Source organism: Euleptes europaea, chromosome 13 (genome assembly GCF_029931775.1).
Source record: "Euleptes europaea isolate rEulEur1 chromosome 13, rEulEur1.hap1, whole genome shotgun sequence".
Lineage (NCBI taxonomy): Eukaryota > Metazoa > Chordata > Lepidosauria > Squamata > Sphaerodactylidae > Euleptes > Euleptes europaea.
Genome location: NC_079324.1, coordinates 62,242,361 through 62,379,173, shown reverse-complemented (window position 1 = coordinate 62,379,173; position 136,813 = coordinate 62,242,361). Strand labels below are relative to the sequence as shown.

The 136,813-nt window shown below is 46.7% G+C and overlaps 2 protein-coding genes across 3 annotated transcripts; one reads left to right on the top strand and one right to left on the bottom strand.

Moving 5' to 3' along the window:
* Positions 1–33,079: 33,079 nt before the first annotated feature.
* On the top strand, positions 33,080–78,467 carry ATXN2 (ataxin 2). Of its 2 annotated transcripts, none has more exons than XM_056859274.1 (24): positions 33,080–33,121; positions 36,087–36,146; positions 37,072–37,143; positions 38,309–38,459; positions 43,270–43,394; positions 44,111–44,202; positions 45,553–45,750; positions 46,685–46,863; positions 49,326–49,538; positions 51,346–51,519; positions 52,971–53,168; positions 54,283–54,393; positions 56,647–56,717; positions 57,866–58,170; positions 61,159–61,222; positions 61,434–61,586; positions 62,550–62,610; positions 63,977–64,161; positions 65,653–65,785; positions 70,948–71,001; positions 73,848–73,993; positions 75,517–75,744; positions 76,801–76,972; positions 77,771–78,467. In XM_056859274.1, exons 2-24 carry the CDS (start codon positions 36,114–36,116, stop codon positions 77,797–77,799), a joined length of 3,147 nt encoding a protein of 1,048 aa, XP_056715252.1. In that variant the 5' UTR covers positions 33,080–33,121; positions 36,087–36,113; the 3' UTR covers positions 77,800–78,467. The 2 variants fall into 2 exon arrangements, with proteins under 2 accessions (XP_056715252.1, XP_056715251.1); XM_056859273.1 differs by having other exon boundaries at positions 62,550–62,616.
* A 4,216-nt stretch (positions 78,468–82,683) lies between these two features.
* On the bottom strand, positions 82,684–130,308 carry SH2B3 (SH2B adaptor protein 3). The gene is made up of 9 exons (XM_056859403.1): positions 129,557–130,308; positions 88,019–88,120; positions 87,501–87,592; positions 87,211–87,219; positions 86,291–86,376; positions 85,512–85,726; positions 84,851–85,022; positions 84,407–84,409; positions 82,684–82,997 (listed from the first exon to the last, which is right to left on the bottom strand). The coding sequence occupies exons 1-9, from the start codon at positions 130,295–130,297 to the stop codon at positions 82,684–82,686; spliced, it is 1,734 nt and encodes a 577-aa protein (XP_056715381.1). The 5' UTR covers positions 130,298–130,308.
* Positions 130,309–136,813: the final 6,505 nt, after the last annotated feature.

Below are 136,813 nucleotides of genomic sequence, written 5' to 3'. Positions count from 1 at the left end.
GATGTTTGCTTGGTATCTTACTTTAAAAGGTGCAAAACCAAAACAGCAAAAGAGCCTTAGGTTTATTTTTAAGGGGGGGCGCAGGGATAGGGCAGCCTCTGCTGCCTTCCTGAAGCCCAGCATCAGACGCACATCCAGGCTTTCCTTCGTGATCTCAGGATGCCTGGTTTGGAGTGACCATGGCCGTTCTCACGGCGGCATGTGCTTTGACTGTCTGGGGAGGGCTGGACGGAATGGAGAAAGCCATAAGCAGCTAGGCACGTGGTCCTTGCAAGCCCCTGGTGAAGACAAGTCTCCTGCTGGAGCCCTGTCCTTGATGATGTCTCTTGCTTAGGCTGCCAAGGGAATTCAAGCAGCCCTGCATGGTGGGAAAGCAGCTCTGCCAGTGGTGCTAAGAGCTCCGCGTGGGTATTTGTCAGCTTAAGGTGCTGTTCCGGCAGCCGGGCCCTAATCCGAAGCAGGCGAACCCAGCTGTAGAACCTGCTGGGGTGCAGTTGAGGACCGAATGGAGAGTATCGGCCAAGCATTCGGGGGCTGTCCCGAGGGCAGAGAAGGGACAAGGCACAAGCTCAGTGCAGTCCTTTGCTTTTCAGAATCGTCCCAAGTATTAGTTGCCAAGTCGAGGTGATCCTTGCTCCACAAGCATTCTGTGTGGCTGTGCTGGGGAGCTTTCTGGGTGAATTCAGAGTTAACCCGGTAGTAGTCTGCGTGTGTTCTTTGTGATATGGTGGAAGCGGGGAGCACTCTTGTGATATTCTCCCTGCTCCGGCCAGCTGGAAGGCAGAGTTTCCCCCAGTGTCCCGGCTTTTGATCTGCCCAGTGAGTGCTCTGCCCTACACAAACACATGTAAGCAAACTCTGATGACATCTTTGCACACACACCACTGTGGGGGAAAAGCTGCACTGCAAAGGAGTAACTTGGGGTATCCCTCCCTCTCTCCACTTCTTAGCTTCTCCCCAGGCTGCATTTCTTCTGCGGAGTTCCAGATGTGCATTTCCTTCACATGCTCGTGTTGGGAACTGGGCCCCTTCCAGAAAGGCTTGTTCCGAGAAGAGGCAGGAAAGGGCTGTTGGGATTTGGTTGTATGCGTTTGAAAGTAAATGTCTAGTTCATCCATTAGCAGAAGGTGGTGGAATTCGAATAGGCAGTGAATGACTCTGTTGATTGGGCTTCAGGTGGCAGGAAACTCCAAAGCTGTTGGAGCAGAGAGTGAAGATGGCCAGCAAGGGCCGTCTCGCTCTGCACTGTAACATTAACTGTATCCAGCTGTGGGCCCTCCCCCATTCCTGCTTCCCACCTCTGTTCCATCTGTGCTGCTGCCTTGTACTCAAAAGCAGCTATGATTGACAAGTGTGTTTGGCCTTGCCTCTGCCTGCAGCACCAGTACCATGTGGGTTTCCTGACACTCTTGCAGCTGTGTGGCACTGCCCTGAGGCCTCGATGGCAGCATTCCATCGATGTGGAAGCCGATGCAGCCCGTTCTTGCTCACAATGCTCTAACACAAACCAGTGGACTCGGTGGTGGTGTGAGGGGGAGTGGGCAGCGCCTGTGAATTCTAGAGTCTTAGTTTTGAATCTTCCATTAGTTCATGGGGGGAAATGTGCACTTTCTTAAAGAGCTCATTTCTAATGTGTTGGTCCCTGTCAGAGTGCAGGTATTCCCCAGGCTGCAAAACTAGAATTTATCAAACTGGCTGCCTGAAACTCTGGGGACTTTAGTTTGACAGACAGGTTGTGTTTTAGTACACACAATGTAATAGCTTTCTAAACATCTCACTTTTTTTGGTTCAAACTTTGTAGCTCAAATCTGCTTTTTTAAATTCATGTACACATTGCATTGAGGGACTGTGGCACAGGATTTTCAAAGGCAAAAAGCTCATCCTATTGGTCTCCTATAGAAACTCTATTTTGGTTATTTAAAAGAATCCTATTTTTGCACTTGCTAGGGTGTTGCTTTCTTAGATGCTGTGTGTGTCATCTGAGGTTTCTCCGCGCACCCCAAGTCAGGATGAAGTTAGTGTGCAATAATGTGTTAGTGCAAACAAGGGTTTTGAGGGGGAAAGAGGCCCCGGTTCACAAACCATTCAATCTTCTGGGGCCTCATGCAAAGTGTGAGTGCCAATTGTCTTTCCAAGGTTAATTTTTTTCGCAAGCCCCTGCAATGAAAGTTTAAACAATCCCCAGTATCATTGCTCCCCCCCACCAAACTGCACCTTGTTCACATAGTTGTGTGGGGTGAACCTGAATTTTTCTGAGGAAGCCTAGCCTTTACTCTGAAATGCGAACATGCCATCTTTTAGGTGGTGGCCCAGGCCTGTGGGAAACCAGGGGCAGATGCTTGTGGCTACAACGAAGCCACGTGACTTGTGTGCATTGTGAGAACACTGTGGGTAGGTGGGTAAGAGTTGCCAAGTCTATGCTCCCTTACTGAAAGGGGTATGCTGGACTTTGGCTGGCACAAGGAACACCCATGGATGCTTAGATCTTAAAGTCAAACACTGCTGTGTAACACCTGCTACAGGACTATATTAAACTGGAAGAAACAGGCCCGTGGCTCTTGTGTCTGATTTGTGTGTGTCCTTGTATGAGAGTTACTCTTGGTGTCTATAATATTGCAGGGGAAGGATCAGTGGAGCTGGAGAAGCAAAGTGTTGGACACTCTTCATACTGAAAACTGATCCTGTACCAGGTGATTTATGAACCCACTTCTGATCCTGTAGTCCATGAAAGCTTCTGCTGGGATGAAATTATGGTAGTGTTTAAGGTGCCACAAAGTTCTTATTTTTGCCACAACCCACTGACATGGTGACCTCTCTGGAGTTATCGTCACAAACTTACTGCGTTTGGCTGTAGGGTATGGAAACCCATCACCTTCATGAAAACTTCTGCAGATGCAAAGAGGTCTTTCTGTGTTGAAACCGTTACCTTCTCCACATGAGAGAGAATGGTGGGTATAGAGTATGGTAACCCTTGTGTTCACATAGATCCTGGCTCAGAGGTAGAACACAAGGATGTGTTAGGTTCAAACACTGATCTCTCCAGTAAAAGGAAGTTCTCTTGTGACCTGCTGCCATTCATACCAGACAGTACTGAACAAAGTTGATGAATGGTCTCACTGTGTAAGACAAGCTCTTATTTGGTGAATCACCGCATGATTCTTCCCCTACTCAGAAATTAGTCCAATGGAGAACTAAGAACCCTGTATCCTGGGTTGCAGCAGGGGGTAGCTGTGCCCATCCTTTCTGCCTGCTTCCCTCTCAGTCCTGTGTTCCATCTTCAAACTATTGCAAACTGTCAGCTGCACTTTTTAGCATCCCCCAGCACTATCTAGTTGTGTGGGGTGATCGTGAATGTTTCTAAGGAAGTCTAGCCTTTACTATGAAATGCAAACATGTTTTAGGTGGTGGTCTAGGCCTCCTGAAAATCAAGGGCAGTTGCTTGTGGCTACAATGAAGCCCTGTCACTCTTCTGGGCATGGAGTAAGGGTCACTGGGGGTGTGGGGGAGGTAGTTGTGAATTTCCTGTGTTGTGCAGGGGGTTGGACTAGATGACCCTGGTGGTCCCTTCCAACTCTGATTCTAGTCTATGATTCTTCTCCCACTGTTGTGTAACATTCAGGTTGAAGAAGTATTCTGGGGAACCCTAAAGCTTGCTCACTCCTTTGTCATTGGTCGTGTTGGTGTTTAGATGGGTTCTCCATGGTTTTTTTTTTGCCTCTGATAGCGATACCTCCATGCGATGGAAGCAGTGGGGGTGGAGAGTACATACACAGTGGCGCACAATGAAAGCCAAAGAGAGCTATACAAAGAAAACATTGACGCTCAAGAGGGCCAGCGAAACAATCGTGCAAGTCTTTGCCACCGAGGAGAGGCATCGGCTTCGTACTACAGCAGTTGAGCAAGCGCAGGCAGCAGGATGTAGGTTGGATGGGAGAAGAGAGTCTACGCTGATGTATCACCCAAGCTCCAAACCTCTGTACAATCTCCATCAATCTACAGTACACATTGGAATGGAGGCCTCTGAGCAGTGATGCTGAGGGACTGCCCCATGAACAACAAGCGGATGATTTTATGTGTGTTTGCAAATGCCCACCAGGACCTGCTGCAGTCAAATTCATAATTGTGACATAATTGTGTTGCTTTGCCAACATGTTTTATCAACCGTGGCTCAGTTTGTAGAGCCTCTGCTTGGCATGCAGAAGGCCCCAGGTTCAATCCCCGGCATCTCCAGTTAAAGGGACTAGGCAAGTAGGTGATGTGAAAGACCTCTGCCTGAGACCCTGGAGAGCTGCTGTTGGACTGATTAGACAATACTGACTTTGATGGACCAAGGGTCTGATTCAGTAGAAGGCAGCTTCATGTGTTCGCTACTGGACCCAATTGCTTTTTAGGTAGGTTTCAGACACCATTTCCTTACCTCCTGTAAATAAATTTACAGCTTAATCTAGGCATACTGTGTCCTTTCTCTATTGTATGACTTGCTTCATATTTTGTAGATATTCTGAAATTTTGAACCCTTTTCCCTATGTACTGCATTGTGCTGCAACTAGGGCAGAAAATACAAATTAAAGGACTAATTTTTGTTTCAATAGGGTGAAAAGCTATTTTTGTGTCAACAAGAAAGTCTAGAGTGGAAACAGCACGTGAATTTTATTGAGGTGTTACTGGAAGGCTGTTATAAAATATATGGATTACTTTTAACGGCCTATGTAAAATGGTGATTATTACTTTCTACTTCAAATGACTATTTCACAGCAATCCTAACATAATTCTGTGCCAGCAGAATTAAGAGTTAAACTCTGTCTGACGAAGGAAGCTTTGACACTCAGAAGTATATACTCAGAAACCCTTGTTGGTCCCTAATGGTGCTACTGAACTCAAATCTATCTGCTAGCAGTGACCTTTGCAAACTGCCTCAGGCCTGACATGCAGAAACTGTACATTCTGCAGAAAAATCTAATCTATACTATTAGCTTGTCTAAAAGTTACTTTTAACTGGCCATAGAATGACATGCTGCTAATAAAAGATCTTGTTAAAAGGGTAGGGTGGGGATAACAGATTAAATTCCAGGCCGTGTGAACTTTCCTCAATTAAAGATAAAGGATTCTGTCTTTGCACACACCTTCACCCAACAATAGGTCAGTCCATCCTTATTCAGCTTTACAGGATAAAACAAAATCTCATCAAACAGAAAAGCTCCTTAAAAGCTTATATTGTGAAATGTTGCTAGATTCTGTCTCTCCAGTTCTCTGGAACATTTTGGGAAACTAAACAACTTGTTTGTTTAATAATAAAGATTTGTTGATATTAGATTCCTATGACGTAGCTGTTGAACAAATCTTCGTTAGAATGCCTTTAAATATTTTTTGTGGATTAAAGAGTGCTGTGAGATGCAGATTTTATAATCAGGTTAATTTAATCATTAACTGCTGCAAACAGGATTTATATAGAACCAAGTTATCACTTGGTACACTCATTTTTGCCTTGGCAGTAATAGAGCTGGATAAAGATACAGGACTTCCAGTTGAGACTTATTGAAAATTTGGTGTTAATGCTGATATAACTGTGATACCTAAGTATTTTAGAATTACAGAATTTTGAGTAATTTTAATATTACAGTATTTGAGTATCTGCAGATGAAGAGCTTTATGACAACAGGGAATATTTTAGAGGGTTTACAAATGAAACATACCTCAAGATGATAGGAATGTTTTCTAAGACATATAAACTATTGTTGGTCATGGAGTGTAAAATTATAAAATTTCCAAATTAAGTAAATATCTCGGCTATGAGGTACCAAATCAGGTTGGGATCCTCCTTTTTCATATGTCTCTTCCATAAAGAAAATATCGTGAAAATTATATACCAAATGGCACTTGCTACCAAGGATATTGGCAAAAATGTATAATAGCTCCCCAGGTTATGTTGGTACTGTAAACTCTCTCACAAAGACTTTTGCATATGTCATGGACCTGTGAGCAGTCTACACAATTTTGGAAAGCAATAGTGGCTCTGTTTTAAAAAGGGAATGGGTTTTTAGGTCCTGTTCAAACCAGAAATTTTGTTGTTAAATTATGTCCCAGTAGTTGCTAAAAACTGATTATTTTTTTAAAATATTTTTATTATATTTTTCAAAATACAAAGAAATAAACTGATTATTGTGAACCTGATGCCAGCTGCTAGACTGACCTTCGCTGGATACTGGAAGAAAGACATTTCTCCCAGAATACAGCAATGGATTGACAATATAGGAAAAGTACTCTTTGATCTGATCTTTCTACCCTGCCGAATAGTAAGGATATAAAGAAATGTGATGAACGGTGTGATCCAATTATATCTTAAATGGAGACAGGTGGAATAGACACTCTATTTCATTTATACCTAGCCTTTCTCCCCAATGGGGAGGAAAAACAGCTCACAACTTCTCTGCTCTTGGATTTTATCCTCACAACAACCCTGCGAGGTAGGTTAGGCTGAGTGTGTGTGACTGGGCCAAGGTCACCAGCAGTCTTCCATGGTAGTCAGGATTTGAACCTGGATCTCACAGATCCTAGTTGACATTGCAGTCACTACATCACACTGGCTCTTTTTGTCTTTCTGTTATTCCATTGATAGGCATTGCTCTGTAAACACATGACACTGAGGTAACCTGAATGACCACTAAGGCAATTTCTCTTATCGTATATACATTTTTTTATTGGTGTGTTTAGAACTTTGTTTTTTTATATATATATATAATTTTTATAACATAAAACAAATACAAAAATGAAAAATAAACAATACAAAAGGGTATTTACAAATTGTTAAAAATTCATAACATAAAATTACAATATTGAAAATACCCTATAAACCCACCACCCACCTAAAACCGTGTCCCATCACCACATAAATGGACTTCCAGAGAAGTGTCTTAACAGTTTTAAATATTCATTCTTGACAATATGTAAATACTATTAAAAATTACTTCTATAACTAATTCACTAAATTAGTAAAATTCAGTTTTGCCAGTTTGTCCCAATATGCGGCAGCCTTTGACCAAGTTATTTTAAATTCTTCCATATCCTTCCCATGTAGGAAATCTGTTCGAACTTTGTGATAATTGTTGAAACATGCAATGAATAAAAAGAGAAAGTAAAAAAACCAAACCCCGCCCCAAAGGAAAGCTCATAAAGTTATAATGGGAAATATTGTGAAATGTTGCTGGATTCTGCCTCTCTGGTACTCCTGAACTTTAAAGAAACCTGTTATCAGTACTGTAATAATAAGCATTTGTATTAGTGTTTTAAGGTTCAAAGTACTTTGCACATTTTATCTTGTAATCCTGCCCTGTAATATATGCCAATATTTGTTACCTCCACAGATATTTTAACCCACTGCCATACCAGCTGCGAAGCTTAACAAATATACTGTGGGAATAAATGTGAGCTTGGCTTAAAAATAAAGGCTATTAAAAAAAAAAATACTATCTAGGACTCTGTTCCTTCAATGAATATTTAAGATTTTTTCAGGCACTGTGACTACAAATTGCATTTCTTCTCGTTTGTAAATGTACATGTAGTATTTAAGTAGTATACTTAGCATAACTTCTTGAAAGAAGTATGCTTAAAGACAACATGGAGAGCAGATATGCGACAGTCCCTACCTGAAGACAATGGAACAAGTTATTTAAAAAAAATGGTTCTTAGTGCCAGGGGGAAGAGCCACTGTTAGCAGACTGGATCTGCAGGATCATGTGCAACTTTGTCATTTCTTAAAAAGGGAGGTCGGTGCTCAATGTATGGGTCTTTATTATATTTTTTATTTATACCCTGCTTTGCTCCCCAATGGGGACCTCAAATACATTGTATTCCCCTGTTCCATTTTATCCTAACAACAACCCACCCCGCAAGGGAGATTAGGCTGAGAGACAGTGGTTGGGTACAGGTCATTCAGAAAAGGTTTGAACTTGGGTCTCTCGTCCTGGTTTGACCTCTTCACTATGGTGGCTCTTTACAACTTAAATTGTCCAGGTTCTTTATATTTTATCAGTATAATAAGTAACTTAAACACAAGTAACTTACAAGTAACTTAAACACACACATATCCACTGTCCTCCTGAGGTACTTGTAGGGTTGCCAGCTCCAGGTTGGGAAATACCTGGAGAGTGCAGGGGTAGAGTCTGAAGAGGGCAAGGTTTGGAGGGGGGAGGGACTTCAATGCCATAGAGTCCAATTGCCAAAGTGGCCATTTTCTCCAGGGGAACTGATTTCTGTTACCTGGAGATCAGTTGTAATAGTGGGAGATCTCCAGCCACCACCTGGAGGCAGGCAAACCGTTATCGCACTTGTATTCCCAGCGATGTATTAAGAGTTTGAAAATGTTATAAAAAATACTGTTCGCACTTTCTATGTATTCCCACCGATGTATTAAGAGTTTGAAAACGTTATAAAAAATACTGTTCGCACTTTGTTTGGCCCCTTTAGCTGTGAAGACGTCTTCCACCCATTTATAAGCCGTGGTATCCAAAAACCCTTTTAAAACGATGTTTTTTATAAAATTTTCAAACTCTTAAAAAATCGCTGGGAATACAAAGTGCGATAACCCCCCTACTTGTATCAGTTGTTTAAAAAGCACTGAACAACTAATGTGATCAAGTGGTCAATCGCTTGGGTTGGGATTTTAAATTAACCCAACCCCCTGGAGAAGGGCTGGGCCCTCAGTGCCAATAGCCTTAGGGTTAATAGGTTATCTACATCTGTGATTCAGTCAATGCTTTTAAGGGAGTTATCCAGTAGCTTTGTCTAACATCTCACATCTAATACTTAATGCTTTGTTTCAGACTGCTGTAATCCCAGTACTATAACAATTAATATTAGATTTCTCGTTCATGGATTTTAGATTTCATGGATATTAGATTTCTCATTGCATGGATTTGCACTGTGTAATCTGCCTTGAGTGTCAGTGAGAAACATGGACCTTATGCATCTGAAAGTACCTTGCAGGCAGACATAGACAAAAGTGTTTGATGATAAAGGTACCATTGAAAAGATCTGGCTTAAATGCCGACAGGTTGTGATGCCCAGAGTTGACCTAGTTTGTTAAGTAAAGGACTACTAATTTTATCTGACATCAGAAACCGCAACATTTGGAAACAAGTGGGGGAACATTTTAACCTTCCAGGCCATTCAGTTGCTGATTTAAGAGTAGTGGTTCTCTTACAAAGGGAGATCAGAAAGAGTGCTCAATTACAACTAATAATGAAGCTCAAGACTATGCATTCTCCAGGACTTAATAGAGATCTGGGATTCTTGTGTTATTACCAATGCTAATTTCTCCACGCCTACTAGCCCTCTGCATATCACACCTAATCCAATCACGCCTGCTAATGTCATTGCCTTGCTTTTGACATTGCCATTTTGTGTCTAATTCGCCACTTAAGGATAGATGGAATCACATTCCCAGAAGCACCTGGTTGGCCACTGTGTGAACAGACTGCTGGACTTGATGGGCTTTGGGCTGATCCAGCAGGGCTTTTCTTATGTTCTTAACTCCCATTTTTCTTGGTTCACACATGCAGGTCAGTAAGATAATAAAATGGTGCATACTATTTCAGAGTGCAGGTGGAGGATCGTGAAGGTTCATTTTGGAAAACTCCTGAATGCAAGAAGTTCCCTGAAACAGAAAACCAGAACATCTCCAAAATTAGTTGGAGATACTTTGCCCCTGTAGTGCTAGTTTTGTTTGCAATAAGTTTTTTTCCCATAAAAAAACATTCAAAGTGAGGCTCTACCATTTATAAGCCTTGGGGTGTGACTCATTTTACCACCTCAAGGCTCTGCCACCTCCATTCCATCTGAACACTGGTTCACACATGCAATGACATAAGGGAGCTGAATCATCCACGTGTGTTATGTCATTCCAGAGGGGAAGGCATGTTAGCCTTCTTCAAATGCAATCAGTATGTGTATGCAGGTAATGTAAACTGCAGCAGCGAGCAAGGCCTGCCCTCTCCTTTTCTTTTACAGGGAGGGCGTTCATTTTCATGGCCTCTTTGCAGTCCCGCATGGGAACTGCACATGTGCAGGCCAGCCTGAGCATGCAGTTCACATGTGGGACTGCAAAGACCACTCGATGAACAACAGTTACAGGTAAGCAATACGGTTTCATCTTCGTGGCCTCTTTGCAGTCCCACACGGGAACTGCGCAAGTAACTGCAAAGAGGCCCACGCAATGAACAAGTTACAGGTAAGCAACACCGTGGGACTGCAAAGAGGCCACGAAGACGAAACCGTGCTGTTTACCTGTAACTGTGGTTCATCGAGTGCCCGTCTTTGCAGTCCCACATGGGAACTGTGCATGTGCACAGTCACAAGAGTTACAGGTAAGAGCAACACGGTTTTCTTTTTGCAACCAGAGGGGCCATTGGGGTAGATGAGTTCTACAGAGTGCTCCAAGCCATCATCATCATCATCTTTATCGGGCAAGGAAAAGTCAGGAATCCCTTTCCCCGGAACCCCCTCCCCCAACCTACAGAAGTAGAAAAGGGCCAGAGTCCAGTAGCACCTTAAAGACTAACAATAATATTTTCTGGCGGGGTGTGAGCTTTCGTGAGCCACAGCTCACTTCTTCAGGTACCTTCAGCACCTTAAAGACTAACAAGAATATTTTCTGGTGGGGTGTGAGCTTTCGTGAGCCACAGCTCACTTCTTCAGGTACCTTCAGCACCTTAAAGACTAACAAGAATATTTTCTGGTGGGGTGTGAGCTTTTGTGAGCCACAGCTCACTTCTTCAGATACCTTCAGCACCTTAAAGACTAACAAGAATATTTTCTGGCGGGGTGTGAGCTTTCGTGAGCCACAGCTCACTTCTTCAGGTACCTTCAGCACCTTAAAGACTAACAAGAATATTTTCTGGTGGGGTGTGAGCTTTCGTGAGCCACAGCTCACTTCTTCAGGTACCTTCAGCACCTTAAAGACTAACAAGAATATTTTCTGGTGGGGTGTGAGCTTTTGTGAGCCACAGCTCACTTCTTCAGGTACCTTCAGCACCTTAAAGACTAACAAGAATATTTTCTGGTGGGGTGTGAGCTTTTGTGAGCCACAGCTCACTTCTTCAGGTACCTTCAGCACCTTAAAGACTAACAAGAATATTTTCTGGTGGGGTGTGAGCTTTCGTGAGCCACAGCTCACTTCTTCAGGTACCTTCAGCACCTTAAAGACTAACAAGAATATTTTCTGGTGGGGTGTGAGCTTTTGTGAGCCACAGCTCACTTCTTCAGATACCTTCAGCACCTTAAAGACTAACAAGAATATTTTCTGGCGGGGTGTGAGCTTTCGTGAGCCACAGCTCACTTCTTCAGGTACCTTCAGCACCTTAAAGACTAACAAGAATATTTTCTGGTGGGGTGTGAGCTTTCGTGAGCCACAGCTCACTTCTTCAGGTACCTTCAGCACCTTAAAGACTAACAAGAATATTTTCTGGTGGGGTGTGAGCTTTTGTGAGCCACAGCTCACTTCTTCAGGTACCTTCAGCACCTTAAAGACTAACAAGAATATTTTCTGGTGGGGTGTGAGCTTTTGTGAGCCACAGCTCACTTCTTCAGGTACCTTCAGCACCTTAAAGACTAACAAGAATATTTTCTGGTGGGGTGTGAGCTTTTGTGAGCCACAGCTCACTTCTTCAGGTACCTTCAGCACCTTAAAGACTAACAAGAATATTTTCTGGCGGGGTGTGAGCTTTCGTGAGCCACAGCTCACTTCTTCAGGTACCTTCAGCACCTTAAAGACTAACAAGAATATTTTCTGGTGAGGTGTGAGCTTTCGTGAGCCACAGCTCACTTCTTCAGGTACCTTCAGCACCTTAAAGACTAACAAGAATATTTTCTGGTGGGGTGTGAGCTTTTGTGAGCCACAGCTCACTTCTTCAGGTACCTTCAGCACCTTAAAGACTAACAAGAATATTTTCTGGTGGGGTGTGAGCTTTTGTGAGCCACAGCTCACTTCTTCAGGTACCTTCAGCACCTTAAAGACTAACAAGAATATTTTCTGGTGGGGTGTGAGCTTTCGTGAGCCACAGCTCACTTCTTCAGGTACCTTCAGCACCTTAAAGACTAACAAGAATATTTTCTGGTGGGGTGTGAGCTTTTGTGAGCCACAGCTCACTTCTTCAGGTACCTTCAGCACCTTAAAGACTAACAAGAATATTTTCTGGCAGGGTGTGAGCTTTCGTGAGCCACAGCTCACTTCTTCAGGTACCTTCAGCACCTTAAAGACTCACAAGAATATTTTCTGGCAGGGTGTGAGCTTTCGTGAGCCGCAGCTCACTTCTTCAGATACCTTCAGCACCTTAAAGACTAACAAGAATATTTTCTGGCAGGGTGTGAGCTTTCGTGAGCCACAGCTCACTTCTTCAGGTACCTTCAGCACCTTAAAGACTCACAAGAATATTTTCTGGTGGGGTGTGAGCTTTTGTGAGCCACAGCTCACTTCTTCAGGTACCTTCAGCACCTTAAAGACTCACAAGAATATTTTCTGGCGGGGTGTGAGCTTTCGTGAGCCACAGCTCACTTCTTCAGATACCTTCAGCACCTTAAAGACTAACAAGAATATTTTCTGGCAGGGTGTGAGCTTTCGTGAGCCACAGCTCACTTCTTCAGGTACCTTCAGCACCTTAAAGACTCACAAGAATATTTTCTGGTGGGTGTGAGCTTTCGTGAGCCACAGCTCACTTCTTCAGGTACCTTCAGCACCTTAAAGACTAACAAGAATATTTTCTGGCGGGGTGTGAGCTTTCGTGAGCCACAGCTCACTTCTTCAGGTACCTTCAGCACCTTAAAGACTAACAAGAATATTTTCTGGCAGGGTGTGAGCTTTCGTGAGCCACAGCTCACTTCTTCAGGTACCTTCAGCACCTTAAAGACTAACAAGAATATTTTCTGGCGGGGTGTGAGCTTTCGTGAGCCACAGCTCACTTCTTCAGGTACCTTCAGCACCTTAAAGACTAACAAGAATATTTTCTGGCGGGGTGTGAGCTTTCGTGAGCCACAGCTCACTTCTTCAGGTACCTTCAGCACCTTAAAGACTAACAAGAATATTTTCTGGCAGGGTGTGAGCTTTCGTGAGCCACAGCTCACTTCTTCAGGTACCTTCAGCACCTTAAAGACTAACAAGAATATTTTCTGGCGGGGTGTGAGCTTTCGTGAGCCACAGCTCACTTCTTCAGGTACCTTCAGCACCTTAAAGACTAACAAGAATATTTTCTGGCAGGGTGTGAGCTTTCGTGAGCCACAGCTCACTTCTTCAGGTACCTTCAGCACCTTAAAGACTAACAAGAATATTTTCTGGTGGGGTGTGAGCTTTTGTGAGCCACAGCTCACTTCTTCAGATACCTTCAGCACCTTAAAGACTCACAAGAATATTTTCTGGCGGGGTGTGAGCTTTCGTGAGCCACAGCTCACTTCTTCAGGTACCTTCAGCACCTTAAAGACTAACAAGAATATTTTCTGGCGGGGTGTGAGCTTTCGTGAGCCACAGCTCACTTCTTCAGGTACCTTCAGCACCTTAAAGACTAACAAGAATATTTTCTGGCGGGGTGTGAGCTTTCGTGAGCCACAGCTCACTTCTTCAGGTACCTTCAGCACCTTAAAGACTAACAAGAATATTTTCTGGCGGGGTGTGAGCTTTCGTGAGCCACAGCTCACTTCTTCAGGTACCTTCAGCACCTTAAAGACTAACAAGAATATTTTCTGGTGAGGTGTGAGCTTTCGTGAGCCACAGCTCACTTCTTCAGGTACCTTCAGCACCTTAAAGACTAACAAGAATATTTTCTGGTGGGGTGTGAGCTTTTGTGAGCCACAGCTCACTTCTTCAGGTACCTTCAGCACCTTAAAGACTAACAAGAATATTTTCTGGTGGGGTGTGAGCTTTTGTGAGCCACAGCTCACTTCTTCAGGTACCTTCAGCACCTTAAAGACTAACAAGAATATTTTCTGGTGGGGTGTGAGCTTTCGTGAGCCACAGCTCACTTCTTCAGGTACCTTCAGCACCTTAAAGACTAACAAGAATATTTTCTGGTGGGGTGTGAGCTTTTGTGAGCCACAGCTCACTTCTTCAGGTACCTTCAGCACCTTAAAGACTAACAAGAATATTTTCTGGCAGGGTGTGAGCTTTCGTGAGCCACAGCTCACTTCTTCAGGTACCTTCAGCACCTTAAAGACTCACAAGAATATTTTCTGGCAGGGTGTGAGCTTTCGTGAGCCGCAGCTCACTTCTTCAGATACCTTCAGCACCTTAAAGACTAACAAGAATATTTTCTGGCAGGGTGTGAGCTTTCGTGAGCCACAGCTCACTTCTTCAGGTACCTTCAGCACCTTAAAGACTCACAAGAATATTTTCTGGTGGGGTGTGAGCTTTTGTGAGCCACAGCTCACTTCTTCAGGTACCTTCAGCACCTTAAAGACTCACAAGAATATTTTCTGGCGGGGTGTGAGCTTTCGTGAGCCACAGCTCACTTCTTCAGGTACCTTCAGCACCTTCAAGACTAACAAGAATATTTTCTGGCAGGGTGTGAGCTTTCGTGAGCCGCAGCTCACTTCTTCAGATACCTTCAGCACCTTAAAGACTAACAAGAATATTTTCTGGCAGGGTGTGAGCTTTCGTGAGCCACAGCTCACTTCTTCAGGTACCTTCAGCACCTTAAAGACTCACAAGAATATTTTCTGGTGGGTGTGAGCTTTCGTGAGCCACAGCTCACTTCTTCAGGTACCTTCAGCACCTTAAAGACTAACAAGAATATTTTCTGGCGGGGTGTGAGCTTTCGTGAGCCACAGCTCACTTCTTCAGGTACCTTCAGCACCTTAAAGACTAACAAGAATATTTTCTGGCAGGGTGTGAGCTTTCGTGAGCCACAGCTCACTTCTTCAGGTACCTTCAGCACCTTAAAGACTAACAAGAATATTTTCTGGCGGGGTGTGAGCTTTCGTGAGCCACAGCTCACTTCTTCAGGTACCTTCAGCACCTTAAAGACTAACAAGAATATTTTCTGGCGGGGTGTGAGCTTTCGTGAGCCACAGCTCACTTCTTCAGGTACCTTCAGCACCTTAAAGACTAACAAGAATATTTTCTGGCAGGGTGTGAGCTTTCGTGAGCCACAGCTCACTTCTTCAGGTACCTTCAGCACCTTAAAGACTAACAAGAATATTTTCTGGCGGGGTGTGAGCTTTCGTGAGCCACAGCTCACTTCTTCAGGTACCTTCAGCACCTTAAAGACTAACAAGAATATTTTCTGGCAGGGTGTGAGCTTTCGTGAGCCACAGCTCACTTCTTCAGGTACCTTCAGCACCTTAAAGACTAACAAGAATATTTTCTGGTGGGGTGTGAGCTTTTGTGAGCCACAGCTCACTTCTTCAGATACCTTCAGCACCTTAAAGACTCACAAGAATATTTTCTGGCGGGGTGTGAGCTTTCGTGAGCCACAGCTCACTTCTTCAGGTACCTTCAGCACCTTAAAGACTAACAAGAATATTTTCTGGCGGGGTGTGAGCTTTCGTGAGCCACAGCTCACTTCTTCAGGTACCTTCAGCACCTTAAAGACTAACAAGAATATTTTCTGGCGGGGTGTGAGCTTTCGTGAGCCACAGCTCACTTCTTCAGGTACCTTCAGCACCTTAAAGACTAACAAGAATATTTTCTGGCGGGGTGTGAGCTTTCGTGAGCCACAGCTCACTTCTTCAGGTACCTTCAGCACCTTAAAGACTAACAAGAATATTTTCTGGTGAGGTGTGAGCTTTCGTGAGCCACAGCTCACTTCTTCAGGTACCTTCAGCACCTTAAAGACTAACAAGAATATTTTCTGGTGGGGTGTGAGCTTTTGTGAGCCACAGCTCACTTCTTCAGGTACCTTCAGCACCTTAAAGACTAACAAGAATATTTTCTGGTGGGGTGTGAGCTTTTGTGAGCCACAGCTCACTTCTTCAGGTACCTTCAGCACCTTAAAGACTAACAAGAATATTTTCTGGTGGGGTGTGAGCTTTCGTGAGCCACAGCTCACTTCTTCAGGTACCTTCAGCACCTTAAAGACTAACAAGAATATTTTCTGGTGGGGTGTGAGCTTTTGTGAGCCACAGCTCACTTCTTCAGGTACCTTCAGCACCTTAAAGACTCACAAGAATATTTTCTGGCAGGGTGTGAGCTTTCGTGAGCCGCAGCTCACTTCTTCAGATACCTTCAGCACCTTAAAGACTAACAAGAATATTTTCTGGCAGGGTGTGAGCTTTCGTGAGCCACAGCTCACTTCTTCAGGTACCTTCAGCACCTTAAAGACTCACAAGAATATTTTCTGGTGGGGTGTGAGCTTTTGTGAGCCACAGCTCACTTCTTCAGGTACCTTCAGCACCTTAAAGACTCACAAGAATATTTTCTGGCGGGGTGTGAGCTTTCGTGAGCCACAGCTCACTTCTTCAGGTACCTTCAGCACCTTAAAGACTAACAAGAATATTTTCTGGCGGGGTGTGAGCTTTCGTGAGCCACAGCTCACTTCTTCAGGTACCTTCAGCACCTTAAAGACTAACAAGAATATTTTCTGGTGGGGTGTGAGCTTTTGTGAGCCACAGCTCACTTCTTCAGATACCTTCAGCACCTTAAAGACTCACAAGAATATTTTCTGGCGGGGTGTGAGCTTTCGTGAGCCACAGCTCACTTCTTCAGGTACCTTCAGCACCTTAAAGACTAACAAGAATATTTTCTGGCGGGGTGTGAGCTTTCGTGAGCCACAGCTCACTTCTTCAGGTACCTTCAGCACCTTAAAGACTAACAAGAATATTTTCTGGCGGGGTGTGAGCTTTCGTGAGCCACAGCTCACTTCTTCAGGTACCTTCAGCACCTTAAAGACTAACAAGAATATTTTCTGGCGGGGTGTGAGCTTTCGTGAGCCACAGCTCACTTCTTCAGGTACCTTCAGCACCTTAAAGACTAACAAGAATATTTTCTGGTGAGGTGTGAGCTTTCGTGAGCCACAGCTCACTTCTTCAGGTACCTTCAGCACCTTAAAGACTAACAAGAATATTTTCTGGTGGGGTGTGAGCTTTTGTGAGCCACAGCTCACTTCTTCAGGTACCTTCAGCACCTTAAAGACTAACAAGAATATTTTCTGGTGGGGTGTGAGCTTTTGTGAGCCACAGCTCACTTCTTCAGGTACCTTCAGCACCTTAAAGACTAACAAGAATATTTTCTGGTGGGGTGTGAGCTTTCGTGAGCCACAGCTCACTTCTTCAGGTACCTTCAGCACCTTAAAGACTAACAAGAATATTTTCTGGTGGGGTGTGAGCTTTTGTGAGCCACAGCTCACTTCTTCAGGTACCTTCAGCACCTTAAAGACTCACAAGAATATTTTCTGGCGGGGTGTGAGCTTTCGTGAGCCGCAGCTCACTTCTTCAGATACCTTCAGCACCTTAAAGACTAACAAGAATATTTTCTGGCAGGGTGTGAGCTTTCGTGAGCCACAGCTCACTTCTTCAGGTACCTTCAGCACCTTAAAGACTCACAAGAATATTTTCTGGTGGGGTGTGAGCTTTTGTGAGCCACAGCTCACTTCTTCAGGTACCTTCAGCACCTTAAAGACTCACAAGAATATTTTCTGGCGGGGTGTGAGCTTTCGTGAGCCACAGCTCACTTCTTCAGGTACCTTCAGCACCTTAAAGACTAACAAGAATATTTTCTGGCGGGGTGTGAGCTTTCGTGAGCCACAGCTCACTTCTTCAGGTACCTTCAGCACCTTAAAGACTAACAAGAATATTTTCTGGCGGGTGTGAGCTTTCGTGAGCCACAGCTCACTTCTTCAGGTACCTTCAGCACCTTAAAGACTAACAAGAATATTTTCTGGCGGGGTGTGAGCTTTCGTGAGCCACAGCTCACTTCTTCAGGTACCTTCAGCACCTTAAAGACTAACAAGAATATTTTCTGGTGAGGTGTGAGCTTTCGTGAGCCACAGCTCACTTCTTCAGGTACCTTCAGCACCTTAAAGACTAACAAGAATATTTTCTGGTGGGGTGTGAGCTTTTGTGAGCCACAGCTCACTTCTTCAGGTACCTTCAGCACCTTAAAGACTAACAAGAATATTTTCTGGTGGGGTGTGAGCTTTTGTGAGCCACAGCTCACTTCTTCAGGTACCTTCAGCACCTTAAAGACTAACAAGAATATTTTCTGGTGGGGTGTGAGCTTTCGTGAGCCACAGCTCACTTCTTCAGGTACCTTCAGCACCTTAAAGACTCACAAGAATATTTTCTGGCAGGGTGTGAGCTTTCGTGAGCCGCAGCTCACTTCTTCAGATACCTTCAGCACCTTAAAGACTAACAAGAATATTTTCTGGCAGGGTGTGAGCTTTCGTGAGCCACAGCTCACTTCTTCAGGTACCTTCAGCACCTTAAAGACTCACAAGAATATTTTCTGGTGGGGTGTGAGCTTTCGTGAGCCACAGCTCACTTCTTCAGGTACCTTCAGCACCTTAAAGACTCACAAGAATATTTTCTGGCGGGGTGTGAGCTTTCGTGAGCCACAGCTCACTTCTTCAGGTACCTTCAGCACCTGAAAGACTCACAAGAATATTTTCTGGCGGGGTGTGAGCTTTCGTGAGCCGCAGCTCACTTCTTCAGAGACTGCTAGAAGGTGAATCCATCTGTCTTTAAGTAGACAGACTCATACCCTGCCAGAAAATATTCTTGTTAGTCTTTAAGGTGCTCCTGGACTCTGGCCCTTTTTTTTTACTACTGCAGACAGACGAACACGGCAACCGACAGAAGCGAGCGTCCCCCTCAGCGGCCTAGCGGCCTCTGCGCGTGGCCAGAGGCACTCTCGCGTACGTCCGCGGGCCGCAGAGGGCGAGGGAGGTTCCGGGGGGGCGGGGGCTGGGGCTGGGGGCGGGGCTCCCTTCCCCCCCCTCCTCCTCCTCCAGGCCCCGCGGAGGGTTCCTCGTCTTCCCGCCAAGGCCTGACGGGGAGAAGGGGGCGGAAAAAGGCCGCCCCCGCCCCAAGAAGGCGGCTCCGTTGCGGGCCGTGAGGGGAAGGACGTCGCCGTCGTCTCCGCCGCCGGCTCTCCTTCCTTCCTGCCTGCCTGCCTCCGCCCCTCCTCCCCGGCCGGCCTGGGCTCCGCCCCGCCGGATCCTTCCGCGCTCCCCTTGCCTTCGCCGCCTTGCCCGGCTCGTCCTCGTCGCTCGCCAGGCAGAAGCCCCGCGGGACCCCCCCACCCCCGCCACCCATCCCCCCACCCACCCACCGCGGTTGGTTGGTTGGTTGGTTGGTTGGTTGGTTGCTTCTCCCCCCCCTCAGGCGGCTGAGGAGAAGGCGCGGAGCCGCAGACCCGCCAGGCCGCAGAGGGAGAGCAAGGCGGCCCAGAGAGACAGAGAGAGGGAGAGAGAGAGCGAGAGAGAGAGCCGCGCGCGCGCGCCATGTCCCTCAAGCAGTCGCCTCAGCCGCCGCCGCCGCCAGCAGCAGCAGCAGCAGCGCCGCCGTCGTCGTCGTCGTCCTCTCCGGCCTCGTCTTCGCCTCAGCCGCCGCCGCCGCCGCTGCAGCCGGGGGCGGCCCCGACGGCGGGTGGCGGCAGCAGCAGCAGCAGCAGCCGCAAGCCCCCCGGCCCAGGCCCCGCAGGCCTCCCCGCGGCGGCGGCGGCGGCGGCGGGCGGCGGCCCCCCGGGCGGAGGCGGGCGGCAGAATCTCGGCAGGTGGGTCCGGGGGCCAGAGGAGGAGGAGGACGGGGGGGGCGGCGAGGGCCCGGCTGCCCCCCAGGCCCGCGCGGGCGGGCTGGCTGGAGGGGGACGGGTGCCCGGGCCTGGGAAGAGGCAGAAGGCCGGAGGCGGAGGGGAGCGGGGCCTCGGCGGCCGCCTTCGCCACGCCAGGCCCGGGCTCTGGCCCGGCGTCGCCGCGGGAAGGGAAGGCCGAGAAGAACCGGGACCCCGCCCGCCCGCCCGGCGGGAAGGCGGGCGGGGTGCGGATGCCTCCCTTGCCCGCGCGGTGCCAGGCCCGGGCCTCGCCTCCTGAAGGCGGCAGATTATTATTATTACTACGCTTCTTCTCCTGATCTCCTGATCATGGTGACAACGGGCGGCCCGCGGAGCCGGGCCCTGCCGTGGGGGGGCTGTGCCCACGGGTGGGGGGGGGCGCTGCTCGCTTCTCTATGGGGTTATGGTGGCATCCCTCGGTGCTGCCTTCGTCCCAGGGGGACGTCTGGCAAACGGGGGCCGGGGGTGGGGGGTGGGGTGGGGCAGAGGGCAAAGGAAAGATGCCCCCTCCCCCCCCGTTTTTGGCTATTGCAAAGATAATGACAGTTTCCTCTCCGAGAAGCCTGGCATCGGTTTTTTGGGGGGTGGCGAGGGCGGCGTGGAGGAAGGGGGGGGGTGTTTGCAAGGAAGGGGTGGGGAGGGGGCTCTTCCCGCTTGGCATCGCCCTGGTGCCAGCGGCTGCCGGCTTTGAAGGAGGGGGTGGGCTCAGTGCTTGCCATCGGAGGATTGGGGGTGGGAGACGGGTGCCCTGGACCCATAGTGAATATGCATGGTGGTTGGTGGGTGGGGGTGTAGAAGGATCTCTTGGCCATTAATGCATGGGATGCTCAACAATAAGCCCCCCCCCATGCAGAGTTTTGAGAATTCGGATGGGGGGACATGTGCATCTAGGCAGGGGTTCTCAACAAGGGGGGGATTTTAGGGTTCGGGGTGGGGGGATTTGGACCACTATTCAGCAAAGTGTGATGTCCTGTAGATTATGTGCAATCTGTAAAATTGTCGTTTGTTTTTTGAGAGACTGTTTTGGGAAGGGGGGAATTATATCCTGAACAATGGTGAAAGGGGGGGGGGAGTGGAGCAAAAAAGGTTGGAAACCACTGGCAAATCCAAGGCAGAACCTCCTCATGCATAAATGGCCCTTGTGAGTAGGAAGTAGAGGACCCGTGCCCTGAACGACCGGCTTTCCCTAAAACGCAGTACCTTTGGGGGGGGGGGATAAGGGGAAAGAAGGGTCCTCTTCCCACGGTCACTCTGGGAAGGAGTGGGTGGAAAGGCCTCCTGCCCCCCCCCCCGCATTGCTTCGGGCGTGTGTCCCTGCCACGGGGCGCAGGATCTGCCCTGGGAAGGAAGGCAGCCGGTAAATGGCTCCGAGGCGGCATGGGGAGAGGCACGCCGAAGCGGCCCGGGCCTCCATGTTGGGCACAGGCTGGAGGGAGAATACCGCATAGGAGAATTTGGGAAGCGGGGGGGGGGGGGCCGGGGGCTCCGGCTGGCGCTGCCCGCCGGGAAGGCCTGGGCAGAGGGGAGAGGACGGGGAATCTGCCAGTGGGGGTGGCGGCCTGCCCCCGGCATTGCCCCTTGGTGTTTCGGGGTCTTTCCAAGAGCGGGCTCGGGGAGGCTTCGCCTGGCCGGGCGAGGGCGGCAGGGATTGCCGAGAAAGGCGCAGGGCGGCCTGGAAGCGGCAGCAGCAGCAGCAGCGAGCCCGCTTGCAAGCCAGCCGTGACGGTCGGAGGCCTCTCTCGTCCAAGGCCGCGGCTGCAAGAAAACCCGGTCGGGGCCGGGCCTAGGAAGGACGTCTTGTGCTGCCGCAGGTGTCAGCCCGGAGAGAGAGGCCCTCGATCCAATCCTTTTCCCCTAGTGGGGCGGGGGCTAGGGTTGGCATCGGGGGCGGGTGGGTGGTCGTGCGTCTCCGGGGTGAAGAGGGAGGGAGGAAGGGAGGCCTGGGTGGAGGGCACCGTCACCGGCTGGTCGTCCTTTCGCACCGAGGCAGGCCCGGACCGGCGTCGGTGCTGCTGCAGTGACCATTTTATAGCGCAGAGCCTTAATGCGTTGAGGTTCTTTCTCCCTCGCCGCCCCCCCCCCAGCACTCAGCAGTAGGCCGCGCATTCCAGTGGGGCCTCCTTTGCCAAAACCTGGTGAATTCCCCCCTCCTCTCCCTCGAAGGAGGAGAGATGTGATTAAGGATCACCCTGGCTGGTTTGTGCGGGTCTTGGGGGCGAAATCAGGAGGAGGGAAGCATTTTCAGATTATGGTTTTCAGCATTGTTGCTGGAATATAAAATGTACACAAACATTTCCAGAACATTAATGGATCCCTTAAAGTATAAAATGCAAGGCTAACAGCCAGAAATTGATGCAATTAGGTGTGACTTTCTTTTTGTCAGACTGAACCCCCAGGTTCTGTGCCGGCAGAAAGCGGTAGTATTTTGGACTACATAATGTGCTGTATGTTTCACTATGACCAAAATTCTAATGAATGTATGTATAACCAGTATATGTTTGGGTGCAGATGTATTTTAATACCTTGACAGTGCTAGGCTTTCCCATCTCCTTCTTGTAGGTTATCCGGGCTGTGTAACCGTGGCCTTGGAATTTTCTTTCCTGACGTTTCGCCAGCAACTGTGGCAGGCATCTTCAGAGGAGTAACACTGTGTTACTCCTCTGAAGATGCCTGCCACAGTTGCTGGTGAAACGTCAGGAAAGAAAATTCCAAGACCACGGTTACACAGCCCGGATAACCTACAAGAACCAATGAACTCTGACCGTGAAAGCCTTCGACAATATTTCCCATCTCCGTTTGTATTTTATTTACTGTGAAAGACACAGCGTGGCTACTGTTCTTCTGAATGGCTAAGGCTGCTATCTGTAGAATGTTTATTTGAGAGTAAGCCCCACTGGAAATCATTTGATCTCACTCCCCAGATAAATGTGTGGTAGAACAGAGTGTTGGAAGTAAATTCCACTGGAATCAGTGCGACTTACTACATTTAAATGCACATCATGAGTGTTTCTCATCGCACACTATTTGATGTTTCCCCTCAAACTTTGCTTCTGCATTCTATTTCAGCCTTAAGCTGTGCAGAAGTACATCAAAGGTGCATATTGCCCATACCTGCTTAGGCTGAGTCTATGCTGTTAACCAGAAAGTTTCCAGTTCAGATGTTGTTGAGGAATCTGCAAGGTGGCCTCAGGCAAGTCTCTATGTCTCAGAACTATCATGGATAATAGCTGTAAGGATTACGGAGACAAAGCACTCCAGAAATGCTAAGTATTAGTACTAAGCCTTAACCCAGGGATTGCTATTATGTGCTGACCCTTTCTCAAATATCTATAATGAAACTAACACCCTCCAAGGACTTCAGGATGGGGGGAGAAACAAGGTTTTCCATTTCTCATTTTCTCCTCACAACAATCCTCTGAGGTAGGTGAGACTGAAAGGGAGTGACTAATCCAGCTTCATCCAGTGACCTTCACAGCAGAATGTGAAACTGAATCCATCTCTCCAAGATCCTAGTCTGAACTCTGACCACCATAATACACTGGGTGCTGCAGTTATGAAAGAAACATGTCTGTGTCATAGTTGGGGCATAACGTGCAAGCCAGTGTGGTGTAGTAGTAAAGAGTGTTGGATTAACATCTGGGAGACCGTGGGTCGAATCCCCACTCTTGCCCTGGAAGCTAGCTGGGTGACACTCTCTGCTTAACCTATCTCACAGGGTCATTCTGAGGATAAGATGGAGAAGGTAATTATGTAAGCTGCTTTGGGTTCCCATAGGGAAGAAAGGCAGAGTATAAATGAAATAAATCCCAAAGAGAACTGTAACATTGACATATAGAATATCTTCATCTCTCACAACTTGGGAAAATAGTTTCCCATATGAATGAAGTTGCTGTTATTACTTAACATTGTTTGTAGCTATCAGAGTCTAGAAAAAAATAGCTTTGTGGGCCTCAGGCTGATCAACTTTTCTTCAGGTAATGGAGAATCAGACGTTATTCTGCCTCTTGAGGGGGGGTAGCAGAGTGGAAAAATAGAAATATTATCCGGAGGAGGTATAGCAGGACCTGCTTGGTGTTGTCATCCTTGGGTGAAAAGATTTTTTTTGGGGGGGGGGACTTTTTTGGGTAAGGACCGTTTATGAATTCTAACTGGAGATGCAATTACAGTAGAAATAACCATGTTTCTCCTGCATTTACCTCTTTAAGGTTCAGTGTAATAAAATTATTAATACTTGAGCTAATGGAATAGTTTCAGAGGTGTTGGTCTGTTTTAAGTTATGCTTTTAAGCAACCAGGGAAATGATCCAGATCATGAAAGAGCTGTTGGTGAGTCAATTGACAATGTGGTATGTAAAGAAGGGTAAAAATACCTCTTTTGAACCTAATTTGCGATTCTAAAATAGATTTATGTTCTGTATCTCTGTATGGAGCTTTTACTGGGTGCTGATACAGCTTAACAATTGTAGTATTTGTTCAAATCTGAGACTGGTCGCTACTGCTCCTAAGCTTTTGAATAACTTAACAATTCTTAGTGCTACAACTCTAATTTATTGTACATTATAACACGGCTGAGGTGGAATGTCCTGCTGTCTGTTTGAAGTCAGTTTTTCTATTTGAAACATGAACAAATCGTTCTTTTTTGACATTGAGGATAAAAACCTGAAGGCAATGTGTATATATATCTGCTCTTGTGGCAGCAAGTGGGAATACCTACTGTGTTTGACTTGTTTTCCCTCAAAACATTTGTAGGGAATATACATTTTCTTACTCTACAAAATAGATAAGACATTTTCTGTAGCAAAGAAATTCCCAGCCAAAGTATTCATCATAATTTTTGTTGTAATAAATCTGCTTTTTAGATACACAAATTAATAGCCGATTGAAGTCGAAGCTACTGCAGGGGTTCCCAAGCGTCTGGCCTATGTTAACTTTCCCCCTTTGGAACAGCAAATGCTTGTATCATATCACAGGCTGCTTTTGAATTCCAGATTCAAGAGCAGTTTGGCATGTATGTTTGTATATATGGAACTAGTTTTGTGTTATTCTTCAGGTCCCGGAGAAATGTTAGATGATCTTGTGGCGTATATCATGCTTCAGGGGGTATATCCATATCTTCATATTTTAGATTCCAAATCACATGAACACATGAAGCTGCCTTATACTGAATCAGACCCTCGGTCCATCAAAGTCAGTATTGTCTACTCAGACCAGCCGGCAGCTGCTCTCCAGGGTCTCAGGCAGAGGTCTTTCACATCACCTACTTGCCTAGTCCCTTTAACTGAAGATGCCGGGGATTGAACCTGGAACCTTCCGCATGCCAAGCAGATGCTCTACCACTGAGCCATGGCCCCTCCCCAGTTTCACTTTGACTAAATACCCCTACATGTTCTAATCACTGTTCTATGGTTGATATTCCATATTAAAGATTTCTTGAGATGAGCTTGATTAATGCTATATCTAGGCAGGAAATTATTATTTTTAAAAGTGCTGACATTGACTGTGGAACCTAATATCAGATTGTATGGTACCAATGTCAATGTATGTGGAAGACATTTTTACATTTCCTGAGAATGTGGGGGTCCAGAAGCTTAGAAATTATTCCAGTCCTTTTAAAGAAGACAACGACAAACACTTGTTAGGAATGCAGTCTAGGCTGATCCTGCATTAAGCGGGGGGTTGGACTAGATGGCCTTTATGGCCCCTTCCAACTCTATGATTCTATAAGAAGAGTTGGTTTTTATACCCTGTTTTTCTCTACCTTTAAGGAGTCTCAAAGCGGCTTACAATCACCTTCCCCTCCTCACAACAAACACATTGTGAGGTAGGTGGGGCTGAGAGAGTTCTGAGAGAACTGTAACTAGCCCAAGGTCACCCAGCAGGCTTCATGAGGAGGAGTGAAGAAACAAACCCAGTTGACCAGATTAGAGTCCGCCACTCTTAACCACTACAACAGTTTTGAACAAATTTATGGCTTGCAGTGTCAAGGTGATTAAAGCTTTGGTTGCTCTCCCATCCCTTAACGCTTGTGGGAGCATTTTTAGCCAATCTTGAATTAAAGATAAATTAAACTGGTTTAATCTTTTTACAGTTGCTAACTATGAGTACAGTGTTTGCAATACTGGAAAAACATAAGAAGAGCCCTACTGGATCAGACCAGCAATCCATCTAGTCCAGCATCCTATCTCACACAGTGGCTAACCAGTTTTTCTGGAGGTCCAACAGCAGGGCATAAAGGCCAAGCAAGGGTCTCTCCTGGTGTTGCCTCCTGGCACTGGTATTCGGAGGTTTACTGCTGCTGAATGTGGGGGTTCCCTTTAGTCACCGCGGCTAGTAGTCACTGATAGACAGATTCATGGTAGATAGGTCTAATCCCCTTATAAAATATACCCCTTTTCTACTGTTGAAACAGTAAAGTGACCTTGAGAATCCCCACCCTGCCCAAATAGCTAATGTCTCCCTAGACATCTTGAGGGCAAGTACATGCAGAGTATAAACAGGCCATTGTCACAAAGTGCTAGACCACATTTTATTTACATTGTGAGGCCAAGAAGCTAGTGGATTCATAATTCTGAAGGATATGGACAGATTGGGGAAATTGCAGCTGCTTGCTCTTTCAGCGCTACAAATCTGCTGAAAGTGTAAAAGAACAGTGATAAGAACATAAGAAAGGCCCTGCTGGATCAGACCAAGGCCCATCAAGTCCAGCAGTCTGCTCACACAGTGGCCAACCAGGTGCGTCTAGGAAGCCACAAACAAGATGACTGCAGCAGCACCATCCTGCCTGTGTTCCACCGCACCCAAAATAATAGGCATGCTCCTCTGATACTAGAGAGAACAGGTATGCATCATGACCAGCATCCATTCCAACTAATAGCCATGAATACCCCTTTCCTCCATGAACATGTCCACTCCCCTCTTAAAGCCTTCCAAGCTGGCAGCCATCACCACATCCTGGGGCAGGGAGTTCTACAATTTAACTATGCGTTGTGTGAAAAAATACTTGCTTTTATCTGTTTTGAATTTCTCACCCTCCAGCTTTAGCAGATGACCCCATGTTCTAGTATTATGGGAGAAGGAGAAAAACGTCTCCCTGTCCACTCTCTCCAAACCATACATAATTTTATAGACCTCTATCATGTCTTCCCTTAGCCGCCTTCTTTCCAAGCTAACAGCCCTAATCATCCTAACCGCTCCCCATAGGACAGTTGCTCTAGTCCCCTAATCATTTTGGTTGCTCTTTTCTGCACCTTCTCAAGCTCTGTAATATCCTTTTTTAGGTGTGGTGCCCAGAACTTTACACAGTATTCCAAGTGTGGTCTAACCATAGATTTGTACAAGGGCAGTATGATATCAGCAGTTTTATTCTCTATTCCTCGTCTAATTATGGCCAGCCTGGAATTTGCCTTTTTTACAGCAGCCGCACACTGGGTTATCTTCATTGAACTATCCACTACCACCCCAAGATCCCTTTCTTGGTCTGTCGCTGCCAGCACAGATCCCATCAGTGTATATGTGAAGGGTTTTTTTTTGCCCCAATATGCATCACTTTGCACTTACTCAGATTGAAACTCATTTGCCATTTTAATTCCCATTCTTCCAGTATGTAGAGATCCTTCTGGAGCTCTTCACAGTCCTATTTTGTTTTAACCACCCTAAATAATTTGGTGTCATCTGCAAACTTGGCTACTTTACTGTTTAACCCCAACTCTAGGTCATTGATAGTAGAAAAGGGCAAGAGTCCAGTAGCACCTTAAAGACTAACAATAATATTTTCTGGTAGGGTATGAGCTTTCATGAGCCACAGCTCACTTCTTCAGATACAGCTAGAATGTGAATCCATCTGTCTTTAAGTAGAGGAGAGTGAATTCAGACAAGCATTAGTATGTAAATGTTAACAGTATGTAAATGTGAATAGCAGGCGTGATGGGATTAGGTGTGGTATGCAGAAGAGTCTGTGATGTCCAGGGGAGAGATGGGTGTGGAGAAATCAGCATTGGTAATGAGCCATGAATGCAAGGTCTTTATTCAGCCCAGGTAAATGCATTGTCTTTAGTTTGAATATCAACTGTATTCAGAGAAACTGCTGAATTACAGTTGATATTCAAACTAAAGTCAATGCATTGTCTTTAGTTTGAATATCAACTGTATTCAGAGAAACTGCTGAATGGGAAACAAGAACCAAAGATTACAATACTCTTTGGCCCACTCGGTGGTTTGGTGTGAAATAATGTTGTTCTATTAGTTGAGCAATTGAACCTATTAGGCTAATTCCACAAAATGCTGATCTCATTAGCAGAAGGAAAGGGATGATGACCAGCTGTCATGGTAAGTATTTTTGAAAAATTCATTTAGCCTGCCTTTCTTGCTGAAACTCAAGGCAGATTAAAAATACAGAAAACAAATAAATCAGACATCATAAGATATTCAGTAAACAGTGCAGTAGGACTAGGATTAGAGAATTGGAAAACTACCCAAACAAAAACTGTCTAAGGCATGATAATACCATAATGCAGAAAGTAGGAAAGAATACAAAGGCTGTTTTGTGGAAGCCTCTTTTTAATTGGCATAATGAGTCATTTAACAGGTAGGTAGGAATTCCACTTTCTGTTCAGTGTAAAGTCAGAAGCTCATTCTCAGTTTAGGTTTCATTGTGCTCACAGTTGATTTATGGCTCAATTCCAACCCACATCATAAGATCGTGTCCCACTGGGCTGTTTTTTTTCCCTCCCCAGGTATGCTGTTTGGTGGTTTGTAAGTACCGTGTCTTCCAGCCCAGCACTCTTGGAAGCTAGACAGTTATTTACTTCAAGAATTTTAAAGCATTTCTAAACTACGTTTCTCAAAGTAGCTCCTGGCACTCAAGTCCAGCACAGAAATAAATTCAGAATAATAAAGTCAGTATTGAAACATTTAACACTGCCAGGATTGTAAGTTTATATAGTTAAATTGTTAAGTCTTAAACTCTGGATGAAAATGTTGAGTATAGAGTGGAGTACAGGAATGCCAGTAGATACATCTCTCAGGTTGTAATTTGCACATATTTATTTTGAAAGATTCATCCCTTAATTCAGTGGGACTTCACTTCTGCATAAACAGGCATAGAGTTGTACTAAAAGTAAGACTTGCCCTATATACTTAGCCAGTGTAGTGACTGTGGTCATGTTTGGATACTAAGGTCCAAATCCCTACTTGGCTTTGAAATTTGCTTGATGCAGTTGGCCAAGTCACTTGCTTCCAACCTCATAGGGTTGTCGTGGTGGCAGGATGTTGCTCTGTTTTCCTTGGAAGAAGGTCTGGATACACGTACAACAGAATTAATATTTGTGATTTGACCTCATGATTCGCGATACCACAGGAAAAGGATTGCATGAGCTTGCTTAATATGTGGTCAGTAGTGAAGCCAAATTGAGTTTAAGGTTTTTATGGAAGCTAGGATGGCCAACTGTGTTATACACTGTAGATCTTATTTTATTTATTATTTCAGCTTACTACCCCGCTCTCCCTGGCCAAGACCATGCTCAGAGCAGCTTACAAAAACTCTAATATCCCATAAAATCAATAAAACTATCAAAACAGCATTTAAAACAGCCCTCCAAAAAGTCAGATAAAACAATATCCCAAATTTCCTAAGGTGCCACTAGACTGTAAACATAAACTACAACTAGGTGAGCAGATGAAATAAAGTCCCAGTTTGATATTGGGACAGAATAAACGGGAGTGGGGGCTAGGAAGCCTAGCATTTACATTATAGGGAACTGTAACTGGCTTCAGCCATGGGCCTGGCGGAATAGCTCTGTTTTATAGGCCCTGCAGAACTCTTTAATTTCCCGCAGGGCCCTGGTCTCACTAGAGAGGCTATTCCACCATGCAGGGACCAGGGCAGAAAAAGCCCTGGCTCTGGTCGCGGCCAGTCAGACATTCCTCGGAATGGGGACCACTAGAAGATTGGCATTTGTTGAACGAAGAGTCCTCCGGGGAACATATCAGGAGAGGCGGTCCCGCAGATTAATTGATCACCGCTCAATGTTTTAGACACTTTTGTGCTAAAAATTTCTAAGAGCAAGTTTTCAGCAGACCCTTTGTATGCACGTATATTGGTTTATTTGGAGCATGGGCTTGGGTTGCATCCTCAAGGCCCATGCTCAAGTTACCTTAAGCAGCCTGAGTACCGTGAACATACAGACAGGATTAGATTTGCAGCTCTCTCTTATCCCAAAGTTTCTGGCAGGAGCCGCTGTGAATGTGGCACAGGCGGGGAGCTCCTTTGACTCCCCTCTTGCACAGAGCACAGTTGTGAACACCATGTAAGAATCTAATGGTAATTAAAGACCAGGTCTGAATGTACCAGTTTGTCTGATAAGCCAAACTGGTTGGAAGTAATACAAGCTTCATTCATTAAAGCAGCATTTTAAAAGAAGGCCCATCAGCAAACATTTTAAGAAACTATGCAGTGGCCCCTAGATGTGTTACTGAAATCCTTCTGGACATGCTGTTTTTGCTAGTGGAAGCTGGCAGTCTAAAGATCTTACCACTTGGGTTAACTACTGTAATTTTTTTAGAGTTGACTGACTGTGTGCATGGAGTGTCAGCTATTACTTTATATACGCCTATACACGATCTGTCTCTAGTCATGCGTGGCCAGCATAATCCTGGACGAGGCAATGCAGAATACAAGTATCTCTGGGTTTAATGGTGTCACTAGGGCAGGGAGAAGATTTGCACCCCACCCTAATGGTATCCCTGAATGTACTTCATATGACTTGCCATTCACATCTGGGGGAAAATTAAAGTCCTGCATTTTGGGATGTTGCTCTGGTGAGGGCAATTTCTGCCCACTCACCCCTCATTCTGCGTGGTTCAGCCCTTATGGAGAGGTGAGTGCCAGGTGTCACTGCTCTCTGCAGGAGTCCTTGCAGTATATTGAAATCCTCTCTACGTGCACAGCACGCCGGCTATCATGATGGGCCTTTAACTCTGGTAGGGTAATAACGCTCCGGGTTCCTGGTGGAGGCAAAAATAGTTGCTGACATTTTATGTGGTGCAGCCATATGCAAGTTAATGGGAGTTGCATCCAGAGGCAGGGCCTTACCAGTGCTACTGGTGGATATTGTGTTTATTCAACGGTTCCACAATTTGCTTTGCCCAGACACAAGATGTGGCTAATTGAAGGCTCTTCGAAATCTGCTGTTTTGCAGTATGTAAAGCACTTGAAGATACTTGAGTGAAAGGAACTAATTTGTGTGCTCATTTCAGTACAAGCAGGAGAGAACCTTTATGACAACACAGTAGGGCCAAAGCAAGTAGCAGTCTGGTCAGTGCTGACAATAAAAACCAGTGATCTCAAAAATCTGTAAATGATCCAATATAGGTAGAAGGAAGTAATGTTAAAACAGACATGTCAATTTCAGTGCCTGATTTGATGTTCGCATTCAGTTGTCAAAACATATATTTATGGCCATTAATTTTTTTTTAGAATAGAGTTGGAAGGTCATGTAGTTCAACCCCCTGCAGAATGCAGGAAATTCACAATTACCTTTCCCCCCCACACCGTCTACTCCATGCCCAGAAGATGGAAGTCTGTTCCACTAAGGACTTTGCTCTCTACAGCACCATGTGTGTTCCTAATGCTATGTGAAATAGTTTATTATGTGTGTTATACAAGCACACGTGCCTCTGAAAGAAATCACACATTTCTAAGAAGTAGGGGAATCCCTTCTTTTATCCTAGAAAATATGTGTGAGAATTGTTAGAGGAGAATTGTTTGCCAGACATCTGAGCATTTAACATTGGCTTTCCCCCCAGTTAATTTTGGTTTGGAACTAGTAAGTCTTAAGCATTGTAGTGATTTGTGTTGCACATGTATTGATATGGTAATTGATATGTCTACTATTGATATGGTAATTGATATGATTACAATTCATAATTAAAACACAGATACTTGTAAGCTTTCTAAGTATATGCATTTGACCTGAATTTTTTTCAACAGAAGCAGTTTTTTTTATTGAGGTTAATGTACTTTGAGGTGATGAAACTCCCAGGAGTGAAAAATACTATGAATTTTTCAGATGGTTGAAGGTGTTTCCCTTGCAAGTGGCAGTCATAATTTAAAGTCAGATAGAATGTACTGTGTTAGTTACCAAGCTTCTACTATTATATTGGTTATCAAATAGCATGAGGTTTTTGTGTACAAGCAAAATTACGTTTATGCACACAATTTCTCAGACTGTGATTTTGAAAACCATTGAGTAATGGACCTAATATCTATGCTGTATATCAAAGTAGTTTTACTGAATAAACAGTTGTCTGTTGACTGAATTGTGCAGAAACCAGCAAATTAAGAAAATCACATCTAGAACAAATTGCTTCTGTGCCCCAGCACAGAGGATACAAAAGTAACCCCAGCCTAGGAGAATCAGATATTAAAACATATACTTGGGTGAACTATATGTGGGAACCACAAGGAATTCTAGAGATGCGTGGGAAAGTAGCAGGTTGCCATTAAAAAATTGATTGCTTTACACGTATTCATCCACTTTTTAACCTGTTGATGGGAGAATCTGCCTAATATCATAGATCGATATGATATCATAGAGTTGGAAGGAACCACCAGGGTCATCTAGTCCAACCCCCCTGCACAATGCAGGAAATTCACAACTACCTCCCCCACACACCCCCAGTGACCCCTACTCCATGCCCAGAAGATGGCCAAGATGCCCTCCTTCCCATGGACTGCTTAAGGTCATAGAATCAGCATTGCTGACAGATGGCCATCTAGCCTCTGCTGGAAAACCTCCAAGGAGCACTTACCACCTCCCGAGGAAGTCTGTTCCACTGAGGAACTGCTCTGTTAGAACATTCTTCCTAATGTCTAGACGGAAACTCTTTTGATTTAATTTCATCCCATTGGTTCTGATCTGATCTTCTGGGGCAACAGAAAACAACTCAGCACCATCCTCTGTATGACAGCCCTTCAAGTACTTGAAGATGGTTATCATATCACCTCTCGGTCTTCTCTTCAGGCTAAACCTATCCAGCTCTTTCCTCATAGGACGGTCTCCAGATCTTTAGGTTCTTCAGTTTGTGTTCTGTGGCTGCTATGCTGTGTGTGTAGCTCTCTGCCAGATTAGCTGTGGCCTGAATCATGTGAGTTGATCCAGAAGAGTCTGAGAAGGGGATAGCTCTCTGTCGTGGTGAGAGATAGTATTTACTGCATGATTCCTGTTCAGAGCAGCCTGGAGTTCCAATAGCTATTGCTCCTTATATTTTGAGAAAATACAGAGTTCAGCATTTTAAACATCTTCTGTTTGGTTCACTCTCCTCTCTGCTTATTAATTTCAGAGGTCGCAGCAGTGGCAAAGGGCCACCTCAGCCTTCAGTAAGTATATATTTTAGTACTACATGGGGTGCTGCTGATGCTTGTCTATTTTAAAAAAATCATGTTATTTATAAACTGCCTTTTTCATGGAGACTCAAGGTGGATTACACATAGTGAGTCAGTACATGGGACATTCATAACCATTGCATTAGAATTTTAGAAGTCTGGAACCACCAGAAAGAAATGAAGCATAGCAAAAGTATTAACATGACACATTAAGTGGTACAGAAATTACATAAATAGGATGCTGCTTACAATAAATTGTACACAGCTGTATGGACTACAATCTCCATATATCCAGGTAAGTTTGTAAAACCATTTTGTGCAGCGCAACCGTGTTACCTGCGCAGAAAAGCTCTCTTAAATTGTTCAGTTTTGCATAGTTTGTGGAAAGTCAGGACAGTGGGAGCTTTCCTGACTTCTTCAGGCAGGCCATCCCACAAGGCGGGAGCACCAACGTAGAAACCCCGCCCACGGGCAGATGTTGATTTTGCCCATTTGCAGGTTAGCACCTGTAGAAACCCCTGTTGACATGAGCAAAGTTGCTGTGGTGGAGCTTAGGGAGAGTATGTGAAAGGCAAAAAAGCTTAGGTATCTTACCTTTGAAGCCACCTTTCCTGTGTCAGATTGACCTGTGTTAAGCATTGAGGGAACACAACAAGACATTTGCAGATTAGATTATACTTGGGAGTTGTAAAATACTAAATATGTTTGTAGATACTTTATTAATACCGACACATGCACATACATGTGTACACTGTTGATATATAGGCATAATAGTGTGAAGGTGTTGCTTTATTTTTGTTCGTGTTTGAGGCCTGAATCATTAACTACAGTCTATTGTAGAAGGTTATTAAAAATAACAAAAATTGTTGGCAGCGCCAACCCTGCTTACCTTCCGAGATCTGACGAGATCGGGCTAGTATGTACATTTTTAAAATAGTAACAGTTACGAGCTACAACTGCTGCTGGTGATGTGCTGAACTGGGTGGAGCCACATAGGTTAGCTTTGCCCCATTATTGTTCTGTTGTGGTAAGAGGCTGAATAGAGGAATAAGTCTGTCCTTGATATGCTCTTGATATTCTCCACTCTTTCTCTTATTTGAGAATTGAGAGGGCACAAGGTATGGCACCTAAAGTGGTATCTGATTTAAGTACATAGTATAGATTGCACAAGTGCTTCATGCCCTTTATTACTGGTACAAAAAGCATAGAACCATTGTTGTCTTTAAACAAGATGTGTTGTCTGGAAGCTTCTCTCATAGGACAACAGATGTCCTTAATATTCCCTTTCTGAGTTAACTCCTAACATTTTTTTCAAGGATAATTGGTGATGTCACAAACCAAATGTGTTTCAATATGGCAAGGTAACAGCCAGGCAGTACGAGGCAGCCCAAAGGGCAGGCTGTCAGCTGATCAGTCAAAAAAAAAAAAAAGGATGGATTTTTCATTTTTCCTCCTGTTTGGCTCACAAGACTAAAATTGATGAAGGAATGGAGGGAGGTTCCAGTCTTCAAGCTCTGGCATCACTACCCGTGCGCTTGGGCAGACCCACCAAAACAAGCTACCTGGGCAACATTTCACATTTGATAAGGTTACCTGAACAAGGATCAGAGGCTTGTAGTGTACGTTTGTTTGTAAGGATATTGTATACTTGGTGCTGCCAGCTTGAGAGCCAGCGTGGTGTGGTGGTTAAGAGTGGTGGTTTGGAACTGTGGAGTCTGACCTGGAGAACTGGGTTTGATTCTCCACTCATCCACATGAGTGACGGAGGCTAATCTGGTGAACTGGATTTGTTTCCCCGCTCCTATACATGAAGCCTACTATGTGACCTTGGGCTAGTCACACTCTCTTAACCCCACCTACCGCACATGGTGTCTGTTGTGGGGAGGGGAAGGGAAGGTGATTGTAAGCTGGTTTGATTCTCCCTTAAGTGGTAGAGAAAGTCGACATATAAAAAACAACTCTCCTCCTCACATTTGATTCCAGGCAATAATATAACTGAATTCTGTCAGAACTTACATTTATGTGCACGACGCTTGGGTGAAGATGTATACATGTAATATCTTTTTTTCTGTTTTGCATAATTTTGCTTCAACTAGCCATTGAGTGGAGCAGAGGACTGAAGCCCGGCTCTAACTAATGGAAATCTTTTCCATTGCCCAGATACATATTCAGTTACATTTTGTCTCCCATGAGGGTTGATACCTAGACCAGGTTTCCCCAGTGTGGTGCCCATGGGCGCCATGGCATCTGCTGACAAGTTTCATTGCACCTGCCTAGCGTTTTTAGAAAGAAAGTGGGGTCAGGTGGGGCTCCTGCCCAGCAACGCCTCTGATTGGCCACTGGAGACCTGGGTGGCTGTGCAGGTTAAAATAACGTTGTTTCAGTGGCAGCTGCTACCAGTTCTGGTTTTATTCTCACTCCTCTTTCCAGTTTATATTTTAAATTATTCCTCTTGTCCTCTATAGTTTGGCTTCCTTTGTGTGTGTGTGTACGTGTCTGCTTGCCTACCTGTGTCTGCCTCCTGTGGTGGCCGTTTTGTGGTTGTGCCCACCACCATCAGAATTCCAAAAGTAACCACAGGCTCAAAAACGTTGGGAACTCCTGATCTAGACTTCAATCCATCCATCCATCCATCTTAAGATGCTGAATTCTGTATCCGATAGAATTTTGTGCTCCTGTGAGGTTGTGATAGATGTGTCACCCTGACCAGCTGTCTAAGGTGTTGGATGGACCAGCTGTCTAAGGTGTTTGGATGAGGTGGGGTAGGAGAAGTTAGTAGTTCAGCATCTCCTTGTCAAGTTAGTTGGGCATGGAGAAATAGTTTGCATTGTTTTGATTCAGAACTGGATTAATCCAACTGTTACTTGAAACTTTCTAGGACAATTTCTCCTGATCGTCTAAAATTGTGTAACATGTAAGCTGTGCTTTGATGCCTAATAAGATTTTTCTCTTGTTTCAGATTTCTTTTCATGGCATCTATGCAAACATGAGAATGGTTCACATACTTACGTCTGTTGTTGTAAGTTCTTTACCTATGGCATAATCTCTTGCAGTTGCAACATTCTATGAACATGTTGCAATGGTTTAGTAAGTGTATGTGGATGACCCCTATTTTATGGCTGGGAAATTTGTGCACTGTCTCTTTATGAAGATAGTCCTATATCTTTTCCTGTGTCCTACCAGTGCAAAATTGAAGCCTCAAATCTGCACACTAAGCCACACTTTAAAATGTTGACAGTTGGGAAGTGAGAAATTAGTCATCCGGGCAACCTCCCAGTCTTAAAAAAATTGAGCTGCCAGCTTGTACTGGCTATGCCTCCCTTAGGATATCTGCAGATATTTCAAGTGAACTGAGCTGCTTTTATCGTGCAAATGATTTGATTTTGCATCCTCATTCTGGAGACTCATCCAAGCCTCCGAAGCAGCTGTAAGACCTAATAATGTGGTGCAGTGGTTAGAGACCCAGCTTCCAGTTCCAACACAGCTGAGAAGCTCAGCCACGCACCGTTTGAGGACGTTTCTACCTCTTGCCTTAATCTGTCTCACAGAGTTGTTGTGAGGATGAAGTGCTGCTCTGAGTTCCTTGAAGGAAGGGTGGTATGCAAATGTTAATACCGCTGACTTCTGGGGACCCAAGTTAGCAACAATGGAGGACTGTTTAGTGTGGCAGAATTTCATTCTATTAACCTGTTTCTGTCCAATTTTATTAGCTGCATCATGATGGAGGCTGCATCTGAATACATAATTTCTAAATACATATATGTTTTGAAAAGTTGATTGGGGGCTGTGGGCATGATGAAGACTTCACCCTGTAGTGTACCTACAGCTTTTATATAGTCGCACAAACTGCTTCTTGCTGTTTCTCATGGCTCAGTAATGCTTAGTCTTATAATCCCTATATTAGAATGAGAATTCCTCTTTAAGAGATTGTATTTTGCATCTAGGGATCAAAATGTGAAGTACAAGTGAAAAACGGAAATGTATATGAAGGAGTTTTTAAAACTTACAGTCCTAAGGTAAATGCATTTATGTTCCCCCCTTTTCTTGTTATCCTCCCCAGCTAAATGCTTGATTTAGCTGTATTTTGAATGCAGAACCAGTCCTGGGATCTGGTCTTTTTGATAGTTGCTTGTAGCTCCCATGCATAGATGTAATAAATGCACAGAAGTAAAGATGTACTCTTTTTGGGGGGCCTGAAAGTAATTGACAAACCTTGAAACAAATCAGTCTCTCTTGAGTGTTGTGCTTTTAGCGGTGGATATTTCTGTACATCAGCAGGCTTTACTAGAATAATTGTTGGTGAAACTGGTAAACAGTATACCCAAGGGGGAAAGTAGGTACTAAAAATAACAAATATGCAAAAGCATCCAGTAGTACCTCTAACCAAGAAATACCATTAAATACAGTTGTAGATTTCTGACATCAGTCTCTTTAAATTTAAACAAACAAAATACAGGCTGTCAGTTCACCAGGTAAAGTTCCAAAATAAATATATGTTTAGAGAAAATAAGTCTCAAACACATCCAAGTAACAAGTTAATATTCAAAATATAGCTATCCAGCAAATACAGGTTATGAACTCTAGGTAGTGTTCAAGACAAGTTCCCTGGTATGTACTTGATGAAACTGGTAAAGCAGGCAGATGGAAGCTGAAGTTTATATGTTTAGCAATGAAGTCCCGGCAACCATACAACTGGACATATGTGCTATTCAGTTTCTTAAACCTGTAACAGATGAGCTTTGCCTATTGATATTGTAAGTGTCTAATGTAGGATTCAGTCAGCTTGCTCCTTTCACTTTTTTCTTTTAAAGTGTGAGTTTCTGCTGCTGCTAGTGAAGGTAACTTTGTTATCTACCAGCAAGTGTTTACTGCTGCGTGGCCATGCAGAAATGTTGGGAGACTAAACTGAGTTTGAGGAAATTCTTTTTTCGACCAGCCTTTGATAATAGTAATAATTACTTAGCTGTCTGTTGATATAGTTTAATTGAAGCTGATTTACTGGTTGTGTGAGTAATGGCATGCCTTCATGCTTTTCCTCAGAAAGATATGTGCTTTCCTGTGGGTTCATTTCTCTTGGAGTTTTAATTTTATCTTGGCTAAAATTTGGAAAAGATATTTATCAGATGATTTGTGTTACATGCCTGCACTCTGCACAGTAAAGACAGCTCCCTTGTATTTCAGTGTGATGTAGTGCTTGATGCAGCTCATAGAAGAACTGCAGAATCCAGTCTGGGGCCAAAACGAGAAGACATAATAGAAAGTATCCTGTTCAAGTCCTCAGATTTTGTTATGGTGCAATTCAAAGACATGGATTCCAGTTATGCACGAAGAGGTATGTTGATGTGTCAGAATGTTTTCTTATACCAGCATTACTTTTTAATTTTATTAAAGGCTGAATGTGTTGTTTCTAGGTAGAATATAAGGAACTGCCATGTAGTAAATCAAAATGTCAGTCCCTGTAGTTTAAGGCAGACAGTACTGAGCTTAGCTGCTCTTCTAGTTCCTTGGTCAGAGGCCTTTCCCTTCACTATTACTGGAAAAACCAGGGAAAGCCTTATACGTGGGATTTGGCACTGGATTATGGATTCTACCAGAGGATCCCCATTTGAAGCAAGCAGTCTTTGAAGCTAACCAAAAGGATGCAGCCACTTGGAACCTTTACAGTGAAATCCTATGCAGAGGTAGTCCTTTCTAAACCCTTTGATGGATTTAGACTAGTGTAGCTCTGCATAGGATTGCCCTGGTAGTGTCATGCAACCTTCTTCAATACCTGAAGAAGACATTATGTGCCTTGTAAATTGTTGAGGGTTGAAAGGGAGGAAAAGATTAGTGTGTTAGCTACAGTATATTGAGCACACAGCTGTTGCCCTACCCACATTGTGGAATGACATTATGGAGTCACACAGTGGGGTGGTGGCAGCTATTTTAAACTTATTCTGGGCTTTTGAGCTCCTGGTCACAACTTCCTTCATGATCACAAAATAAAAGTTTTCAGCCTTTTTTGTTGAGGGCTTCCTTAGAAAGCGGTGATAGTAAGGTATTGGCAAGGAAGTTCAATTAGTTAGAGATCAGAGCTGGACTGGATTTATAAGGGGTAAAAAGAGCAGGAAGTTCAGCAGATGAATAAAATTGTGTTCTCAGAAGGTGGTGAAGGCTTTAAATGCCCTGGGATCACCATCTGTGAGAAGCTCTTGCATGTTCTCATGTCAAGATCATACAAGCACTTCATTATGAGAAATAAATGTTGGCATATTAAGTATTTGAAAAGAGGGGACTTTTTGTCCTCGGTTTTTTGACAGGGATCCAGTGCTACTTGATACACGTGGGTTAGGCTGCCAATGCTGTCTTTTAAATAAAGCCCACGTTCTAGAGTTCAGAAAAATGCTTGATAAGTAGAGGAGGCAGTTGAATAACGTTGAGATTTAAGGAATTCCTGTGATTCCAGTGGAGTTTTTGTTTGTGGTTGCATGGGTAGTGGGAAGAGCTAAAATCTGGCATTCCAGCCCAGGAGGATTTCTGGGGAATTCTGAGGACAGGAAGTGCGGGGCAGCTGACTGTTCTGTGCGCTGGAGATCTGTCCTGTGCACAGGATCCAGACTGGGGAATGAGGAAGAAGCTTGTTGTGCTTTAAGGAAAGTCATCCTTGGCACTCTGAATTCCTTCTGTCCTAGTGGATTGGTTTTGACAAAGTGGGAAACGCTGTTTGTTCACGATATAAAACTGTGTTCCAGGACCATTGTTAAACCCTGAGACCCAGTCCAATATGGAATTAACTAAGCGTCAGTCATTAAAATTAATAGCTTCTGGGCCCTTTCAGACCTTGTAGTATCTGATGAGAGTACTGGATTCTGGGACAATCACGGCATGTGTTTTGATCTAACTGTCTCTGGTAGTGGGGAACACCTTTGCCGTTAGTGTGTTAAAGTAATTATATTTTATTATGGCTCTTCTCGGTTTTCTAGAATTTTAGTCATACAGCAACGATAACTACCTCTACTGTTGATGTTTGCTTTCTTCAGCGGCTTTCAAATCTTGATGGTGTTTAGAGTGTGCATGTGGTTTGGCGGTATTGACTGAAGGAGAGTAAAGACGTATCTTGATGAATAGGCAACCTGTCCAGATTTTGATGTCATGGATGTCAGTCTTTGGAGCATGGAAGGTGTAGAAATTACAGTAGATGTGAAAGAGAATGCAATGTGGCTGTGTAATGCGAAACACCTGAATTTGCACCTGCATTACAATATGACTTATTTTTACTTTCTTTCTCTTCCCATGTTTTGTTGTAGTTCCTTCAGAAACAGGTAATTGACTTGGCAGTCTTCTATTTCTGCACCTTGACTTAGCATAATGCTCTTTTAAAAAAAGAACTCAGCAAAACTCTTATTGTATGTAGCTTCAGTTGCAGCTTTTTGGCACTAGAAATCATGCATGCTGCAAATTGGTGAATCAATACTGGAATATTTTAGTGAGCTTTTCTCTTGGGAGTGGATCTGGCCCTTGCACAAACTTAAGCTGTTCTTCCTTTCCCCCTTGGAGTCACCAGAATATGGCCTTAGAGTTATAGAATAGCCAAGAGACTTGGACCTATTTTATATGCCCCCCAAAAGGGGTAAGGGGAAGTGGGAGCAGATTACTTTTCCTTTCTCCAACCCGTTTGGGCCTCATTTGGTGCATGCTCTGTCTCGATAAGGGAGAGAATGAGCTTGTGCAGCAGATGTACTAAGGAAGGGGGTGGTGGTTCTAGGTATTTTAGTTGGGCCACCTTTAGTTGGGCTTCAGTCTTAACTCTTTTCAGTGGGTCATTGTTGATTGTACTGATTACTTTCATCCTACTTGCAGTAGTTTGTGCTTTGGCATTCCATCTATCCTTAAATCTTCAGGTACATTCTCACAATCACTTAACATGAATTAGTTACCCCTTAACATCTCGTAATGCCCCTGTAATATAAACTAGGTGTTGAGAAGGCTTATTCCATCCTTTAGGAGGGTGTTCATGGGTTCCAATCACTTGAGTGACTGAGAATGGCACCTGAGGGGTGATAGTTTCATTCTTTCTCCCCACCCTGCTCTTGGGTTTTTTTAATGCAAAATACAAGGATGTTATCTTGCATGTGTTATTAGAAATGCCATTATGATTTTCAAATTACTGCTAATTTTCTTTTATGTACTTTCAGTGAAACATTGGTGGTTCAGGTAGTTTTCAGGAGGAAAGCTGGGATATGAATGATTAAAAAAAATAAAAACCAGACATAGAAAGTATTTCCACTTGGTCTTGTTTATAGTTGGTTTATCACTTGAAGAATAAATTCACAGATATAAAAGCTTTGACTTCTTCAGCACTAAGTGAAATATTTTATGTTTACATTGGTTTGTAGCAAGAACCAGATGTAAGCATATATGTAGAAATGTGTTCTTTTCTGTGGATGTTCTGTTATTTGGTCATCAGACAGACTTGCGTTTCTGTCCCAAATTGTTTTGTGAGCTGAGAGTAGGATCTTTTCAAATAAGAGCTGGGTATTCTCTTTTTTTAGAGGATCTACTAGATTTGGAGTTTTGTTTCAAGCTCCCACCAAGAGAGGCTATGGATTATTCTTGGTACCACAGGACTCTGGTATGAGAGATTGTACCACAGGACTCTTATATGTGAGATTATACATGTGTGAAACCAGAAGCTCAGGTGTCAAATGCACTTGAGGTCCTCTCACAGACTTAATAATAGTACTTGTCTTTTATATAGCACTTTCAGTCTCCAGAGTGTTCTACAAATGTTATCTTGTAATCCTTAACAGGCCAGTCTTGTTTGCACACGACTTCTAAGATAACTTTCATTTTCCTCTCGCATAGTGTAAATGCTGTTTTTTAAAAAAACATTTACAAGTAGAGAGAGGGGTTGGAAGCTCCCTAGTGCCATAGTACAGTAGTTTGTAGGGAGCCTTGGCATTCTTCAGAAAATTATAAGGGGCTCTTCCATAATAAAGTTGACAGCAGTTGGCAAGTTTGCTTTCACCAGTGTATCTGATCTTCTTCTGCACTGCTCAGCTACAGGGAAGTGCATATGTGCTTTAGGGCACAGACCTAGTTCACGCAAAGCAACTATGACATTTAAAAGGTTTGGATGGTGCTCTGGAGCATGCCCCAGAATGCTGTGCAAGGTAGTAAGGGTTCTGCAGGAGTCGGGTGAGGCCCATGCAGGACTCTGTAGTACTAATGCCAGGGGGTTGAGCAGTCCAGTTAAGAGCCCGCTCATAATTACTGGGAGTGTTTGGGTCCAGGAACAGCTGCTTCATGAAGGTGCCTCATGGATAGCTTCAGAAGGTAGCCATGTTGGTGTGCAGTAGAACAACAAGGTTTGAGTCCACTAGCACCTTACCGTGCAATCCTGAAGGGGGAGATGAAGCGCCCTAGGAGTTGGCATGACCCTGTGCTGACGTCCTTGCTACTTTGTGCCGAGATAAGTGGCATGGATGCTGGCCCGGGGGGGGGGCGGTACTTACGCTGGCACTGAGGAGCGATGCAGCAGCATGGGCAGCAGAATCCCCAGAAGCGAGTGCCTGTGCCAGCACCAGGGGGGAGTTCCTGGGGGGTTTCTCGGGGCAGACCAAACCCCTTTTGGCCCGGGAATGTCCCTCTATGCTGCAGCATTGTTATGCCAGCAAAATAGCTGGCGTAACCCTGTGTAACTCTCAAGGAGGAGTTTCACGGGTTTCTATTCTTAATACATTTATTTTGTGTATTTGTCAGCCAGAAAGCCTCTGGAATAGGCTGCCCAAGACCAACAAGAGAGCTTCCTTCATCAGATACCATCTGACGAAGGGATCTTTGATTCTCGAAAGCTCATACCCCAAAAATCTTGTTGGTCTTTAAGGTGCTACTGGAATATAGCTGTCTCCTTTAAGATAGTCAGAACCACCTGAAGGCAACATTAACTGTCTCCCGGGCCCAGCTGGTTAATCTCCTGCATGGTGTTAATGAGCCAAGAAGGGCCAAGGAAGGGACATCTCCAGGCACCAGAAAGAGAGTTCCCACACCCATCAACTCTAAGATTAAGCAAAAAAAGAGTCTACCTAAGGAGGTGAATTTCAGTAGATAATTAGATTCACATTTCTTAACAGTTCTTTTTAATTTTTGTTTTTCAATTGCAGATGCTTTCACAGATTCTGCAATTAGTTCTAAAGTGAACGGTGAACACAAAGAGAAGGATCTTGAACCTTGGGATGGTGGAGAAACTTCCACCGCAGAGGAACTTGAAGCATTAGAAACTGATGTTGTAAGTACACCATGCCTTGCATTGGCGGGGTGGGGGGGAATCTGGAGCAGAAGTGTCCAGGTAATGCTCCATTATTGGTCTTTACACCTACTGTCCCCGAAAGGTTGCTCCGGAAGACCCCCTCCCCCCCCACACACATGCACACTTGACTAGGACAGCACAGTCTGTCTTTGTCACAATTGCACTTGTTAGGAAATCTCGTCGAAAGCAAACACAGATTCTATTAAGGAAAAAGTGAAAATTGGGTAAAACGACTTTGTTGAACTTATGCGTTAAAATGAAGGAGTCTGAAAAAACAACAACATTGTGGCTCCAGTAATGAACTCTTCTCCAACTTTGAGAAAAATTACAGTTTTGAAGCTTCTGAATTAAGGGGTTAGATAATGCTAGCGTTCCATAAGAACTCGGCCACTCTTGTCACTCCTAAGCTGGGCAGGAATTTTAAATTCATCTATTCCCATGTCAAATTCGAGGGTCTGGGGTAACCACGCACGCGGGACTTTGCCCATTGTTAGCTACAATAAGGCAAACTGTTAATATATTTGCAACGGTGAGTCATCTTTGAGTTGTGACTGTAGCTATGGCGCAGCAGCGCTTAGTAGAAAGTGGCTCAACGGTTCAAAGGTGTCCAATATTTGTAACTGCTGATTACAAAGTACAAAGACGCTTCTTTAAACTTGAGGAAACATGCTGCATTTGTGCCATTCCCCCCGTAGTCTAATGGATGGGATCCCAATGACATGTTTCGATACAACGAAGAAAACTACGGCGTAGTGTCGACTTATGACAGCAGTTTATCTTCATATACGTAAGTTGCTATGAGCGATTTTTATACTTTATGCTGGTTGCTTTTGGCTCATCTCACCGCCTCCGCAGTTTTTTGTCAGAGACCTAGCCTGGTAAGCTGGAGAGATTCCCTCTCCCTTACTGCCTGGGAAGGGTGGGGCTGTGAGTCTTCTGACACCACTTGCCATACACACATGCTCATCTTTTCAGAAGATAGGAGTTTAAAAGAAGAAAGAAAAGGTTTAAACAGTTGCCAGTTTCTTAGCTATATACTAATTAGAATGAACACTTTAGAGTGAGAAAAGGATGTTTTTGGAATGAGGTCTGTTCTGCTTTCTCAAGTTCTTAATAAAATCCTGTTTTGCAGTTGACTTGCTTAGCAAAACAGTTAGTATGTTCTTAGCAGCACCTTGCATATTGATATTTTGATTGGTTTGGTTTTTGACTTCTTAAGTATTAAGTGGCTCAAGAGAACTAGCACAGCATCAAATGAACTAGGATAGAATTTTTCCATAATGAGCTTTAAAAAATACCTGCTGGAAATTTGTATATAGATGAGCATTCAAAGATGGCATCTCCCACCTGTAGCAGGGAGTACCTTATTCCAGAACATATATAAATGTAGCCTTACTGGTGCCATATTCACTTAAAGCAGCAGAAGTAACTAGGCAAACAGATGCTAACTGCCAGGTGTTGTGGAGCAGATTATGCACATGGTATGTAGCTAATTGAGAGCCAGTGTGGTATAGTGGTTAAGAGCAGCGGACTCTAATCTGGAGAACTGGGTTTGATTCTGTGCTCCTCCACATGAAGCCTGCTGGGTGACCTTGGGCCAGTCACAATTCTCTCTCAGCCCACGCAGAGGCAGGCAAGGGCAAACTATCTCTGAACGTCTCTTGCCTAGAAAACCCTACGGGGTCCCAATAAGTCAGCTGTGACTCGACAGCGCTTCACACACACACGTAGCTTATTGCCCTAACAGAGTGCATCATTGCCCTTCAAAGTGTCTTTCATCAGTAATGGTAGGAGCCCTTCTCCAAAACGCAGCTGTGAATCATAACTAATCTTCCCCTGTAATGTACAAATGCTAGGACATGTTGCGGGGGTGTAAAGGCATACCCTCGCGGGACACTCAATGTGGCCCATGAAGCCCTGCCGGTACCTCACTTGAGCAGAGTGTGCATTCCAGAATACTCACCAGAATCCTCTGCATTGTACAGGGGTTCCTTTGCAGACCAGTCATTATGAGCAGGACTTTCCAAAGACGTGTGAAAACCACTGGCATGAAACATCACCTCATCACAGGCACTTTTCTCGAAAAGCATATGCTTTGACATCAATCTTCGGTCTTCTTATTCTTCCCCTCTTTCAGGGTGCCCTTGGAAAGGGATAACTCAGAAGAATTTTTAAAGCGGGAGGCCAGAGCAACACAGTTAGCAGAAGAAATTGAATCAAGTGCTCAGTACAAAGCTCGGGCAGCTCTGGAAAATGATGATCGGTCAGAGGAAGAGAAATACACAGCTGTTCAGAGGAGCGTGAATGAGCGAGAGGGACATAGCGTGGCAAGCAGGTATCTGGGAATCATAGCAGTAACACGTGTCATATTTTGAGAAACATTTTGGGTTGCTGAGCTAAATCGAAACAGCTGGACCAGTAATTTCTTTGCTGTTTGGGACTCAAAGCCCAGGAGTTACTACAACAGTCAAAGCTTTGAGTATGAAAAAGTTTTTGTCTGTGGACTCACATGGAGTTGCATGTTTGGGGCATTCAGTCTTCTGCATATGACATGTAATCTCCATTGAGTCCAGGTTGAATCTGATCAGAAGACTGGCCTCCTGTATTACAAGACAGATTTCACTATTAAATTGTTATGGTCCTTAATAAAAAAAATCACTGCATTTAAAATTACTATATTGTTTTTCTAGCATGTCCAAATGTTCCTCTTGGCTTTCATTTTGCTTTGTGATGTATCCGAATAGTGATCTGTTGCCATTTAGCAATGAATTTATATGAACCTTGATGTGATCTGACCTGATTCTTTACATTCTGGTGACCTGTTCTTAAGAGCTTGCCCTCCTGTCACTTTACAGTACCCTTTACCCATAAACACCCTTAAAAACTTAACATTTAAATCTCTTAATGCCCTTTTTTTGGCTGCCAAGAGATAGTGCCCTCTCCAGTCTCTTCTGATATGGAACAGTATAATGAATGTAAAGTTGTTTGCCATGTAGTTTGCCTTGCATTAAAAGATGCTATATGTATTTATTTTTTTAATTTATATCCTGCTCTATCCCAGCCATAGGCCAGGCTCAGAGCGGCTTACATCTTTAAAACATCAATCAAACATATCAACACAAAAACAATTCACAATTAAAGCCATAAATGTTTTCCAACATATGAGCATTTTAGTAGTTTGCATTCCCATTGTCTTGCACTGAAAGATAATGGAGCAGAGGGTTTAGCTCTTGGCTGACGTAGCGTTGTGTGTTTCCCCTCTCTTTCAGGGAGAGCAAGTACATTCCACCTGGACAGCGGAGTAGAGAGACCCTGTCCTGGGGACCTGGAAGGCAGAATTCCCCAAGGATGGGCCAATCTGGATCAGGCCCACCGATTTCAAGGTCCGGGTCTCATTCGTCGGACTACAGTTCTAGTTCTGGAGCAGACCAAAGAGTAGTTAACGGAGGCAAGTATACGTTGTGACTTCAGAGGGCAAGCTCTTGGGCATGCTCGCTGTGACATCAGCACCGTGGTGGCTCTTTGAAGTTGCCTGTTGCAATGCATCCCGCCACTAGAAGAGTAAGAACTGTGGCTGCTTAGGCAGAGTTGTAACCTTTGCAAGAAACGGTGCGTGTTTTGCTGCCCTGCACAGATTGTGCCCACATCACCACTGTTTTCTTAGGGTCAGCCTCTTAACAGCTGCCATTTTCTCTGCTGTGCCACCTGAGGACATTGGTTTAAAAAATCAGTAATTGCTGTAGTGTTGTAACTCTAAAATCCTATTGTAATGACCATTTTTTATAAAATGCCCTCTGGTGGTGTGACAGGCAAAAAATGCAGGGAAAATTGCAGCCATGAGGGGCTGGCAGAGAAACGTTTGCAGAAAAATCCTGTGTGGAAGCTCCATTGCTAATGTGCATACCTTTGCATTTTTTGTGGTGATGAAAGCAACATGAAGAATGCTTACTGTGTGGGAGCAGGCTAAGTTGCCCAGGAATTACTCTGTTACTAAGCACTGAAATAGAAATGGATCTGATACAAGGAAAAATAGTCCAGCAGTCTTCTCTCCAGTATGATTAATTTGAGTACTGCACATGATGATACCATGGTGTAATGCTGCTGCCAGCTTAATTGTCCTGGGAACAAATTAGGTATGCATGCATCAATATTGCAATTTTGAAAGAGTTAACTTTCAGAATTGGTGAGACGAAGCTGCAACAGATGGTATACTAAAATATGGGATCACAGCATTTTATTATATAGTAAAGGGTATGCATTTTCAAAGTAAAGCTTGCTCAGGTGTGGGACTAGATAGAGGAGACAGCACTCACGGACGGTAAGTAGCCTTTATAGGAGTTTTGAGTCGCAGCATGTATGGCTGGCCAAAACAGTTGTTTGTCCCCACCCCCCACAGTTAAAATCCCAGGTGCAGCCTTCAGAGTTCTGCTGCACATCCTCTCCCGCGAAGGAACACTATTGAGATGCTCCTTTATGCTTTCTGTGTGCCAGATATTCAAATAATGTGCAATATTAAGGGCATTGCACTTTCACAAGGAAGTTAATTTGGGTTTGAAAATAATGCCCTCAGTGGACAAACTAGACTAAATTGAAGCTTGTTGCCTGACTTCCTCTTTCTACAAAACGACGAGTGAATCCATTATTCTGACAGCACAGTAAACGCAAATGCCAGATGCTGAACATAGCCCTTCTTGGAAAGGGATTTCTGTAGTTTTCACATGTCTTTGCATTTGAAAGTTGTAGGTAACGCTCCGACTGCATGTACTGCGTTTTTAATGAAGTAGCTACTTTGCTATCTGCATCTGAATGGCTTCCGTGCCACATAGCCCGTAATGTCCAGTTGTGTGTTCTGGATGGGGCAGTGCAAACATGGTTTGGATGGACTGAATGCTTAGGTTTGCCTTGCTGGCAATGGCACAGTATACAGCTCTGCACGAGAAAGCATGTGCGGTGGCCAAGGGTGCCCCGTCTGCTGGCAGTCTGATCTGAATAAGAAAAAAGTACAGGATGCCAAGCATATGACAAACTCACCACAATTATATTACTTTCACTATATAAACCTAATTCTTGCTTACAATACCCATATGATAAAGAGTGAAAACTCAGCAAAACATGGGATAGTTATCGAATGTACAGCCCATATATAGTTCATGAAGGAATCTTCCAAAGCAAAGTTTAACTTGGATGTTCAAAACGATGGTTACTTCCAATTCAAGACGACCTCCATATTCAGTGGTAAATATCCACATACCACAAGTCCACTGCACAGACAGTGATCTAGAAACAATTGCCATTTCGTGGAGCCCTCCTCAGTGTGCTGTGTACACTTCACAATACAAAATACAACAATACACAATTTATCATCTTAACATAATACACACAGTTAAACCATATCAGTCGACTTGTGGTGTGTGGATATTTATGAATATGGAGGTCTTCTTGAATTGGAAGTAACCATTGTTGCTTTTCACTCTTTATCATATGGGTATTGTATGCAAGAATTAGGTTTATATAGTATAAGTAATATAATTGTGGTGAGTTTATCGTATGCTTGGCATCCTGTACTTTTTTGTTATTCAGTGCTTTGAGTAGTACAGAGGTATTGTGATTTTTGCTTTGGGCAGTCTGATCTGGGCTCGCTGTTTGGTTTAAAATTGTGAATTTAAACCGTTGGGGCGCTCAGTTGACCATTGTAATGAATTAATTTTTCTTCTGGAAAGAGGGTAGAAAAACCAAGAATCCTACTTTTATCATGTTGGCGTCCTTCTAAGCCTGTAGATGTTCCCCCAAGGGTTTAAAGAAGTATGAGAAATCATTTTTGTCATTTTTACTTTTCTCCCCCCCCTGTTTTTCCCCCATGATTTTTTTCTTTAGTTTTTATGCTTTCCTTCATATCATTTGTTCTGTCAGGTGTTCCCTCCTGGCCATCGCCTTGCCCATCTCCTTCCTCTCGCCCACCTCCTCGCTACCAGTCAGCTCCCAACTCTCTTCCACCTCGGGCAGCCACCCCTACAAGGCCGCCCTCCAGGCCCCCCTCGCGGCCCTCCAGGCCCCCGTCTCACCCCTCTGCTCATGGCTCTCCAGCTCCTGTCTCTACTATGCCTAAACGCATGTCTTCAGAAGGTACAAATACCACCGTTTTGGTTCATGAGTTTTTGTTTGTCTTTGTGTTTTCCCCGCCTCCTCCTGTGAGTTAGTTACAGAATTGTTCCCTCTTCATTACTGAACATATAATTTATGTGCTTTTTATATTCAAAATGATTATTTCTATTAGCCTTCTTTAATTTAAGGATTTTTTGTTTTTTGCAAAAAACCAGACAGAGCTGTGTCCCTCTCCTGAAGCTTTAAAAAATACATTAAGCTTCCTTTAATATGCCACGGAGCCTCCACTGAAAAAACCCTTGCAGTTCCTTAGCTGGTTGCAGTCCCTTGCCCCATGGGTCATAACCATGTTTAAGAGTTACTGCACATGGTTAAAATTAACCAGGCCTTGCTAGGGTTTAACGTTGGGTGCTTAGCAAGGATTAACGAAGAGCCAGTGCAATGTAGTACTTTTTTGTGCTGGACTCTTAACTAGGGTGTCCTGATGTCTCTGTGGCCATGCCCATGAAGTTTATTGGGGGATCTTGAGCCAGGTATACCCTGTCTCTCAGCCTAACCTATCTCACAGAGATGCTGGGGGAGCAGGGGGAATCATGTGTGTTGCTCTGAACTCTTAGAGCAGGGATGTTGAGCTCATTTGTTACAAGGGCTGGATATGACATAAATGTCACTTGGTTGGGCCGGGACATACTGCGCCAGCCCAGATCAAGAGTAGGCAGGGGGTGGCTGTCTCAGCTGTCTCATGGGCCAGATAAAAGTTCTCAAAGGGCCGGATCAGGCCCCCAGGCCGTATGTTTGACACCCCTGTCTTAGAGGAAGGCCAAATGAAAAAAATTAATAATCATGGTTCATGTTGGTCCAATTTAACTTATAGCCATTGATAAGGTGCCAGGGGGAATTTATGTATTCTGTGGTGGGTGAAGGCCACACCTGGTCTTAAGGGCCCCTAAGGGATTGGGTGTGCCGCATCTGAATCATCTCACAGTGGCTAATGATGGAGGGCTTTGCCTTGGATAATATTTGCTTCCCTCTTGGTGAATAAATCCAGCAAAAAACATCAAGATTGTTCCCATTGCAAAATCCTTTTAGGCAGTTGTGTTAGGGAAGGCGAGGTAGAATGGGGTGGAACTTCACTGTGTTTGTAAGTTCAGTTTGAGGTCATTGTAACTTTTCCCAGCCTGTTCAGTAGATCGATCAATTCCATTTCTGTCCCGGGCTTGAGGATCTTATGCAGTGATGCTGTGTACTGTGATCCTGAAACTCGCTTACTTGTGTATCATTTTGATGAGTGTAGGCTATACAAAAACATGTTTTGGGGGGATGGGCAGCACTCATTCTGAAATACTATGAAAATGTATAACACTTAAGGCTGCTCTTGAAACATTTGACATGTAAAAACTTGGCAATCACAAGAGTTGAAAATAGTAATACATTTAAAGTTCTTGTTTGGTTTCCCCCCTTAATTTTGCATTTTTACCATTACATTTTCCAACTTTTCTTTCACCAGAATGGTTAGAATATTCCACCCAAAAATACACAGGTTGGGATTTTGTGAAATCTTAGTGAGAGTTTGTGGGCCACAGAAGCCAAGATGAAATCCTGTCCAGTTCTCTCAGCTGTGCTCTTGTGTGTCCCCATTTGTTTTAAAGGGACTGTAAGACCCACATTAAACAAGAAAAATACTGTTTTAAAAAAAGCTGTTGTGAGACCTTAAATATAGGTAGCATTGAGGTACTGTTTTGTCAGTGGGATTTAACTGGGAGGAAAAGGTCTTTGTGTGATATTCACAGTTTAGGGTATGTGTGTGCGTGTGTGCTCCTTTTTCCAGGCCCTCCACGGATGTCTCCGAAGGCACAAAGGCACCCGCGAGGCCACAGAGTCTCTACGGGCAGGGGCACCATTTCAAGTGGCTTAGAATTCGTCTCTCACAATGTGCCAGGGGAAGCTACGTCAACAAGAGGCAGCCCTTCTGGTGGGACGTGGTCGTCAGTTGTCAGCGGGGGTAAGTGAAGCTCAGCCTCCTGCAGAAAGTAAACTTTTGGTCACCTTGGTTAGACGGCTGTTACAGTTCTAGGAAGTGAAGCTTGCGGACACAGGCCTTCTGATGTAAACTACATGATGGGTGATAGTTGATTGGTCAGTCCTTTTTCCTTATTTCCTGTGCCTAGAAACCAGGTGATGGAAGAGCTTGACTATCACTTAAAGCAGCAAATGTACTATTTCTGTCATCTGCCTGGCAGATAGTCTTCACCACTGGATTACATCCCTGTCAGAAATGTGGGCAATAGGCTGATTGGTTGGCACTTTCAGCTTGTGAGAGGGAGGTGAACCTCTTACTTGGCTCTGTTTGTCTTTCTTTGAAGTGGCAGCCAAGTTTTTTGTGCCAAGTATTGTAATTCTTAGGCCTAATTGTGTTTTGAAAACTTCCTGGTTTCTCTCTTCTCTTATTGTTACATCCTATCCTAATTTGAGTTAGCCAAGAGAGTGTAAGAAATCTCAGAGGCGTGCTTTCCACAGTCAAGTGGCATAGGTTGCTCTCCCATCCCTGGAATTATTATTTGTTTCATGATGCAACTGCTGGGGAGGAAGACCAGTATATTTAATAAGGTTGCCAACAGGCCTGGAGAAAAATGTCCTGTGCCTTTAATAGAGTCTTGCTGTGTTGAAATGGGCAGCTGAAGCTTTTCATAGCATGGAGATAATATCATCCCATTAAGTCTTAACTGAAGAAGAGAAAAAAGGTGGTGTCAAATTGCAGCAAACTCATGGCGATTTCATCCACAGGGTGTTCCAGGCAAGAGATGAGAAGTTGGCTGTTGCCTTCCTGGGCATAGCAACCCCAGTCTTCCTTGGTGGTCTCCCATCCAAGTACTGACTGTGCCCAACCCTGCTTAGTTCCCAAGCTCTAACAAGCTTGGGCTAAGCTGGTCTGTTTGGCTGCTAAATCTCAATTAAAGGGACAGTATATTTTTTTCCTCCGGTGGAATGTTTCCCTTTGGCTGCAGCTGTTTTTCCCCCCTTCAGTTGGAGCTATATTGCATATCAATTCTAGGCTGCATGCTATAGATATGTATGAAGCCCTAAGTTGGATTCCTGGAGAGCTGGGTTTGAGGTTTCCTTGGTGTAAGTGGAGGTTGTTAGCAGAAAGAATGATGGAATGTTAGCTGGGCTACGAATAAAATATCTGCAATTTCTGCTTCGGTACAATCAGTTACTTAAATTAGGGATTCTTTGGACTGAATGCCAGAGCTTCTTACTTCATATGAAACACTGGGGTGGGGGGAAGAGGTGAGGTGCTATATCATAGAAATCAGGGGAATTTCCTAGGCAGGCTTTTCCTTAACCGTTTTATAAGCTTCGTATCAATACAGTATTAAGATGACAGGTTTATTAGTGTACAACAGCTGTATGGTATTACAGCAGAATGTCTTTTTCCCCCTTTGGTGTTCCTAGCTTCTAGGTTGTCTCCTAAAGCACACAGACCTCGGTCTCCAAGGCAAAGCAGTATTGGAGGTGTGCCTTCCGGGCCAGCCCTCGCCTCTCCGCAAGCTGGCTCTACTCCAGCGGAGTCGGTAGCTTCTCCTGTCCCAGCTGCTTCTCCTACTCCCGCCAGTCCTGTCTCTAATAGAGCAGGTACCCCATCTGGTGAAGGTAAAGATCTGTTATTTCACCCTATTCCAAGCTTAAATAGGATTGCAAAAAACATGCAATGATCTAAAAATTGCTTTTGCATTGAAATTGTTAGGGAGCAATTATCCACCCACACATTTATTTTTATGCGCTTGGTTTGCTCATCATTTGCAGTCAGCTTTTTCTGCCTTTGTATGGAACTCTTTGGGGAGGTCGCTGATGGCTCTGCAGGAATCCATGTAATTTTCTGAATGGCTGCTAAAAATTATATTTCCCTGTTCCATTGTCACAAATGTTTAATGACCAGGAAAAGGCTGTTTGTCATTTTCTTCTTCTTCTTTTTTTTGTTACTTAGTCTGAGCTTTTGAATGATAGATTAGAATTGTAATACTTCAACATCTTAGCATTTTTCATGCTGAAATAATGAAATATGGGAAGCCATGATAGCGGATAAGATATCTATGCAATTAAAAAGGCATGGATAATCCTAAGAATACTTCACGTTTCCTAGAAAAATTACTTCTGTTCTTATTCTTGTGTGCATTTGGTTGAAAGCCTGTAGTAACTGTCTAGCTTCAGTGCATCTCAGAAAAAAAATGCGAGGACAGGACTGCTACACAAAAGTTCTTTTTATTCTAATAGCTAACAACTTACTAATGTGGTAACAAAATATAGTTGAAATCTTTCTCTCCTAATCCCCCCCACACCCATTTTCATCATGAAACAATGATACATGCATTCAAAGTCCAGGACCTGCCCTTTTATATTAGCATCTATTGTTTTGTAAACCTCACAAAAATCAAATAGTAATTTTTAAAGTCAGATTGTTGCCTTGGAAGATTCAAAATTAATTTAATTGTCAGATCCCATTTTAGACATATGTGGCATGCAAATAGCTTTGTTGTGCTGGGAGTCTCCCTAATCCCAGAGTGTCCCTTTTCCCTCCCAGAAATGGGGAATAAGCAGGATAATTATGCCACTAGCTTGTAGGATTTCATGTTACATGAAAATATTCATGTTTCCCCTCCCTGATTCCTTGTTGTATTGCTCTGACCTGTTGGAGTTCTGTGTCTTTGAAACATAAAATAGATTGTTTCTTGTGTGCCATTAATAGTATGTTGGCTTTCCTTTTTAGCTAAAGATTCCAGGCTTCAAGATCCAAGGCAGAATTCTTCTCCTGCCAGAAACAAAGAAAATCTGAAGCCAAGTGAACTGTCTCCTAACTTTAGCAAACCCGAATGCAAAGGTAGGACCCTCCGGCGGTACGTGCCTCAGACTTTGGAGCACCCAGGGGCCGTAAATTACAACGTTCTTATCCTGTGACTCTCCTGTTGACATCATGTGCAAAACTGCTTCAGATTAGATGGATGGCAGAAGTGGTGGCATTTTCTTTGTGGGGGAAAAAGAGAGCAGGCTGTTCTCAATGTCCAGCAGAAGAAGTGTTTGTCGCAATACATGTCTTTTTGGCGCTGTAGCATTCTTGTTTTTGTTGACACAAACTTAACATGGCTGTCCCACTATAGAAACCCACTAGTTTGGGCCCAGTTTGTTTACACTCACTTGAACCAAATGGTGTTGTTTTTTTTAATTACACAGCACAGTGCATGATGCTTTACAGAGCACAAACAGTCAAGTCCCTGCCCCAAGGTGCTTACAGTATGAAATCTGAGGCAAGGAAGATAACAGAGAGGGGGAGGGGAGATGGAGGCAGGGAAGAATCTGTGTTCATTCCAGTGACATCTATATGGGGTTCGTTCCCGTAGGCGAGGGGAACTAAGGATTTGTGTAAAAGTTTTCAAGTGTTTCTTGGGATGTACCTCTACCTCATTCAGGAAGGCTTTCCAGAGACTTGGGCCTACTGCAGTAAAGGCCCTTTTTATAACTAACAGATATTCTTACCTCTTAGAGCAGGGCCTAACCTGGGGGTTGACAACTGGTGTGGAGAAAAATGTCCTGTCTCTTGAACAGAGGCTTAATGTGTGGAAATGGACAGTTGAAGCTTTTTGTTGCGTGGAGTTAAATAAAATTATTTATCAGCTAATGATCCATTGACCCTCTGTTACAGGGCATTTTTCTCCAGGCAAGTTGGCAAGGCCATTTATAACTTTGAGGCAACGTTAAACTTGTTTACTAAAACAGAGAAAAAAATATATTTGAGGTGGATTAGTCTGGGCTCCTTAATTTTGGGGCTGGCTTTTACATTCAATGAAAATTTGTTAAGGCCTGATGCAGTGCATGATCTGATTAAATGTATTTATTTTGACTTTTGTTTAGTAAACATCTAAAAAGTGCTCCATGTTAATTTTATGTTCTAATAGCAATAAATACTTGAGCTAAAATGTTTGATTAGGAAAGGTTTGAATTGTGTGGCTTAAGTGTTCAAATTCAAAGACTATGTGGGAATTAAATTTTTACCAGCATACCAGTAAATATAGAGAGTTATAGCATGTTATGATGCTTACATTTAAGAAATAACCCGAAGAACTGTGCATGGTATGCTATAGATTTGGCTATCCACTCACCAAATCCAGAAGAATTCACTAGCATGGATTGACAGCATTGCTCTCCCATCCACACCCCACCCCACCCAGCTGAAGCACCTTTCCAGAGGGCAGCACCGTTCCTCAGTATCTCACGTTGCCAGACCCAAGGCAGCTCTTCGTTTCTCTAAGGACATGTTGTCATTAAAAAAAAAGTTACATGCCAAGAGTCTAACCCCTTCTAAGTCTATCTGATGGAAGAAGGCTCTGGTGTTGGAAAGCTCCTGCCGCAAGAGAAGCCAAGCTGGCCTTCATATTAGAGCAGGAATTTTTGCTGCCTTACTTGCATTGGATGGATAATTGGCCTGTGGGAAGACCATGGCTCAGTGGTAGAGCATCTGCTTGGCATGCAGAAGGTCCCAGGTTCAATCCCCGGCATAGCCAATCAGATCTTCACTGACAAATCAGTAGCCCTGCTGGGCAAAAGCCCCACCTGGCCCCACCCACTTTCTAAAAACACTTATTGCGCACCAAGAAAGGTGATGGCGGGTGCCGTGGCGCCCATGGGCACCACACTAGGGATCCCTGGTATAGGCTATTCAGTGCAAAGAGGCTCAATATTTAGTATATGTGTGGAAAGTTCTCTGTTCATTGAACTGATTTTTGTGCTCTTTGGGAGACCATAAAGATTTGGAAAATGTAGTATCACACTCAGATACCTCTGTTCACACAATGAAAATAAAATGGCAAACTAGGCCAGTTCTTCTGTTGGTCCAGCAGCTTGATCATCCTGGGTCTTTTGGATTGGCACTGGATTACAATTTCCAGTGAATTCTTGTTTCTTTTTTCCCCTCTTGAGTTGAGGCGGTGATCCAGAATTTGGGTCTGGTGGCTTTCCTGTTGGAACCTTGGCTTTGCTTAGATTTTGAACATTGCTCTTCTCTCCACCCTTCTTCCCCCTAAATGTGCTGGCGCTGTATCAAGTATTTAGTTCTAACATAATATATGTTATCTGACAGGGGTGTCTCCAGCTGTTTTAGAACATAGAAAACAGATTGACGATTTAAAGAAGTTCAAGAACGACTTTAGGGTGAGTACCTTTTTTGCCATGGTTGCAGATCATACACTGTAAATGCATACCATGAGCCAACCATCTTTGAATTCTTGCCTTACTGCAAGCATAATTATGCTAAAGTGAAGGACTTCTATGCTCATTTTGTTTCAGGGGAGAATTGAGTACACTCATGCCTCCCATTGAAATCAGTAGCACTTGAAAAAGCTTCAGTTGGCTGTATTGTGCCTTGATGATTCTACCATTTAAATTGCTTTAACTGTCAGAGCTTTATGTATGACTGATGGTGGTTGGTAGGTACAAGGGTGGTGAGAAAACAGCATGGCTAGATAACATGGCTGTACTTGACTTTGGTGCTAGGTTCAGTTGAGGGGTTTTAAAATATTTTTAATGTGCTCAAAAATGTTTATTTTCCAAGGCACACCTGAAATTCTTGAGCATAGTTGAGTCTTATAGAATTAGTCCTGGTGGCTTTAAGGCCATTCCACATAATGAGGCAGCAAACCCGGGTTTCACACCTAACAGAGAGCTATGTCCTCCTGGCTCTCTGATGGATATGCCTTGTGATACCCATCTATTTAAAAAGGTTTGTCTCGTTTATACGTTTTGGGGAGCATGCTTAATGGTATATCTCAAAGATAACGTGTGACTGGAATGCCTTAATGTTCCAGTACATCAGGATCCTCTCTGGAACTTTTTTGTCCTAAGCAGTTGCTCTAGAGATTAGGTCCAGTTAAAAAAAAAAAACCCTATATTTGTGTACTTTGCTTTTATGGTAGTACAGACTAGAGCAATATGACTTTAGCAAATTCAAATTCATTAATACGGTCAACTGACCAATCACATGCCGACAAAAACTTCCAGACTCAATAGTTTTGCACCGCAGAATCACAGACTGCCCATACATATGAAGGTGTAATATCAATAAAAACAACCCCTGGTTAAAATTATCATCTTAAAATTGTAAAATATTCTAACAATCATTCTCTAATATAAAGTTCTGCGTATTTTAATAGCAACAATATGACTTCAGCAAATATAATTTATTTCAAGCTGTAGACTATGGAGGTAATCTATAAAACACTGACCATACACTGTGCCTGGTCTCTGTCTGTCCTAGGTCAGGAGGGACTTGTTGAAAAGTATAAATCCTTTCTTTTCCCCAGTTACAACCAAGTTCCACTTCAGAAACAGTGGAACAGCTACTAAGCAAAAACCGAGACAATGAAAAATCAAGAGAAGTACCCAAGGAGAAAGCCGACTCGAGCTGCAAAGACTCCGTTGCTGAAACCAGCAGCAATGCCGCCTCAAACAGTGGCAGTAGCAAGGCCAACAGCCCCAGCATTTCGCCCACTTGCAGTACCATCGAGCAGAAGCGAGGGCCTGAGGTGACTTCACAGGGGGTGCAGACCTCCAGCCCGGGAACGAAGCAAGAGAAAGAGGACAAGGAAGAGAAGAAAGATACCACCGAGTGAGTAGTCCTGTCTGCACGGCTCGTACTCTGGATTCCTCCATGCCTGGTGGAGCGAACGGCAGTTGAGAAGGCCCGGTGGGGCTTTGTGGTTTCTTGTTGAGCTCCTTATCTGTGATTTATGCATTTACAGAATCTGTGGGAAACATTTTTGTTCATATTTTACTGTTCTCTTTGAAAATCTGCCCAGGGCTTCGCAGTGGTGTTATCTGATGAGAAAGCAGTATTTAGGGGAGTGTTGGCACCTAGCCTCAGTGTGGTTAATTGTAAATCCGGGATAGGGTGGTAATTTTCTCCTGCCAGTATGTCTCCTTCTGCAGTGTATGAAAAACCAAAAACAGAAAAGAGGGAAAGAGGTCCCAATACAAAAGTTGAGAAAGAAAGAAATCTCAAAGCTAAGACCTCTTAAAAATATAAACAAATAACCACACATAAACATAATTAGTACATATATTCATGTGAGAAACACCAAAATCTAAAAGAGTATCAAATATAATACATGTTCCAACAACACTTCAAAATGTAATGAATGGCTGAATAATAACCATGCCATGTGTAGTATGTGACAGTATCAAAAATGCCACTTGAATATACATTTTCAGGGTACATAAATCTAAAGGTTGCATAGGACAGGTACTGCTTGTTTCGAAAAGTGGTCTTCAGTTTGTTTAAAACCTTCTAATTAATTAGGGACAACATAAGCGGTTCATGCAGTGCCACCTAAATCTTGACTAGGAATTAATCAAAAGCCATTGCAGCAATGTGAAAAGAGATAACACGACCCATCTGAGCAGATAACTTTTTTTCTCAAACAAGTTGCCTTCCATGCATGAGATGGTTGTTTATATTTTGTAAGTGGTCTTAACTTTGTAGTTTCTTTCTTTCTCATTCCTTCTGCAGTGTGCCTCTTCAGACTGAAGTCTCACACTTGCTTTAGGGAGGTTGGTGTTTCGAGAGATGCCCTTTCTCAAAGGGAAGAGAGTGTTGAGCGATGGGAATTCCCCCCTCCCCCCCATTCATGCACTTGTACAGGTTTCAGACTTCCACTGGGGGAGGTTTTGTCTTGCCTTCTCTGAGGAAACAAGCTGTGAAAGTTATTCTTCTTTTCCCTATCCCTTCTGATTTTTAGTTAGGTTGGGGAGATTGGCCGGTGTGTGTGTGTGCGTGTTCTCAATCTCAGCTGGGAGCTGCAAATATCTGGGAACCGGGCCTCACAGTAAGAGGCATGGATTGGGTGCTGTGCCTCCCAGAGAATGGATGGCTGCTGGAGGTTCATGCCTCACAACAGGTTTCTGGAGCTCCTCTTCCACAGCAACAGGTGCCCGTGTAATCCAGCAGTGCCTCTTCCACAGCTGGAGTGAAACATGGCTGGCCTCTGTGGGGCTTTCTCTCCGACCTCCACTTGGGAGTGCAAGCAGCCTGCTAGTCTGACAATCAGGTGGGGATCAGTAAGCCAGCCAGCACGGCCACTGTCATGGCCGGTTTCAAGACTCATATCTTTATGGTTTGCCTCCCAAAGTTATGACTGGAGGCTGTTTCAAGGCACGATTTTTGGAGTTGAAATCCAAGGTCCTACCACTTGTTACCGGGAGAGGTAAAGTATTAGAATCTTTTAAAGAGGCACTAGTTCGAATAAAGCATTAGAGAGGGACCATGCCTTCTGTCTTCAAAAAGGAGCATTGCAGAAGGGCGGTAGGGGAACCAGATTTGGTTCCTTTTGTCCTTAGACTTTTTAGGGCAAGAGACTTCTGATCATTTAGAAACTGCTGGCATTAAATCATCCAGTTTCTGGCTGGCACTTGCTTTACTTCCTCAAGGCTACTCCAGCAGGCTGAGGTGATTGAAGAGGCAGTCTTCCTCTTAATGCTGTCATTGTTGCTAGGAGGGCTGCAGCCTCCCCCACCCCAGTAGGAAAAGTCACTGAGCTCTAAAAACTATTCAGAGGGGTTGCTCCATTCCAGAGTCTGCATCTCTCGCTCCTGACAGATTGCTTATTGCCATTTTTTGTGCTGAAATCTCAGATTTCCCTGGTGTCAAGTTTTGTTTGTTCTCTCTCTCGCTCTTGATCATAATCATTTCAGTGAGGGGGGAGAGTGGCATGCTTCCAATATATGCCCCCTTACATGATAGCTTCATAGCATTGAGACCATAAAACACTTAGGCTCCTTATCAATTTCCTTTAAAGCAAGCAACATAGGTGTAAATGTTCCCTGGTTTCTTTTTAAAAAGTGAGTTCAAGACTCAGTGTGTGAATCCCCAGTGAGTTTGTGCTCTGGCTTGAATCCTGACACCTGGGCAGCTGGCACAGTGGTGTTTTCTATCAGTACTCCACTGCTAGACATTTCTTGGGCTGCTGCTTAGGCAATGCCTTCTACCTTTTATTGGCATTATGACATAGCACCTTAATTTCATCTGAGGCTTCCTGCAGAAGGAGAGTACTGGACAGGTTGGGTAGTAGAGCAAACCCAGTCCTGTCTCCCTGAAGTTGATAAAAGCACTGCTGTTGAGCACCCCATCACTGGATTACCCTCCGTCTGAGAGAGATGAGAACTGACTTTGAGGATTTCTTTTTCTCAGGTGGAGCAGGATATCCAGGCCTCGTCCTGCCTGGGAGCTTGCCTTTCTAGGAACACGAGCTTGGGGTGTGTTTTCCTCCTTTGACTAGTTAGAACAGTAGAGAACTCTAGCTCAAGATTCCCCCCTCAGTAACATTTTATTAGTTCTGATTGTGTTTTAAAGTTTTGCATTTGTTTTTTATTTAGGGGTGTGTTTCTACAGCTGTAGTGCTCCCAAAACTATGAGGACAGCCCCCCCCCCACAAAAAATCTGGTAGTTCAAAGTCTTTATAAATCCTGCCTGCATTGGTAGTAAGAGAAGTTAGCCATCACCAGATGTCCTGCTGTGTCCGAGAAGGTGAAATTATCATGTTCTCTTCCAAAGCCGTCTCTCACACGTTGCTTCCTTCCCTGTTTGCTTTTTTCCTTTTAGACAAGTTAGAAAATCCACACTTAACCCTAATGCAAAGGAGTTCAATCCTCGGTCGTTTGCTCAGGTGAGTAGAAGAGGCAGAAACGTCCTCATCCCTTCCCTTTGCTGTTCCAAAGCTGATGTGCTTCTGATGCTCCTGTTCAGAGGCAACCCTGCATAGTTTGTGTGTATGCCTCGTGCACTTGCCAGGACAATCTGCGGCTGCATAAGGCTGTGTGTGCGGCTGGCCTGTTCAGGGGTCTACCTGCAGCTCAGCCATTCCGTTTCGTTTGCAGCCCAAGCCTTCTACCACGCCCACGTCGCCCCGTCCGCAAGCGCAGCCCAGCCCTTCCATGGTGGGCCATCAACAGCCCACTCCAGTGTATACTCAGCCCGTTTGTTTTGCACCAAATATGATGTACCCTGTTCCCGTCAGCCCAGGCGTTCAGGTAAAATGCGCAGTTGTTTCAACGGGACAAACCTGTAGTCGCTGAATAAGCAGGCTGTACAAATGGAGACCGCTTCAGAGGGTGAAGGGCAAAGCACAACGAGTTGAAATGGCACTGTTTGTAAGGCAATGAATAGCGGGCTGGGAATGCAGGAGAGAGAATGAAATATGTAGGAATTGTTAAATGTTCCTGTATAGGAGGTGTTGGGGAGGGAACCTGGGTCACAGGGGAAAGGCTATATACACCCCACTCTTCACCTGTCGGTTCTTCCTCACCAGTGCCCCATCTCCATAAGCATGTTTATTTGGGTAAACCATGGGTTTGGCAAGAGTAACAGGTAGATTTACACTCTTCCTATCAGCCTTTTCCACAGGGACTGGGCTGATATGGTGTACACATTCCTTAGAATACTCTCGTTTTTCTGTGAAGCTTAGGTGTCCCCACAAGTAGTGAACTGCTGTGCAATCTCTGCAGAGGGCTTATTTCCAAAAACTTAATGAGATAGTGACCACCTTGAAACTGTTAGGATGTGCAGCTGCCAGCATTATGGTGGAAGTCTATTCTGCATTGAGTGGCACGGTCATTACAATGCTTTCAAATGAAGGGAAGATGTTGAGGTAACCGGGACACGAGTGCCAGAGATTCCTCCCACTGTTAGCCTCAGCAGAGTTGTTTCCTAGCTTCATCTTTGACACTGCAGTGCATTTTGGAGGGCACCTCTTGGGTTGTGCCAAACATCCACTTAGGGTGGCGGAGCTGGCCCAAGGAAACCAGAACAACAGTGTCAATTAAAATTAAATGGCAAATGGTAACTGAACAGGTGTGAACCATGTAGCTGTAAGAGTATGTCTGGCAGTAAATCAGTGTCAAACTGTCACATGTGAATGCCCCTGGAGAATGAGGGTGTGTATGCATGTTATCTGTGGCTGTCTTCATTTAATGTCCCCTCATTTTCTTTTACAGCCCCTGTATCCAATTCCCATGACCCCCATGCCAGTCAACCAGGCCAAGACCTATAGAGCAGGTAAAGGTGAGAATATTACAGCATTGCATGTTCTTGTACTCAGCTTGCAAGTTGAATGACTAACTTGTCCTGCATGTGATTTTGTAATATGGTGATAATTTGGGTAAGCTGCTCACCTCCCTTTATGAATGTTCCTCCCTTGTCCTCTTGTCCGTTGCACCTCCTCCTAATTTTTCTTATTAATTTTCTTAGATTTCTAAGCCCTCTGGACGGGCACAGTTGACTTCCTACAGGGCCTACCACCTTGGCTCCACACCAGTGCCCAGTGCATGCTTACCTGAACTTGTAGTGCTTGATTTGCTAGTTGTTTAATCACTAAGGAGTGGTAGGGATGGAATGGGTTGCTGTTGTAGGGGTTTTTGCCTTCCCTTTGAAACTTTAACTGATTGGAGGGATCGCATATTCAGTTTACTATAAACCTCTTGATTTTGAAAGCTCATTCAAAAAGCAGGGCTATCAAGCACAGGACTGTTAAGAGCCACTCTGAGCCCTCAGACAAAGATTCCCCCCTGAGAACTCCCGTCTGGACCCAACCCAACCATCACCTGAAAACAGAGTGCTCAATTTGCCTGGCTCAGTGAACATTCAGGTGGCCTCCAGAATTTTGTCCCCATAGACTCTCCTTACCCTCTACTCCTGCGGCCCTACTCAGGTGCTTCTGTGTTTACATGGGCAGGGCGGTTGTTTGTTTCAGTAGCCATGTTGCTCCCACAAAGTAAAGGTTAATAGAACAAATTAGGCACTAATGAAATGTAACACCATGTTACATTTTAAAGTTAATTCTTAGTGTTGTTTGCATTGTTTGTTTTTGTAATCTAAATGGAAAAATAAGATTTTTTTTTTAATCTGACATTTTCATGGAACTAGCTAATTCTAAAACGCTATTGTCACAGATAACCTCTTTTGGATGTAGTCTTTAGAACCATTTTTTTTTTGTTTACCTGAACTGGTTGCTGTGAATTTGTCAGAACTTAGTATACAGGAGCTTACTCAGTGGTTGGCATTTCCACATGAAGTTGATGGGAGAAGTTTCTGTTTCTCTTGCTGTTCTGCAGAGGACGGAGCCACAATCCATCCCCAGTTCTAAGCATGATCAGTGAAGGTTCTTGTGAGGCTTCCAGTAAGAAATTGGTTGCATCAGAGCAGTATCAAGGTGTACAGAGCTGGGCTCCTTAAGCCGATTGTCTTTCATGTGCAATAGACTCCAACCCCGCTTGCGTGATTGAGTGTCAAAGGCCATTGTCCTTTTGTTTCAACTAAAATGAGAGGCCTGAGCGGTCTTTTAACATGTTGGTGGAGTATAAGCATATCTCTCGCTTTTGGGAAAGGTGCTTTCATTAAGGTGCCCTCTTTCCTTTGCTTGCAGTATCAAACATGCCCCAGCAGCGGCAAGACCAGCACCATCAGAACGCCATGATGCACCCTGCCTCTGCTGCTGGCGCTCCCATTGTAGCTACGCCGCCGGCTTACTCAACACAGTATGTCGCCTACAGCCCCCAGCAGTTCCCTAACCAGCCTCTTGTTCAGCACATGCCACACTATCAGTCTCAGGTATGCCTCGCACTTCTTCCGCTGTGCTCTTTGTGGCTCGTTCTGCCCCAGGCGTGGGGTCTAACTTTGCATGTTGCCACACTGACTCCTCTGGGAAAACCTACTGTCACGCAACACTTCAGAAAAAGCTACAGGTGTAAGCAGCAGCAAATCTCACATATTGTGTTAGGAATCAGCAACTGGAGGCCCAAAGCTGCAGCTGTGAGCAGTGTCTGAGGAAGGAGAGGCATGAAGACAACAGTGTCTGGGGCAGTAAGACTTGCTGCCAAGCCACACTGTTTAGCTTGGAAAGAAGGCAGTTAAGGGGGGACATGACAAGAGGTCTATAAAATTATGCATGGTATGGAGAGACTGGACAGGGAGAAGCTTTTCTCCCTCATAATACTGGAATGCAGGGTCATCTGCTGAAGCTGGAGGGTGAGAGATTCAAAACAGATAAAAGAAAGTATTTCTTCACACAACACATAGTTAAATTGTGGAACTCCCTGCCCCTGGATGTGGTGATGGCTGCCAACTTGGAAGGCTTGAAGAGGGGGGTAGACATGTTCATTATTCATGGCTACTAGTCAAAATGAATTCTAGTCATGATACATACCTATTCGCTCCAGGATCAGAGGAGCATGCCTATCACATTAGGTGCTTAGAAACACAGGCAGGATGGTGCTGCTGCAGTCGTCTTGTTTGTGGGCTTCCTGGAGGCACCTGGTTAGCCACTGTGTGAGCAGACTGCTGGACTTGATGGGCCTTGGTCTAATCCAGCAGGGCCTTTCTTATGTTCTTATGAATGGAGGGCCTTGGCTCCTGGTCTTCACCTCAGAGTGGCCCTCCAATAAAACTAGTTTCTGACCAGGGTGTTAAATAACATGGACTCTAGACAGGTTTAGGTCCCAGCTGTCTTCCCATAAACCTCAAGGCAGCTGACAGTACTGTAGGCATCCAAATTAAGACTATTTCGTATCCAGGCCATTGCCTGAAGGCACATGCTGCAGCAGCTGGGCTGAAGCTAATCTGGCCTGGGCTGGGATAGTACCTGGATGGGATCAGGAAGCAATTCTCCTCCAGGCTGATTGGCCAGGGATCCTGGAAGGTTTTTGTTGTCATCTTCTGGGCATGGAGTGGGGGTGCGGGGGGAGGTAGTTGTGAATTTCCTGCATTGTGCAGGGGGTTGGACTAGATGACCCTGGTGATCCCTTCCAACTCTATGATTCTATGAGAGCTTTTTGCCTCAGAAGGTTAAGGTACCTAGTGATGTAACCTAGCCTCAGTGTAGTGTTGCCAAGAGGCTGGCACCCATAACAGCTAGAAAATCTATTGCAGAGGAGAGGCCGTGAAGCTTTTGTTAAGTATGAGTAACACCAGAGCAGGTATCTAAAAGGCAAAGGCTTATGGTTTTAAGTTTTGGGCATATTTACCCAAGGAACTTTGAAGAAAGGCTATATTTCTGCGTGAGGAATACTGATAATTTGTGTTTCGCTCTCTCTTTTTTGGCAGCACCCCCACGTTTATAGCCCTGTAATACAGGGCAACGCTCGGATGATGGCCCCACCTACGCACCCGCAGCCCGGCTTAGTTTCTTCCACAGCTACACAGTATGGTGCACATGAGCAGACACACACGATGTATGGTAGGAATATTTTTTTTGTTTAGCTTGAGTGTCTTCCCTTTGTGCTGGGGGAGAACTGCGTTTGCAGGCTGGGGCAAAGAAGTGGGGCACTTTGTGTTTGACTGTGTGCAGAATTCATGACAGCCTGTTAAGGTGTCGTACAGTTGCGAGACTCTGGAATTAAGGGCAGTTGTCAAGTACGAACTGGTGTAATGTAATGGCTAAGAGAATGCCCTGTGATCTGGAAGGTCCCTGGCTTAAATCTCCCTTCTGCTGCAAGGCAGTTGCTCAGCCTTCCTGTTTGCAATAAGACAATGATATTGGCATATTTTACAGGGTTGTTGTAAGGATTGTAAGAAAATGGGTTCAAAGTGAGTGCCAGCGTGGTGTAGTGGTTAAGAGCGGTGGACTCTAATCTGGAGAACAGGGTTTGTTTCCCTATTCCTACATATGAAGCCTGCTGGGTGACCTTGGGCCAGTCACCGTTCTCTCCGAACACTCTCAGCCCCACCGACCTCACGAGGTGTATGTTGTGGGGAGAGGAAGGGAAGGCAGTTGTAAGCTGGTTTGAGTCTTCTTAAAAAGGCAGAGAAAATGGGGGTATAAAAATCAATTCCTTCTTTGAACACTGCAAGGGCTATAAAGAAATGCTTTGTTTGTGAGTACATGGGATGGAAATCTGACGATTCTATCCCAGATCCTTCTTGGGGCTTTTAATATGGCATACATAGAACTGTCATCACTCATGGAGTGCCAGTTCTCACTCTCACTTTCATTACTTGCGTAGCACAAATCTCTAATCACCGCATGACCGCTAACACATCCCCTCTCGGTGGAGAGAAGCAGCTTCGCTTTGAGTGCTGGTTCTCTGACCATTGTGTCATGCTGCCTTCTGAACTCCTGACCCTGCTGATCTTTGACAGTCTTAAATTTGTATGATGGATTTGGAACTGCTGGCCTTGCTTCACACAGATGACACTTCAAACTTGGAAGCAGATTCCCAGGCAGCATTCAGTGTGGGTTGGGGTCATGTGTCTGTTGTCTTTAGGCATCAAGCCCTCAGGTGATTCCTTGCATGAGCAGGTCTGTTTTCTGCCTCCTGGGGCAGGCTTTCTGCAAGACTCATTGATCATTCTGAATCATAATTCAGCTTACGAATATAGCCTAGCGCGTGTTTTCTGTATAGATTATCTCTTAAAACCAAGATTACTGAAACACCTTCAAGTTGGTGATTCTAGGTCAATAGTGGTTTCTGGCCCTCCTCCTAATGTTGCTTGTTTATCTATTTTAATTGAATTATGTTATAAATTTAACTATTTTTAATTGCTCAAATATTTTTTGTTTGCCACCTTGTGGGCCCTGATAGAGTAGAAAGGCAGCATAAAAATGTTTTAAATAATAATAATGAATGTGCTGGCTTACAGGCCATGTGTTTAGTTGTTCAGCGAATGCATTCTGGATGTCCCGTGGACTGTCAATCATACTGAAATGTTATGTAATATGCCTCGAGTCTCAGTGAGACTTTCTATTCCTTGGCTCCACCATCAACCAAAAGGGAGACTGCAGCCAAGAAATTAGAAGGAGATTGAGACTGGGAAGGGCAGCCATGAAGGAGCTAGAAAAGATTTTGAAGTGTAAGGATGTGACTCTGGCCACCAAGACTAGATTAATTCATGCCATCATATTCCCTATTACTATGTATGGGTGTGAAAGCTGGACAATGAAGAAAGCTGATAGGAAGAAAATAGATTCCTTTGAAATGTGGTGTTGGAGGAAAGTGTTGCGGATTCCGTGGACTGCCAAAAAAACAAATCAGTGGGTTATAGATCAAATCAAGCCTGAACTGACCCTAGAAGCTAAAATGACTAAACTGAGGCTGTCGTATTTTGGTCACGTCATGAGACGACAAGAGTCACTGGAAAAGACCGTCATGATAGGAAAAGTTGAGGGCAGCAGGAAAAGAGGAAGACCCAACAAGAGATGGATTGACTCAATAAAGGAAGCCACAGCCTTCAATTTGCAAGATCTGAGCAAGGCTGTCAAAGATAGGACATTTCGAAGGACTTTCATTCATAGGGTCGCCATGAGTCGGAAGCGACTTGACGGCACTTAACACACACACACACTCAGTGAGAAAGGTGGATTATAAATAACATAAATATCTTGCGTGCAGCTTCCTAGATTGGACTGCAAACATAGCATAGGTAATTGTAGGTGTCCCTAGAATTCCTGTTGTTACTTTGGGATCATGGCCTTTCTCTTCTTGGAGTATTTATTTAATTTGTTGGATTTTTATGACACCCATTTCTGACCAGTAAGCATTTAGTTTGGGACAGGCACTGGGTGATCGGCCGTTGTGCCCCCTCCTGCTGGACACTGTTCAGAAGGAGCGATGGGAGAGAGAGAGAGAAAGTGTACAAGTGAGGCATGTTGCCATGGAAGTGTAAAAGGATAGGTATATCTGTAGAGAATACCATGCATGGCCATGGCATAGATGGGAAATCTCCAAAGTAGACCCATACTCTTGTTTGGTGCTTCAGCGCTGTGCAAGACACAACCATATGCAGCATCCTGAAGAGCATCAGAAGAACCCTGCTGGATCAGACCAGTGAGGGTCCAACTAGTCTCACACAGTGGCTAACCAGTTCCTCTGGAGGGCCAACAACTGGGCATAGAGGCCAAGGCCTTCCCCTGATGCTGCCTCCTGGCACTGGGACTCAGAGGTTTACTTCTTCCCTCAGTATTGCTTATATCCTGCCTGTCTGTACATGCAGGTAGCAATAATACAGTTAAAAGCAAATTAACTGTAGTATAAAATTATACTAAAATATAGATGAAAACAGAGATACCCATGGCTTCTACCACTTCACTAACGGTGGTGCAGCTTAACATTAGAATGACTGGATTGCCCTACGCTGAAACCGTAGCAGCTGAGGAGCTGTTCTCCAGAAGCCCATTCCAGAAGACTGGAAGTATGTCATGGAGTGGTTGCAGTCTGATAGCTGGGCTTGGGTACACATGAAGCTGCCTTCTACTGACTCAGACCCTTGGTCCATCAAAGTCAGTATTGTCTACTCAGACCGGCAGCGACTCTCCAAGGTCTCAGGCAGAGGTCTTTCACATCACCTACCTGCCTAGTCCCTTTAACTGGAGATGCCGGGGATTGAACCTGGGACCTTCTGCATGCCAAGCAGAGGCTCTACCACTGAGCCACAGCCCCTGTCCATGGCTCTCCAGGGTCTCAGGCAGAGGTCTTTCACATCACCTACCTGCCTAGTCCCTTTAACTGGAGATGCCAAGGATTGAACCTGGGACCTTCTGCATGCCAAGCACATGCTCTACCACTGAGCTAAGTCCCCTCCCCAAGAGGATAGGTGCTATTATAAACACATAAACACATTAAGCTGCCTTATACTGAATCAGACCCCTGGTCCATCAAAGTCAGTATTGTCTTCTCAGACTGGCAGCGGCTCTCCAGGGTCTCAGGTAGAGGTCTTTCGCATCACCTCCTTGCCTAGTCCCTTTAACTGGATATGCCGGGGGTTGAACCTGGGACCTTCTGCATGCCAAGCAGATGCTCTACCACTGAGCCACTGCCCCTCCCTGAAATGACACAGCTTAAATCTGTTTTAAGGACCTCCTTGGGTACCTGGGCCTGCTGTTGTTGTTTTTTAACAGTCTGTCTTGATTTTTCTGGCCCAGCAGAACTCCAGGGTTCTAATGGGCTGCTGCTTTTCTGTGGCACGTGTTCGATCATCACTTTAAGGACCAAAGCAGCCATAGGACTACTCATTGGCTAAACATGAAGGGCCTTTCACAGGCTTTCTGGGAAGCACATTATGCAGCCGAGCCGTGCTGATTGGAGACCCTCTGCCAGATGAGGGAGAGTTGCTAACTGCAGCTGGCCTGGAAACAGCATTTCTCAGCTCAGTGGGCTGATGAGCTTCGTCATATCAGGTTGAAACTCCCAATCCGACCAGTTGCACAGGGATGTTTGGTTTTCGTTGAGAATTCTCCCAACCATTGTTTCTTTCCATGTAACATTCGATCTCCTTTATTTGGGCAACCGTCACAATCAAAATGTTGAAACGGGCTGCTTGCTGTTCATAGAAAGCTGTACTTCCTCTGAGGTCTAGATGATCATGAATGTAATTTGCAGAGTCCGACAGTATGTGCTCTGCATTGTAATAGGTAATATTTCTGCTGAATATGTTATGTGATTTTTGACCAATTGCAGCAGCTTGGTTTCTTGTAGCATCTGAAGGATGTTTGGAAACTGGTGTACAGTGTAGTGGCTAAGAGTGAGCTGTAAGCTTGGAAGTCCTTTATTCAAATATTATCTCAGCCACAAGATTATTAAGTGGCAGCCCAATTTGCTTTCTTTCAGAACAACTATCCAGTCTACAATATGATGAAAACAAAACTGACCAACCTTACAGGCTTGCTGTTACGATTACTGAAATAATACATGTGAACTGTTGTATAGGCTGTATTATATCCATTGGGGGGAGCGAGCCAAATCTATAAAGTGCATTTGCATTAACGAGTAGTTCATTGGTGTTCAGCAGGTTGTATCAGGCAATAAAATTAAAAATGTTTGTAGCAGACTCATTCTGATTAACTGTGTGTATAAACAAGTGTTTAGCATTCACCATTAATTCCCGAACCTTTGTTAAAACTAAAAGGTTTCTGAAGTGTGAACCCAGCTAAATTGTATCCCTGTGCTTGATCCTGGTTCTGCTTCATATTTGCTTAGCGTTCTGTGTCTGATTTTCTCTAACCTCCTGTGGTTTTCTTTCTGTTCAAATGTGGTGTGCTAAACAGAGCAGTGTTTTGGGAAAAGGGGGCTATGCATACTGAGGAATCCGGTGTTTTGGGGTTGTAATCTGTCCCCATCTCCATTATAAAAAAAAAGAACTAATGTATTGGTCTTCACTGTAAATTAGTTTAATTTTTAATCTTTACTCTTCATACTATATGGAACACCTTTAGTAGTTGTCATTTTGTTGACGAAGACCAACTGTCATCTGAATTCACTTGAAAATCGTTTAACTTATTCTTAATTGCAAATTGGTTTGTGCATGAAATCAATCATTGACTGTTTAACCTTTCCAGGAGACTGGAAGTGGTGCTCTAATCTCTTGGCACATGGCTAATTTCCCTTTCTATTTCCCCAAATTCAGCATGTCCCAAAATACCCTACAGCAAGGAGACAGGCCCTTCTTTCTACTTTGCCAGTGAGTTGGGTTTTTTGTACTAACGTTGATTTGTACAGTAAACGTGAAAGAATCAATGTCAGAGGAATAGGCTTGTTTAATGGCTACTCTTTCACTTTGCATCAAACCAAATCAAATCTAGTGGAACTTCTTTGTTGACTGAATATTCATTTCTGTCTTGACAGAAAAATACAAGTTAGGTGATCACCAAAACTGGGACAGTTTTGACTTGGGCAGTGCTAGTCCAAAGGTATACAAGGTACAAACGTGTCCAACTTTTCTGAAGAGAATACAACTCTGAAAGGGCAAGAACTGGGGTTGGAGGACACCAGGAAGAGAGCATGGTGTTAACCCATTGAAATTATGACACACGCACCCTTGCTGGACTGACACATTTGTAATTCTGCTTAATTACTCAGTTATGAGAACTAGAATGCTTACTTTGAAAAAGCAAGGGCGGAGGCTATTGAAATTCTGTCTTGGATTCCTCTACATAAATATGATCTTCTGGCTTTCTCAGCATAATTTATCACTTGTATTTATTCAGGTGAACCTGAATATGTAGTCAGGACTCTTAGCTAGGGAAGGAGATGTCTCCTTGCTATCGTAGGGGGCTTTGCTGATCTGCAGGTTGCAGCTGGAACCCCAAGTATTCATATCCACTGCATTTATTAGGGGTTGAGAATCAGACAGACTTTGTACAAAGCTGCCCCACAAATGATGTGGTGACCTCTTGTTTTTATTTAGAGGGCTGTTAATGCAGTCACAGCATTTGGTTTGGTGCACTTGAAATACTTTTGACAAGTTTATTCTTTTAACAGTCCCTCCTTTTAAAAATGGACTCCACTGTACTCTTATAACATGCATTTTCATAATCCTGGATGTATTTATGCTATGAGTGGTTTGCTTGCTGACATTAAAGGGTCAGTGTCATTATTGCCATCTTACTGGGACCGGCAGTATCATGCACTAATAATGATTTTATTCAGTCATTTGTCACTGGATCCACATGCAGAACCTGTATGCAGAATCTAAAGCGATGTTGAATTTGGCTGGCTCCGCCTTCCCCTGCTTCCCTTTCACTTCCTGCTGCCCTGGTGATTTGATCTCTTTTTGGGTTATGGGGTTATGGTAGAACTTGTACCTTCTCAACATTCTGTTGCCCCTTTTAAAAGTGTCTACTTCTGTTGCTGTTTTCCTCTTCCTCTTGCTGACATATTTTTGTACAATCCCTCATGCCGTATTGCTGAACATAATTGGGCATCCATTCCCCAGTTACTTATATTCCAGGAGCCTGTTGGATTGAGGGAGTAGAGGAGAGATGTACGGAGACCAGATTAGCTTAGTTTGGCTCAGCTTGGTCTAAGGATGTATTTAGAGGAAGAGGAACAGCTGAGGTGGTGGTCATTACAGGGCACACCCACCCCCCCTCCCCAGAAGACTTTTCAGATTAACTGATCTGTGACAGATAGGAGGTGTTTGGGTGTTTGTTGTTTTTCCTCATCCTTATACCAACTGCAAAACAAATTTGACTTTTCTGTCGTTTCTTGATCCTGGAATCCTTAACACTTGTCCATGTCATGTTTAACAGGCACTGTGGGGGGGGGGTCTGGTGAACACTGGCTGCGGCAACCTTTTGCTGATTGTCTGCCAGCAAAATAGTTTCACTCCGTGGATTTTTGATTAGGTCTGTGATTGGAGTTAGACACTAGCAGAAGTTGCATCCAGAACAGTTTAAAAGTACAATTTGAGTCTTGCGGCACCAACAAGGTTTCCAGGGAATAAGATTTCAAGAGTCACAGCTGCCTTTGTCAAATACCTTTGACTCTTGAAATCTGGAAATCTTGTTGGGTCTTTAAGGCACTGCTGGACTCAAATCTTGAGTCCAACACGGCTACCCATCTGAAAATATCTTTAGAGTAAAGTATGTTTGTTTGTTCTGTATGTTTCACACGCAAGCATTGTGATCAAGAGATTCTCCCCTTGGAATTTTGTGGCAGTAAGGTCACAGAAGGGAGTAGAGAGGTAGGATATGAAGCTAGAGGAGGCTGAGTATTTCTCTGTTGCTGATTTATATTTTTATCCTACCACTCAATATAAAGCACTGGTTCCCAACCAGGGGTCCATGGACCCTCAGGGGTCCGTGAGAACTAAATTAAGGTCCGTGAAACAAAGTTATAAACCCATAATAAATTAGTATTTTCAATTAAAAGTTTTCTGTTATAAAAATATATATTCAAATATTATTCTAAGTTTAATGTTTAACTAACAGTTATGATTAAAGTTTATTTTCAAATTCTCGGAATTTTTATTTTGAACCTTGGGGTCCCTGCACCGAACAAAAAAGTCCTAGTGGTCCCTGGTCAAAAAAAGGTTGAGAACCAATGATATAAAGTATCTGCGATTCACCAGTGTAGTAGTCAGAGGGTGCTTTCACACATGCCGAATAATGCACTTTCAATCCACTTTCAATGCATTTTGCAGCTGGATTTTGCTGGGTGAAACGGCAAAATCCACTTGCAAACTATTGTTAAAGTGCATTGAAAGTGGATTGAAAGTGCATTATTCAGCATGTGAGAAAACGCCTAAAGTGTTGGGCTAGAATCATGTCCCCTCTCAACCGTGAAGCTTGCCAGGTGACCGCGGGCCAATCACTCTTTCTCAGCCAAACCCATTTCCCAGGGTTATTGGGACTGAATAGACCTGACGGTTGATTTAAATACAATTTGAATGTCACCCAAATGAGAATTTCAGATATGAAGTGAGAAATGCAATTAAAAAGGTGACAGAGAGACACGCTGAGGATGGAGGGGTAAGCCATCACAGCTGGTGTTCAGTTCTCCATTTTCTTTTCCCCTCCTTCCCAGTTTCGACTGGCTCTCTTGCACAGCAGTATGCTCATCCCAGTGCCACCCTGCACCCACATCCGCAACACCCGCAGCCTTCTGCCACACCCACAGGGCAGCAGCAGAACCAACATGGGGGAAGTCATCCAGCTCCCAGCCCAGTGCAGGTAAGGGGGGCAACAGGAAATCTGGATAAAAGAGACACCAGTTGGTGTGCGTGCACGCAAGGGGCGTAGCGAATGCTCTGTGGTCTGACTTTTGCCCTGCAGGTAGAAACCAACGCATGTTTTTATTGTAACACACATGTGTACCCCCTTTCTAGTTTAAAGTTGCTCTTTGCACAATGCAAAAGATAAAATTGGAATAATCTACAAATATACGGCTCAAAAGGTAAAGGGTAGCTGAGGCAAATTCTGCATTTTTTTTAAAAAATGCGTTCTTTTTAGTTTGTGCTTTTTAATCTGTTTTATTCTTGCTTTTTGGACTGGCATGTTGTAAATTTTTGTAGCCGGGTTGTTGCATTGTTAGCTACATTGAGTTAGAAGAAGTAGGGCAAGATAGAAATGTTTTAAAGGAATAAATAAAAGTAGCCTTGGAATGTCTTGACCTGCCAAGAGTGCTGTTGCCTGTGGGCTTTGCGGGGGAAGCGATTCCATAATTGAGGGGCCACTATAGAGGTGACCAGACCCAAAACTCTTGCCTCAGGAGGATGGATCTTATAGTAGAGCCACCCTATCGTCTTAAAGGGGTGATGAGATTCCTCCACCTATAGTGCTGAACTCTTGCATATTTGTGTCAACCAGATTAAATTATCTGAGCGCTTGCACAACTCCTAGCGAAATGGGTCTGTGCCCCTGTGGTTTCCCAGGGTGAGGCTGCCTTGTACTGTCATACAAGCTCGATGATTTGAACCTAATATGGCAAGAGGCTTACATGCCTTATGAATGAATTAAATACTATGCACAGACTCTTCTGAGATCGAATGACTCATAACACATGAAGCTGCCTTCTACTGAATCAGACCCCTGGTCCATCGAAGTCAGTATCGTCTACTCAGACCAGCAGCGGCTCTCCAGGGTCCCAGGCTGAGTTCTTTCTCATCACCTTCTTGCCTAGTCCCTTTAACTGGAGATGCCGGGGATTGAACCTGGGACCTTCTGCATGCCAAGCAGATGCTCTACCACTGAGCCATGGCCCCTTCCCTAATGAAGCCTTTGGCAGAAACGGACTCCTGATTTGTTTCCGGAACGACCATCTCCTCCTTTGATCTCTTTCGGACCCTTTTGATCTTCTTTGGACCATTGTCCAGCATCCACACTTACCTGACCTCCAGTATTCTTCACTTCTTGTTGGATTTCTCAGTCTTACTCATTTTATCTTCATGTGTGCTTAGACACTGTATAGATTGTTATACATTGTAGTATTTCTTATATGTTTCTTGTATATTTCATTACTTATTGTTCCATTCTTTAGCCTGGTGTTGTTGTTTTTGTTCATACCTTGCTTTTTACAACACTATTTTTCATTTTTCACTTGTTTGGACTTTCAATTGGTGGCTGCTTTGTGGGAGAGGGAAACAGAGACACAACACTGGATTTGTAAACCCAGTGGCAGTAGGAAAGCGGCAGTCGTGTGGCAAATGCTGTACGGTTGGCGCTGTGCTTGAGTCCATTTCTCTGTCGCTCCGCAGGCGCATCAACACCAGGCTGCCCAGGCCCTCCACCTGACAAATGCACAGCAGCAGTCAGCCATCTACCACACCGGACTCGCGCCAACTCCTCCTTCCATGACCCCAGGCTCCAACGCACAATCTCCGCAGAGCAGCTTCCCGACGGCACAGCAGACCGTCTTCGCCATCCATCCTTCCCACGTCCAGCCTGCCTACACCAACCCGCCGCACATGGCCCATGTCCCCCAGGTAACAGAAAGTCTCTTGCGTGACCTTATCCCGATGCGTTTCCTAGTGTTGGGGAGGCAAAGGCTGTAGAAGCAGTTTCTCCTTCTCTTGGGGCCTGTGCCAAGAAGAGGGATCCCAGACAGTTTTGGGATCTGGGGGAGCTTGCTAATGGCACGTTGTGTTCTTGGCTGTGCCCGAGTCATTAGGGAGCTGCTTGGAACGGTGAAGGAACTTCACACACAAGTTGTAATCTCTGCCCAGCGGAGTGTGTTTGTGAGTGCTTTGGAGTCCCTTGGACTTGGAATGCGTGAGTTACTAAAATTATACAGAGGGAGCTGGTGACAGGTGGAAGTCAGGCTTAAGCTAGGATAGGGAAGGGAGGTTGGTACATTTTGTGCTCATAGCTGACAAGGGCAGTGTAATGTGAAGAGGCAGCTCCCACTCCTAACATTAGTAGCCAGGTTTAGGAGAACAGGCTCTGCTCTCTCAAGTGGCCACACTATTTCTGTGGAGGCTGCTTTGTTTGGGAAGCCGGTGGGAGCCAGTTGGCTTGGCCAGATGACGGTTGGGCAACAGTGTTTATGCCACAACAGCATGTGAGTGAACTTGCCTGCCTCGGAAGAGAAGCCCTCTTAATTTCACCATTCTGTTGAGCTCCAAAGTGTTACAAAGGAAGATTGAAGGCTGGCTAATTTGTGTTCTAGAACTGCCCTTGGGAAGGCCCTTTGTTTCACTCTGGCCTCTGGTTCAGCCTGAAAGTCTGTATGCTAGGCAGCTGATTGACTTAGGGTCAGTGAGATGGTTGTATGTCCTCCGCACAGTGGGTCTGCCTGCCTCTTGAGCATAAGATGTTACAGTTTGACCGTGGAGCCTGGCCAGAAAACCCATTTGTCCCTTCAAGATTAAGTATGTATAATCTCAGACATTTAGTGTACCCATGCAGATGGGAAAGCAAAATACCGGCAGAACACGGCTCTCAGTGGTGTTGTGGTCCCGTACATTTTCCTGAGTGCCATAGCTGTGGCCAAAAGTTGGCCCTTCCTTGTGACTTCATTACCTAAGAGCTCCTTGTTTCAGGCCCACGTGCAGTCGGGGATGGCTCCTTCTCATCCAACTGCCCATGCTCCGATGATGCTCATGACGACCCAGCCGCCGCCCGGTGGAGCTCAAGCCGCCCTTGCGCAAAGTGCACTACAGCACATTCCAGTTTCGACAGCAGCACACTTTCCCTATATGACGCATCCTTCAGGTGAGAGAGGCGCATGTGTCATAACCACAACAGGTCATGAGATGTTGAGAGGGGGAAGAGTGAGTTAGTGTGTGGGGGGGTTCAGGTCTAGGACTCAAAGCACAGAGAGTTTATGTCCTCACAAAACATGTTCTGTGTCAAATTGGTTGGTCCTAATAAAAGGTATAATGTGGATTTCCTTCTCATTTTTGGATTTTGCACACACACAGTATAGTTGTGCCACTTGTCTTACAAACAGAACAGCTCTTTGCAAAGCTATGCCATGCTTAGTTCGGAGCCCTGTATATATTTAAGGAGGTTGTTGCTTCCTCCACTGACGCATCTGGTAGAGTTACTTTAACGAAAGCTCTTATATTGGATAACAGAGTAATGTATTTTATCTAACAGCAGGCCTTTCAATATTGTTTTGAATCCTGCCCCTTCTCCCCTGAAATCTCTTTACTTTTTCTCTTCTTGCCTTTTGAAATAGCATTCTTGGTTGTTGAGAGATGGTTCTTAAGATTCTCATATGGTCAAAAGCCCTTTATTGCTAATACTCTTTTTGAATTAGTTTTTTTTTTTTTAAGGAGCAGTCACTTAGACTTGTTTCTCTTGGATTGGGGGGCAGGGGAAGAGCCCCTGGTCCTTGTGAGTGGTTTTGGTACTCAGACCCGGGACAAGAATGTACGTTGGGGGATTGGGAAGGAACAGTTCCTTTGGCTCACCTGATCCAAGAGACCTCCTGCTTTGCTTTGGAAATGTTCTTGACGGGTTTGTGAGCGTTCCTCTCATGCCTCCTTCTCTCTCCTTCCTTCACAGTACAAGCCCACCATCAACAGCAGTTGTAAAGCTGACCTGCAGTAACTGCGAGGCTGGAATCCCTTTTTCTTTTTTTAGGCCAAATACCTTCCTTCTCCTGCTTCTACTGACTTGGAAGCACAGAAACAAAATGAAACAAAACAGAAAACAATTCTAGTATTTCACTTATTTTTGTTTGAGAGGGGGAAAAAATCTTGTAACATCCGATAGGAAGGCTAACAGTTCACTTTGCAGTGGGAGAAATTCGGACTGAGAATAAGGCATGTAAAAACCTTGTGGGACAATTCCATAATTCCATGTGTTGTGTCAAAAAAGGCCCCCCCCCCGCCCCAGTTCCGCTTGCAGAAAAAACTGGAAAAGCTATTTATTTTTTAAAACAACCCTTCAGAGTTATGAATTCATCTGCTAGAGAAAGAAGTGACGAGAGTGATTCTTGCTGCTATTCTCACTAAAAAGAAATCAAGACAAAATCCCTTTTACTTCTAACTAAACTTGAAAGAGGTTCGGTAAAAGCAAATTCTAATCATCAAACAGATATGGATTTATTATTTATAAAATCATGTTTGATGAGGGGAAATCGCTGCTGTCAGGCAGTGGTTGGTGTAACTTTTAAGTTAAGAGGAAACTTTTACTTTGTAGATAATATAAAATAAAAACTTTAAAAAAAATTAAAAATAAAAAAAGTTTTAAAAACTGACTTACTTTCTGGTGTCTGTATGGTTTTTAACATTGGCTCTTCTCTGCTTCCCCATCCCCAATAAATCCAGTTGAATAGCTTGTAGAAGAGAGAGCATCCGTTTGGCACTCCAACGCACAGTGAGCTTGCCTTCTCCTTAAAAACAGCTTCTATGTAAATCTGTGAGTTTAACAAGCACTTTACTGCAAGACCATCAAAGGAACAGGTGGTGAGCTCTCCTTCCCTGGAGGTTTTTAAGAAGAGGCTAGATGGTGATCTGTCACCCATGCTGATTCTATGACCTTAGGCAGATGATGAGAGGTAGGGCATCTTGGCCATCTTCTGGGCATGGAGTGAGGGGTCACTGGGGGTGTGGGGGAGGTAGTTGTGAAGTTCCTGCATTGTGCAGGAGGTTGGACTATTACCCTGGTGGTCCTTTCCAACTCTGATTCTATGAAGGAGGGAAATTCTGATCCACTTTGAATTTCTAACCCCTTAAAGACAGCTTAGGTTTTGTTAAGTCGTTCAAAGTTCCTTGCACATAGGATTTTTTGTCCACTCAGTTTTATGGACAGCTTGTATGTCAGGGGCTGTGGTGTAGTAGTTAAAGCATCAGACTAGTATCGGGAAAACAAGGTTTGAATCCCTTCTCTGCCACGGAAGCCTGCTGGTAGCCTTGGGCCAGTCACACACACTCAGCCTGACCTACCTCACAGGGTGGTTGTGAGGATAAAATGGAGGCGAGGAGAATGATGTAAGATGGTTTGGGTCCCCATGGGGGGGGGGGAAGGCGGAATATGAATAAAGTAAATAAAATACTGGCTCAGGCCAAATATCCGTCCATCCCAGCGTGCTGTTTCCAGCAGTGAGAGCCAGGTATCTCTGGCCCATGACATCTGGTTTTCACAGATACCAGCATGATGCAGTGGTTAAAGTTTTGGACTAGGATCTGGGTGAACATGGGCCAGTCATACTCTCAGCCTCACCTATCTCGCAGGGTTATTATGAGGATAAAATGGAGGAGAACAATGTAAGCCACTTTGGGTCCCTAAGGGGAGAAAGATGGGATATAAATAAAGTAGATAAACAAATAAAAATGAAGACACACTGTCTCTGTACATTAAAGTTTCCATTTAGTGATTGCAGATTTTTTTAAAAAGCACTAGACACATTCACAGAGGACATGTCAACCAAAGGGTATTTAAGCTATCAGCATGAAGGACTTTGGGTACATAACTGTTTGGAGCCGCAGGTATGCATGATTGGGGGTATGGCATCTTAACTTGTATTCAGGGCTAAGGCATAGGATTCAATGTGTAAGAGCAGTTCTCAAGGTACATTTATGACTCTCTTGAAGCAGAATGTTTAAGCATGGGGTGGCGGTGAAAAGAATCACTGGAACCAGCCACTGAAAATCTCTAAAAACAGTTTTTATTTACTGCAGGAGCAGATCTGTGTATTTAATAGTATTCAAGAATAAGTTACACATTAAAATACATACCGAAACAATATATAGAAAAATTCTACTATACAAGATTGGAAAGAGGAAGGGCTTAAACACACACAGTGTGTGTATTTTCTTTAAAGGCTTATTTTTAAAATTTGTTTAAAGTAGCAAGCTTGTTATCCGCAAAGGCCAACTCCTTTCTTGGATTAAAGGCAATGGGGAAATTTCTACATATTGTTCTGAATAATCACTTATTTGTATTCAGGGATAGTTGCTGACTAGCCTGAGACTTGAGAACCAGCAGATGAACACAGGTAACCTGGTTTTAAACTGCATGTTCCAGTCTGCTGGTGAATTTTTTTCTATGTAGGACTCTTGCTGTCAAATAGATGGTACTGCGTTCCTGAACACATGCAAAGCAGATTTTCCTTACCTCTGAAAAGCCTGTCTCTCCCCCCCACACACACACACACACATCTGAGTTTGCTGAACAGGATGTTTTATTATAATGTCTAACACCCAGTAATATTGAGCCCTGACATTCCAGAGAGATACTCACTGTTTGGGCAGGCAGGAAAGACAGGAATGGTGCTGTATGGTGGGGAGCATTGATTGCATTGCGTTATTTAGATTGGGGACATAGTATGTTTTCTGTACTCCTGTGCTGGTTTGAATGCTGTCATAATGATCCTGATAAATATTAGCAGTGTTAGTGACAAGTGCAAAAGGCATCAGGGCCATTCCTTTCAGGTGGCAGCATGTGGCACATCACAGCAAGTCATAAGATTGCACTTTGCCACTTCCTGAATCTTCCTGTAAGGGCATGTTCACATGTGCAAGTTACCACATGGCGGAGTGGCCACTGCAGCACACAGGCAGGTGCTTTCTTACCATATTACTTTTTCACAGAAGGCAATTCTGGTGTTCCCGGCATGAGACATCAAGTGTGACAAGGCAGGCCTATGCGAGATGAGCTCCAGTCAATTGCTCTTTCTTTGCTCTGTGCCAGCAACTTCCACAATCCTTAAATCACCGCATTTAGTGTCAGAGGACAAGACCGGGTTTCCCCAAAAGGCTGTCACAACCTTCAGTTTCGTCAATTAATTGGCTTATCTTTTCCCCCACCTTCCTTCTGGTTGATGCTACCTGTTTGGTTCCCTTAGCTGTTGGTACTGAGCTATGGCAGTCACAGGTGGCGGGAGGTTATGTGAGGCTGCCAATTAATGGAGGGGATCTCATTTCCTGCAGATGGAGTTGGAGGCAAACTGCTATGTGTTCCTCAGGCACCAGAACTGCCTGAATTAAGCATCCACTGTAAGGGGAAGCAACACCAGAGGATAACACCGGAGCCTTCATCTGCTTTGGAAAGAAGGTTCCTAACATGTTTCCAAAGGTGGGAGGCCAAGTTTGCATTTCATTCTTTGTGTTGGCTCAACCAGACCTAAATGGCTAAGCGGATGCTTTCCTCTTTTTGCATCTTTCTAGAGAAATCCTTGCCTGCAGGAACACCGCGGCTTCTTCCACATACACTTTTCTCTCTTTCCCAAAGTGCTGAGCGTGTTAGAGAATCAGCTGTGTATAGCTGTACTTGGGGGGAGGCATTTGAATGGTTACTCTTGTGTCCTGAAAGACTATTAGATATTTGATACCATCTTCTGCTCACTAGTTTTGCAGAAAAGTAGGGCATAATTGGGGACCCAAATTGTATGCAACAAGCTTGCTACTTTGCTACTGTGTCCTAAAAACATCATATAAACGAACTCTGAAAACTGAGCCATGTACCCCAATCCTATGCATTGTAAGCAGGAGTGAGACACACAACATTCAATAAAGCTTACTTCTATGTAAGCATAAATAATTTGGTAACTTTCATGGGTGAGATGAAGACATCTGTCTGAGAGGGGCCTCTAAGGATGTTCCATGGTTGGAACAAGTCTTCTAAAGAGATAAATTCAGGGATGCTACTTATCCATATCAGTTTGAAGCTGTCCAGTTATATTATCACTCCCAAGGGGTGGACCTAATTTCTTTTGACACTAGCTGTTCCCACAAGCTCTTGGCGGGTAGAAACGACTTTTTAACCTTGCATTTCCAGAGGAAAGACCTGACGGTTCAGTGGAAGCAATTAACGTGGCTGTATTGCAAGCCAGGAGGGGAAGGGCTGAGGTTCAAAAGTTAAGTGGAGCCCCACTTAGCAGGAGTGGGGAGGGGTCCTTGCCTGACTGCGCTGCCACCAGCTCGTAGCTCTCTATGGTTAAGGCAAGGGGGTGTCCCAAAGCCCCAAAGGACAGACAATGCTGCCTCTGTTTTGCAAAGGAGTCTGGCTCTATTAACACCTGCAATAAGGATCTTAGCCCTACTGATTCATGGAAGAGCCAAGAAAGGCACTCTGCAAGGAAAAAGGGGCTAGAATGTGGCAATGCAAAAAGAATTAGGAAACAGGAAGGTGGGGGTGGGAGATCAGAGCAGTTTCACTGCCTCCTCTAATATCCCCCACCCCCCCCCCCAAAGGTCTGGGATCAGAAGGAAACCAAAATTTGATGGAAGCAAACGAGTGATGTGCAAAATCAGTAAGGAACAATGCATTGAGTAAAAAAAAATCTACCTAAAGGAACTGGCCCTGTAACAGGCCTAATTATAGGGTCACCCTCATGGTGGAGTGAGCCAACTCTAGCTTACCAAACACATACCCCCCCTTTAATAAGGGGGGGCAGTCGTCTCGTGGCTTTCTGAAATGTTGGCCAAGAGTCCTGTGCAAAAGCAGGGGAGGGGCTAGTATGTCCCACTGTGTCAAAGGGGCGTGTACTGGTTGTTGACCGCTCGCAAATGGCCCCTGCCTTGTGAGTCCAACTCATAATCATTGTCCCATGGGCGGTGGGGAGCGGGTGTGCCGGCGGGCCCCGACAGGCTACTTCTGTGCCATAAGCTTCTGGCCAGCTCTTCTGGAGGGGGCACCTGGTGGAAGATCTGCTCCTCTGAGGAACTGTGGGCAAGGCTGTCGGCCGCATGAAGCTGTGGACAGGTGGACGGCGTCAGCTGGACAAGACTGAACTCAGGCCTGCAGAGGTGGACGGAGGAGGAATGTGGGACGGGGTTCCCGGAGCCTGTGGGCAGGAGAAGAATATCCTTGTTTACCAGTAAAAATGGATACCAGTCATGATGCATCCCTATTCTCTCCAGGATCAGAGGAGCATGCCTAGTATGAGGTACTTTGGAACACAGGCAGGACTATGCTGCTGCAGTCATCTTACTTGTGGGCTTCCTGGAGGCACCTGGTTGGCCATTGTGTTCTTATGTTCTTTCCTATGTTCTTATGTGCTTGTGTGCTAGTGGCAGGAAGCCCTTGAACTCAACACTAAACAAAAATAATTCTGGAGCTAGGTTCTCCTTGCACACTCAGGCTAAAATGCATAACTGTAACACATCTGCATCCCCCCCAGTTGTTACAGAGAGGGGCAAAGCCCATTCCCTCATACTCAGCAACTCCTCTTTCAGAATGCCTGCCTATACTCAAGCTGTGTTAGTCAGAGGGTTGCCAGCTCTGGGTTTGGAAATACCTGGAGATCTTGGGGGCGGAGCCTGGGGAGGGCAGGGTTTGGGCAGGGGCCTCAACAAGGTATAATGCCCTAGAGTCCACCCTTCAAGGCAGTCGTTTTCTCCAGAGGAGCTGATCTTGGTCGTCTGGAGATCAATTGTAATAGCGGAAGATCTCCAGGTGCCACCTGGAAGTTGGCAACCCTCGTTAGTCCAGTGGGCTAGATGCTTGCCTTAAAAAATGCGATAAAGCTCAGGAAGCTGCGTTCTGCATCCAGACGCACGTGCACACAATCCTGGCAAATTTCTTGGGGCAATGAACAGAAGCCCTCTCCGGTCTGGGATCAAGAACTCCCACACGCGGTGTTAGTCAACAATATATCCGATGCAACAGCTCTGCCTCCCGTTTTCCTTAGGCTCAAAGCTTCTTAGCATTCCTCACTTCTTCTGGAGAAACCAGGCCAGCAATCCACTGTGGACAGATTGTGGGGAGACTGGACCCTTTCTTAGCATTTTGCCTCCCCCAATGCTCAAAAGAAGACTTTATTTCTCACTTTCTTTTTCTCCAGCTGTTCTGACACCCCGTAATAAGGTAGTGCGGGTCTTCACACACCTACAATGAAGATTTTCACTCTCCCATGCCTCTGTTAGTCATTGCTGGCCTACTGATAGCCTGAGAAAAAATGCAATTTAATTTAAACGTCAAAAAAATACCTGGTTGTTGACTGCCTGAATAGCCACGCATAAGTGGCTATCCACAAGCCACTACTTCCACTGTGAGGGAAAGGGGGCTGTGGTTCAGTGGCAGAGCATCTGCTTGGCATGCAAAAAGTCCCAGGTTCAATCCCCAGCATCTCCAGTTAAAAGGATCTGGCAGTAGGGGATGCAAAAGACCTCTGCCTGAGACCCCGGAGAGCCACTGCCGGACTGAGTAAACAACACTGACTTTGATGGGCTGATGGTTTGATCCAGTATAAACCAGCTTCAAGTCTGGTCTCGTCCTACCATTTCTGCATGTTTCCTGTTTGTGGTTAATTTTCCTAATCAGCAGACTGAAAAGCTGAGCTACATCTCCCCCTCCCCAAAGGAAAAAAAACAAGCTTGCACACGCTGCTGCTGGGTACCTAAGCCAAAGGAGCATTGCTTTGGTCGCAAAAGATCACATTCACATTCCAGACACATACGCACTCCATCGCCAAGGCCGCTGCAGGTGCGAGTTGCTGCTTTCCCTCTTAGCAATTGAGGGGAAGAGAGAGCAGAAGCAGTTGCAGGAAACAGCAAGGGGGGTTTTCCTCTCCAATTCTTTGGAAACGAGAGGGAACGCTCCTGCACGTACATTGTGCACCCGCCCTGCTTAACTCTCTGGCTCCAGAAGGCCATGTGCCTGAAAGAGGCCCTGAAACAGCCCACTTGCCCCTCTGACCTTGCGTATGCGGGACAACCACCATGTAGCTCGACAGCCGCACGTCGCAGGGGGCGCCGCATTCCAGAGGGATGGGATACCGTTGGAAATGGAGCAACATGTCCATGATGGAAGGGAAATGCAGGTGCTGGACTCGGCACTGGCCCCTCTCCGTCAGAGAGAGCCGCAGGTGCTGCCAAGAAAGTCGGAAGGGGGACCGTTAGCAAACAGTGGCCGACTCCGCTGTGGGAATTCTACACAGAGTGAAGAGGGAGAGGTCAGGTTCCTTCTCCTTGGCCACTAGGCAAACTCACTTTCTAGGCAAACCCCCCCCCCCCCCGCCTAGAAAATATTTACAATACTTATACCCCTGCCTTTCTGGAATCATAGAGTTGGAAGGAACCACCAGGGTCATCTAGTCCAACACACGGGCCTTGAGGACCCAAGGCGAATCCTTACCCCTTAAGATGTAGAATCCTTCCTTTTAAACTACCTTGGGGACCTGTAGGCTGAGAGCACAGCTTAGAAATAAACAAAAGATATCCAGTTCTGCAGATTTTGCCCTGAAAGTGAGGCTCCAATGTATGAGAGGGGGGGTCTGTGCTTGTTTTTAGCCTTATCTGCTGATTCAGCTACAGAGGGGGAAAAGTTACCCGCCACTCCTTGCCAGCAGAAGCGTTACCTTTGCTCTTCCTTGGAAGTTGAAAGTGAGGACGTATTCTCCCCGGCGGGTTTCGCTCTGTCGGATGAGGAAGACCCCGTGACCTTCTAGTCCTTGCAGCTGGACCAGTTGGGCAGCTTTGACTCGAGAAATGGGCCCGTGGAACCAGGGATAGGAAGCTAGGTACTGATCGGTCTTCTGGCAGGGGTGTTCTGCTGGGCCAGATTGCATCGCACCTGGGAAGGAGAAAAGCAGAAGCCTCACTCAATCCGAAGCAGAACCACTGTGAAATTTAAAACATGCTGGTGAGCCAAAGCAAGAATTCCAGACTCAGGCAAAAGCGGCGGATGTGATCCTGAGCAGAGGCACTCTTGTCTGAGAGTGCCAGGAATGCCTTGGAAGTACAGACCCAGGTCCACCAGGTTAACAGTTCTTTATGAGGACCTAAATAAAACCATCTTTAACTGCCTCCTAAGGATCAAGAGTGAGGGGGCCAGGCGCACCGCCCCCCCGGGGAGGTTGTTCCATATTTGTGGGGCTGCCACTGAAAAGGCCCTCTCTCGCATACCCACCAAAAGCATGCAATTAAAACTAAAGGTAATGCTACATTTCAAATGGCAGTGTCTTTGTACTCTGGCGAGCTTTCAGTTGAAAACCTGCAAGCGCTTCCAGGAAGCTGAACAGCCTGGCCGAACTCTAGGCACCTTTCCTTGTTTGCTGAAAGAGGCCAGGAGAGGAAGCCACCAACAGCTCACCCCCCACAAGCATCCCACAAAGCGGAAGGCCCCAGAAGTCGGTACCTTGGTTAAGAGAGTCGATGCTGCTGTTTGCGGGGCTTGCTGTCAACGCTTCCGAGGGAGTCTCAGAGTTTAGCTCAAGATCTGACCTGAGAGAGAGAGAGATGGTTGGTCCCATCTTAGAATAATACTTGATTCTCTCAAGCAAGTTGAATTCTGCAACCAATAATTGTCTTATTCAGCTTTTCTGACCTCCCATAGAACTGCACCTTATTTATTTATTTAATTCATTTATATACCCCCTTTCTCCCCAATGGGGCCTCAAAGTGGTTTACATCGTTCTCCTCTCCTCCATTTTATACTCACAACAACCCTGTCAGGTAGGTTGGGCTGAGAGTGTGGGAGTGGCCCAAGGTCACCCAACGAGCTTCCATGGCACAAATGGGGATTTGAACCCGGGTCTCTCAGATACGAGTCTGATACTCTTAACCATGGCACCACACTGGCCTTATGCACAATGTCTCTTCAGAACCATCTCCTGGGCTACAGAATCGCACACTGTGCGCACTGGATGCACATTTCTTGCACAAAGGCACACCCTGCCAACTCACACGGCATTCCCCCCTCCCCTCGACTTTTTGTCGCTTTCCATTTATAAAATGGAGGAGGCTTCCAGGCTTATGTATTGCTGATACAACCTTGAATATATTTCTGTCTGCTTCCCCATCCACCAGTGGCTAAGAGCTGCATTTGTACTGGGAAATGCTCTTGAATCTGCAAGGAGTGCGATTCCAGCCTTCACAGAGCTGGGATCAATGAGGATGTCTGTTGTAACTGCAACTGTTGCTCATGATATAATATGTGAAGTTCTGAATTCTGTGATCCAGAGTTCTGCATACCTTATTCTGCAATATTTGTTTACCATTCTGTATCAGCTCTAATCCCTCCTGAGGAAACGAGGTTTGACTCTCAAAAGCTCATACCCTGAAGATCTTGATGGTTTCTAAGGTGCTCCTGGATTCAAATCTAGCCCAATCCTGCAATTCTTTCTTGGGAAACTGCAAAGGGCTATAGAGGGTGATGAAGCCCCCCACCCCTCCAAGATCCTCTGTAGCATCTGAGCTTTCTCCTGGCATTATTCACACACTGAAACATTATCTTTGGGGCCATAAGGGCTAGAATCATGCTGATTTAAAAAGAAATAAGAGATTCCCAGCAAATTTAAACTGCAGGACTGCCTCATGCACACAACCCCGAGTAAGGCCTTACTAACCCCCGACGGAAGCATTCTTTAATTTCAGACATCCAGGAATGTAGCTGCTGCTCATCTCCAGCCTCAAATATGACGTCTGTGGAGGTGTTTACCTGGGGGGCAGAAAAATATGTCAGAGGGGCAGCAATACTATCTGCTGCAGCCAAAAGGCCAAAGAATCTTGCGAATAAAACCCAAACGTGTCTGCAAGTCACGGCCCACTTGGCAAGATTCACGCAGTTAACGGACTCTTGCAGCGCACAGCTGAAAGCAGGCTGTGCCCACCTGAAGAAAAAGATGCCCCCGCCCCCGGATTGTCAGGGCACCAAGCAACTTCCTTTAGCGTTCTCCCAGAAACCCCAAGAGTTCGGGCTATTCTGCATCGAAGACGGGGCCCATATGGTTGGAATTCCGCCTCCAGATAGCGGCCGTCCAGACAATGTCACAGGGGGAAATGGGGAATGCCCATCCCTCCCCCTTCCTTCTTTGGTGGGGCCCCCCAGGCACACGGGGCCAAGCGCTGCCAACCTTCTCCTTACCTTGAGCACAAAGGTGTGTATGTTATCGGGCATCTCCAGGCGAGTGCAGCGGCGGATTTCCTGGATGGCCAAGCAGGTGGTCTGCAGCTTTGGCTTCGAGCACTGCAGAAAGAGGCAGAAGAGAGACCACCATGGTGAGCCCACAGTCACTCACCCCAGAGATCAGCTAAAGATCAAGACTGTGCCCACGGGACTCGGGACCACCCGGCTGGAGTTGGTCAAAGGTCCTTCTGAGTCCAACCCTCTGTCTCTAAGAGCAGCCACCCAGATGCTTCCGTGAATGACATGAAGGCAAGGGCCAGCACCTAACACCAAAAGGTATACTGCATCTGAACAAGGAAGCTCTATGTAGCTATCATGGTGGACAGCCATCAATGGACCTCTCCTTCATAACTTCGACCAATCATTTAAAGCCATCCAAACTAATGACCATCACAACATTTGTGTTTTGTAAACAAATTACAGTGGGGTTTTTTTTTTAGGGGGGGATTTATGTCAGCCTAAGCGTCAATGGGTGACCAAGTCTGAGAAATATAAGAGAAGGAGAAAGGTCTGCCTGCATTCTCCATAGTCCTGAGTTGTGATTTTAACTTTGGTTTTTATGTTTTTAATGCATGTTATGCTATGTGTTTTATCTATGTTGTAAGCTGCCTTGAGCTCCATAAGGAGGAATGGCGGTTAAAAATGTTTTAAATAACATAAATAAATAAACTGCTTATGTTTGTAAGCCTCCTTTTATGTACCTCCTTTGTTCTCCTCCCAAAAGAAAAGTCTTTCCTCACAGAGAAGGTTCCCCTCAGCCTGTTCGACGGCCACACAGTATTTTTTAAAATAAAAAAGATCCCTTCACATAAAAAAGCATTCTGCACACGCTCAGAGGCACTCCACCATGGCATTTTATTGAGATCCCACTCTCCCAGCTGGCTTGCATCTTGAGACAGCTTACAAAGACGTACTGCAAACAGACACAGTCATTAAATCTGTGCATTCAATTAAAACAAGCCACAGACCTCAGGATCCAGCAAAATTTCTAGGCATGTGCACATGAACACATGAAGCTGCCTTCTACTGAATCAGACCCTGGTTCCATCAAAGTCAGTATTGTCTAAATATTGTCGAAGGCTTTCATGGTCAGAGTTCATTGGTTCTTGTAGGTTATCCGGTCTGTGTGACCGTGGTCTTGGTATTTTCTTTCCTGACGTTTCGCCAGCAGCTGTGGCAGGCATCTTCAGAGGAGTAACACTGAAGGACAGTGTGTGTAGGAAGAGTAATGTTACTCCTCTGAAGATGCCTGCCACAGCTGCTGGCGAAACATCAGGAAAGAAAATACCAAGACCACGGTTACACAGCCCAGATAACCTACAAGAACCAATCAGTATTGTCTACTCAGACCAGCAGTGGCTCTCCAGGGTCACAGGCAGAGGTCTTTCAGATCACCTACTTGCCTAGTCCCTTTAACTGGAGATGCCGGGGATTGAACCTGGGACCTTCTGCTTGCCTAGCAGATGCTTTACCACTGAGCCACAGCCCCTGCCCATAAATGGCCATTGTCTATTCAGACTGGCAGCAGCTCTCCAGGGTCTACTACTACCTGGTCCTTACTGGAGATGGCGGGGATTGAACCTGGGACCTTCTGCATGCCAAGCAGATGCTCTACCACTGAGCCACGGCCCCTCCCCATGCAGAGTGCCTTCACTTTGTGAAGAGAGCACTCCTCCGCTTGGGGTGTGCTGTAGAGTCTTGAACTCGTCTCCTCCCCAAGGAGGCGGATGCGCCAGAGAGGTTTTGATGCTAGGCAGGCAGCTGGGCCGTGGCATGAGCTGCCCAGGCTGGCTTGCCCAGCAGCACAGCCCTCCCCGCCCCGCGCAAGCAAGCATGCCGTCTAGCCAAAGGCCTGCATGCGCATTAACAGCCCAAGCGGCTGGCCTGGAAAACATCCACAGTTCTGTATCATCCCACGGCTGGCAACCGGGCATCGGAGCCAGCAGAATTCCAGACGGACGGCAACCCAACCGGTGACAACGGACAGGAAAGGCAGCGTGTGCTGTGGTCAAGGGGTGGACTGCCAAAGTTCATTGGCCACAGCTACCCATCAGCTATGTCAGCTTTCTTCCCCGGTATGCTGGCCATGGTGAGGGGGAGGGAAAGGCCCAACCTAAAACCAAAGCTGGATACCCAAAGGTTGGGTGAAAACAGAATCAATTATGTATAGAAATATATTTATTTTAAGGCACAGATATCCATATTAAAACATTAAAAATTATATTAAAAGAAAGCCCAAATGGCAACTAATACAGGTTGATAAACTAAGTCTTCAATACTGGAAAGGAGTTTTCAGTTGATAGAGGCACAAAGGTGCTGTGGAACACAGGCAGGATGGTGTTGCTGCATTCGTCTTGATTGGGGGCTTCCTGGAGGCACCTGGTTGGCCATTGTGTGAACAGACTGCTGGACTTGATGGGCCTTGGTCTGATCCAGCAGAGCTTTTCTAGTGTTCTTATGTAACTAAAACCACATTTCAAACGCATCCCACGTTTGGAATATGGTTTTAGTTTATCAACCTGTATTAGTTGCCATTTGGGCTTAATATAATTTTAAATGCTTGTAATACAGATATATGCACCTTGAACACATGAGGTTCCCTCTTTACTAAATCAGACCTTTGGTCCATCAGAGTCAGTATTGTCTACTCAGACCAGCAGCGGCTTAAAATAAATATATTTCTATACATAATTTATTCTGTTTCCACCCAACCACGGCGAGGAGTATCCAGACCTCTCCGCTGCTGCTTCCATTCCCACGAGCTCCCTCCGCAAGTTCCCTTTTTCTGGTCCTCCAAATGAGCTAAGATGAGAAGCGAGCCTCCCCCCATTCCATTCTCAGCAGCCATGCCAGGAAAGAGCGCCAGGCAGCTCTTAACACCCAACCATTGGCACAGCGCAACCCACATGGAGCCATGAGGTTAGGAAGCTGATTAAATCCTGTTTTGGGATCCAGGGAAACAGTGACTGGGGACGGAAGGAGGCCCTTTCCCCTTTGGAGAGTGGGAGAAATAAAATCCAGCTTTGACTTGCAGACAAAGCTCTCTGAGGCCAGCCACCTCCATTCCCCCCCCCCCACTCATTCTGCACACCATCATAGTTTCCCCTGGCCGGGCTCCTGGCTAGGAAAAAGTACATTGCTTCCATCCGTCCTCGCTGGCCGGAGTTTAAAAACCTCCCAGATTCCAGCCGCCTCCGCTCTCCCAGCCCTGGGCGATTCAGGCTGGCCTTTCCAGGACTGAACGTTTGTGCAATGAGAACAGAAGCAGTAAGAAACTTAACAGCCAGGTTTGTTGGTGGATCGCTCACTTCAAACTTGAATCGACTTCCACTGGGGTCAGGAAACCCACTTCAGTAGACGGGGGCATTGATTTCCCCCCTTTTGCTTCCAACCACAATCAAGTCAATTCATGCCATCGTATTCCCTATTACTATGTATGGGTGTGAAAGCTGGACATTAAAGAAAGCCGATAGGAAGAAAGTAGATTCCTTTGAAATGTGGTGTTGGAGGAGAGTGTGATGGATACCCTGGACCGCCAAAAAAACTAATCAGTGGGTTATAGATCAAATCAAGCCTGAACTGACCCTAGAAGCTAAAATGACTAAACTGAGGCTATCATATTTTGGTCACATTATGAGACGACAAGAGTCACTGGAAAAGACACTCATGCCAGGAAAAGTTGAGGGCAGCAGGAAAAGAGGAAGACCCAACAAGAGATGGATGGACTCAATAAAGGAAGCCACGGTCCTCAATTTGCAAGGCTGTCAAAGATAGGACATTTTGGAGGACACTGATTCATAGGGTTGCCATGAGTCGGAAGCGACTTGACGGCACTTAACACACACAAAAAATCCTATATGGCTCCCCTCCCTCTAGTCAACGCACTTCTGAATAAATTATCATGAAAGGGGCTGGGAATCATCCAGGCTAAAAAACCAACGCCATACTTAAAAAATATATCAGAGCAACCACATTTGGCCAGCCAAATTAAACAGTCACTAGAATCTGCCTTATACAGAGTCAGACCACTGGTCCATCATGGTCAGTACTGTCTCATCAGACAAGCAGTGTCTCTCCAGGGTCTCAGGCTGAAGTCTTTCACATCACCTTCCACCAGATCCCTTTACCTGGAGATGCCAGGGATTGAACTTGGGACCTTCTGCATGCCAAGCAGATGCTTTGCCACTGAGCCATGGCCCCTCAACAGCATGTGTGCATTAGGCAACACATGGCTCTACATTCTCCGCTTAGTCCGTCCTGATAGGGCACCACCCCAATTCTCTACCCTGCCCACCAAAATCCCATCTGACCTACTTATCAATTCCAGCATTTGCCATTGTGCCAAGGGTAACTCTCATTTTCAAGCCTACTTGGCGGTAGAAAGAACTGGGGACTTGGGTTTGAGAGATCCCTCTAGCCAAGATGCTCACAATACACAACTAATGCTCCAACTCTGTGTTTGTTATTTCTTGCCAACAGCATACAAGGAAGAAGAAAAAGAAGAAGAGTTGGTTTTTATATGCCGACTTTCTCTCCCACTTAAGGAAGAATCAAACTGGCTTACAATCTCCTTCCCTTCCCCTCCCCACAACAAACACCCTGTGAGGTAGGTGGGACTGAGAGAGTGTGACTAGCCCAAGGTCACCCAGCTGGCTTCGTGTGTAGGAGTGGGGAAACAAATCCAGTTCACCAGATTAGCCTCCGCTGCTCATGTGGAGGAGTGGGGAATCAAACCCGGTTCTCCAGATCAGAGCCCACTGCTTTAAACGACCACTTTTAACCACTACACCACGCTGGTTCCACACCACACAAGGGTGTGTTGCATGCACAGGATCTTCCTCTGTCCCAGACATAGACAGCATTTGTCACAAGGTGACTGTCTTACAAGTCCATGCACTACTCCAAGAAATGTTGGGGGGAAAGCCAAGAGCTTGCTCAGCTCTTTGCTTTGCAGTCTGTAGGCCAGGCATCCACAGCACAAAAGGGGCCATTGCCGAGCCTGGGTGCGAGTGACGCACAGAGTGCCGGAAGCCTATGCAATCGGTTCGGCCGACAGACAGTTTCCAGCCCCAGCTGATGAAGAGCTAGGATTTTCCAGGCAGAGCACCTTCAGAGATGCTCTTGGCCGAGAGGAACTGCGTGACTCACTTGTGTTTCACAAGCAGGTGAGGAAATAAACAGATCCGGTCAGAACCGTTACCAAAAGGGCACTGGGGGCCAGCCAGAGTGGCAAAGCCAAGGCCGGCCAGGCCCAGCAGAATCCTGGCAGATGAACCCCATCGGATGGGGGATGGGGAGGAGAACAGAGGGGCTGGATTAAGACAGTTTCTGGAGAAAGAAGTCTACAGGCCAAAAACATTCCTGCAGCTACAGGAAGCTGCCCAGCTGCTGGGGATTTCAGCATCTGGGAAACCTCTCAGTGATGGAACCCCCCCACACACACACACACACACAACATCCAGGAAATGGGAGGAAGTCTGATTCCCTTGTCCCCAAACGAAGCACATGATGAAAAAACAGAGGTTGCACAGGAGAGGAGAGCAAACAGCCAGGGGGATTCCACCTCCTCCCCAAAACTCTTCCCCCCACCCCCAGGCAAGAGGGATATTACTTTGCCGCTGCATAGTCACAAATTTAAGGAGGACTTTGTGTGGGCTTGCTGGGGGTGGGGGGTGGGGAAGTGCAGCAGAAGGTGTGAGGTAGACAATGTTCTGGCCAAAGCAGCATCATTTGCACTTGTGCACACCTGACAATGCAAAAAGCACCTTCCCAACTCAATGGCACTTCTTTGCCTTCCCATCCAGCCAGTAAAGCCAAACAAATAAACCTTGGGGCTGGGGGGGGGGAGGGGTTAGAAACAAAAAAAAATTAGAACAGCTTTGCGCATCTGAGCAGGGCATTAGAATCATAGAATTGGAAGGGACCACCAGGGTCATCTAGTCCAACCCCCTGCACAATGCAGGAAATTCACAACTACCTCCCCCCCACACACACCCCAGTGACCCCTACTCCATGCCCAGAAGATGGCTAAGATGCCCTCCCTCTCATGAACTGCCCAAGGTCATAGAATCAGCATTGCTGACAGATGGCCATCTAGCCTCTGCTTAAAAACCTCCAGGGAAAGAGCGCTCACCACCTCCCAAGGAAGTCTGTTCTGCAGGTGCCCTTTGCAGAATCAGGCCAGATCCACCAACTGCCTGGACATATGCATTCTCCTGTGGCGGCCCCACCCTGGGAAATGGCCTGCAGGAAGAGGTCAAGAAAACTCCCGCTCTCCCTGGGTTTCTGCAAATTAAGCAAAACTGAATTATTCAGGAGGGCTTCCCTACACAAGTTAGCAGGGCTTGACGGTAACAAAATGGTTCAGAAAGATGCTTTGGTAAAGGGATGGGGATGGTGCACTACTGGGTATCGTACGCATTACCTCTTGCTGTATGGTTTTTCTCTTGCTCTCACTGTGTTGCCCTGTGGCGCAGAGTGGTAAGCTGCAGTACTGCAGTCCAAGCTCTGCTCACGACCTGAGTTCGATCCCGACGGAAGTCGGTTTCAGGTAGACGGCTCAAGGTTGACTCAGCCTTCCATCCTTCCGAGGTCCGTCAAATGAGTGCCCAGCTTGCTGGTGGTAAAGGGAAGATGACTGGGGAAGGCACTGGCAAACCACCCGGTAAACAAAGTCTGCCTAGTAAACGTCGGGATGTAACGTCACCCCATGGGTCAGGAGTGACCCGGTGCTTGCACAGGGGACCTTCACCTTTACCTTTAATACTATCTCCTGCATTTTTTAACATGTTGTGTTATGTGTCACCAGCAACCAAGATCAAGTTAATTCATGCCACCGTATTCCATTACTATGTATGGGTATGAAAGCTGGACATTGAAGAAAGCTGATAGGAAGAAAGTAGATCCCTTTGAAATGTGGCATTGGAGGAGAGTGTTACAGATACCGTGGACTGCCAAAAAAAAAAACAAATCAGTGGGTTCTACATCAAATCAAGCCTGTACTGACCCTAGAAGCTAAAATGACTAAACTGAGGCTGTCATACTTTGGTCACATTATGAGAAGGCAAGAATCACTAGAAAAGACAGTCATGCCGGGAAAAGTTGTGGGCAGCAGGAAAAGAGAAAGACCTAACAAGAGATGGTTTGACTCTATAAAGGAAGCCACGGAGCTCAATTTGCAAGACCTGAGCAAGGCTGTGAAAGGATGTTTTGGAGGACATTGCTTCATAGGGTCACCATGAGTCGGAAGCAATTTGACGGCATTTAACACACAAACACAGTCATATTACATCACTTATTAGATGTCTCCTCCTACTGAATGCATTGATTTACCCCGGGTAACCCCTCCTTGAGTTTCCTATGCAGTAACATTCCATTAAACTGGGGGGGGGGGAGATTACCCACCTCCTTCACACGCTCCTGGACTGCTTCTGCTCCTTACCCCCTGGTGGCTCCTGTCCTGGCAGGATTCTCTGCCCATTGGGGGGCAACTCCACAGTGAGAAATGACAGGCAGGCGGGAGAGAGCCCCTCCCTGAACGCCAGCTACAAGTGAACACATGATGCTGCCTTCTACTGAATCAGACCCTTGGTCCATCAAAGTCAGTACTGTCTACTCAGACCTGCAGCAGCTCTCCAGGATCTCAGGCAGGGATGTTTCACATCACCTACTTGCCCAGTCCCTTTAACTGGAGATGCCGGGGATCGAACCTGGGACCTTCTGCATGCCAAGCAGAGGCTCTTCCACTGAGCCATAGCCCCTCCTCTTAAAGTGCAGCAGAGGTAAGTCCTGGGCCTTCCCCCCTTTTGACTCTATTAAGCCCCCTGTATACAGACCGTGCTACGTGACCTTTACAATAAGGAGAAGCGTAAGTCAGGCAGCAATGCCATTGGGATGGAGTGGTCAGAGCGTTGGACTAGGATCTGGGAGACCCAGGTTCGAATCACCACTTTGCCATGGAAGCTTGCTGGGTGACCTTGAATATATACTCTCCACCTATCCTACCTCGCAGGGTTGTTTTGAGGATAAAAATGGAGGAGAACAATGTAAGCCACTTGGACCTCCACTGGGGAGAAAGGAAGGATGAAAATGAAGTAAATCAAGACATCCCGGGAGGGGAGAAACACATTCGGATTTCCTTTTGCCCCAAGAGACGGATGCGGCTGAAACCCCAAAATATTCCATCTCTCCGGTCTCTCTGGGAATAGCTAAACTTCTGCTTTCCATCTTGGTCATGCTGTTTTCGTTCCGAGTTTCACATCCTTCTCGGGTTTGTGGGGCGGTGAGTCACTGGCCAGGAAGCAATGTGGAGGCAGACTCAGAAATAGCAGGGACCTCAAAGTTGTCTGCTCGTTCTCCTTTTGGGGGGAAGAGAAGGGGCTCGGTCTTGATGAGGAAATAAGGTTGCCAGGTCGCCCCTGGCCACTGGCGGGGGATGAACACATGAAGCTGCCTTATACTGAACCAGACCCTTGGTCCATTAAAGCCAGTATTGTCTACTCAGACCAGCAGCAGCTCTCCAGGGTCTCAGGCAGAGGTCTTTCACATCACCTACTTGCCTGGTCCCTTTAGCTGGAGATGCTGGGGATTGAATCTGGGACCTTCTGCATGCCAAGCAGATGCTCTACCACTGAGCCACGGCTCCTCACGTAAAGGGAATATCAGAAAGTTGAACACATGAAGCTGCTTTATACTGAACCAGACCCTTGGTCCATGAAAGTCAGTATTGTCTACTCAGATTGGCAGCGGCTCTCCAGGGTCTCAGGCAGAGGTCTTTCACATCACCTACTTGCCTAGTTCTTTTAACTGGAGATACCAGGGATTGAACCTGGGACCTTTTGCGTGCCAAGCAGATGCTCTACCACTGAACCACAGCCCCTGCCCATAAATGGCCATTGTCTACTCAGACTTTGTTGTCCAAGCCAACAAAGCGTCTTTTTGGGGGGAGGGGGGGATATAGAGAAGAAGTCATTTGGCATTGGCCAAGCTGTTTTGCAGTTCCTCAAATGTAAGGCCTGGAAAAACAACACTGGGGGGAGGGTGGGGGGAGGGGGAAGAAAAAGCATTTGGTTGCGAGAGATAAAATAGGAGGCCGGTAAGCAACACAGAGCCGCCGAACAGCCAAACAGAACACGTTGTCCTTTGGACGTGCAAAACAAGCAGGCCGACAAACCCCCAGCAGCGCTCCGGAGTTCCACAGTTTCCAATCATGACTTGCCATTTTCTCTGGTTTCGGCTGCTTCGGTGGTTTACAGCAGGTACCCAAGCTGTGCTTGAAAAAGAACTTCCAAGGATGAACACATGAAGCTGCCTTCTACTGAATCAGGCCCTTGGTCCATCAAAGTCAGTATTGTCTACTCAGACTGGCAGCAGCTCTCCAGGGTCTCAGGCAGGGGTCTTTCACATTACCTACTTGCCTAGTCCCTTTAACTGGAGATGCTGGGGATTGAACCTGGGACAGTCTGCAAGCAGATGCTCTACCACTGAGCCACAGCCCCTCCCCGAAACATCATCTCATATGAACACATGAAGCTGCCTAAATCAGACCCTTGGTCCATCAAAGTCAGTATTGTCTACTCTGACTGGCAGCAGCTCTCCAGGGTCCCAGACAGAGAGGTCTTTCACGTCACCTCCTTTCCCAGTCCCTTTAACTGGAGATGCTGGGGATTGAACCTGGGGCCTTCTGCATCCCAAGCAAATGCTCTACCACTGAGCCACTGCTGGTTTCTCTCCAGCTTGGCTGTTTGGGAGGGGGAGTTTGTGGTCATCTCAACAGTGGACTCTGAAGCTAATGGGCCAATGAGTTCCCAATGATCTTCACCCTACTGCACTGGGGAATAACGTTCACTATGGGAAGGCTGTAGAGAACACTTTCTGACCCACAGCCTATCAGAGACGTGAGCTGGTGCACATGGGAGGGACGGAAGAGCAGAAACAGATTTCCGCCAGTGGTCCCCTTGGGTAGAAACAGCTCCTTCAACGCCCCCCACTCCCATCCCGTCCACCCCCCACAAGCCTCTCCTTCCACTCCCATCCTGTGGAATGCACAGAAGGAAGGCAGGCATGCTGTGGCTAGGGTTGCCAACCTCTAGGGTGGGCCTGAAGTTCTGGAATAACAACTGACCTCCAAACTACAGAGGTCAGTTCCCCTGAAGAAACTGGCAATGCCAGAGGACAGGCTCAATGGTGCACCATAGATTCTAGGTGAAATCCCTCCCCAAGTTTCCCCCTCCACAGGCGCAGCCTCCAAAACTCCAGGAATTTCCTAGGCTGGAGTTGGCAACCCTAGCTGTGGCTGATCTCTCTTGAGATACTGCATGCTAAGTGGGGACAGGGGACGAACCCCAGGTCGCTCTCCTATGTCAGCAGCAGCCCTGCAAAGCCCACCCTGTGGATTAATTCCATACTGAAGGAGCACTTCAGCATTGCAAAAGCCAAACCAGTTTGAAACCAGTTTAACCACCACAGCTTCTTTCTTTGCCTCAGCATTTTCTGCAAAGTGCCCCAAATGCGTAACAAAACAAACTATGAACAAATGTATAAGGTGACAAAGAAATAACAGAATGAGAACAAGCCATAAAAATAGTTTCGAAAAGTCAAAATAAAAGCAGGCCTGACTCAACGAAATCATCAAAATAGCTGGAAAAGAACCGGTACGTTTCTCCTAAAGGCCCAGGAGAACTGCTGGAGTCCCACTGCAACAGCACTGGAACAGACTTGAAACCAGGTTGTGTCTGTAATGTAGACGGAAGGTTCTGGCTTTGATTGTCTTGAGGGCAAAGAAAACGATACCAGCAAAGCCTTTGGCTTTTCTGGAGGTAAAAGACATCGCGATTGCTATCAAACAGAGCCAACCGCGCTGGAACCAAGGAAACCTCCCCAGAAACCCACCATGGAAAAAGAGCATTTTCTGCGTTCAAAATGCTTCCTACACATTGCCTTATTGTATTCCTTGCAACGGCCCTGTAGAGTAGGCCGGGATGATCCTAATCCCTATACTGCTGCACTGAGTTAGTGGCAGAGGAAACATCTGAATCAGGGATCTCCTGGATCAGAATGTGTCCTTTCAGCCCCCAGTGCAGCTGGCTGAGGTTTCTCTGCTCACAGAATTGCTTACAAAAGTCATTTTGTCAAAACACCCCCCCCCCAGATGTCAGTCAGAAGGTACCTGTAATGACCTCCTACCACGTGCTCATCTTTCTGTTTTGGTTCTGCCTTCACGATGTTGCAAGCTGGTGCTTTTCTAAGCATTTTCTGGGGAAACCCTGAAGACAAGAGGTTCCTCATTGAGCAGAACACACACAGACTGAGATTCGTTGGCTTTGTTCCAACCTGGTTTCAGGCCTGGTTTACAGAACTGAAACAGCCGTGGTCACCTGTGCTGGGGGATAGACTGGGGGAGTGCGACCCTGTTAGTCTCCTGGACCTCTCCACGGCTTTTGATACCAACAATCGTGGTATCCTTCTGGACCGCCTTCCAGGGTTGGGACTGGGAGGCACCGTTCTGCAGTGGTTTCGGTCCTGCTTTAGTGGTAGGCTTCCGACTGTGGTGTTGGGGACTGCCATACTGCCCCTTGGCCTCTGGGATCCCGCAAGGATCCATCTTGTCCCCCATGCTTTTCGAGATCTACATAAAGCCACTGGGAGAGGTCATCCAGAGACTCGGGCTGAGCTGCCACCAATATGCCTGGTATGGAGAAAGTGGGCAGGGAGAAGCTTTTCTCCCTCTCTCATACAACTAGAACGTGGGGTCATCTGCTGAAGCTGGAGGGTGAGAAATTCAAAACAGATAAAAGGAAGTATTTTTTCACACAACGCATAGTTAAATAGTGGAACTCCCTGCCCCAGGATGTGGTGACAGCTGCCAACTTGGAAGGCTTTAAGAGGGGAGCAGACATGTTCATAAGCTATCCATGGCTACTAGTAAAAATGGATAGTAGTCACGATGCACACCTATTCTCTTCAAGATCAGAGGAGCATGCCTGTTATATTAGGTGCCGTGGAACACAGGCAGGATAATGTTGCTGCAGTTGTCTTGTTTGTGGGCTTCCTGGAGGCACCTGGTTGGCCACTGTAGGAACAGACTGCTGGACCTGATGGACCTTGGACTGATCCAGCAGGGCCTTTCTTATGTTCTTAATATGCAGGTGGCACTCAGCTCTATCTCATGCTTCCAGCAGAGCCCAAGAAGGCTGTGGAAAACCTGAACTAGTGCCTGGAGGCGATCTGGGGGTGGCTGGCTGCACAGCACAGGGGACAAGATAGACCCCTGAGGGACCCCACAGCACAAATACTGCAGAATGGAGCAGCTGTCAGGGCATTATAAGTAAGGACCAGGACTTGAACTGAACTTGGAAATAGATGGACAGTGTCGATCTTTCAGCACAAGGACGATACAACCCCCTGTATCCAGCCCCTGGCAACAACTGGGTGCCACATTCTGGGCCTAAGCAAGTGACCACAGGCAAACAAACAACAGGCTCTCTATAAGCTGAGGACCAGAAAGTTGATCCTTGCTTCATGAAGGGGAGAAGAGGCAGTGTGGCTTACAGCTCATGGAAGAGCTTTCCCACAGAGGCGAACACCTCTGCCAGCAGAAGAGATTTGTGGGGGTCTATTCCACAGTATCGTTGTACCCTGACTTTGGCTTGTCTCATTTCAAATGGATGGACTCAATGCTGGAAGATACACTTCAGTGAAAACTAAGGGGAACCACTGAAATCATACACAGATCATGCTTCCGTTCCTGCAAAGTAAATCATTGAATTTTTGCAACTCTGCATTTTCCCCCAATGCAGTTAAAAAAAAAAAAAAAGCAGTGATTTGCTCAGCAGCTATAGAAGCTGGCTGCGTGCACATTTAGTGGCCCCTTTTATTTTTTGCTTCGCTCCTTGGCCAATGGGCTTTTTGGGAAAGCAGGGACACCATTCTGTTTTCAGACACATCCCGAAGATCGCATTTCTTGCTCCTCTCTTTACAGGGAGAAAATGTGTCTCAGCTGCCAGCATCATCTCCATTGTCTCCGCAGTTTAAGAGGAACAGAGATCCATCCTGAGAATCCACCCACATAAGCGATCTCGCTCTGTCCGATTGCTTCTTCAAAGGCGGGGGGGGGGGGAGAGAGAACAGCTTTCACAGAAGGCTTGGACTGATTTGGAAGCTAAATTTAGCTCGGCAGGAAAGCGGGCTGCATATTTTATGCTTCACAACTGAAAGGAACTTCTTATGGCAAAAGGAAATGTCTCGCCTAGGTTCATGCCAAGGGTCTGTAGCAAGTCAAGCCTTTGACAGCCCGCCCCCAAATCTGGAGCGGATTATGAGCTTGAAAGGACACGAGGGGCTAGAAAAGGTGGGCTGATCCCATAACTCTGCTTTCTACTGAGTCCAACATTGGCACACCAAATTCAGCACTGGCTTGGCAGCAGCTCTCCAGAATCTCAGGCAGAGAAAAGTCATTCCCAGCACTGGGTCCCTGAGATGTTACTGTAGATTCTGCCAAGCATTTAAAATTTTATTTTATTTACATGATTTATAGTTTGCCTTTCTTACAGGGACTTATGGAGGATTATACAGAGTGAGTTGGTACAATCGACAAAATGGGACATTCACATGAACGCATGAAGCTGCCTTCTACTGAATCAGACCCTTTGTCCATCAAAGACAGTCTTGTCTACTCAGACCAGCAGCGGCCCTCTAGGGTATCAGGCTGCGGTCTTTCACATCACCTACTTGCCTGGTCCCTTTAACTGGAGATGCTGGGGATTGAACCTGGGACCTTCTGCATGCCAAGCAGCAGTGACCCTGGTGGTCCCTTCCAACTCTATGATTCTATGACTTTGCATGTGATAGCCAATACTGTGGAGTTGGAGGAGAGTGTTACGAATACCCTGGACTGCCAAAAAACCCAAAAACAAATCAGTGGGTTATAGATCAAATCAAGCCTGAACTGACCCTAGAAGCTAAAATGACTAAACTGAGGCTATTGTATTGGAAAAGATAATCATGCTAGGAAAAGTTGAAGACAGCAGGAAAAGAGGAAGACCCCAACAAGAGATGGATTGACTCTATAAAGGAAGCCACGGCCCTCAGTTTGCAAGACCTTAGCAAGGTTTCTGAAGAAGTGAGCTGTGGCTCACGAAAGCTCATACCCTACCAGAAAATATTTTTGTGTCTTTAAGGTGCTAGTGGACTCTTGCCCTTTTCTACTACTGCAGACAGACTAACACAGCTACCCACTGTGAATTAGCAAGGCTGTTAAGGAGAAGACATTTTGGGGGACACTGACTGAACCTGGGACCCTTCTGCATGCCAGGTAGATGCTCGACCACTGAGCCACGGGCCCCTCCCAGGCTTTCCACACTCGTGATCGGGAATCTCCCCTGCCCGATTCCCCCTCCCCTTCTCAGCGCTGCCTGGAAGCTCCCTGCGGCTCAGAACAGGGTATCAATTTCCGAGTCACAAGGCAGAGGCGCTGTGCCCAAATTTCAGGCAAGGAGAAAAACAGGCCTGGCTGTGTTCTCCTGGACGGGGCCACAAGCAGCCAGGAGCGATGGGAGTTTTAGAGAGGGTTTTTGTAGAGGTTGGGAGAGCGGAGACTGCAAAGAGCCATCTGCATGGAAAATGCAGAGCCGGATCCTGCTAACAGCGGCACTCCCTCCCTTTGCGGAAAGAGGTTGTGGGATCCAACCCATTGTCTGTGGGCCCCTGGGACAAAAACAACTAGCGGAGCAGCCCACTAAAGGTTTCCCTGCTTAAATGAAGGGAGGGATAACAACCCACCCACCCCTGGACGCTGCAAGCCAAGGACTCCCTGCTCCTGAGCCACTTGCCCAACAGCAGCTACTACCATCCAAGACTCCCCCACATACACACACACCACCAGCCCCATTTTGGGGGACAAAAGAGGGGCAGCTGCCAGAGATGGGGGCTCTCTCGCTGCCTCAAGAACCTCATTGACAAGGCGGGTTATGAACTTCCAAATGATCATTCAGTTCAGGGCTCCTTTGTTGATTCTGGGAAGCTGGGAGAGCCAGGGTGGTGTAGTGGTTAAGAGCGGTGATTTGGAGCGATGGACTCTAATCTGGAGAACCGGGTTTGATTCCCCACTCCTCCACATGAGCGGCCGGAGGCTAATCTGGTGAACGGAATTTGTTTCCCCACTCCTACATACAAAGCCAGCTGGGTGACCTTGGGCCAGTCACAGCTCTCTTAGAGCTCTCTCAGCCCCACCCACCTCACAGGGTGTCTGTTGTGGGGAAGGGAAGGTGATTGTAAGCCAGTTTGATTCTCCCTTAAGTGGTAGAGAAAGTTGGCATATAAAACCAACTCTTCTTCTTTTGAGGCTGGTGTGTTACTGCAACCAGCCAGTGTACACCCACTGCATGGCAGACCTCCTCCCAACCTTACAGCAAAAGGTTGGTCGGATATGTGCTCTTCCTTCAAGACTTGAACTCTGAACCCACGTTGACCTTTCAGCAACATGCACATTTATTTCCACTTCATCAATTTCAGTGATTAATTTACTGAAAATTCTTTGCGTCAGCTGACAGTGCTGAAAATAAGGAACCCGTCTGCTCACGTGTCAGACGGAACGGGGACTTGAAATGCAAGCACGCCGCCCAGGACCGAATGTGAGAAGTGAAGCTGGTTTCGCTATGACAAACGGCAGAAAACCTGAAGTAGACACTTCCACAACCCTCCCACCCCACCCCCGTGAGCTTCCACTGCGAGCAGATTTCCTTTCCTGTCCCTCGATAGAAGTGGGTCAGTGCGTGGTTGCCACTGTGGTCTAAGCCTAGCGCATGATGTGAGCTGACAGCCCCTGGCCCAGTAAGCACTCTGCCACTTCAGCTTTGCTCCAATCCACCGAAATTCAGAAGGCATTTGTGGCAAGGAACCCAGACGTGCGTGGCTGCAGGGCCGGAGGGGTAGCCGTCTACTGTAGCAAAATAAAAGAGAAGTCCAGCAGCCCCTGAAAGACTAAACCTTTATCCCAGCAGGAGCTTTCGTGTGCAGGGCCGCCCAACTGGGGCCAGCTTTGCCACCCATTGGAATGGGTTCTGATGTGAAACATTGGAGACCCAGCTTGGTGTAGTGGTTAAAAGTAGTTTGGAGCGGACTCTGATCTGGAGAACCGAGTTTGATTCCCCACTCCTCCACATGAGCGATGGACGCTAAACTTGGTGAACTGGATTTGTTTCCCCGCTCCTACACACGAAGCCAGCTGGGTGACCTTGGGCTAGTGACACTCTCTCAGCCCCACCTACCTCTCAGGGTGTCTGTTGTGGGGAGGGGAAAGTGATTGTAAGCTGGTTTGCTTCTGCCTTAAGTGGTAGAGAAAAAACAACTCTTCTTCTACTTCTCCATTTTCTTAACATTGGTTAAGAGCTGTGGTTTGGAGCAGCAGACGGTAATCTGGTGAACCGGGTTGGTTTCCCCACTCTTCCACGTGAAGCCAGCTGGGTGACCTTGGACTAGTCACAGCTCTCTTAGAGCTCTCTCAGCCCCACCTAAATCACAGGGTGTCTGTTGTGGGGAGGGGGAGGGAAGGTGATTGTAAGCCGGTTTGATTCTTCCATTCTTCCATAAGTGGTAGAGAAAGCTGGCATAAAACCTAACTCTTCTTCTCTTCCAGCAACAAACAAGCCAAAGCAGACAGAGGGGAAGAGGACGATGTGGGCCGGCCTCACCCTCACCTGGGTAGAAGGACACTGCCACTGCCCCTGCCCCTCCCTATGTATGTTTACCAGGATGTGAGCACTTGAGCTTCTGTGCATACAGCCTGAACATGCACAAGCCCCACCCCCCTGATCAGGAATACTAGAAAAACCATGTTTCTAGACACAAGGGTGGAAGGCACCCCTAGAATACAACCAAGGCAAGCACTTCCAGCAGCAATTCGGGGGGGAAGAATGCTGTTTCTGAATCTCAATAAAGCTTGGGGATGCAACACAGGTCTTGTGGTATGAAGCGCACGCATGCACACACACACACAAACAAAAAAAACCTTATCAGGCAGACAATTCTTAGAAGCCCTGAGCTGAAAGAATTCACAAACAAACCAAGCCCAAGAGGAAATCAGAAAATCTACAGCAGGCAGCAAAGAAATCTGGAATGGAACCCTGGGCTGGGAGTCGCGGGGAGGAAGTGTGTGTGTAGTGGTTGGGGAACAGCCTCCACTTTACAGCAGCTACCGCTCTGGGTCATTGTGCCGGATCCTCACTTCCAAACACATTTTGCAATTTAGTTATTGTGCCATTGGTATCGCTCCAACTAGCGAAGAAGGTAATTTGACAGAGATGTATCCCACTAATATTTTCATACAGACAACGGACCCCAATTCTCTGCCTCCGCTTTCTGCTTCACGCAGGGCCTTATCGTTTGAGTGATTCCTGTGGCAAGGAGGTTCACAGGGTAGCCGAGTTGCTGCGCAGTAGAAGAGCTGGATTCGAGTTCAGCCCTTTGGAGACCAAGATTTTGAGAGGCATGAGCTTTTGAGAGTCAAAGCTCCCTTTATCAGGTATCTGATGAAAGCATTAATTGGGGAGGGGCAGTGGCTCAGTGGTAGAGCATCTGCTTGGCATGCAGAAGGTCCCAGGTACAATCCCCGGCATCTCCAGTTAAAGGAGACTAGGAAAGTAGGGGATGTGAAAGACCCTCTGCCTGAGACCCTGGAGAGCCGCTGCCGGTCTGAGTAGACAATACTGACTCTAATGGACCAAGGGTCTGATTCAGTAGAAGGCAGCTTCATGTGACTCTCAAAAGCAGCCTTCGTCTCAAATCTGCTACCCCCAATATTTTCTTGGCCTCTAAGGTGCTGCTGGACTCAAATCTAGCTGTGGAAAGAAGAGACACTCAAACCCCAGTACGCACCCCCATCCACTAGGTAGCATTGCCTTTTCTCAGAGGCCACAATGTTCCACCATGTGCTTTCTCTCTGGACCACAGAAGAGGAACAAGTTCCAAGAAGCAGCAGTTCAGAGAACGAACCACCACCTCAAAGCCGGCCAGAGTCGAGCCGGGTTCCTCCTCTGAGAATAGTTATGGGGTGGGGGGGGGAGAAGGGGGAAGAATCATTAAGAGAAAGTCACATTTCAAAAAAAGGAAACGATGCATCCCATCGATAAGGCAGCTAAGGAGGTCCGGCCTTCACAGAAGGGGTGGGGGGAGCTTGATCTTCAGATATGTTGATGCAATTGGAAGCCATACCAAGAAAGGAGCTGTTCCTGAGAAGCACACCCTGTACCCAGGCAACTGCAGGAGATAACAGAGGCCTGTCAGTTTAGGCTTCAAAAACCTGGGGTGGTGCGTGACAACTCCCATGTGCAAAGCAGCCCTTCCAAAATGCAGCCTAGCCCTTTACGCCCTGACTGGAGAGAGGCACTTCTCTTCCTCTGTTTCCTGCCACCAGCCAAGGCCCCCTTGCCCTCCTGAGCTGCTCTCCAGGCGCCAAACCAGCCTCTTCCTTCGGGCACCAGGACCGCATGAAGATTCACCTCGTGGTGCTTCCAAGAAGAAAAAGAGTTGGTTTTTATATGCCAACTTTCTCTACCCAGAATTTCCCAACCCGGAGCTGACAGCGGTGGACTCTGATCTGGAGAACCGGGTTTAATTCCCCACGCCTCCATATGAGCGGCGGAGGCTAATCTGGTGAACTGGGTTGGTTTTCCCACTCCTATACATGGAGCTAGTTGGGTGACCTTGGGCTAGTCACAGCTCTCTTAGAGCTCTCTCAGCCCCACCTACCTCACAGGGTGTCTGTTGTGGGGAGGGGAGGGAGATTGTAAGCTGGTTTGATTTTTCCTTAAGTGGTAGAGAAAGTTAGCATATAAAAACCAACTCTTCTTCTTCTTCTACCTGAAACCCACAGGCATACATCAAGGGTCTCCTTTGGATCACAACCATGGAATCCCCCCTCCCCACAAAAAGCTAGTCCCAAAAAGAAAACAGCTGTTCAGCAACAAACCGAGACAGAAGCTGTACTTCTTATTGAAGGAAACGTGTTGAGCCTGAAGGAGGGCTGAGGGACAAAGGCAAATCGCCCTGCGTATATCGGCAAAACCCAGGCCCTCTGGAGCACAGGCTCCCTGAGGATGTCCTTATTTGAGCACCGATAAGGAAAGAGAACATGGCCATATTGCAGAGAGGGCTGAAGAGTTGGGGGGGGGGGTCATGAATGAGCACAATATCTCACTGCTCAAAAGTCCTGAAAGAAAAGAAAAGCAGCAGCCAAACCACACGCACACTTTCATTTTGATTGAGGCAGAACATCAGCGATTCAGCCAAATGCAGAGATTCTCTCTCTTTCTCGGTTCTTTCAAAGCGAAACCAGTTTCTGGGGGAGAATTTAATGAAAGAAAAACAAGAGAAGTCAACCCAGAAGTTCACCTTGAGGCCAAATTGTACACGGTCCAAAATACTGATGGTGTATAGACAGGAAAAGACAGTCAAAGCCCTAGCAAGGGATAACATTCATAGGAATAATCGTGTGACGGTTCCGTTGCGGAGAGGCCAGGGCTTCTTGTCCGGCCCCAAACACAGCCAAAGGGCTCCATCTGCCACAATATTACAGGCCTCCGTCCTCTGTGCTTAAGCTGAGACTCAAAGGCCTCTTGAACCCCTTTGTCCACAGAGGCTGTCAGGCTTCCTCCTCACACACTTCAGCTGTCTTGGCTAAGCCAAACATATGAATGTGAGCAGGTAAGGGAGGTCCAGAAGAGTTTAATCCTGACTGGGCCACTGTGGTTGTCCAAGTCAGGACCTGGAGAGATCCAGAGGACTGCGGTGTTGCAGATGGCCCTGGCCGTGTCCAAAACTACTCAAAATCGGTTGCTGATGAGGGATACTTGCCACACACAACACAGTGGGGTGTAGTGGTTAAGAGCGGTGGTTTGGAGCGGTGGACTCTGATCTGCAGAACCAGGTTTGATTCCCCACTCCTCCACATGAGCAGTGGAGGCTAATCTGGAGAGCCGGGTTTGATTCCCCACTCCTCCACATGAAGCCAGCTGGGTGACCTTAGGCTAGTTACACTCTCTTAGCCTCACCTACCTCACAGGGTATCTGTTGTGGGGAGGGGAAAGGAAGGTGATTGTAAGCCGGTTTGATTCTCCCTCAAGTGGTACAGGAAGTCGGCATATGAAAACCAACTCTTCTTCTTCATCATCATCTTTGTAATAAAAGAAATGATCACAAAGAGCAGAGGCTGGTATTTCTATTCTAGCACAACCCCCTTCCCTTCCCTTCCCCACAACAGACACCCTGTGAGGTAGGTAGGGCTGAGAGGCTTTGGGGGTCAGGAACTACCCGCTGCCCACACTCCAGAGCGGCTGGGCCTCCTGTCAATGTTTCATGACTATTTCTACCCCCTCCCTGCAATAACTCAAACATCGGGGAGCTTCACAATCAGCTACTCGAGTACTGCTTGATGCAGCCACTTTCCAAGCAAGGGTGGTTAAAACAATATACCGGGCGACTCATCTGTGACTGGTAACAAAGGCCTGCAGGTAACCAGATGTGCCCCAAAACAGCTTGGAACAGGGAACGAAGAGGTTCGCTGGGTTTTCTCTGCAAACTCTCTCTCTCTCTCTCTCCCTATCCCCTTTTTGTTTTTCTTTGAAGCCTTGTACCGAACAGATGACAATTTGAGAACACCGGAAACCAACAGTGCATGCGTGCGCCGTTCAGTCCAAACGGAGGCAGATATAGCGCAGATACAGCCGAACAGGAAATCCAGTGAGCGAGAGAGAGGAGCCTCCCCCCGCCCCGCTTCCAAATCAGGCCAGGTTACGAGCGAACAGCGCAAGCCGGAGAGAGGCTTGTGTGGACCAGACGAGGAAAAGAAAATGCTGAGGCCGTGAAAGTTTCAAGAAGAGGCAGGAAAAAGGAAGGGAACCGGGAAAGAAGCTGGGGAACTGGCCGGGCAACAGAGGGGGGAGACGTGGAGCTTCCTCATAGTTAACTGGTGCCACATTTTGCAAGCAAAATCTTGCAAGCCGAATTCTGGGGGCTTAAACAACACAACCCCCAAACTGCTGGACCTTCCCCTTCATTACGGTACTTATTTTATTTGTCCTCCATGGCACCTCCTATGTGCAAGCAAAGAATCAGGCAAACAAGATGGAGCTGCCAAGGTGCCCAAAGGGGGGGGGGTGCTTTGCCAACACTTCGGCTGCTTTCCACCTGGGGAGAGAAAGGGTTAAAGGGCCCTTTGCCCGCAGTTTGAGGGGTCAGGTCCATCGTGCAGCTTACTCAGTTCACTTGCTATTTTTGACAGATTATCCAACACATTGCAAGAGTACCGTTTTTGAATAGCTAGATTTCTTTAACTACATCAACCAATTTCTCCCTTCTGAAAACAATCTTCCATGTAATTTTTTAATTCTTGCCCATCCTCCAGTGTGGTATAGCGGTTAAGAGCGGTGGTTTGGAGCGGTGGACTCTGATCTGGAGAACCGGGTTTGATTCCCCACTCCTCCATATGAGCGGCGGAGGCTAATCTGGTGAACTGGGTTGGTTTCCCCACTCCTACACGTGAAGCCAGCTGGGTGACCTTGGGCTAGCCACACCTCTCTCAGCCCCACCTACCCCATAGGGTGTCTGTTGTGGGGAGGGGAAGGGAAGGTGATTGTAAGCCAGTTTGATTCTTCCTTAAGAGGTAGAGAAAGTCCGTGTTTAAAAACCAACTCTTCTTCTTCCCTCCTGGAAGCTCAGAGTAACTCACCTGCTTTTGCCCTCCTATCATTTTTTCCCCTCACAACAACCCTGGAAGGTAGATCAGGCCGACAGACAATGACTGGCCCAAAATCACCCAGTGAGCTTTATGGCTACGTGGGGATTTGAAACTGGGACTCTTAGTTAAGCCCACTGACCAGTACACCCTCCCCCCCCCCCCCACTGACTCCCAAGGTAGATCTGAAAGCAGCTTAAACATTAGGTCAGAGTTAAGCAGACCGGCTGCTGTTTTCCACAGAACTTGGGCTGCAAAATTCTGTTAACTGCAAAACGCTTGATTGGGATCTAAGATGGTTTGATAAAAGAGGGATGGAGTCACGTTGCTCCGAGCTGCACAGATTATCAACGCGTGGTGCAGGAAAGCAGTTAAATTAGTCAGTGACACACAGGTACATCTGTTACGGAGATCCAATCTTTGGTTGCTGATGTAATTCTGGCAATGTCATGCTTCTGCTTGACCCGAGTCCGAAGAAGTATGAAAGGATGTATGTATGATGAAATTAAGAGGCCGATGGGCCAAAGAGAGGTGGTGGGTGTGTGGCCCTCCAGAGAGTGACGGAGAAAAATGACCAGGAGAAGCCCCACGTGACTATAAGGGCCATGTCCCACCAAAGTGCAAGTCTAGCACCTAGCAATCCAGCAGAGATTCAAAAGGTGACAGATTTCATCCAGACACAAGACTATGATTCTGCCAAGGAAGTACACTCTGGCTAAAAGAAGAACAGAAACATGATGCTTTGGAAAAAGAACCAGAATACAATGGGGCAGCAGCCACAACTGTCAAGAGCAGAGTGGGGATTTGAACCCGGACCTTTCTGGTCCTACACCGACACACTAACCACTACACCAAACCGGCTCTCATTTAAACGTCTCCCACCTTCTTGCTTCAATCGGTTTAGGAAGAGCGTCTCAGACCTTCACACATTAAAGGAGTGCACAGGTTGGGTCCAAGGTTCCCAGCTGGTGCCTGATTCAGATCATGACTTTGCCCCACATGGAGAACGAGCTTCAGCCCCTTTCCCCCATTTTTCTGATCTGAAATGATCCGGGGGTGTGTGTGTCACTATTTGGCCTTTTGAGGAAACCGGTGAGTGTACACGTGGGTTTTCTCCAGTGGGCCATTGCAGGTCAAGAAAATGGCTGAAGCCCCTTCTCCACATGGGCCACACCTACAATCTGAATTGGGCACCACATGCAAGTCACATGTGACTGTTCCTCAGGATGCAGGGTTGGAGAGCCCCCAGCCCCACACTGCGTCTTCAGTGATATATGAAGTCAGTTGCTCAGGGGCTTGCAGATGAGTGGTCCTCAAACCGGACCCACCTCAAGCTGGACCAACTCCGGAGGTGCAGGTGTGTCGTACCCATTCAATTTAGGCTCAGAACTCCCCCCACAAAAAAAAACCCCTTGAACTTTGGTGTATTATTAGTTATAGTGATAAACTGAGAGCAAGTATAGTTTAGTGATTAAGGGTGTTGGACTAGGATCTGGTAGGCCCAGGTTCGAATCACCACTCATGCCATGGAAGCCAGTGTGGCGTAGTGGTTAAGAGTGGTGGTTTGGAGCAGTGGACTCTAATCTGATGAGCCGGGTTTGATTTCCCACTCCTCCACATGAGCGGCAGACGCTAATCTGGTGAACCGGGTTGGTTTCCCCACTCCTTCACATGAAGCCAGCTGGGTGACCTTGGGCTAGTCACAGCTCTCTCAGCCTCACCTACCCCACAGGGTGTCTGTTGCATGGAGGGGAAGGTGATTGTAAGCTAGTTTGATTCTTCCTTAACTGGTAGAGAAAGTCGGCATATAAAAACCAACTTTTCCTCTTCTTTTTCTTGGGCCAGTCACTCTCTCTCTCCACCTTACCTACCTCACAGGGTTGTTGTGAGGATAAAATGGAGGAGAATGATGTAAGCCGCTTTGGGTCCCCATTGGGGAGAAAGGCGGAGTATAAATAAAGTAGATAAATAACGAGAGGCGGGTATAAAAACAGAAGGTAGGCAGGCAAGCTTGTTGAAAATGCATTACACAACAGTTTTTAAAGAGCATGCAATTATCTAGCTTAACACCCTACCTATATAAGAAGAGGTGGCAAGCACATGTTTCTGGAAACTAAGCACAAACACACAATCACAAAGCAGAAGAAATGTAAAGTCAAACAAGAGCAAATTTTTTAAAAAGAAGAAACTTGTTTATGCAAATAGGAGTGAGCAGGAAGGAACGTGGGAAAGGTGAGCGAAACAAAATAACTGGACAACTGGCCTCCCCAAACAGCTGGACAAGAAGTGACCTCAACATCTGGGGTCAGCCTTCCCCCATTTTGTGCCACCCAGTGACTTTAGGAACCACATTAAAGGTGCTGCTACTGCGAAACTGAGCCCTGTGGCGCAGAGTGGTAAGTTGCAGTACTGCAGTCCAAGCTCTGCTCACGACCTGAGTTTGATCCCAAAGAAAGTTGGTTTCAGGTAGCCAGCTCAAGGTTGACTCAGCCTTCCATCCTTCCGAGGTCGGTAAAAGGAGTGCCCAGCTTGCTGGGAGTAAAGGGAAGATGACTGGGGAAGACACTGGCAAACTACCCCGTAAAACAAAGTCTGCCTAGTAAACGTCGGGATGTGACATCACCCCATGGGCCAGGTATGACCCGGTGCTTGCACAGGGGACCTTTACCTTTTTACTGCGAAATTCCCAACTCCCAGTATTTATTTTCTTCAAGGGCCACCTTTCTCACCAAGATTCATGTCGGCTTACAATTTTTTTAAAATGCAGGAGGAACAACATGAGACGTATGAGAAACAGTGTAATAAACTGGGATTACAAGGTCAGAAAACCCTGCAGTAAACACTGCACAAGACTCGACATATGAAAAAGGCGAGATCCGAGTGAGCTTTTCTCCTGTCAGCCGGAAAGCACGCTGAATTCTGCCACGCTGCAGGGCAAACATTCCACAGCATCACGTTCATAACTGCCAACGGATTACATGATTTGGGGCGTCTCTTTTGCGCCCGGGGCCAAGGCATGCAAGCCCACAAGCACACAGAGAGTGCGGCCTTTTATAGATGCAAAGCCTAAACCGGGAGGGGGGGGTGTTCTCGTTCTTCCTGCGATTTCCCCCTTCAAACCCCACTCCCAAACTCTCACGAGCTGCCCCAACACCGTTTCCAAAATAAGAAACTTGCTTCTTCAACAATTAATGCCAGGAGCCGCGGCTGAGCCCGCTCCGAGCCTCCCTCCGCCCCCGGCTTTCCCGGAAATGACCAAGGATGGAAAAACGCTGCGGTTTAATAAATGACAAACTGAGCTCTTGACACATCTTTCCTTCCCTTGTTTCCCTTGCAAAAAATGTAGAAGGGGGGAGCTTCTCAGGAAAAATTACGAAACCCCAGCTCGGTGAACCTTCGAAGAATAGCAGAATGGAGACAGGGCGACGGCTCAGAGGAGGCCAGCGACGTGGGGCTTCGCCTCAAAAAGCTCCTTTCGGGGCTCGCACCTGTTTCACCCGCCACAGAAAAATAAACCCACGTTTGCCGTGGAGGGGATGCTCCGCTGAAGCCTCGGTCAATCCTGGCCCTCTCGGGAGCGTACCTGCCCAGTGTACCTGGTTTCAAACGCCTCTTCGACACATTTGAACTTTCAGGTGTGCATTTTAAAAATTGCAGTGTGTGAGGAAGTCTGGGGAGAGATGCAACTGGGCAGAAAAGAGTGTGAGAATGGAAAGGCCGAGGGAGGGGGGAATGCTTCGTCTGGAGGAGGTTGAGGGGGGACAGGAGTGCCCTCTTGAAGTATTGGAAGGGCTGTCAGAGGAGGGCAGGGAGCTGCTCCTGTTGGCAGCAGAGGAAAGGACTCGCAATAATAATAATAATAATAATAATAACAACAACAACAACAACCAGCGTTGGTTTTTATATACCAACTTTCTCTACCAGTTATGGGAGACTCAAGCCAGCTTACAATCACCTTCCCTTCCCCTCCATAAGACAGACACCCTCTGAGGTTCTTATGTTCTTATGAGGTAGGTGGGGCTGAGAGAGCTCTAAGAGAGCTGTGACTAGCCCAAGGACACCCAGCTGGTTTCATGTGTAGGAGTGGGGAAATAAATCCTGTTCACCAGATTAGCCTCCGCGGCTCATGTGGAAGAGCGGGGAATCAAACCCGGTTCTCCAGATCAGACTCCACCGCTCCAAACCACCGCTCTTAACCACTACACCACGCTGGGTTTAAATTGCAGGCAGAAAAGTATCTGCTGGATATTAGGAAAAAATGTTTTTACAGTAAGAGTTGTTCGACAGTGGAATCAGCTACCTAGAGAGGGGGTGAGCTCCCCCTCACCGGCAGTCTTTAAGCAGAGGCTGGACAAACACTTGTCAGGGATGCCCTAGGCTGATCCTGAATTAAGCAGGGGGTTGGACTAGATGGCCTGTATGGCCCCTTCCAACCCTATGATTCTATGTAAGGCCTCACTGGAATCTGGAGCATGCAAGTCCAGTCCCAAAACCCCTTTCCAGAAGATATCTGGTAATGCTTATCAAACATCATTGCAAATCTATTTATTTATATCCCACCTTTCTCCCCAGCAGGGACCCAAAGCCGCTTCCATCATTCTCCTCTCCACCATTTTACCCTCTCCACAACCCTGCGAGGTAGGTTAGGCTGAGAGACAGCGATCGGCCCGAGGTCACCCAGCAACCTTTAATAGCATGAATTGGGATTCACACCTGGCTTTCCAAGATCCTAGTCCGACACTCTTAACTGCTGCACCATATTTTTCCCAAAGTGTAGGGCTCAGCCCTGGGAGATGTGCAGCAGTAACAGTGTAACAGAAGCCTCTGACCATGAGCAGAATGCATTTCCCCCCCACGTAAGTACAGCCTGACTCTACACACTGAGGACTAGGAAGGTTTCTTGGCCCACCCAGCATCTCTCCCCCTTTTAGAAAGAGTAACACATCGAAGGGAGGGCACATCTGGATGACCTCATGAGCACCCAGAAAAGTCTGTCTTGCAGAGACACTGAAGAAAGGGCAACGGCCTGCCAAGGGATTCTATGAGACCCCCAAGGTGCCGCTGATATTGCTCTGAGCCTTGTGGCAATGGCCAAGGCAACCCACCATGCCACACCATGCCCAACTAGCCGGGGGAAAGGAGGAAGACCCACCTGGACCTTGGGGGGCGGGGAACCCACACCTTCATTTGGAGAGTCAGTGTGGTGTAGTGGTTAAGAGCTATGGTTTGAAGCAGTAGACTTTGATCTGGAGAACCGAGTTCGATTCCCCACTCCTCCACATGAGCGGCGGAAGCTAATCTGGTGAACTGGATTGGTTTCCCCACTCTTCCATACGAAGCCAGCTGGGTGACCTTGGGCTAGTCACAGCTCTCTCAGTCCCACTTACCTCACAGGGTGTCTGTTGTGGGAAGAGGAAGGGAAGGAGATTGTAAGCTGGTTTGATTCTCCCTTAAGTGGTAGAGAAAGTTGGCATAGAAAAATCAACTCTTCTTCTTCATTTGACAAGGAAAGAAAAGCAAAGAGATCTGCTTTGGCCCCCGGGGCCCTTCTGGGTGGGTTCTTGACCCAACAGGTAGTTAAACTGGAATTCCCTGCCAGCGGAGGAAGCGAGGGCCAGAAGCGCGGATGGCTTCAAAGGGGGGTTAGACAGCTTCATAGAGGAGAAGTTCATCAAGGCTACTAGCCATGGTGACTGAAGGGAGCCTCCATGCCCAGAGGCAGTGGACCTTTGAGCTACAGCAGACTCAGCTGCTGCTGCTGGTTTATTTGGCCCTCCAGGGCAACTGGCCAGCGGCAGCATGAAACACGATGCTGGTCCAGAGGTCAGATCTGGCAGGCTCTGCTTATGCTCAGGAGTACGCAAGTCCCTTCTCAAAGAACCCCCCACCGCCATCTTTCCTGCTTTCTCTCCCTGAGCCCCCAAAGCAAAGGAGGTTGCAGGTTTCAGACCCAGCAACCCAATGGCGCCCTTGTCAATCAAAAACTGGCAAGTTTTTTTAAAAGGTAATTTTCGTTATTCACGTGTCAATTAAAATGTTCTTATGTTCTTATGAGGTAGGTGGGGCTGAGAGAGCTCTAAGAGAGCTGTGACTAGCCCAAGGACACCCAGCTGGTTTCATGTGTAGGAGTGGGGAAATAAGCAAAGGATAAGCCCCCAAAGCAAAGGAGGTTGCGGGTTTCAGACCCAGCAACCCAATGGCGCCCTTGTCAATCAAAAACTGGCAAGTTTTTTTAAAAAGTACTTTTCGTTATTCACGTGTCGATTAAAATGCTGCCTCTTTGGGTGGCTGCCCGATCAGAGGGGTCCTGCCCGGTCAGAGGGGTCCTCTCAACCCTTTGCCCCCAGTCCATGCTTGGTTCGGCAGGAGACTCCCAGGAACCAAATCTGCAGATCCCCACACAAGCCAGATCAGTCTTCACTTCTCTGCTACCAGGGAGGGGCCATGGCTCAGTGGCAGAAGACTGACTTAAGAACATAAGAAAGGCCCTGCTGGATCAGACCAAGGCCCATCAAGTCCAGCAGTCTGTTCACACAGTGGCCATCCAGGTGCCTCCAAGAAGTCCACAAACAAGACGACTGCAGCAGGACCATCCTGCCTGCATTCCAATGCATCTAATATAATGGGGATGCTCCTCTGATCCTGGAGAGAATAGGTATTCATCATGACCAGTAGCCATTTTGACTATTAGCCATGGATAGCCTTGCAAGTTGGCAGCCATCACCACATCCTGGGGCAGGAAGTCCCACAATTTAACTATGTGTTGTGTGAAGAAAGAGCCTTGAATTACTTACCATGAAGGCTCCTTCTGCTCTGAGGTACGGAGGGTGTCTTCAGCTCAGGTTATTTCCTTTCTCATTGTCAGGGAAGGCAGGAATAAAAACTCAATGGTTTTCCTGTCTCCCAGGGGAAATGACCCCCCTCCTTCCTCACAGCTCCATTTGTTTTAGAGCTATAAAAATAGACAGGAGTGCCTCCAGCAGAGAGACATGTATAAGAGGAAAACATTGATCAAACAAACGTTAATCAAACTAGCTCATAGGAACTGAGCTTTCTTTGTACCTAACTCTAGTGTGAATAACAGACCACAAAGGGTAGAGACAAACTCCCCTGTAAAAAACGTACTGTGGAAAAACTGTTTAACCGTGAGTGACGTAGGTAGTAGCGTCTTATTTTGTTTGTTTGTTTGTAGGTACCATCAGGAGGGGAAGATGCCCTCCGTACCTCAGAATAGAAGGAGCCTTCACGGTAAGTAATTCAAGGCTCTTTCTCGCTCTGAGGGAGGAGGGCGTCTTCAGCTCGGGACGTACCAGAGCTACCTGAAGACTAGGGTGGGATCGATGAGGTATCCTGCACTGTCTGTAGGACACTTCTGCCGAAGTTGGTTGATTCTGCGGCCAGGAGGTCCACTCTGTAGTGCCTTGTGAACGTAGAAACTGATGACCACGTCGCCGTGTTGCATATCTGTTCTACGGACACCCTGCGGTTGAAGGCTGCTGAGGTAGCCGCACTCCTTATGGAATGAGCCGTGATGTTGGTTGGAACCTGTAGACCAGTAGCCTTATAGGCGTGGGCTATACAGCGTTTGATTGTGCTACTGATAGCAGCCCGAGACATTGCTTTTCCCTTATTAGGGGCCATAAGGGTAATGAATAATGAATCTGAGGAACTAAGATGTTGAGTGCGTCTGAGATAGATTTGGATGGCTCTTTTAACGTCCAGGGAGTGCCACTCCTTCTCCGTCGGAGTAGTAGGCTTAGGGACGAAGGTTGGAAGGACGACCTCTTGTTCCCGGTGAAAGCGGGTGTTGATTTTTTGGGAGAAATGTAGGGTCGGTGCAGAGAACCACCCTATCCTTATGGAAGACACAAAAATCGGGTCTGGCCGATAGGGCGCCCAATTCTGACACCCTTCTGGCAGAAGTTATGGCTGTTAAAAAAAATGTCTTCATTTGCAGCCATTTTAATTCAACCGTTCAAAGAGGTTTGAACGGCAATTTGGTGAGGCCCCAGAGGACCGTCCTGAGGTTCCAGGTAGGAAAACGATGCACCACTGCTGGGGAAGTGGATGTTACCCCCGGAGGAATGCCTTAATGTGTGGATGTTTGCTTAAGGCGAAACCAGACACCTGCGGGACCAGGGTGGCGATGGCTGTCAATTGACGTCGCATGGTAGATGTCTTGAGGCCCAACTGCCTTCTCTCCTGTAGAAAGGAGCGGATGTCCACCACCCTGGGTTTAAGAGGGTTGACCGCAGCGTGGTTACACCAGGATGCGAAGGCCTTCCAGGTGACTCCATAGATGCGAAGAGTGGATGGTCTTCTGGATGCCAGTATGGTGCTCATGATGTCCGAATTGTACCCGAGGTTTAGTAGCCTTCACCTTTCAATGGCCACACCGTCAATCGGTACCATCCCGGGTCCGGATGACAAATGGGGCCCTGGAGGAGTAGATCGTGTCAGTCCAGAAGGAGCCAATGAACATAAGAACATAAGAAAGGCCCTGATGGATCAGACCAAGGCCCATCAAGTCCAGCAGTCTGTTCACACAGTGGCTAACCAGGTGCCTCTAGGAAGCCACAAACAAGACGGCTGCAGCAACACCATCCTGCCTGTGTTCCACAGCACCCAAAATAATAGGCGTTCCTCTGATACTAGAGAGAATAGCTATGCAGCATGACTAGTATCCATTCTAACTAATAGCCATGAATACCCCTCTCCTTCATGAATATGTCCACTTCCCTCTTAAAGCCCTCCAAGCTGGCAGCCATCACCACATCCTGGGGCAGGGAGTTCCACAATTTAACTATGCGTTGTGTGAAAAAATACTTCCTTTTATCTGTTTTGAATCTCTCGCTGTTTTGAATCAATGAGGACTGAAGGCCATCTCTCGTAGTGCTGGGTACCATGGACGTCTTGGCCAGTCTGGGGCCACTAGTAGAACCGTCGCTTTGAGGAGGCGGATGCGTCTGAGTACTCTGGGAATCAGAGGGAGGGGAGGAAAGGCATACAAGAGGTCCTGAAGCCACGGCGATACCAGGGCATCTGTTTCCTCCGCCTCCGGTTGTTGGTACCTCAAAAAGAACCTCAGAAGATGATTGTTTGAAGAGGTTGCGAACAGGTCCACCAATGAGTTGCCGAACTTGAGGCAGATTTGTTCGAAGACTGCTGGATTGAAGGACCACTCGGTCTCGTCTAGGTGTCTGCAGCTCAACCTGTCTGCCTGGACGTTCAGTACTCCCTGTATGTGTTCAGCCGCTATCAAGGAGAGATTAATCTCCGCCCAGCTGAGAACTAGAGAAGCCTGCTTGTGTATGCTTGAAGACCGTGAACCGCCCTGTTTGTTGATGTGGGCTTTGGTGGCCACGTTGTCCGTCCTGATAAGTAGGTGACTGTTGGTTAGCTGTGGGCTGAAGTGTAGGAGGGCCTTTAGGACGGCCGTGATCTCCAGGAAGTTGATACTTTTCCCTCTTTCTTTTGGACCCCATGTTCCTTGAGCCGGCTGGTTCTTGAACGTGGCTCCCCAACCAGTCAGGCTCGTGTCCGTGAATAATTGGACTGGAGGGTCGTGTAGGAATACGAGTCCCTTTGAAAGATTGAGAGGGTTGGTCCACCATTGTAGGCTTATGCAAACTGGGGTAGGCAGGAGTTCTTTTTTCGAATGATGTCCTGCTGGTGAGGGAGAAGGAACCACTGGAGTGTCCTCGCGTGAAATTGCACCCAGGGGACTGCTGGGATGCAGGCGATCCTGTGACCCTGCAGTTTGGCCAGGGTCATGAGGTGGGTGAGGCTGTGGTCTTGTTGGCCATGTTGGCTATGGATAACACCTTCTCCAGAGGGAGAATGAGGGAACAGGAGAGGGTGTCTACAATCACTCCCAGATGGTGTGAGGTGGCTCTTTTCCCAGTTGATCAGAAATCCATGTGATTGAAGGAGATCGCTCACTAGTTGTGTGTGGGTCAGGATGAGCTCTCTTGATGGAGCGCAGATGAGGATGTCGTCCAGGTACAGGTGTACCTGGACTCCCAGTTTTCGAGCGGCTGCCATGAGGGTCACTAAGATCTTGGTAAATACCCTGGGAGCTGAAGTCAGACCAAAGGGTAGAGCCCTGAATTGATAATGCCTGTTCTGGACCATGAACCTCAGAAAACGCTGGTGACTGGGGTGAATGGGAACATGCAAGTATGCCTCGGTGAGGTCCACCAATGTCAGAAACGCCCTTGGCATCAGAGCTTCGGTGACTGACCTGAGCGTTTCCATCCTGAACCGTTTGTATATGATGTATTTGTTGACAAACAGTAGGTCCAGGATGGACCTCCAGTCCCTGTTTCGTTTGGGGACCGTGAAGAACACGGAGTAGACCCCGGAGAAGTGTTGTCAGGTTTTGACGGGTACGATGGCCTGAATGTCCAGCAGGTGCTGGACAGATGACTCCATGCGGAGAAGCTTGTCCCCGCTGAGGAAGCATGGTTGTGCAATGATTTTGTTGTGTGGGGTGTGGTGGAACTCTAGTAGGTAGCCTTGGGTGACTCCGCTTTGGAGGCTTCCCACTTGGCTGTAAACTGGCTCAGGCAGTCCCCCACTGGAATTACTTTGATGTCACTGCTTGGTCTGGCGGGAGCCACCGCCAGATCTGTCGGCGGACTGAGAGAAGCGTGAGCCTCTAAAGGCCCGACCTTCCCTCCTGAAGGAACCTCTGTTTGAATTCCGTGAGCCTCTCCTCTGGTCATTCCAAAATCTCTGGAGAGTGTGGGAGGAACGAAAGGAGTGAGACGAAGAGCCTTTTTGGTCTCTACGGAAACTCTTAGGCAGCGCCTTTCTCTTGTCTCGTGTCTCAATGAGGATGGTGTCTAACTGATTCCCAAATAGCTTACCACCCTGGAAAGGGAACCCCACGAGCTCCACCTTAGAGTGCGTGTCAGCCTGCCAAGGGCAGAGCCATAAGGCTTGCCTGGCCGCCATTTAGGTGGCTATGGCGCCAGCAGAAAAGGATAGACTATACAGAGTGGAGTTTGCTAGGAATGTCACAGCCTTGAGGACTCTGGAAACGCCCTCCAGGGCCTATTATCCTCCAGGATAAGTTGCTGCAGTTTGCGTGCCCACACAATTGCTGCCTGGGACATTAGAGCAGATGTTACAGAAGCACTAACGGCTGAGGCGGATGCCTCATGAGTCTTCTTTAGGGCGAGCTCGGCTTTTCTATCCAAAGGGCCCCTAATAGACCCCACGCTCTCTGGCAACTAGATCAAATGAACGTAATGTAGTAACAGGGGCTTCTACCACCGGGATTTGAAGTAATTGAGTAGAAGCCTTGGCTCGATTGTAAAATCTTTTGGCCACGGTAGGGGCCTGCTTACTCACCAGAGGCTTCTCCCATTCTGACATAATTATGGAGGTAAAGTATTCAGGGACCAGGACGGTCCTGGATGGAACAGAATGCCTGTGGAAGAATTCTTTGGACCCCTTTAGGTTGTCACGCTGAGCGACTTGTGTCTCAGAGAGATCAAGGGCTGCCAAGGCCTTGGAGAGAAGGGCAAGAAAGTCCTCCTGGGAGAACAGTCTAAGCTGCTTCTCCACGGTGGGGAGGTCATCCTCAGATGAAAACTCTCCCTCCTCCCACGCCTCCTCAGAGTCTGAGGAGTCAGGGGATAAGGTAGCCTGCAAGTTCCTGGATGAAGAGGCAACATGAGGGGGCTTTGTGGGTCCTGAATGCCTCCAGCCTATATGGGAATCCCTATGATCATGGCTAGAGCCCTCCAGCAGATCTTGGGAGGTGGATAGATTGTGGACTGAATGGGCCGGGGAGGCCTGCATGGCCTGTAGTCCCTATAAGAAGGTGCTTCTGAAAAGGTTAGTGAGTTCTGCACGCAGAGTTGATAGCCCCCCTCGGCTGAAGCCGACATGCATGGCTGTATGTTACTGCCCGGGGTCATAGTCTGCGCTGGAAGGGCCGACCTGGGATCTTGGGTAGTCAGCTGAAGGGCTGTCTGTCCTCCGGGGGGGGGGGAGGAACTGCGGGGGTGCTGGTAAAGTAGGGCTAGGAGCCGCGCCGCTATGCCATGGCGTCCGGCTAGGAGCTGCGCCGCTTGTCTTTGAGGCTGTAGAAGTCATGCTGGAGAGAGGAAGAGCCACGCCGCTGGATCCTGGCGCCCAGCTAGAAGCTGCGCCGATCTTAACCCTCTTGGCTACACTAACTGTAATCGAAGTCTAAACACAGAAAAATCTAGATTTCTTAGCTTGAAGGAACGATTAGCAGCAGAACGCTGCAGGAGCTGCTTCCCTGTCAAAGGCAGGAAAAGAACTGGAGCTGTGAGGAAGGAGGGGGTCATTTCCCCCGGGAGACAGGAAAACCATAGAGTTTTTATTCCTGCCTTCCCTGACAATGAGAAAGGAAATAACCCAGGCTGAAGATGCCCTCCTCCCTCAGAGCGAGAAAGACTTCCTTTTATCTGTTTTGAATCTCTCACCCTCCAGCTTCAGCAGATGACCCCACATTCTGGTATTATGAGAGAGGGAGAAAAGCTTCTCCCTGTCCACTCTCTCCGCACCATGCATAATTTTATAGACCTCAATCATGTCTCCCCTTAACCACCTTCTTTCCAAGCTAAACAGCCCTAAGCATTTTAACCACTCCTCAGAGGGCAGTTGCTCTAGTCCCTTGATCATTTTGGTTGCTTTTTTCTGCACCTTCTCAAGCTCTGCAATATTCTTTTTTAGGTGTGGTTTCCACCTAAAGTCCCCAGGTTCAGCCCCTGGCAGATGCAGTTAAAACGGCCGGCTCATGCAGAAGATGCCTGCACCTAAGTGACTCCCCATGCAGCAGCTGCCAGCCAGAGTGGGCAAGCAGAAGGCAGACCCCACCCACCACCCCATGCTAAAACAGTTCCTTTTCTGTTGTGTGCCTGTGGTTTTGTTTTTGACCTAAAACCGGAAACACGAGGAGCACACGCAGAGCAAAGAGGAAGGCGGACGGCTCAGCAAACCTCGAGTGGGCCCTCCTCCCCGCCCCCCATGAATGAAAGGCAAGCTTGCAGGAGGCCCTCTGCTTTCCATTCACAAAGGCCCAGCCCCACAGGGGACTTCCTAAGAAAGAACAGAGCCGGCCCTGCGGTTAGGCCTACAAGAGAGAAGCGCAAGCGCAGGCGTCACCGCCCGAGGGACAAAACAACGTATTGGAAATGAGAGACGGGTTGCATTCCAACCCTGTCCAAGCACAGCACAGCCAAAATCACTCACCTCAGCTAAACACAACCACGCACGTTATCAGTCCACAAAAGGACTCCGCACACACCGTTCAGCGCCAGCTGTTTACAACCTAAGAGGAAAACAAGATGCATCTCTTTCCTGCCTGATCACCTGGAGGCAGGTCTGACTCGCCCTGGGCAATCAGGAGTTGGAACTGCATCAGTTCTCACACATCCTTCACTGCCCTGATCTTACCCCTCTCCCTCTGATTCTCCTACCAAGCAAGCTTTCTAGATTGTCAACACTTTGAGGTGGGGGACCAGCTATCTGAGCTGATTCTTATTCATTGTTATACAATGGGGAGCCAGTGTAGTGTAGTGGTTAAGAGCAGTGGTTTGAAGCGGTGTTTTGGCTTCGCCTCTTCTGGCAACCATTTTGGGCAGTGCAAAAAGATTGGAGACCCCGAGTTCAAGTTTAGAATGCAGGACCCCAGAAAGCATCCCCAGTGTCCACCAGAACAATTTTGACACCTTTATACCATGGGAAACATCCAACTGCACATCCTATATTGATCTCCAAGCACTGTGGTATGAAACTATTTAAGCCGCCAGATACAATTAATAGATCAAATAAAACCAGGCATGGTATAGTGGCTAGAATGTGAGACTAGGATCTGGGAGACCCAGGTTCAAATCCCCACTCTGTTGCTCTGGGTGACAGGCAGCAAGCCCCACCTTCTCAGCCCGAACTGCTTCACAGGGTTGTTGTGAGAATAAATTGGCGGAGGGGAGAACGTTGTAAGCTGCTTTGGGTCTCCATTGGGGAGGAAAGTGGGGTATAAATTAAGTAAATAAGACATATGAACACCTGAAGCTGCCTTATACGAATCAGACCCTTGGTCCATCAAAATCAGTATTGTCTACTCAGACCGGCCGCAGCTTTCCAGAGTCTCAGGCAGGGGTCTTTCACATCACCTACTTGCCTAGTCCCTTTAACTGGAGATGCCAGGGATTGAACCTGGGACCTTCTGCAATACATAACCTTATCAATACATTACCGTCTAGAAGAACCCTAACCCCTTGTTCTGGACACGGGGGGGGGGGGGGCAGGATCCCTGCAAGGCCCAGCTGTTTCCTGTGCCCCCTGCATTTTGCTCTCTGGCTCATACATCACTTTTCTCAGGCACAGACTGGCTCTGTGGACTTTCCATTATGGAAAAAACACCACCAGTCCCTCTTCTCCTTCCTCTACTGGGGCTGCTCCTACTTTTGGGAGGGTTTGCAAACTCCTGCACACCATCCATCCCCATGGCCAAATCCCTCCCTCCCCTGACAATGCAGATACAAGCCACATGTTCGTTGGTAGCCCCACCTGTGCCCCGCACAAACAGGGAAGCCGCGCTGCATGCGAGCAGCAGCACTGGAGCTCTTGGCATACGTGCCTGCAGGCCTCCCACTACATGCAAGGAAGTGCTGAATCAGAACACCAATTCGCAAGTTCACCCACACAGCAAGTTTGAGACATGCTCCTTCCTAGCAATTCTATCAATCTGAACACAATTCTCTAACCACAACAGCTGAGTCAAACAGTCCATGCTCTAGTAACAAGGGTGGGGGAGTGTTGTTTTTTGGGGGGAGGGGTGTTCATTTCATTTAAAATACAGAACAACCCCCTCCCCCAAGTACCAAAGAGGAACACTTGCATTCAAAGAATGTTGCTTCTTCCGGAAGACATTCACATCCGATGCAGCCCCATGGAAACTATATTTAGCACAGGGGAAGTGGGGGGGAGGAGAGAAACAGACGCCCAATCCAAAAAGCCAGCATGCAGGAGTTTAAATTCAATCTCTGTTCTCTGCCTTCTATTCATTGCAGGCCTGTGTACGCCGCATGAATGGATTTCTGTTTAACATCCCTGGGGTCTCTGAAGATGTGGAATGGTGCAAGAGTGCGTATGCATGCCCATTTTTATACTTGGAAGACCCTCTGCACCACCCTCCGGGGGTTCTGCTCAATTGTGCCCCGTGCCCGGCAGCCGCAGGAAGGAGAAGTGAAGTCCAAGGGCAGGGAGGGAGGGGAGACCTCATTCTGCACTGTGAAACCCCACTGAGGTTTTTCTGCTGTGCAAACAGAAGAAGGGCAAAGTCAGAGCTTTCATCCTCCAGGCAGATTCTCTGGGCCCAAGCCAGGATGGAGAAAGAGAAGAGGAAGAGGAAGAGGAAGAGATGAGAAAGCCCCACACCCCCACTACATGGCCAGAAGATGACCAAGATGCGTTCTCTCTCATCATCTGCTTAAGGTTATAGAATCTGCATTGCTGACAGATGGCCATCTAACCTCTTCTTAAAAACCTCCAGGGAAGGAGAGCTCACCACCTCCCGAGGAAGCCTGTTCCACTGAGGAACCACTCTGTTAGAAAATTCTTCCTAATGTCTAAAAATTTCTCTAACAATTAAGGGAGAATCAAACCAGCGTACAATCACCTTCCCTTCCCACAACAGACACCCCGTGAGACAGGTGAGGCTGAGAGAGCTCAAAGAGAACTGTGACTAGCCCAGGGTCACCCAGCTGGCTTCGTATGTAGGAGTGGGGAAACAAATCCAGTTCACCAGATTAGCCTCCACCGCTCATGTGGAGGAGAGAGGAATCAAACCCAGTTCTCCAGATTAGAGTCCACCACTCCAAACCATCCCTCTTAACCACTATACCACGCTGGCTCAAGGAAGAAAGAAAGAAAGAAAGGAAGGAAGGAAGGAAGGAAGGAAGGAAGGAAGGAAGGAAGGGAGAAAGGGAGAAAGGGAGAAAGGGAGAAAGGGAGAAAGGGAGAAAGGGAGAAAGGGAGAAGAAAGAAAGAAAGAAAGAAAGAAAGAAAGAAAGAAAGAAAGAAAGAAAGAAAGAAAGAAAGAAAGAGAGAGAAAGAGAGAGAGAGAGAAAGAAAGAAAGAAAGAAAGAAAGAAAGAAAGAAAGAAAGAAAGAAAGAAAGAAAGAAAGAAAGAAAGAAAGAAAGAAAGAAAGAAAGAAAGAAAGAGAGGGAGAGGGGGAAGAGGGGAGGGGGGGAGAAAGGTTGACTGCCTTTTCAGAGGATGTCTAGAAGGGATCAAATCCTGCAGATTCTAAGAGTCCCCGGGCATTCTGCGCACCATGGTGGAAGAGGGAGCTTGGCATCTGACTGTGAATAGTTCACCCACCAGCAAAGCCAAGGCAAATTGCAGGGAACTCCCAGCTAACTGGGACATCCCAGGAGGGCATAAGGCGACCCTCCTCCCTCCCTTCGGGCCAAGGCTGGCTCCAGGTGTTTTTCCCCTCCCCTGGCAAGGTCCAAGGCTCCCCTCCTCGGCCCTCCCCCCCCCACCCCCCAGGATGCCCTGGTTTCACCTCTGGTGATCCAGAAGCTCAAGGCCACCTTGCCTAGTGTAAACCCCAGCAAACATTAACCAAATCCTTGCAGGGAAAAGAGAAAACAAACTGCCTGCGGTGCGGGCTTGCCTGAAGAAGGAAAGTTGTCGACCCCCTCACTCACACCTGGCTGGCACACGCAGACAACGTCCCTGCGACACTCAGAACTGAGGCAAACTATTTGGGAACAAGCTTTAATTTGGCGGCAGTGACGGGACGTCTTGTGGAAGACCTCCAAGTGACTTGCGGGACGGTTCTTCCCCCTTCGCCAGGAAGCCTGCTCTAGAGTTCCTCCGCTGATGCACTCCAAAAATCCTGCCTTCAAATTTGACCTGCACCACGAAGCTTAATCTCACTTAATTGTCGTGTTTTCTCACCAAAGGAGCACGTGAGTCACAGCTCCACAAGACTGGCAAGGATCCTTTTCTCAGGAACCTCACAGCATCAACTGAAACCAGACCGGCTGCTGGGTGAAGGTGAGGCAATTAGTCCTTAGCAGGACCAAACTGAAACATCCCGAATTCACAGAAGGTAGAGCTGTAAACGGCTATTAGCCATGAGAGCTAAATGAAGCCTCTCTGTTCAGAGGCAGTTTTATTTGTGAAGACTAACTGCTAGGGAGGCTCTGCTCAAGCTGAAACACGGGAGGGGCAGTGGCTCAGTGGTAGAGCATCTGCTTGGCATCCAGAAGGTCCCAGGTTCAGTCCCCAGCACCTCCAGTTAAAGGGATTAGGCAAGTAGATGATGTGAAAGACCCCTGCCTGAGACCCTGGAGAGCCGCTGTCGGTCAGAGTAGACAATACTGACTTTGATGGACCAAGGGTTCGATTCGGTATAAGGCAGTTTCATGTGTTCATCCTGAATTCACAGAAGGTAGAGCCGTAAACGGCTATTAGGCATGAGGGCTAAATGGAGCCTCCCTGTTCAGAGGCAGTTTTATTTGTGAAGACTAATTGCTGGAGAGGCTCTGCTCATGGGTCTTGGAGGGCAGATGGTTGGCCACTCTAGGAAACAGGATACTGGATGACCATTACTCCAATCCAGCACACTAGTATTCCAAGGTATACTATGCCTTAACAGAGATGTTTCATGCAGCCATTAAAAGCCAGTGCAGCCAGCGACAGACCTCTCCTCCACCAATAATCTGCTTTTAAAGCCATTTATGCTAACAGCCATCAGTATATCTTGTGGAAGTGAGTTAGGCAGGCTAATCGTGCATACTTTATCAGCAATGGGAAACCCTCAAGTGCTCGAGCCTTTCCAGAGACAGAAGGATGCTTCTGCCCTGCTGGGTTACCTTGGACTAGTCACAGTTCTCTTTGAGCTCTCTCAGCTTCACCTACCTCACAAGGTGTCTGCTGTGGCAAGAGGAAGGAAAGGAGATTGCAAGCCAGTTTGATTCTCCTTAAAAGGTAGGGAAAATCAGCATATAAAAACAACTGTTTATCCTCTTCTTCATTCGTTTTGGTCACTCTTCTCAGGCCAGCAACCCTGGAAGCCCACAAGCAAGGTGGAAAGCCCAGAGCTAGTGCTCACAGGGTGACTGCCTCTGGCCATGGAGGTTCCATTTAACCTTTCTGACACCCACAGATGGACCTCTCCTCCCCGAATTTCTCTCTTTCCAAAGCTGCTTCTCACCTTGGCCTCTTCACTTGCAGAACTGCTGCTCCACCCCTGCCTAGAGAGGATATAAAGACTTGGGGCTGAGAAGGGAAAGGCAGCTGAAGACTGGCAGATTGTCACCTTTTTTTACGTATTGTATCCCTGTTCTTAACTTTTATGTTCCATAGCTGGGTTTTTTCCCCCCTTTGGTCTCGGCATGTGGCTTCTTGCTGGTGTAGTTTTTTTCTGTGTTGTTGAATGTTGTGGTAACGGGGGTGTGAGCAAGATATGTTTTGAGGTATTCGGATTTTTTAGTGATTTAACTCATCTTCGATTTTTCTGTCTCTCTGTTGGTAAGCTGCTTCGAGTCCCGTGTTCCAGCAGAAAAGCATCCTATAAATAGACTAAATAAAGAAAAGTCATCTAATCTAATGGCCATCGCTACACCCTACGGCAGCAAATTCCATAACTGAAATTATGCATTATGTACAAAACTATTTCCCTTAAAAAAACAACAACAACAACAACAACAACCAGGAACCATCTACAGCAACCAATCTCACAGTGAAGGGTGTACGAATGCTCAGGACATGGAAATGTTTTGGAAAGCAGAAGAACCACGTGACCAACACCAAGAAGGAGCTGTGCATTGCCCCCCATTCCCCCCATGGCCAAGCGTTTCTGGCGGACAAGGCCCACCCTGGCTTCTCCAGCCTGACCAGCAACTGCTCCCTGGTTCTGCATGCCTTGCAGGGCTGGCGTCAGCATACCCTCAGGTGGGGCAGCTGCCAGGGCCCAGGGCCCATTCGGGTGCCCAGCTGCACACGCTGTCTGGTGCCAGGATGGCCCTGAGTGTGGGCAGTGGGCGGGCTTGCAAAGGGGGCAGGGGAAGGACGCACAGGCAGAGCGGGTGGGCATGAGGTGAGGCCCCGGGACCGCTCTGCCCAGGGCTCTCCTGAATCTGGAACCGGCACTGGGGCCTTACCCCAGGCCTTAGAAGCCGACCTTCCAGAGGACTTAGGATGCTGTACAAGGCCAGCTTTTGATAGCCCAGGAATGGCAGAGTTTAACTGATTTGAAATATCTGGTCGGAAGATACGTACGTGGGAACGGAGGGGCTGCATATGTCTGATTACCGGACTGAGATTTTTTATTGTGGGTTGCGCTTTCAGGTTTGTAAATCCCTTTACAGCGTGGTGTAGTGGGTTCAGAGCGGTGGACTCTGATCTGGAGAACCGGGTTTGATTCCCCACTCCACCACATGAGCAGTGGAGGCTAATCTGGTGAACTCGATTTGTTTCCCCACTCCTACGCATAAAGCCAGCTGGGTGACCTTGGGCTAGTCATAGCTCTCTCAGCCCCACCTACCTCACAGGGTGTCTGTTGCATGGAGGGGAAGGGAAGGGGATTGTAAGCCGGTTTGATTCTCTCTTAAGTGGTAGAGAAAGTCAGCATATAAAAACCAACTCTTCTTCTTCTAATTCTTTTGAATCCCACTTCATATGACAGCAACAGGCTGAACACAAACACACAAACAATTCTCGAGCCAGGAGGGAGGCTCCCCCGGCCGCCTCCGCCGCCCTCGCTTACCTTGGGGGGATCAAACAGTTCCAAGACGTCGTCTTCACTGCCCGAAGAGCCCGCTTTCCGCAGCACCAGCCGACATCTTTGCCAGTGCATCCCACAGTCCAGGGTAGCCTCCGTCACCATCCAGTACTTTAAGTTACCCTCCTTCCGCACTTCGAGCGCCGAATCTCGCGAGAGGGCCCAGGGGAGGATCTTCCAGGCCAGGCCCGGCTTCAAAATGGAGTCCGCCGTCTCTCCTTCCACAGGGACGGGCTCCGAGGGCCTCCTACGGAAAAAGTTCCGCAAGCTCCTTCTCAGCCGGTCAAGGGAAAAGTGTTTCCTCATGGCTGACGAAGTCCCCGTGGGCTCCTCAGATTTAGGCAGGCTGGCAGGGCAGGCCTCGGTCACTCGGTCAGCAGGGTCGGCCAACCCTACTTCAGCCTTAGTCACGTCCGTCCCCAAGGAGCCGTTGGTGTGCCCGCGGCCTGTCTCCCGGTAGTCCCGCACCCCGCTGAAGGGCAGGACGCGGAACTGGCTCATGGTGGAAGTCTCCTTCACCTCATGTCGGAAGTACTGCTGGAAGAGATCGGCGAACTGCAGGGAAAAGTTCTCGGCCGCCAGGACTTCATGCTGGGGGTTCTCGTCGATGAAGAGGAGGTACTTCCAGGCCAGCTCCTTGGCGGTGGTGATGGCATGCCGCTCGCAGAACTCATTCCAGCCGCCTGGGGGAGGGGGCTCGCCTGGCGGGACGATGTGTCCATTCATGGCAGGGACTGGAAACGTTCAGGGACTCTGCAAAACAAAGTGGGAGGAGATGTGGCATCGGAAGGGCCCGCTGGGGAAAGGTGGGCAGCCACAACAGCTGGGCTAAGCCACACAGTTTCTCAGGAGGGACCAACATTGCATTGTGGGTTCTGATCACGAGGGCCTACTCGACGGGAACCACACCTAAGAAAGGATATTGCAGAGCTTGGGAAGGTGCAGAAAACAGCAACCAAAATGACCAGGGGGCTAGAGCAACTGCCCTATGAAGAGCGGTTAAAACGCTTAGGGCTGTTTAGCTTGGAAAGAAGGTGGCTAAGAGGAGACATGATAGAGGTCTATAAAATTATGCATGGTATGGAGAGAGTGGACAGGGAGAAGCTTTTCTCCCTCTCTCATAATGCCAGAATGTGGGGTCATCTGCTGAAACTGGAGGGTGACAGATTCAAAACAGATAAAAGGAAGTATTCCTTCACACAACGCATAGTTGAATTGTGGAACTCCCTGCCCCAGGATGTGGTGATGGCTGCCAACTTGGAAGTCTTTAAGAGGGGAGTGGACCATATTCATGGAGTATAGGACTATCCATGGCTACTAGCCAAAATGGATGCTAGTCATGATGCATACCTATTCTCTCTAGTATCGGAGGAGCATGCCTGTTATCTTAGGTGCTGTGGAACACAGGCAGGAGAATGCTGCTGCAGTCGTCTTGTTTGTGGGCTTCCTAGAGGCCCCTGGTTGGCCACTATGTGAACAGACTGCTGGACTTGATGGACTTTGGTCTGATCCAGCAGGGCCTTTCTTATGTTCTAATGTACCAGTGCCTGAGAAGTGGTTGAATTCTTTCACTTACACACTGCTTAACCAATTGAAATCCCCACCTCCACTCAAGCCTGAGACTGTTATTAACACTAACACACACACACACACAAACACACTACCCGTCTCTGTACTAACAGCAGCACAGGAAGGGATGTCAGTTCCAAGCAGGAAAACCAGGCAGGGGAGAAAAGGCTACAACTGAATCAGGGCCTCACATGGCTGCTATTCACCTTTCAAAACACCAGGAAGAACCAGATCACTGCCTTCCCAACCTATGTCCCGGATTAAAAGTTGAGGTATGTCATCATTCTCCTTCCACAGGTTACCCCACCAAGACTCTAAGCTTGTACAAAGTTGTGGAGGGAGGCCCATGTTTGCAGAACATTAGTCAGCCACAAAGCATTTTGAGGAATAAACTCTGTGTATGCCTGTGTGTGTGGGGGGGGGGGGGGCGGAGGGTTTAACACCCCCTCCCCAATGCAGTATCCCTGCATGCCTTCCAGGCAGGGCTTTGCCCCGACTCCCCGCTTTTAAAGTAACTGACAGATTCCAACCTGCAGCAGAATCCATTATATCTATGTGCCCTCCCTAGTATTCTTGGCTATGAAGCCCACTGCAAGAATACATGAACACATGAAGCTGCCTTATACTGAATCAGACCCTTGGTCCATCAAAGTCAGTACTGTCTACTCTGACCAGCAGCGGCTCTCCAGGGTCTCAGGCAGAGGTCTTTCACATCACCTACTTGCCTAGTCCCTTTTTAACTGGAGATACCGGGGATTGAACCTGGGACCCTCTGCATGCCAAGCAGATGCCCTACCACTGAGCCACAGCCCCTCCCCTACCACCGCTGAGCATATTTATCAGGGTGGTGGGACCCCCTTCAAGAATTTTATCATGCTTTCTCCCCCACCCAAAATAAATCACAAATATTTGCAAGCCTGATAGACCAAAGGAAGACAAGCCTCTCCCAAAATCTGATGACAAATTGTACATTAAAACCCAGGCAAGGAAGCAAACGGTTGGCTTTCCTCCCCGACGTTGCAACCTCTGGTCCCGGGGCCGGCAGTTTGCTTCCAAACCCTTTTCCTTCTGCAAAACATTTTATCGTCACTCTGCATGCAGCTGAGACAGGAAGCAGGTTCGTTGCTTGTGCAACGGAGGGTGGTTCTGCCTCTCGCTTTGGAAACACGCGAGAGACTTCCTTCTTAAAGCTGATATTAAAAGACCAACGTGAAGGAGCACCTCTGTAGGAGTACTTGCTAAAATAAGGGGTCTCGGTGGCTCTACAAATAATTACATAATGCACATACACGCCCCCCACATTCACACAGGTTTACTCACTCAGCACAGAGCTTTGGGGGCTACATGCATAACAGTTTTCTATCTATCCAGTGTGGTGTCGTGGTTAAGAGCAGTGGTTTGGAGTGGTGGACTCTGAACTGGAGAACCGGGTTTGATTCCCCACTCCTACACATGAGCGGCGGAGGCTAATCTGATGAACTTGATTTGTTTCCCCATGCCTACACATGAAGCCACCTGGGTGACCTTGGGCTAGTCACACACTCTCAGCCCCACCTACCCCACAAGGTGTCTGCTGTGGGGAGGAGAAGGGAAGGTGATTGTAAGCCGGTTTGATTCTGACTTAAGTGGTAGAGAAAGCTGGCATATAAAAACCAACTCTTCTTCTATGGATGGCAAGAGAATTGTTAAGGCATTTCCACAAGGGAACGAAAGCTGATGCTCGGTTCACCTGTATACCTGTAGCCCCAAATGTGCTGATTTCTAGAAAAGTTTGAAAACTGCAAAAACAAAAAGCACTATCACGCTTGAAACTAGAGAAACAAAATCGGTCTCCTAAGAGTGGCCAGAGCTCATGGAAAAGCAAGCCACAGCACAGATGGGACAGGCCTTCATGCTGGGAGAGTATTCTGTTCACATGCCTGATGCTGCCTCAGAAAGTACACATACACATTTTTTAAAAATGGCTACTGTATGCCCAAAAAACCTTCTCCTTATTCCAAAGTGCCACGGAACCTCCACAAACAGTACAGCTTTAGATGGGGAAGGGTCAGTCATAAAATGAGGGCAACCACTGCAGCTTCTGGGGAGAACGTGATTGGCGGAACTGCCCGAGAGAAAATCTCAGCATGGGAATCTGAGAGGGGAAGAGTTACGTGCTATTGAGAAGAAGGCTGGGATGTTGAGTGAGAACTGAGCTCAAGAAGCAGGGCATGTTTAGCCTGCAGAGGAGAAGACTGAGAGGGGATATGATTACCATCTTCAAGTACTTGAAGGGCTGTCATATAGAGGAGGGTGCCGAGTTGTTTTCTGTTGCCCCAGAAGGTCGGACCAGAACCAACTGGTTGAAATTAAATCAAAAGAGTTTCTGTCTAGACATTAGGAAGAATTTTCTAACAGTTAGAGCGGTTCTTCAGTGGAACAGGCTTCCTCGGGAGGTGGTCAGCTCTCCTTCCCTGGAGGTTTTGAAGCAGTGGCTAGGGGGCCATCAGTCAGCAATGCTGATGACCTTAGGCAGATGATGAGAGGGAGAGCATCTTGGCCATCTTCTAGGCATGGCATAGGGGTCACTGTGGGTGTGGGGGGGAGGTAGTTGTGAATTTCCTGCATTGTGCAGGGGGTTGGACTAGATGACCCTGGTGGTCCCTTCCAACTCTATGATTCTAACTGCAGGGCAGCAGGTGTAACAAGATGAAAAGTAGGGACTTGATGGCCGAAATAAGTGGAGAGGTTAGGAAAGGCAACCACTGTGAGAATCAAGAAGAAGCAGAAGGGCTGAGTAGGATCCTGGCAAGGACAAAGAACCACTGTGGGTCAGTGGTAGAGCCCTACCAGTGGTAGAGCCCTACTGTGGCCCAATCCCTAGCATCTCCAGTTAAAAGGATCAGGCAGTAAGAGATGTGAAAGACCTCTCTCTGCCGGAGACCCTGGAGAGCTGCTGCCAGACTGAGTAGACAATACTGAACTTGATGGGCTGATTTGGCAGAAGGCAGCTTCATGTGTTCAAAGTTTGCACGCTATCAGTGGTGAGGAGTGTAGAAATGCTGGGGGGTGCGAACATCAGACAAGAGAGGTGGGGCCAGAAGGCATTTCCCAATTTCTCTTGAGGCAGCCACTGCCCTCCAAAGAGCAGGTGGCATCTGGAACTAAGTGGAACCGAAACGCCCGTGAAAACATCACCAGGCTGAGGCTCTCTCAAGGAAGCGCACGAACGTGCTTCACTGTGGCTGTCGCAGGCGTTTGCCCCCAAGTGGGCCCCTTCCTCCTAGGCCTATCGGTGCAACCAGCCTGCGGATGACTCAGCACCCTCGCTTCCTTCCACGCACCGTTCCCCTGCAGCCTGGGCCGTCAGAAAACTGGTGCGTGTAGCGGGTGCCCAACTACCAACAGTGTACCACCCCAAGCAGCACACCCCCTTCCCAACCACTTCGCCCTCAAAAGTGAGGACTCCCCTCCAGGTGCCAAAGTATGCAACTTAAATTGCTTAGTGGTGCCGTCTCTCTAAAGCAGAAGATGGAAGGTACCCCCTCGGCCACCATCTACGTGGTATTCGGTACCGGCTCGCACCGGCTTCCTTTCGCCCTTGCTTATATTTGACTTGACTTCTCAGAATACAAAGACATGTGCAATACCTGGAACTGCACACTAACACAAAGCCTTCTTCTTTGAGGACATGGCTGTTATAACATGCATATGTCATGCGCATGAGGGCACACTCACGCACATATCTAAAAACGGTACAGCCATCAAGATAGCTAGATCCGCTGTATCAGCAAAAGTGAAGAGAAGCTCTGACATAAAAGTTACACAACAGAGAGTCTGTTTTCAGAAAAGGTTCCCCTTAGTCAGAGAGAGAGAAAGGAAACAGATACGGTTAGCACAAGATGTACGATACCTTTCAGAGAAGAGACCGGCATCTGCAGACAGAGGCATTGGCAAAACCAGGTAGCCAACCCCACCCGGGGAGGCCCCCCTCAGAAGCAAAAAAGCGATCCGCTCACAAGTTCACATTCCCAGCCGCACAGAGGAAACTCTGGCCCTGGTGCCCACCAATTGCAGCCACGGGCTCCAAAACAAAACCACTTGGAAGAGTTCTTTCTCCCACCCTGTTTAAAAAAACAACAACAGCTACACAATGTCTTTTTTCTAGCTAACAATACAGAAGGAAGTCCACTCCCTCCACCTCCTCCGTTTTAAATGCTGAGTGGGTATGTTTAAGAGTTACTGAGACGGAGGCAGAACTACGCAGTTGGTGGAGAATAGCCAAGGGCTCCTTCCAGGCGTGCTCAAACTCTTCTCCCCTTGTGCATAGAGGGTGCCAGAGAGCACAACACAGCTGCACACATCCTATATATTTGGGAGCATGCTGCTCTGTGGCTGGAGGGGCGTGGCCCACAGCTGATTCAAGGTGGGCTGCACCACGTCGATCTGGGGAGGGGGGAGACAGGAAAGAAAAAAGCCAGAGAGAGAGGGAGGGCAAATTTGGGATAAAAAACAAAGCAAAGCAAAGGAGAACTAGACCCAAGGTAGGCATGTGCTAAAGTTTCCCATCTCGGCACCACATTTCTCAAATCCGAGGCCTCAAAGGAACCCTCACCTGCCAGAGAGCCCCTGCGTGTGGCTGGCAGAGGATTCTGGGTGCAGAGCCCTTAGTCTATGCCATGAATGCATTAGACCTGCCTCATGTCTGCACGTGACAGGGGAACATAAGAAAGGCCCTGTGGATCAGACCAAGGTCCAGCAAGTCCAGCAGTCTGTTCCCACAGTGGCCAACCAGGTGCCCACAAACAAGACGACCGCAGCAGCATTGTTCCAAAGCACCTAAAATAACAGGCACGCTCCTCTGATCCTGTCGAGGATAGAACTGAAACAGAACAACCTGCCATAGAGTCCCGTCTTCTCTGCAGAAGGCTTCAGAGGCACCTGCCCACCAGGTCCCCAGAAGACATTTTCAAAAACATGGGCCAGCCCGACCACCACGGTCATATTCAGAAGCCCTGCTTCAGGTGCCCCCGCCTTCTGAGATCAAGCAGGTGGGCAAGCTGGGAGGGGGCCTTCTTGGTCATGGCACCAAACCTCTGGAAGTCTCTCCCCAGGAAGATTCCTCTGTCCACTTCTGCTGCCGCCTTCTGCCAACAAGTGAAGACTGTTTTATTTTGTTTGGCATTCCCCTCAATGATCCCTCCTGCCTAACCAATGTTTTTATGTTTTATATATATTTTAACACTTTTTAAAAAACTTTTTTAAAAAACTTAAAAAACTTTAAAAAGTTGTCAGTGAGGTATGTATGGGAGTGAGGGTTATTTTAATGGTTTTATAATGCATTTTATTATGTAAGTTACAAATTGTTAGCCACCTTGGTGGCCCTTCCAAGGGCTGAAAGGCAGGATACAAATGTTGTAAATAATAATAACAAATGCTGTTAATTTGGGGATTGTCTGTTGAGCTGCCTGGCTCTCCCAAATGGAGGGAGGGGGGAGAGGGAGGGAGGGAGAGAGGATGCACCTTCTGGCGAATCTGAAAGAAGAGTTTTGCCTAAACACCAGATGTTTTTTTAAACGTCATTTCTCATTGCTCGCAAATACAACATTTTTGAATCACTGGAGAGTAGGCAAGATTCTGGCCCTCTCGGGTGATCTGCTAAACAAACTGCCCAGTTTGTTCTGGCAGCCAAAC

Excerpts from the sequence above, each read along its gene's own strand:
- ATXN2 (XM_056859273.1), top strand. The coding sequence starts at position 36,114 with ATGAGAATGGTTCACATACTTACGTCTGTTGTT. Across the intron at positions 45,751-46,684 it reads GGACATAGCGTGGCAAGCAG|GGAGAGCAAGTACATTCCAC; the intron begins GTATCTGGGAAT and ends CCTCTCTTTCAG. Across the intron at positions 49,539-51,345 it reads TAAACGCATGTCTTCAGAAG|GCCCTCCACGGATGTCTCCG; the intron begins GTACAAATACCA and ends TCCTTTTTCCAG.
- SH2B3 (XM_056859403.1), bottom strand. The coding sequence starts at position 130,297 with ATGAATGGACACATCGTCCCGCCAGGCGAGCCCCCTCCCCCAGGCGGC. Across the intron at positions 87,593-88,018 it reads TACACACCTTTGTGCTCAAG|GTAAACACCTCCACAGACGT; the intron begins GTAAGGAGAAGG and ends TCTGCCCCCCAG. Across the intron at positions 85,727-86,290 it reads CATCGACTCTCTTAACCAAG|GTGCGATGCAATCTGGCCCA; the intron begins GTACCGACTTCT and ends TCTCCTTCCCAG.